At 33.7% G+C, this 141,994-nt stretch overlaps 18 protein-coding genes and 3 pseudogenes across 24 annotated transcripts; 10 read left to right on the top strand and 11 right to left on the bottom strand.

Annotated features, from left to right (window-relative positions):
• The first annotated feature begins 2,045 nt into the window (after nt 1-2,045).
• LOC120166616 (probable polyamine oxidase 5) lies at nt 2,046-4,027 on the top strand. Its single transcript, XM_039175850.1, has one exon. The coding sequence runs from the start codon at nt 2,140-2,142 to the stop codon at nt 3,832-3,834; it is 1,695 nt and encodes a 564-aa protein (XP_039031781.1). The 5' UTR covers nt 2,046-2,139; the 3' UTR covers nt 3,835-4,027.
• An 11,749-nt stretch (nt 4,028-15,776) lies between these two features.
• LOC120166378 (GATA transcription factor 21-like) lies at nt 15,777-17,351 on the top strand. The gene is made up of 3 exons (XM_039175633.1): nt 15,777-16,188; nt 16,338-16,709; nt 16,851-17,351. Exons 1-3 carry the CDS (start codon nt 16,090-16,092, stop codon nt 17,205-17,207), a joined length of 828 nt encoding a protein of 275 aa, XP_039031564.1. The 5' UTR covers nt 15,777-16,089; the 3' UTR covers nt 17,208-17,351.
• A 6,939-nt stretch (nt 17,352-24,290) lies between these two features.
• On the top strand, nt 24,291-26,323 carry LOC120166625 (ectonucleotide pyrophosphatase/phosphodiesterase family member 3-like). Its single transcript, XM_039175859.1, has one exon. It carries the CDS (start codon nt 24,530-24,532, stop codon nt 25,991-25,993), a length of 1,464 nt encoding a protein of 487 aa, XP_039031790.1. The 5' UTR covers nt 24,291-24,529; the 3' UTR covers nt 25,994-26,323.
• A 995-nt stretch (nt 26,324-27,318) lies between these two features.
• On the top strand, nt 27,319-28,672 carry LOC120166394 (annotated as a pseudogene).
• A 1,099-nt stretch (nt 28,673-29,771) lies between these two features.
• Nucleotides 29,772-30,959, bottom strand: LOC120166619 (cytidine deaminase 1-like). The gene has a single exon (XM_039175853.1). The coding sequence runs from the start codon at nt 30,847-30,849 to the stop codon at nt 29,938-29,940; it is 912 nt and encodes a 303-aa protein (XP_039031784.1). The 5' UTR covers nt 30,850-30,959; the 3' UTR covers nt 29,772-29,937.
• A 5,545-nt stretch (nt 30,960-36,504) lies between these two features.
• On the bottom strand, nt 36,505-37,967 carry LOC120166488 (transcription factor MYBS3-like). 2 transcript variants are annotated; one of them, XM_039175749.1, is made up of 4 exons: nt 37,400-37,967; nt 37,066-37,262; nt 36,939-36,957; nt 36,505-36,812 (listed from the first exon to the last, which is right to left on the bottom strand). In XM_039175749.1, exons 1-4 carry the CDS (start codon nt 37,704-37,706, stop codon nt 36,685-36,687), a joined length of 651 nt encoding a protein of 216 aa, XP_039031680.1. In that variant the 5' UTR covers nt 37,707-37,967; the 3' UTR covers nt 36,505-36,684. The 2 variants fall into 2 exon arrangements, with proteins under 2 accessions (XP_039031680.1, XP_039031679.1); XM_039175748.1 differs by having other exon boundaries at nt 36,506-36,957; nt 37,400-37,966.
• Nucleotides 37,968-43,758: 5,791 nt separating this feature from the next.
• LOC120166482 (mitochondrial carrier protein CoAc2-like) lies at nt 43,759-46,265 on the bottom strand. Its single transcript, XM_039175739.1, has 7 exons — nt 45,897-46,265; nt 45,357-45,442; nt 45,064-45,271; nt 44,813-44,939; nt 44,536-44,720; nt 44,326-44,448; nt 43,759-44,247 (listed from the first exon to the last, which is right to left on the bottom strand). Exons 1-7 carry the CDS (start codon nt 46,053-46,055, stop codon nt 44,110-44,112), a joined length of 1,026 nt encoding a protein of 341 aa, XP_039031670.1. The 5' UTR covers nt 46,056-46,265; the 3' UTR covers nt 43,759-44,109.
• Nucleotides 46,266-47,374: 1,109 nt separating this feature from the next.
• LOC120166436 (thiamine phosphate phosphatase-like protein) lies at nt 47,375-49,659 on the bottom strand. The gene is made up of 4 exons (XM_039175692.1): nt 49,400-49,659; nt 48,864-48,985; nt 48,567-48,765; nt 47,375-47,926 (listed from the first exon to the last, which is right to left on the bottom strand). The coding sequence occupies exons 1-4, from the start codon at nt 49,535-49,537 to the stop codon at nt 47,663-47,665; spliced, it is 723 nt and encodes a 240-aa protein (XP_039031623.1). The 5' UTR covers nt 49,538-49,659; the 3' UTR covers nt 47,375-47,662.
• A 10,610-nt stretch (nt 49,660-60,269) lies between these two features.
• LOC120166440 (1-aminocyclopropane-1-carboxylate synthase 7-like) lies at nt 60,270-61,840 on the top strand. The gene is made up of 3 exons (XM_039175696.1): nt 60,270-60,455; nt 60,541-60,830; nt 60,927-61,840. The coding sequence occupies exons 1-3, from the start codon at nt 60,285-60,287 to the stop codon at nt 61,780-61,782; spliced, it is 1,317 nt and encodes a 438-aa protein (XP_039031627.1). The 5' UTR covers nt 60,270-60,284; the 3' UTR covers nt 61,783-61,840.
• A 2,164-nt stretch (nt 61,841-64,004) lies between these two features.
• LOC120166441 lies at nt 64,005-65,819 on the top strand. Its single transcript, XM_039175697.1, has 3 exons — nt 64,005-64,116; nt 64,372-64,559; nt 65,468-65,819. The coding sequence occupies exons 2-3, from the start codon at nt 64,378-64,380 to the stop codon at nt 65,652-65,654; spliced, it is 369 nt and encodes a 122-aa protein (XP_039031628.1). The 5' UTR covers nt 64,005-64,116; nt 64,372-64,377; the 3' UTR covers nt 65,655-65,819.
• A 412-nt stretch (nt 65,820-66,231) lies between these two features.
• On the top strand, nt 66,232-71,164 carry LOC120166439. Its single transcript, XM_039175695.1, has 7 exons — nt 66,232-66,546; nt 66,673-66,805; nt 66,888-66,991; nt 67,650-67,821; nt 67,941-68,081; nt 68,169-68,454; nt 68,560-71,164. Exons 1-7 carry the CDS (start codon nt 66,515-66,517, stop codon nt 70,866-70,868), a joined length of 3,177 nt encoding a protein of 1,058 aa, XP_039031626.1. The 5' UTR covers nt 66,232-66,514; the 3' UTR covers nt 70,869-71,164.
• Nucleotides 71,165-71,284: 120 nt separating this feature from the next.
• Nucleotides 71,285-72,177, bottom strand: LOC120166544 (40S ribosomal protein S15a-5-like). Its single transcript, XM_039175793.1, has 3 exons — nt 72,151-72,177; nt 71,614-71,859; nt 71,285-71,446 (listed from the first exon to the last, which is right to left on the bottom strand). The coding sequence occupies exons 1-3, from the start codon at nt 72,175-72,177 to the stop codon at nt 71,348-71,350; spliced, it is 372 nt and encodes a 123-aa protein (XP_039031724.1). The 3' UTR covers nt 71,285-71,347.
• A 996-nt stretch (nt 72,178-73,173) lies between these two features.
• LOC120166359 lies at nt 73,174-75,740 on the bottom strand. Its single transcript, XM_039175622.1, has 7 exons — nt 75,578-75,740; nt 75,401-75,462; nt 75,214-75,297; nt 74,934-74,988; nt 74,541-74,676; nt 73,725-73,775; nt 73,174-73,650 (listed from the first exon to the last, which is right to left on the bottom strand). The coding sequence occupies exons 1-7, from the start codon at nt 75,666-75,668 to the stop codon at nt 73,551-73,553; spliced, it is 579 nt and encodes a 192-aa protein (XP_039031553.1). The 5' UTR covers nt 75,669-75,740; the 3' UTR covers nt 73,174-73,550.
• Nucleotides 75,741-76,636: 896 nt separating this feature from the next.
• On the bottom strand, nt 76,637-78,833 carry LOC120166543 (annotated as a pseudogene).
• Nucleotides 78,834-80,960: 2,127 nt separating this feature from the next.
• On the bottom strand, nt 80,961-82,631 carry LOC120166360 (zinc finger CCCH domain-containing protein 20-like). Its single transcript, XM_039175623.1, has one exon. It carries the CDS (start codon nt 82,452-82,454, stop codon nt 81,330-81,332), a length of 1,125 nt encoding a protein of 374 aa, XP_039031554.1. The 5' UTR covers nt 82,455-82,631; the 3' UTR covers nt 80,961-81,329.
• An 11,672-nt stretch (nt 82,632-94,303) lies between these two features.
• Nucleotides 94,304-99,592, top strand: LOC120166411 (NAC domain-containing protein 75-like). 4 transcript variants are annotated; one of them, XM_039175660.1, is made up of 6 exons: nt 94,304-95,562; nt 95,826-96,003; nt 96,169-96,761; nt 97,204-97,476; nt 97,813-97,902; nt 99,503-99,592. In XM_039175660.1, the coding sequence occupies exons 1-6, from the start codon at nt 95,440-95,442 to the stop codon at nt 99,584-99,586; spliced, it is 1,341 nt and encodes a 446-aa protein (XP_039031591.1). In that variant the 5' UTR covers nt 94,304-95,439; the 3' UTR covers nt 99,587-99,592. The 4 variants fall into 4 exon arrangements, with proteins under 4 accessions (XP_039031591.1, XP_039031593.1, XP_039031594.1 ...); XM_039175662.1 differs by having other exon boundaries at nt 94,305-95,562; nt 97,816-97,902; XM_039175663.1 differs by having other exon boundaries at nt 94,306-95,562; nt 97,816-97,902; nt 99,506-99,592.
• Nucleotides 99,593-107,973: 8,381 nt separating this feature from the next.
• On the top strand, nt 107,974-109,459 carry LOC120166484 (leucine-rich repeat extensin-like protein 4). Of its 2 annotated transcripts, XM_039175742.1 has the most exons (2): nt 107,974-108,990; nt 109,070-109,278. In XM_039175742.1, exons 1-2 carry the CDS (start codon nt 108,039-108,041, stop codon nt 109,171-109,173), a joined length of 1,056 nt encoding a protein of 351 aa, XP_039031673.1. In that variant the 5' UTR covers nt 107,974-108,038; the 3' UTR covers nt 109,174-109,278. The 2 variants fall into 2 exon arrangements, with proteins under 2 accessions (XP_039031673.1, XP_039031672.1); XM_039175741.1 differs by having other exon boundaries at nt 107,982-109,459.
• Nucleotides 109,460-109,495: 36 nt separating this feature from the next.
• On the top strand, nt 109,496-126,369 carry LOC120166485 (profilin). 2 transcript variants are annotated; one of them, XM_039175744.1, is made up of 5 exons: nt 109,496-109,509; nt 117,584-117,592; nt 124,700-124,860; nt 125,421-125,558; nt 125,969-126,369. In XM_039175744.1, the coding sequence occupies exons 3-5, from the start codon at nt 124,738-124,740 to the stop codon at nt 126,101-126,103; spliced, it is 396 nt and encodes a 131-aa protein (XP_039031675.1). In that variant the 5' UTR covers nt 109,496-109,509; nt 117,584-117,592; nt 124,700-124,737; the 3' UTR covers nt 126,104-126,369. The 2 variants fall into 2 exon arrangements, with proteins under 2 accessions (XP_039031675.1, XP_039031674.1); XM_039175743.1 differs by lacking the exons at nt 109,496-109,509; nt 117,584-117,592 and having other exon boundaries at nt 124,643-124,860.
• On the bottom strand, nt 111,446-114,037 carry LOC120166483. Its single transcript, XM_039175740.1, has 2 exons — nt 113,150-114,037; nt 111,446-112,302 (listed from the first exon to the last, which is right to left on the bottom strand). The coding sequence occupies exons 1-2, from the start codon at nt 113,737-113,739 to the stop codon at nt 111,624-111,626; spliced, it is 1,269 nt and encodes a 422-aa protein (XP_039031671.1). The 5' UTR covers nt 113,740-114,037; the 3' UTR covers nt 111,446-111,623.
• A 194-nt stretch (nt 126,370-126,563) lies between the features above and the next one.
• On the bottom strand, nt 126,564-130,626 carry LOC120166486 (annotated as a pseudogene).
• Nucleotides 130,627-133,582: 2,956 nt separating this feature from the next.
• Nucleotides 133,583-135,104, bottom strand: LOC120166495 (protein IQ-DOMAIN 14-like). Its single transcript, XM_039175756.1, has 3 exons — nt 134,696-135,104; nt 134,407-134,610; nt 133,583-134,300 (listed from the first exon to the last, which is right to left on the bottom strand). The coding sequence occupies exons 1-3, from the start codon at nt 135,071-135,073 to the stop codon at nt 133,629-133,631; spliced, it is 1,254 nt and encodes a 417-aa protein (XP_039031687.1). The 5' UTR covers nt 135,074-135,104; the 3' UTR covers nt 133,583-133,628.
• Nucleotides 135,105-141,994: the final 6,890 nt, after the last annotated feature.

Raw genomic sequence — 141,994 nt, 5'->3', positions numbered from 1 at the left:
TTTCATATTTGTACACTTTTGGTCATTTACGTTATCGTTTATTAAGTTTTGGTAACTTAATCATTTTATTAATTTTTGGTCACTCGGACGTTGAATGATGTTAGTTTGATAACGTGCCCATTAGTAAAATGGTTTAGTTTTTATTTTAACCTCTACACTTTAGACAAAGTATTGATTATGAGTTTTTTTTTTTGTAAATTCATATTAGTTTAGAGATAACATTTCAATTTGTCCATTTTAATAGGTTTTCTTTCCAATCCCATTATTGTTCATCTTCTTATTGCTTCTTTTTCAGACATCTATGCTTCATTACTCCATTTGTCTTCTTTTAAGGACTCATGCTACATTTCAAGAATAATAAAAGATTTCCAACTTTCGATAATAAATAATAACACCAACAGTTCAGAGATAAATGAGAGGATAAACATCTATAGATAATATGAAGTCGGGTAAACTCAGTTATACAAACTAAAATTCAATTTCCAAATATTGAGATTGCAGAATACCAAATTCAACAAGGAATAAGAAAATAAATCATTGAATACAAATAACCTAATAACTGTATATCATTCTTCGTGGTAATTTTCCCTTTATAAAACACCTCGGGTGAAACATAATCGATGGGTCAAAACAACCCAATAATTGGATCCGTGAATTTATTCACTGAACTCAATCCAAAATCCATGATCTTCAAATTAGAATATTTGTTTTTACTCAAGAACAAACAATTTTTCGATTCTAGATCCCTACGAATCACCGTTAACCCTTGCGACCTGTGCAATCTGTCGCACCACTGCCACTACGCCAGCCTCCAACTAACTCATTTCTAAGTGACCAAAACTTAAAAAAATGACAACATAAGCGACCAAAATTTAATAAAAACGATAACGTAAGTGACAAAAAGTGTACAAAAATAAAAGAAAGTGATCAAAACTTAATCCACATATTGTCTATGTGGAAATGATGTAATTTTAATTTTATATATTTACCGTGTCACGTCAGTAAACTGAAAGGTTTAACAATTGTTAACCTTAAGTGACAACGTCTTAATTAAAACGAAAAGAAAGTGATCAAATCTTATGTTTTTTGAATTCAGTGAAGAAAAATTTATAAAACTAAAAAAATAACCATTTATGTAGTTTACCATTTGTGTAATTTAACCTTAACTAGGTTTGGAGGGTCACCCTCGCCTCTATAGTACCTGATTTGGATTAATCGATCAATAGATCAGATACTAGTGATTAATTCAAATAGTAATGAAGGCCACTCACAAATTTCAGAGCGAGCGAGTGGTCTTCTAAGGTATAATTTATTAGGTAAAGTTATTTAGATTTGATAAATTTTGGTTTGATTTAATATTTTGAAGTTAAATTATTTTTTACGATTTAAATTTAATTTTAATCAAATTGTATGAAAATGAAAATTGAATAGAATAGAATTTGATTTTAAAATAATAAATTTAAACTGATATAATATTATAATTACTATATATATTATATTATCTTTATAAATTTAATGATTAAAACTATGAACACTATAACCGACTTTGATTTTAATCTTTAAATTTAAATTAAATTCAAATTAAATAAATATAATTAAAATTCTAATTGAGATAAAATTAAATAAAAAATTTCAATTCTCAAAACTATTTTATTAAACTAGAGTGATAATAAAATAATATTTAATTATTTTACTATATTTATTGATGATCAAACTCATAAATTTTAAAAATAACAATAATTATTTGAATGACTTAAATAATTTGATTCGTGCTAAATTTTAAAATTAAAACAAACGCAAATTAAAATCGCAACTTGACTCTTGACCATTCCTAGGTATAACCTATATTTGTAGGTAGTAATAGAGTTTCAAGAAAAGTAGAGCCCTGTCTCTATTAGACAAATTAAATAATGTGGGGAATTTTTTTAAAAGTTTCTCACTATAACATATACAGTGTACAGTACGCGCTCCCTTATAAATTCCTTATCATTAACTTGATATAACCTCACAGTTCTCCTTAACAATCCTCACTCTGTTCTCTCCTTTTGAGAAAAGAAAAAAAATACATTTTTCTTCAATTGTTCTCTCCTTGCTGAATATTTTGTTTTGCTGCTTGTGAAGCTAAGGTAGGATACTATAATGGCAAAGAAGCCGAGAATTGTGATAATTGGAGCTGGGATGGCTGGTCTTACTGCAGCTAACAAGCTCTATACTTCCACTAGCTCCAAAGATTTGTTCGAGTTGGTTGTTGTCGAAGGCGGCAATAGAATTGGCGGAAGAATCAACAGTTCTGAGTTTTGTGGTGACAGAATTGAGATGGGTGCTACTTGGATCCATGGAATAGGAGGTAGCCCGGTTCATCAAATTGCTCGGGAAATTCATGCTCTTGAGTCTGACCAGCCATGGGAGTGCATGGATGGGTTCTCGGACGAGCCGAAGACCATTGCCGAAGGAGGGTTCGAGCTGAATGCCTCTATCGTTGACCCCGTATCCACCCTTTTCAATAACCTGATGGATTTCGCTCAAGGGAAGTTGGCTCAAGACGGTGCAGGCGGTGGAGGGGACACTTGTTTCTCTAATTTTGCAGCTAAAAAGGCCTCAAAAGGTTGTACGAGCAACGGTGGGTTTGGTAACCAAAGTGTCGGTGGGTTTCTTAGACATGGCCTCGATGCTTTTTGGGATTCTTGCAAGGACCGTGAGGAGCTCAGTGGGTATGGTAAATGGAGCAGGAAGTTGCTGGAAGAAGCTATTTTCGCCATGCATGAAAACACCCAGAGGACTTATACTTCAGCCGGTGATCTGTTCAATCTAGATTTCGAAGCAGAAAGGGAGTACCGCATGTTCCCTGGTGAAGAAATCACCATTTCTAAAGGCTACTTGAGCGTAATCGAACACCTTGCATCTGTTCTTCCTCCTGGAGTAATCCAATTAGGCCGCAAAGTCACAACAATTGAATGGCAGCCTGAGAGTCATAAATCAAAAGAAATTCCAAATAGCTATGATTCCAGTTGCAGACCAGTGAAGCTCCACTTTTGTGATGGATCTGTCATGTTAGCAGATCATGTGGTAGTCACAGTTTCATTAGGTGTCCTAAAAGCTGGAACCGGTCAAGATTCAGGTATGTTCAACCCTCCGCTTCCTTCTTTCAAGACAGAGGCTATATCAAGACTAGGATATGGTGTTGTTAACAAGCTGTTTCTTCAATGGAGTCCAAATGGCAATAATCGAAACGCCAATGACAAAGACAAGTTCCCTTCCCTGCAAATTGTTTTCCATCCCCCAGAATCCGAGTTAAAGCATGAAAAGATCCCATGGTGGATGAGGAGAACAGCGTCTCTTTCTCCTATTTACAACAATTCAAGCGTCCTCTTATCATGGTTTGCAGGGAAAGAAGCTCTGGAGCTCGAAACCCTTACCGATGAAGAGATTATAGACGGAGTTTCATCAACAGTTTCTGGTTTATCATCAGCATTAAAACCCCACAAGGAAGTGAAGCATGATTCCCCTGAATTCTGCAATGGGAGCGCCAGTAAAGGTGGTGAAGTAAGATTTGTCAAGGTTTTGAAGAGCAAATGGGGCAGCGATCCATTATTCTTGGGATCTTACAGCTACGTTGCTGTTGGATCAAGTGGCGCTGATTTAGACACAATGGCTGAGCCATTACCGAAGACTGGGAGCTCCGAGTTAGACCGCGGTGTGAATCATGCACTTCAAATTTTGTTTGCTGGGGAAGCTACACACAGAACCCACTATTCTACAACCCACGGAGCTTATCTTAGTGGTCTTAGGGAAGCCAATAGGCTTCTGCAAAACTATCGTTGCCATGGGGTTTAGACTTAGCAATTTCATTCTGATTTATTTTTAAATACCCTAAACCATCTTTCTTTCTCTTTCTTTAACGTAAAGCAAAGGGGGTGAATGAGAGCAAAAAAGAAAAAGAAAAAAATGAGGGGGGTTTAATGAAATTATGGAAGAGATAGATGGGGACATTTTTAAATGTATTGGTATGAATTAAAAGAGGCTTCTTTTCAATTTCTATAGGTATTCTCTTTGCTTTTGTGTGAGTACCCATGGATTTCCTTTTCATATATATATATATATATGTAATCATGCTTTGATATTCAAAGCAAAACCATTTTAAGATGGTGTTTGGCATTCAATGAGCTGTTGTTGTGTGATAGTTGGGGAGTATAAAGAACAAAGGGAGAAGCTTTGGATCCCACTGCTCATTGCTTTGGCTTTTGGCCACCGGACAGCATCCACCAAACCTGGCTCTTTCCAGCTAGGAATCTCTTAAATGAGCCTCCTTTTCTGGCTTTAGAACAACATTGCCAACCAAAAATAAACTCAGAATTAGGGATTTAATTACGGTTACAAACGTGTTTACGGTTTTAGATCTGGCTGTGATTGTAGTAGGTTCTCCAACTACATGTATGAAAACAGTGCATCCCTGAGTGTGAGTTGAAGTGCATGAGCCAGAGAGAATCAGATATGCTCATTGCCATCTGATTGCTTAGATCATTGGGTTATTGGCTATCATGGGTCCAACCCCATGCACACGTGATAGTGCAGACATACACAAAGACAGTTAGCTCAGACTCTTACTAGACAACACCAGTGGCCTACGCTTGGTATGATAGACATGGAAAATGACAGTCCATAAGCCATACAATATCAGCTTGAAAAACACCACAGATATTTTCTGTCTGGAGTTATTTTTTCTCTCTTATTATCACCATTCCATTTTCTTCATGTACCACTTAGGTCCACCACTCCCAAATTATTTGACCCCCGTCTTACAACTAACAACAACAAAAGCAAATCTACCAAGGGTTTTCCTTTTAATCTGGTTAGGATTAGGGTGAGTGAGAGCACCCAACAAACAGCAAAACACTGTGTAGTCAAATCAGTAAAGCTTTTCACAGAGTCTCCATTATTGTGGGTTATGAGAGATTTTGGCAGGCTCTCTCGCCCAAAAATAACCGGGAATGCCCCACTTGCTGTCTCTTTTTGCCTCTTGTGGGATTCAATCACCCTTTGATCATTGTGCATATCGCAGACCCCTCCTCTGTCACCGAGTCCTTGTCTGCTTCACAAACGAACAAAGAAGAATCTCCATTTCAAACATCTCACTACTAAATAAGTATATTATTTTCTTTCTTCAATAACACTCTCTTTTTCGCCTCCTATTCATCATTATCAATTATCATCTCACTACTAACATTGCTTTCATGTGGTTTTCAGCTTTATTTTACTGTTGGATTGCGGCCCTTTCATATTTTATGCTAAAGATTTTGCACGTATAATTTTTCTTTTCATTTGGAAAAAGCTACTAAAGTTGAATTGATCATGGCCATCATTTTCGATGAGAAATATATTAAACTGCAACGTGTAGCATAAAGATTGATCCATTTTGTCAGGGAAAAAAGCAAACATTTTTAACTAACAATTCAATTCAAATTTGGACTTCCTTTCTTGTTCCTTTGCCTTTCTTCCATTCTAAGTTGTAACAAGCAATCTTCAGACGAAATGTACCATAAAATCTTCAAACATGCTTTGATTCAACAAAGCTGTCTAAAGGGGAAAAAAGTTCTTTTTTCTTACGTTTTAACATACCAGACTGATAAGATTTTTCCATAACTTTTCACGTAAAAAAGAAGCTTGGGATTCGGGAACCACCGTACGTGCCATTCGTTTGAAGCCTTGTTGAAACTTTTCTGTTTGAAAATTTCAGGGCTCATCATTGTCCACTGCAACACAATATTAACTTTTTTTCTTTGGGATTAAGAATCCCAGATTCTTGATTAGTTTTATAGATTTAAAATAAAAGGAGAGAGCTGTGTACTTCATTCCTTCTTTTTCTATCCTTATGAGACCCTCCGATTTAAGAAAGTTATCATGTTGGCATCTCAAAACATTCTTCGCTTTATAAAGTTCCCCTTGCGATGATAGCATAGCATCAAGCTTTTAACTTTAAAAAGAGCAATTTGTATGCCAATTATAGGGTTTATAAGGTTCTTTTGAGGATTTTCCTTCATTGCCATGCCCCAAGAGAATTAGCTCATAACTACTTTAATCGATGGTCCAAAAGAATAAGTAAAATTGAATCAGTCGGAGTGATTGAAACGAGAATTAGTGGTCTGATTGGTTTAATCATCGTATTTTTACTATATTGTTCAATACTTTTCAAGAGAAAAAAAGAAGAATTTCCGTACGTGGGATTCAAATCTTTAATATGATCTCAATAGACTTGAAATCCAGGTAAAATCTTATTACCAAACCAGTAACTTCTGAGTTGATGCCTTGTTCCTTTCACTTGAAAAGTGAACTTTATTGGTGATGTAATTTTGTTTCATAGTAAGTTCTTCACTCATTCATTGATGTTTGTCCTTGACAGCAAGTGTTTCGATACCCACCAGATAGTTGGCTTTTGTCTTTTTAATGAGTGCATAGGGTCCATCAATGTTAAAAACAGTGAGGTAAGGTAACAACCGATAAAAAAACAAGACTTTATGATTTTGGTTAACCTTTTTGGCCTTTTTGCCAGAGGACACTGCCGGTAATAATTCCCAGAAAGAAAGACCCTTGGAGGGCTAGCTTTTCTGTTTTACTTTGCTCAGAGAGTCAATCACACTGCCATTGGACTTAATTTTCCCCAATCGTGAGAGTGTCAATATATTTCCCAATATACGCAAATATAAAAAGTAGAGTTGTGACTTGTGCGGCTTATCTCTTTTCTATTTAGTTTTTGTTTATCACAATAATATCAATTTTAATATTGATTATCAATTATAAATATTTTTTTATTATTTTTTTCTCTATATCATATCTTTATTTTTTTTTATTTTTTAATATTCAATAAATCTGTTTGTGTTATATATTTTCATATGTTTTTATGACATATTTTCTTATGTTTTTTACATTTTTTCGTTTATTTGGTCTTTTTTTCTTTTTCTATGTATTGATTTAATATCACACGACTGATCAAGATGACACTTATATGATATCTTGTTGATATTTTCTACTTTGGACACTTTGATTAGATTTGGATACTCGATTTGTGTTCGTTGATAACTTTTCACGTCGCTCGAGTCTGATTTACGGTTTATCGGTGGTCTTTCAATAGCTTGATCTCCTTTTGTGATTCTTTTACTGATACAATCAAATATGTTTGTGTCTATCTTTATTAGAGTTTCTTAGTTAAATTTAATCTTTTCTTATGTGATCTTAAGTTGCTAGTTTTGTTTCAATGATTATAGGAAATTTTTCTAATTATATGATTAATTTACGATTATGATTGTAAATATTTATTATATGTTAGAATATTTCTTATTTTGAACAAAATTAATTACTTCTATAAAAAAAAAAAGTAAAAAGTGGAAAACGTAATTGAATTGTAAATCTGTATTTGTAGAGTACAGCAAATTTAATCATGAAGATGTCCCGACGACAAGAGAGCATTAACAAATAAAGTGGAAAACGTATAATTAGATTTGATCCGTGATTGCAAGTGAAGGAAGACATAATTTTGTCGAATGATGAAGGAAGACATAAAGTCCAGGAATATCGGGCACTAAAACGACCCATTTCTAGACAACGATTTAACAGCCTACACCATAGTTGTAATAGCAATGTCATATACCATAGGGTATCTTTTCAATAGCTAGGCCACAGGGTTTTCTTTCCTTGTTCAATGTGACCCATCACGAATCTAATTGGCCAGTTATCAGGCAGCCCAATTACCCAAACCCCAAAAAAAATACACAGCCCATTGGGGTCAACGGTCGAATCGAACGCTTACTAGGTGATACTTTCATCGCCTATATAGTTTACACATCACCAATATTTAAAATTTTTAGTAAATATATATAATTTTTTTAAATAATATGGACCGCAAATGAAAAAAAAATGGGGAGGGGGTGTGGTTGGGTTATTTTGCCCATGAAAAGAATTGAAGGCAGCGGCACCATAACTTGCGCAGAGAATGGGATGTTGGGGGACCTAAATTTGGCATTAGGGGACAGTGTGAGGAAGGGGTTAAGGGGCAATGGCCCCCTTTGCCGATCTTCGAAAGCAACACATGGTTGTACATATATACCTTGCTCACCCAAATTCCCCATTTTAATCTCATATAGTCCTTGTCCATCAATGTCTCCACCTCAGACCAAATCCTATAGGATCTATTATCAACCTGCCTACGTAGCCTGCTTCCTTATCATGAAAATACCATTATTATGCTATTATTTAATCTACCCAAATAAAATCTCCCATGGATGCTAGACATTCCCAAAGAGGCTTCTAAAGGAAAATAAAATTCGGCACGTTTAGATTTTCTTTAACAAAATAAAAGCTGTTAATTTTATTAAAAATAAGAAAAAAATATTCGAATTACATTGAAAGTTTACAACCACAACCGTAAACTAAAATACATAATAAATACATTTTCTTATAATCATTAAAATCCAGCAACTTAATATCACACAAGGGATATGCAAGGAAAATGTTAAAAACCTAAAAAAAAATATTGAGATACGAGCATATTTGATTGCATCTGCAAATAAACCACAAAAGGAGGTCAAGCTATTAAAATATCATCGACAAATCGTAAATGAAAATCAAGCAATGTGATAAAACTATCCAAAAATGCAAATCTCGTATCCAAATCCAATCCGAGGGTCGAAAGCAAGAAATATCAACATGATAACAAATAAATATCATATTGATAAGTTGTGACGATATCAGATCCAACTATAAGAAAAAATATAAACAAAAAATAACAGTCAAACGACCATAAACATGTCAAAAGGCAAAAATATATACCATAAAGGTAGAATTATTAAAAATTAAAAAAAAAACAAAAGATAATAATAAATATTGGTAGTTGATGACTAATACTAAAATTGATGACGTCGTGAATCATAAAAATTAAGAAGAAAAAAAGACTAATGATGCCATAAGAAAAAGGAAAAGAAAACCTAAGGTTGAAAACGTAAAAGTAAAACTTCGTAGGTATATTTAGATTTTGAATTTAAACCATTAGTTAAATAAACATTGACTCTAAAAAAAGTTATTAATTACGTTATACTAACAACGAGTTGATATATATAACCAATAACAAGTTGATTTAGTACTTTAGTAGGATGAGATACTAAATTTTTTAAATAATGTTAAGAATTTGAATCTCGAGAATAAAATAAAATAGATTGAAAGGTTATCCCTTTGTGGGTCTCTACAAAAATGATTAAGATTAATCGATTAACAAATGAAATATTGATAACTAAACCATAATATATATATATATAAGTAATTTAATATCATCATAAAATTATAATATACTTATTTGACCATAAAACAATTAAGTAATTCAGATTTACAATTATCGAAGCAATATAAAATTTTATAATAACAAAATTTAGGTCTTGTATTAAAAAATCTTATAGTGACAGAACCTTATAATTCAGAATATCATGTACAATAACGGAAACATGGGATGTCAATAATATTTTTTTTTGAATAATGGAATGTCAATAATATATAAACATGCGACAGTCGAGCTTGAGGATTATTTAGCTGGCGTTATTTTTCTTTACATTAAAAAACCATTTATTTATATTATGTTCATTTTACTTTTAAATATTGTCTTGTTTATTATGTCAATAATATATTACTTAATGCACGTTATAAATAATAATCGGTTGTTATCATTTAATTTAAAATAATATTTTGTCTTTCTTTTTTATTTGTTGCCCTCCAGTTCTAAGGCTTCTCCTTGATTAATCTGGACCGATTCGGGTCGTACACTTGGTTTTGGTGGGTGAGTCTTCCAGCGGGGATTTTCTAAATACACAAGAACTCAAACTTTAGATATTGCTTAAGCGATATTAAGATGTTTACCACTTGAACAAACCCCGTTTGTAATATTTTATGTTTTCTAATTGTAATATGTATTGATTTCATTTTAAGTTTTTTTTTTGAATAAAAGCCGCTAGTATTATTAAAAAGTGAAAAATATCCAAAACTAAAATAAGATTTATAACTACCATTGTAAACTAAATACATAATTTGGACATTTTTCTATAGCATTGAAACTAACCACTTTAGATCATATAAAGACCATACATCAACCCCGTTTGTAATATTTTATGTTTTTCTAATTGTAATATGTATTGATTTCATTTTAAGTTTTTTTTTTGAATAAAAGGCGCTAGTATTATTAAAAAGTGAAAAATATCCAAAACTAAAATAAGATTTATAACTACCATTGTAAACTAAATACATAATTTGGACATTTTTCTATAGCATTGAAACTAACCACTTTAGATCATATAAAGACCATACATCAGAAAGGTTAAAAACCTAACTAAAAGACAAGAACAAAATAAATACGAGCAGATCTAATTGTATCGTTAAACGAATCACAAAAGGGAATTAAGCTATTGAAATACCACCTAAAACCACAAATAAACATTGAACATCGTGAGAAACTATCAACGAACCTAAAATTGCGCATCCAAATTCAATTCGAATGTACATATCAGGGAAGATCAACAAGATTTCAAATAAACGTAATCTTGATCAGTGGTGGCTGTAACACCCTTAACCCGTACATGTACTTAATTACGAGCTAAAGATGTCACATTGACTTTTTATAACATTCTATATTAGAAAACTCGTAAAATTTTGTTTCATTTTCAAGCTTCAATTTATCAATTGAAATCCATTTAATAATTCGTATAAAATCACAATATATTATTTTATCATTCAATTTAAATCTGATTTTATGCAACAATTAGTAGTTCAATGTTGTTTCTCAACATATATAAAACTACCAAAATACTGCATAATTTAAAAGTAATTCATTTACCCTTTAAATTATATCTACTACCAACCATTTTAAAGTTAGTCTATCAGAGCAATTCAAAACATTTATAATATACATGCCACTAATGAGTAAAAGATGTCTTAATGATACTGTAGGTTGTATTGATTCCCAAGAAAAGATGCTCTCAGTGTTCCTTACTTCACGTCATTTTCTTTATCTGAACCTACGCATGAAAGTTATCACACGATAAGTGAGGCAGTAATATAACTAAGGTGAGATAAAACATAAAATACTTTAAAACATAAAAAAGTAATTTAAAGAAAATCATTGAAACTTTCAAACCGAGCTATTTAAGCTGATTTCCTCTTTAAAAACCTAAAAATCATCATCTCATGACTTTATCAAAATCATGTAAAAAACAGAAATAACAACTATATCATATTCTTTTTCATTCGTACATATTTCAAAACTTTCATTTTTCATTTTCATATTCTTTTCTTTCATATACTTTTCATAGCTTTCACAGTCACTTTTTATATTTACTTCGCCCAATATATATGTAAGAGAATGCAAGGCACATGCGTCAAACATAATGTGCGCACTAGGCACTTCACGGTACCAAATCACCATCATCATCATAAGATGCACTCCAAGTGCTATCTTATTATATGCACCAACAATGTCATTCATAATGTATGTGAATGTACCATAACTTTACTTTAACTTTAGTCAATTTCTTGACTTGCCAAGTGTACCTACGACTTTCAATGCAACATACAATGGGCTTTCATATTATATTATATTCATTTATTAATCATGTAATTCAAATCAAAATCATTACCAATTCAGAATCATTTTTCATTCATCATCATAAAATTTTAGCTTGGGCAGTTCATACCTTAAAATATTTTAAATAACATTTATAAAATCATCGAGGAAATATTCCATTCATAAAATTATTCAGATTATTCTTTAGAATCACTTTAGAAAATTCATTTAAACATCTTTTTCAAAAGATATCATATAAAAACATATTGGGTAATTTCGTATAAAAAATAATCATAATTCCTTTATATAAAATAATGAAAATATTCCATAATTAAAATAAAATCATACTTTAATAATAATACGAGATTGACTTATCGTAAATCTTCCTCAATCAAAATAATTAAATAAATAAAATGCACCCATCTTTGTCTCACTACCGGACATTTTCTACGATATTCTTTTCAATCCCGTACTTTTTCCTTCCCTTTTGAGTCACTTGGATCTCTAAATTTATCATGGTCTGAATATCGTCATAAAGTATTATGATATCCAATACATATGTCACTATTCTACTAACATTATCCATTTTTGATAAAATAATTTCTATAAGCATGATCGATACTAAATCGATATAAACCTAAATCACAATTTCGTCATAACTTCAAACTTCCCAAAACAACTATTCGTTTCCATAAGTATTCATTTCCATCGTCAATCTTTCAACTTTCACAAACTTTGCACTTAAATCCCCATTTATAATTTTTTTAGAATTCACATCAACTTTTTCATTTAATTCAAAATAGTCCTTCACCATTTTATCTTATTCCAAACCAAACATTAAAATTTCCAGCATATAACTAATATGCTCAATCCCATACTTTAACATTTAAAAACTTGCAATTTCCTCCTTAATTTTCCCTAGCCTTTTCAAGTTCAACCACTAATTTTACCAACTTGCAATTTGATCCCAAACATAAACTTAAACTTAAAAATCAACATTCAAATAAAAAATTCCAGCATTTTAATTTCATACTCAACTAGTGCCTTCACATTTTAAACTTACATTTAAGTCCTTAAATCTCAAGAACTTTCAAATTCCACTACCCAACTTGTTAAATTTACACTTTGATAATCAAATCAACATTCTAACTTAAAATGCATCATTCCATAATTAAATTTCAGCATTGAATACTCCAAATTACACATTTATTCATCAATGCCTCAAAATTCTCAAAACTTGCAAAATGGCCCTTTTACCATCTCAAGGTTCCAAATTGATCCAAATCAACTTCTAAAACTTGTTGAGCAGTTCTAATATCAAATATAGGTCATAGGAAATTTTTTAATATTTCCCCTATTTTTTCTCCCCTTGGCCAAATATAATTAGTATACTAGGACTTGATTATCATTCAATTTCAAGCATGAATTCAAACTCCTATGACAAATTGATTATAAGTATTTCTACTTCATTTTAATCATCATACATACTTGAGAATTAATCTACAACACTAATAACATAAAAATCATCCTTTAATTCTTCAAAATTCAACATGTTCTTCATGAACCCTAACCATGAATATTACCATCCAAGCATGTTTTCCATAAACTCTTTATATCAAATGATAGATAATTTCAATTTCAAGTAGATTAATTCTCTATCTAATAGCTTAATCCAAAAATCAATCGAATAAGCTTAAAAATGAACTTGAAAATTCTTGACTTAATAGCTATGGTGGTTCACGTTTTGGGGCCAAAAGAAGCTGAAAATTCTTGATTTTTCTTCAATTAAAACATAATATACTTTGTTTAATCTAATATAAATGAATTTAAAATTCAATTAATGTGAAATTATTATTTTACCCTTAACGAAACATGATAATTTCAACTTGTCATTGGAATATCTTCCATTTTAATATTCCCAAGTCAAATATGAACAAATAAAAATCCACTTTCCACCTTTGCCCTTGCAATTTTCAAAAATTGCACTTTAGTTACTAAAATTAACAATTTTGGCTTAACATGAAAAATCGACCTTAATTCCACTGATTCATGTTAAATTTTATCGTTCTAAATTATGAAAAAAAAATAATATTTATAACATTTTTTCCAGCATCCTTCAAATTTTCGTGAAATTCTGGTTCGATCCGTTATTCAATTTCTTGTCGTACTTTACTACTTTATAGTTTTTAATACAATTCTCGTATCAAAATTCTGATTCCCATGAAAATGTTAATTTTGGGAAAAACTACTAATTTACGTTCCAAAATATATAACTTTTAGAAATTATATTTTTGGTCCCCTAAACTTTTGTAAATTTATACTTTGGTCACTAAACTTTAAAAACATACATTTTGGTCACTACCCAAAATTTGGGGTATTATTGTGGCATTGTTAAATCCAACCCTAAGAAAACATAAATAAAAGAATGGCTAAATGATCGAGAAAGAAAAAGAAAAATGTGATACAAAGACAAAGATAAACGTCCCATAAAGATATAATTATTCTTATTAAAAACTAAAAAAAATAAAGAGAAAAAAATTGACGATTGACAACCAGCATCAAAGCCGGTGTAGTACCGCCTAAACAAAATTAAAAAAGAAAAAATTGATTTGGTCTAAAAGAACGACACAAACCCAAAGTAAAAAAAAAAAGAGGAACGGCTAGGTTTCCTTTTGCTCCAGTTAAAGCTGTTTAATAATTTATTAAAAGATAATAATTATATAATATAGTTTGATCTTTAAAGCTATAAATCTGTGGTTTTATAACTGTACGCGGAAATATTAATTTTGTAAACTAATAAATCAAGTATCCCGAATGTTTAACTGAACTTATGGTTTTTGTTGGCCCTAGTTTTATATGTATCATATGAGTTAACAACTTAAAGTAGGGTTTCATTTTGAGTTACTGAATGAAGTGTCAATTTACCAGCTCAACAAGATGGTTAATACCAATCACAGATGCGTTTTGAGAACAACAGTAGAAAAAAATGAGAGAGAGAGAGAGGAATAAATGATTGTATTACATACTGCAATTGTATAGAGAGCGAGAGACTGAAATCATGTGATCTGCTTAGATTAATTCGAAAAACACCGATAATTCGTTGACTTTCAAAAACACTGAAAATATCAAAATCGAGTTTTGAGATGGCATCAGTATTAACAATAGAACCATCTTTTTCTTTTGTGTTGTTCCTTTCCTGGCTGAGCCTTTTTTAATTATTTTCTCTCATCCCCTTCGTCGTCCCCCATGGTGTTCACATTTAGAGTTTTCTCGTTTTCCCTAAAAAGAGTAAAAAATGCAAAGATGAAACATGATTCGCTACAGTAAAAGTATGTGCAAGATTATTAATATACATACATATACATAGAATGATGGTAAAGGTGTGGGGTGCTGCATTTGTCTCTTGCCTGCTTTAAGCATTCAATGCTTTTTGGCAACACTAAGGTGGTGAAGAATGGAGATATTTTTATCTTTCCCATGGAAAACTTTAGCCCTTCTCTGCTCGCATTACATATAGTACATATATGTACAGATGCACCGTCCTCCAATGCTCCTTAAACATACCTAATATTTAGCCACAGAACCCCTAATTCCCTAGCTACCTGACTGAATCATGGATCATTATCTGCCTTGTTTCTATTCTTATTAATAGTATTTATTAAGCAAAAACTAATATATATATATATATATATATATATATCTTCTGTGTTCGTACTCGCTAAACTATTTTCTTTGGGGACACCAGCAAGACTTAAAAGAAAGTTAAGTCTTGGTTTGATACTAATCACCATTATATATGAATGATTAATCTCCCGTTTTGATAGTCTCATCGATTGTTTTGTGATGTTAATAAAAAAAATATACTTATATCTTTATTGTTCTTCTTACTATAATTAATATGTAAAATTTATGATTATTTCTATTATTCATGTATTGTCGTCTCCAATGAGTTAAGATAAATTCTCTCATTATTAGTAAAATTCATTGATAATTTATCAAAATTAAATCTTACTCCTAATTAATTAAAAATAAGAAATATGTGGAGACCAGAGTTAATTTCCATGCTTGATTAATTAATTTGTGTGGCTACGATGAAATGAAGTCTATCTTGAGCTTTTTGGAATTATTTCAAGTGGGGGTAAAATCTGCAGATAGGGTTTCTTTTTCATTTCTCGAATAAGGTGGAGCAGCACAGTAAGCATAGTATCCAAGATCAAGACTTCACATTTTGCTTTGTTCCCTTTTTAACTTTATGTATTTGGGTGCCATTCATATATGTGAAATCACGTGAACCTCTTATTTGCCCTTTCTGATCGTCCTTTATAAGGAATTTTGCCACTCGATGCCATGGCGTAGGCCCCCTTTTGCCTTTTCCTCTCAATCATTCATCCCTTCCCTAATCTCAATAAACATACATACATCTCTCCACCTTTACTGGACGACTATGCACGCCAAGCGCATCACTTGGTTGCTCCATCTTCCTTAGCTTATATTTCCTCATGTCTTCTAGTAATTGCTATTCATCTCTTTATCCTTTTCCTATTGACCTCAACGAAGACGTATATAATGTTGAGCAGCAGTTCCATGATCTAGAAGAGGTACATAATCATCATTACTTTCACTTTTCATGTTATCCATCTTTGATAAACTTAGGGTTTTAACTTTTTTTTTGTTTCCTTCGAGTTCCTTTAGCTTTTTTAGGGTGAATAATTATTGATCACTTGAATTTTTTTTTCTGTTGCTTCAGGAAAAAGTATATGTTCCGGAAGATGGACCATTGAAGACTGATTGCGAGCTCAAGTTATCAACATGGAAAGAAGAAGAAGAAGAAGAAGAAGAAAGGGTTGAAACTCATCAAAGTCGTGAGAATTTTAGTTCTGCGAACTGGATGCCTTCGAAGATGAGGATCTTAAGGAAGATGATGAACTCGGATCATGTCGATCTATCGAATAATTCTGAGCTGAAATCTAAAGATCAACACAAGCAGCAGCAGCCATCATCGTGTACGGATCACAGCGGCAACTCTTATAACAACAACAGCAGCAGCACAATTAGGGTTTGTGCTGATTGTAACACAACCAAGACTCCTCTTTGGAGGAGTGGACCTCGAGGCCCCAAGGTACTAAATCTCCGGTATCTCTCTCTCTACCTCTCTTTATCAAAATCCTTGCCCTAAAAGTGAGCTTAAAGAGTATAAAGTCTAGTACGATACCTGTTTAAGAAAATTAATTGACCATTTTTTTTAATTTTTCTGCTGCAGTCGCTTTGCAACGCCTGTGGAATTAGACAAAGAAAAGCGAGAAGAGCCATGGCTGCTGCTGCTGCTGCGGCAGCGGCAACTGGCAGCACTGCTGTTGCTGCTGAGACAACGAAAACGGCAAGTGTGAAGAGTAAGGTTCAACATAAGGCAAAGAGATCAAGCGACGATTGTGTTCCACATTTCAAGAATAAAAAGTACAAGCTTACTCCTCAATCCCACAGCAGAAACAAACTGTGTTTCGAGGATTTAAGGATAATCTTGAGCAAGAATTCAGCTTTTCATCGAGTTTTTCCTCAGGATGAGAAAGAAGCCGCGATCCTGCTGATGGCCTTATCGTATGGACTTGTTCATGGCTGAAAATTCTCTCCACCAGCTGCTCATATATATATGTTGTTTTCTTACGTTTTAATAATGTTGGAGTGTACTATGTACCAGCTAGCTAGATCATAAATGCCCGAACAGTAAAAGTGAGTGAGAAAATTAAGTAGTTAGGAAAACATAATTAATTAAATAAACAAACGAGATTTCGATCTTTTGAGCTTGATCACGTGGATTTGAACAAGCAGATAACCAAAATTGGGGAGCTCTTGTTCATCTACTCTTATTATATATATAATGCTATGAATTTAATAAAATTTAAGGTTTTATTTATGTCTTGTAACACTCCAAAACTCGGGTTAATAGTTCGGGTCAACTCGAGACTCAAGTTTGAGTTAAATGGACCTTAAAGTATAGTGGACCAAGTTTATTGTTTTTGGGCTTGAGTTAGGGCCCAAGAGTTTTGGTGGTGGGTGTTGTGTAAATTAGAAGTTTGGGAGACTAAAAGTATAGTTTACCCATGGTTAATTTTGAAAGTTGAAAACCCTCCCATATATTATGTTTTACATGAACCACCCCCTTATCTTTTCACCAAATGCTCTTCTTCTTTCTTCCCTCTTCCATTCCAAGTGAGAGTTCAAGCATTTCAAGTCTAGCGTGGTGAAACTAAGGTGTGAATGTAAATCTTCATCCTCCAATCTTTGTTTTCAATTCCATTTCATTAGTTTTTATGCATAGAATCAAAAATGGGTCTTGAGGATTCGTGGGAATCTATGGATTCTAGCTAAGTTTTGAGTTATAGGGAGTTTTATTAGATGTTATTCAACCCCTAGATGGATTGGTAATCCATTTTCTCATTTTGTTTAGTGAAGGAGACAGGAGAAAGCTCAAGAGCTAAAGGAAAAGAAAAGTTGAATCATGAGTGAGTTGAGAAAGTTTCTAGCCATCCAAGGAGCAAGGTAACACCTTTACAGCTCTTTTATACTCTTAGTGGGTCATTAGAAGTTCAAGATAGTTTAAATGTTTGAGTTGAGTATGATAATCATTTTTATGGCGAAATTCTTGTTTTAGAGTTATAAATGTGTTTAAAGTCTCTATTATGAACCTTGTTGATCAAATAAAACTTTAAGCATGTTTGGGGACCTCACTAAGGTCTTTGGGGTTGAAAAATAGAGTTTTTTTGTACTTGTTTTATGACTTCTGCAAGTAGTGTATCAATACTATAGGAATAATTTATGGGTAGGAGTATCGAAAATCTTTCAAGAGTTTCGAAACATTGGGTCATAGTTTCGAAACTCCCATAAAGTATCGAAATTGGGCAATCCATAATGCTTAAAAGTATCAATACTTACATAAAGTATCAGAACTTTTGTAGTAGTATCGATACTCTTGGGCTAGTATCGATACTTTCAGTCTGTTTTTGAAAAAAATGTCAGTTTTTAAAGTAATTAGACTCGAGGTACCCCAACACTTCTTTATATCATCAAATAAGACAACATGTGAGAATATTAATGATATTAATATTACACTTAGAAACAAAATCAATTAGGATGAAATAAAAATAGCCTTCGATGATGCTCGGGAAACAATCAGAACACCCAAGTTCCTTTGAAAATGCTAGCATTATCGAAAGTATAGATTAAGTCCGGATATATCCTTAGGTAGTGCACGAGGCATTTAAAGCTAACTAGCTTGGGCGCAAGCTCCTACACAAGGAGTGGACTAGTTGAGGGGGTTGAACGATGCTGAGATTTCAGGCAACCAACCTCGGAATACTAGGGGGTGTGAGCTCCGAGATGCAGAACCCTCAGCCGCACCATAATGTCTACCATAGAGTAGAGAGTGCAGTATACGAGTATACTCACTATTGCAGTTATCAGTAGCTTGAACATGACATGAGCACTTTTAGTATGGCTTAGTTGTTAGTGTGGCAATGGGCTAGTTAGCTCAACGTTTGGAATTTGTTTCCTTACGTAAGTTAGTCAAGGAGCAGTCCGAAAACTTTTTGATAGTAGTGATCCAGACCCAAATAGTGCAGAGTACGCCTCGAGTTCATCTTTAGAGGGCATGTATAATTGTAAACCCGGATTTGTATATTTTTGTATGAGTCGTAACTCTTTTTAAACTATGGTCTGTATGATTTAAATATTATTTTGGGAGCTCCTAATGTAAACTATTTTATTTAAATTGTGGTTGATTTATTTTAGTATGAGTGATTACAAACGGTCATTTTAAAACGAAAAAAATTAAAAGAAAAATTTTGGTTAGCCACCCAGGTGATTTCGTGTGGCATTCTGATTGGTCGATTATGTGTCGTACTGATTTAAGGTGTTACATGTTTCTTTTAAGTTTTTTTCTTAATTTCTTTATATGTTTTGCTTATATGTTTTCGATGCCTTAATTTATGAGACTAATTTTTTTGGTAAACTACTAAGTTGACCACTTAACTATTTAGCCCTTTTACTTTTGTCACCGATCTTTCAATTTTGTCAATCACACCAGAAAACTATTTCACTGTTTCAATCAAGCCACTAACAGTTAAGAATTTACGAAAATGATGATGTGGCAGTTAAAAGAATGGGCATAATTCTACTTTTAGTCCTTAATATTTATATATTATATCAATTTGATCCCGATTTAAATTTAATTTAATAAATTAACTATTCAATCAGAATCTATCACATGTCAACATATAATCATGACACATGTTGTTGGTGACACGTGTTATCAGTTGATTTGAAGATTTATTTTATTAATATTAATTTATTCAATTAAATTAATTTTTTATCCAATCAAATGGTCACCCATGTCACCATCTAGTTGAAGGAAAAATAAGCTACAAAGAAGACATAAAAAGGTATTACTGGGCAACCTCAAACCCAGGTCACACGAGTGAGGGGCACACACCAAACCACTGAGCTAGACTCACAGTTTGAGTTTAGAGATGCATAATCATATTAATATATAATGATACTAGAATTAATGCCACCTTCAAAATTTAAAATTAATATATATATATATATATATAAATTAAATTTAATATTTATTTTTATTTTTACATTTATACTTTAATGGTTATATATATAATTTTTAAATTGATTATTTTTAAATTAATTTATATTTAAAAATAATTAATTTAAAATTTATAGTTAAATATACAAATCATTTATATTTTTTATATTTTATTTTTCTTCTAAAAACTGGTATTTAAAATATATTTATATATTTTTTTATTAAAATATATATGAAAAATAATAAATATATATATAAATATATTTTAATTATTAGTTTTTATAAGAAAAATGACATATAAAAAAATAAATTAAATCATTTATATTTTCTATACATTCTATATTTAATAAAAAATAAAATTATTAATTAATTTAACATTATTCAATTTAAAATTATTTTCTGTACATGTCAACCCATACATGGTTATGCATCTCAAAACCCAAACCGTGAGGCTAGCTAAGTGGTTTGGGTTGCGCCCCTCACCCATGTGACCCAGATTTGAGGCTGCCCAACAACACTTTTTTTATGTCTTCTTTGTAGCTTATTTTTCCTTCAACTAGATGGTGACATGTGTGACCATGTGGTTGGATAAAAAATTCATTTAATTAAATAAATTAAAATTAAAAAATTAAATCTTCAAATCAATTGATGACATGTGTCACCAATGATACGTGTCATGATTATATATTGACATATGTCAGATTTTGATTGAATGATTAATTTATTAAATTAAATTTAAATCAGGATCCAATTGATATGATATATAAATATTAAAGACTAAAAGTAGAATTACGTCAATTCTTTTAACTACCATGTCATATTTTCATCAATTCTTAACTGTTAGTGGTTTGATTGAAGCAATCAAACAGTTTTGTGGTGTGATTGATAAAATTAAAAGATTAGTGACAAAAGTAAAAGGGTTAAATAGTTAAGTGGTTAACTGAGTAGTTTACTCTTTTTTTAGGTGGGGTGGAATTAAAAATCGTATGATGGTGATAAATCAAAGGTCAGCTAGGGTTACAGCTTTAATTATTTCATATATTCCTGAAAGTTGCCGGAGAATGTAACTTTGTCTTGGACAGTGTTTTTTTATTCATGTCCGATTATAAACCGTATCTTTGCATAAATGCTTGAAAGACTAGTACGACAACTATAACAGAAACATGCTCCGGTGGATCTATGAAATTTAAATTTTCTTTGATTCAATAATTATTTTATGAGTATTTATTTTGAAATTTTATTGTGTTTATCATAAAATTTGAATTTTTTTCAATTAATAATCTATTTTATTTATAATATCCACTCTAAAATTTTATTTATGTTTATTTCATTCAAAAATTTTATATTATCAATATATATATATATATATATATATATATATGGACAGTCCATTGAATAAAACTTTGCGCTTTTCGTCAGGCGGTCTGCGATCAGGTTTCCTATCCTTGGAATGTGGTTGATTTTCACCCTCCAATCCTTCTCCAAAAGTTCCTTGATTGCATGCATTGGAGTAAAAGATTGACTTTGAAATAATTTTTAAAAACTCGCAACGTTTTATAAACTTCTTTTAAATAATTAAAAAAAAAATCTCTCATCAAAATTAGGGATAGGCATGAGATCCGAACCCATTGGATTCTGACTCGATCCAATCTTATATGATCAGATTTTTTATAAAAAAAAAAATTGGTTCGGGTTGGGTTAGATTAGGGTCGGAGTTGGGTTGAGGGCTAAAATAATCCGACCCAACCCGATACTTAAAAGTTAAAAAATTATTTTTACTCTTCAGTTTTCTACTTTCCCTTCCTCTTTCCCTAATTAATCACAAATCCTCTCTAAGTTCATGCTCAGGATTCACTCTTCCCAGTTTGATTTATCCTCCACCATCGAGAATCTTGATTCTTCTTCTTTAGTTTCCAAGTTTTCTTCCTTGACAGCAACAAAACTCAAGACTCAACAGTTACAAATCCTCGCTTTTCTGTAAGATAAATGCTTCTTCTCCATATTTTTTATTCCATGTTGGTTTTGCATGGGTAAAAACTGAAAATGACCTTATTGATTTAACCCCTAATTACAGTTTAATTTCATCATAAATCAATAGAGTTTTTAGTCAATGTTCATTGAAATTAGTAGATTTTAGTTTTTACTTCAATTTTTATTTGAAATATAAAGTTACCGAATAACTTTCTGCTAGTAATGTTCTTTATTAATGGTGAAAGAAACAAGACAGTAGGCTAAAATGTTTTTTTTTTCAATCATAATAGTTTCATTTTATTCGACATATACCAATTTTCTATTTTGATATCAGAAACACCAGTTTAAACACAACTATTGTTTTTACTATTGCTAAAACCATACATTTTCTTTCATTAATTTATTCAAACATTGGTTCTCCTTTTGGAAGATGAAACAAAAGTGACAAGAATTATATACTAAATAGAGCCTTTGTTATGGCAGAACTGTAAAAGTAAGTGACAATAACACAAACATGTTTAAAAGATTCATTAGTAAAAGATAGAACATACATTTAACTCGCTGTCTTGTTTTCTACTTTAATTTGCTAGTTCACAAGACTATATTAGTTTATAGGTAAAATGTTACTGACTTGCGGTTTTAATTTTTTTCTCCTTAATTTAATTTATTTTCTAATTGAAAAAATGAAGAAAATTTATTCGGGTCAGGTTTGGTTTGGTCTATATAAATCGGGTCGGCTGAAATCTCTTTGAATGCGAGTCGGGTTGGGTTTCGGGTGGAATAATTATTTTCTTGGGTTAGGTCGGGTTGGTCAAAAATCTGACCCAACCGAACCGATGCCCATCCCTAATCAAAACTCTTAAGAGTGCGTTTGGTTCACGAAATGTAAGATTACCAGTGGGAATAAAAGATTATCAGGGAATAGAATTACTGGGAATGTTGTATTTTGTGTTTGGTTGGTTTAACATGAATGTAAGATTACCGTGTTTGGTTAAAGGAATAAAAGATTTTTGGAATGTATATTTGACCAAATTATCCTTATTATATATTTGTATAATATTACAAATTGTAAAATATTTATATATTTTCTTTAAAAAATTAAATTCATAATATTTATATAATTTTTTTACAAAATTAAAAATATAAAAAAGGTTTAATGAAATGGTAAAAAACAATTAACCCCTGAACTTCATATAAAATTCTAATTATAGACTTTTTTTTTGTAAATCTAAAATAATTTAAGGATAAATTTGTAATTTAACCTTCGTAGACTTTTTATTATTCAGTGACAAAAGAAGAATATTTTTGAAAAAAAATAAAAATTTAAGGGCATTTTAGTCTAAAACACCGGTAATGTTACAATACCTAAGGGAATGAAGGTAATGACATTCCCGGTAAAATACCTCAAAAAATCTACTATTGGTAATAAAACATTACCGTGAATAGAATTCCCGGCCAACCAAATATGGGAATGTGGGATTTCCATCCCATAGAAATCCCACAATCCTTGAACCAAACATCCCCTAAAATCTTTAAATGTTGTACTTTAAAATGATGGTACAGGGGAGGGGTGTCTCTTCTCATATTATATTTTGACGACAGTGAATAGCAGGGGTGAATACTGGGCATTATTTAACTTGAAATTGGATGAATTTGAATATTGAAATGATTATTCGCGGCATGTTTGAAGTGAATTCATTGATTGACCTTTAATCATTTGCATGTACTTCAAGTGTTTATATGGATAATAAGTATCGAACATACATATGATGCTAGAATTTATATATTACTTTTTTAATTTTAAAAAGAATCATTTAAAATTTACGAGTTATCTAATGAAATTTAAATCTATCTATTTATCTATGTGTGTGTAGGAGGAGGAGAATGTAAATGAAGGGGCTGAAAAGCATTGAAGCCGGAAGGGCTGCGGCCTTTGAGATGTTGTTATGGAGGCTCACCAATCAACCCATTAGAATGAAACTCAAGTCTTTTATCTTCCAACGGATCCCACATTAACCTCTACAAGCCCGTTTGGGCCACTCTTTATTTTCAGCCCGGGCCTCGGAAAAGTAATTTAGCCACCGCCCGATCAATCACCCCGGGGACTGGAATATTCCTATTAAGAAACGTTGAAGACTAACACAGAAACAAAGTCTCTTGTTTTTAGCTTCCATCGGACTCCATTGGTGATTGGTCCAACTCACCTTCTCAGCTAAGACTATCATTCGGCGACTTACCAACCAACCGTCGGTGTAACGCCTCAAAGTTCTTGCTTTCTACGCTCCAATCTACCAAATCACTTTGCTTATTCAAATCTTCCTGATTTCTCTTATTCTTTATGAGGCTTTGATTCACTGTGGAGAAGGTAGAAGAAAGTGATGACGGGATCCCATTCGCCGAGTCAAACAAAGCCAATACCATTATCGACAGAAGAAGATCCATCAACCCAATCCACCGCGTTACTGTCTTTCAACACTGATTCTTCTCAAGAACCGGAAGCAAAAGGATCTCCTTCGAAGGCCAGCACCACCATCCTCTTCATTTTTTTAATTCTCCTCGCTTCTGTTGCTCTTTCGGCTGCATTTGCCTTTGCTTTCCTCTTTTACTCAACTTCCCATTCATCGTCTTCAGCTACAGCGCGTAACTTCTCTCGTCCTTTGAAGAAACTGGAAAAACCGGTGGTTCTTTTGGTTTCTTCTGATGGGTTTCGATTTGGGTACCAATTCAAGACCCCAACACCGAACATCCACCGTTTGATTGAAAACGGGGTTGAGGCTGAGATGGGTTTGATTCCTGTTTTCCCTTCTCTTACTTTTCCTAATCATTACTCAATTGTTACTGGTCTTTATCCTGCTTATCATGGTATTATAAACAATCATTTTATTGATCCTAAAACTGGCGAGTTTTTTCATAGTGCTAGCCATGAACCTAAGTGGTGGTTAGGTGAGCCACTTTGGGAGACTGTGGTCAATCATGGTTTAAAGGCTGCTACCAATTTTTGGCCCGGAAGTGAGGTGAAAAAGGGTTCTTGGAATTGCCCTGGAAAGTTGTGCTTGAAATATAATGGTTCTGTTCCCTTTGAGGATAGAGTGGATACTGCTTTAAGTTATTTTGATTTGCCTAGTAGTGAGATTCCTGCGTTTATGACTTTGTACTTTGAGGATCCTGATCATCAGGGTCACAAGGTTGGACCCGATGATCCCCAGATCACTGAGGCTGTTGCTAGAATTGATAGAATGATCGGGCGGTTGATTTCTGGTTTAGAAAAAAGAGGGATTTTTGAGGATGTTACTATAATTATGGTTGGAGACCATGGGATGGTCGGTACATGTGATAAAAAGCTGATTTTCCTAGAGGATTTGGCGCCGTGGATTGAAATTCCGGCCGAGTGGGTTCTGTCTTTTAGTCCGTTGCTTTCTATTCGTCCACCTTCAGGTTATGCACCATTGGATGTTGTTGCAAAGATGAACGAAGGACTGGAATCGGGGAAGGTTGAGAATGGGAAATATTTGAAGGTTTATCTAAAGGAGGACTTACCTAGTCGGCTACATTATGCTGCAAGTGACCGGATTCCTCCCATAATCGGGCTGATTGAGGAGAGCTTTAAGGTGGAGCAGAAACGGACTAAGCCAAAAGAGTGTGGAGGATCACATGGATATGACAATGCAATTTTCTCAATGAGGAGCATTTTTATTTGTCATGGTCCTCAATTTGCCAGGGGGAAGAAGGTGCCCTCTTTTGAGAATGTTCAGATATATAATTTGGTAACTTCAATTCTCAATATACGTGCTGCTCCCAATAATGGATCTTCAACATTTCCCGATTCTATTCTTTTGCCTTGACAGTAATAACTATCTCCGATGCATGTTTAGAATGATCTTAGTTGCTGAAATATACTGTAAAAGTTGGCAAGATGATAACTGCAAGGCCAAAATGACTACCTGTTTACATGATGAAGAGGGTGCAGAAGGAGGTTAGTGAAATAGGATTCCTTGAGATGAGTATCAGATGTTTGTACTTTATATCTCCTATAGCTCCGTGGCCCCATCTTTTCTTATGTGAAACTCCTTATTTTGTGCCATTATGATGTTGTAGAAGTATATAGTAAAATTACATTGCACCAGAACAAAGTATTCTAATATTTGTCTCTGTTCCTCCACCCTCCTTAGACCTAGGCCATTTCAATTAAATATATGCTCTGTTTTGTCTTCTGAGAAGGCAAGGCTTGCATGATTTGAGCTCATTCTTACTGGGGGGAAATTGAATATTAAATTGCAGGGTCGTTGAACTAATTCAATTTAAGGGTACAATTTCTTTACATCGGCTTGTTTAAGAAGGTTTTTCAATGACAAAAGTCACAAAACTCGGATTGTCAACTAACAATATCAATGAATGAGTTTCCTATATGTCTTTGTTTTTACGCATCAAGAAGACAATGATAATACTTGGATCCAAAGCAAAGTAGAAAGCGAGAGGGATCTGCAACCATTATTGTCTACAACTACCGACTCCCATATGCCTGGGAGAACCAAAACCCGAGTTATTTTCGTCACGTTTTTCAGATTTACTGGGGAAAAACATAGAGATTTCGGCAATCATTTCTGGCCACACAAAGTATTGAATCAGTCCTGAATCTTCCTTAGAAAAGTACTGTTCCACGCGTTCTTACAAGTTTCACAACTGGTGTCGTCACAGCTTGCAAATTAAATGTTCCCAAAAGATGTCCATTTCAGGTTTCATTTACGCTAAAATTGTCCCCTTCTTTAACCTTACAAATGTGAAGTCTGAAGGTTCAGGGGATATAGAAGAAAGAAACAACCTTTCGTTGATTAGGTTTGATAATTTCATGTATTTGCTGGCATTGTTCTGGCAGTTTTGTCTACTCTCCGGCTAACAGAGGACAAATTCCTTTCTACTGTTCCCTTCTTTCTTCTGTTCTCAGCTGGAGAAAAAGAGAAAACCCAATTCAACAACCTTAAAACCTCATATTGTTCGTTCAAAATTCACAACTTGCGACACACGTTACATCCAAACCACCAAAATTCAGAGCGTGTTTTTCTCTTTGCCTTTTCCTTGTCGAACCCCAATTCTTATTGGCTTTCACCTATATAAATTAATGATTAAATCCCACCAAAGTTTAATATCAATCAGAAAAAGAAAACATACTGCATTATACTACCGGTATATAAAAAAAAATCTTCACGTTAAGGGTATATTCTGTCTTAAGAATCTCTAAACTAGACTAGACTAATGGCGGATGTTATAAGATTGTCAGCGGCAGCGTTTTGTTGTTCATCGTTGCTCTTTGCATCCACATCGAATTCTTGACAACCAGGTCTTTCACCCAAATTTAATTTAGGTAGTGGAAGTTGTAGTCTTTCTTCTTCTTTTGCCTGTGTTTCTCGCCTTAAAGACTTCCGGAAAGCAATTGCTATCTTTCAAGGTAATGGGGTTTACGTTGTTATTTTAGAACATAATTTTTTTCAGATGATTTTTAGTTTTCCTGCCTTGAACTTTACTGGCAGTGGCATTTCTCCATACCATATATGTAGAAGGAGCTATTGAGATTGACAAGTTCTTGTTCTGTAGGCGCATGCAACTATAAGTCTATAACTGAAACAAGCCATCCGAAATGGTACGAAATGAATGCAGGGCCTAATATGATGACATTTACTCTACTGAGGAATTTTTTAGTGCCTTAAATGATGCTGGAGATAGATTAGTTATCATTGAATTTTATGGAACTTGGTGTGCTTCTTGCAAAGCTTTATTCCCCAAGGTGATTCATCCCTTTCTTAACACTATTTCATGTTTTCTAATATCTGGAACCTGCCTGCTTCGAAGTAGCTATGATGATTCTGAATGTGTGTTTTTCTGATGTTGCTTTGTGATGACACCGGCAGCTCTGCAAGATGGTTCGAGATCGCCCGGAAATTTTGTTCCTCAAAGTCAATTTTGTTGAGAATAAGGCTATGTGTAAGAGTTTGAATATTAGGGTGCTTCCTTATTTCCACTTCTACCGTGGTGCGCATGGACAATTGGAGTCGTTTTCATGTTCACTTGCCAAGGTGTGTATTTTATCCAGGCTTCGAAACTGGCATGTATAGATGATTGATTAGCTCATGTAATTCTTTTCCTTATCAATTGCAGATTCAGAAACTGAAGGATGCTATTGAAATGCATAGCCAGCCGTGTAATGTCGGTCCATCAAAGAGAGTCGGAGGTCTGAATCTTTAATCTGTATCGGCTCCATTTAAAAAGATTGGAGAATCGAACTAAACACGTGATCCGTTATAAATATTGTCTCTATACATGTGCTTTGCCATGTATATTGCACACCAGTAACCTCTCCTCTTTTGGTTTTGCACAATACTTATGCATATTGCCATTCTTTTACCTGTAAAAGAATAGAAACATGGAATCCCTAGCTTGCCGCATTCTTTTTCATTCTTATCCTGCCCGTGATATCTGTAATGTGACCTCACAATTCAATAAGAAATCAAATTCCCATGTCACTGTTAGATTATTATTTGTTTTTGGTCCATGGAATATTCAAAAGTACTGATGATTTATTCTTTGAGATGGGGAAGAAGCAAATAGAACGCCATTAACGAAGGCTGTCATTCGATTTCGAACTACATCGTCAACTTCTTTACGAGAAAGCTTTGTTGCAGAAATAGCTGCATTATGCCATTGGTTGTTTTGATAATAAGAGAATGAGTTGCATATGCCGGAAAACGATTAAAATATTCGTTTTTGGTATATGAAGAGTGAATGAAGCTTGCTACCCAGCTTCCTATATAATATATTATATTTGCTTACATAAAGAAAACAAATGCCTGGGTCTGATCTTTTACAAATTTGGAGATTACAAATCTTATTGCTTAGATCTGAAAGCTTACCAGGCTGGCTGGCACCGGCAGCGATGTCCCTGGCGAGGAGATAATAAACAAATAGAAGGAAAGTTTGGTAGCTTTGAAGGCAAACAATAATAATGTTTTTTGTTCTCTTTCCTTGTGTGAACTCTCAATATTTTTGTTAGGTGAGTTGGGTCTACAGTTTTGTACTTTTCATGCCTTTTCTCCCTTCATTTAAAGCCACAATATTCAGACAAAACCAAACAAAATAATCCACACTTCTGGTGGTTGAGAACTGTCAACTTTGTTTGTGCAAGATTACATCACTTTTGATCCCCCGATCTCATCATTTCCATGTAATTAAACCATAATCTGCGTCTGCAACCCCACTTTTCGATTATAAGTTCTGCAAATTTGAGGGGATCTGCATATAATATAATCATAGATCGGTAAACAGCTTCAAAAGAAAGATGAAAATGGTGAATTTCAGGGGATGGATCCACCACCCACAGATGGAAAATGGACCCCCTTTCCGCTTTCTATACAAATGATATCGGTCCAGTCCAAAAGGAAACAGAGGAATCTTTGCCCCATCCATTAAGCTTTTAAAGGAATCATCATCAATCATATCAGCTTAGCTGCTTCCCGCCCTCTTGTTTTTTCTTGTTCCATTTATCAACAGTTCAAGCAACTCATCTAAATCCATAAACACGACAAACGATGGAACAGAGACAATAATTCAAAGTTGCACAGGGTACTACGATGCATCACAAAGATTTAAACTTTTATTGACCGATTTCCTTGTTAACGGTTTGGATTTGGTTTAAGATCGTTTCTTTTACATCAGTTGATCGGTAATTCCCATCTTTTTAATTGATTCAGCATGCTTGTATAAGCATATATTATACTTGGAACTCGGATTTGATAAACTAGTTTTTTGTACAATGAAACACATTAAACTCGCACTTAGGCGAAATGCATTGCAGAAGCAGCCTTGAAGTGTGTTCTTGTTTAATAACAGCGTCCTCTTTCTCCACCAGAACCGCCCCAACAATCCTCTCATAGCCTGCTCCGCCACAGTTCGCCACATAAGCCACGATCGCCGCCTGAGCCGGCGGCAAACTGGGGTTATAAGCAGCCGATTCCATGTAAGACCCTTTATGTATCTTCCCTTCAACGTCCAGCAACGCCACCCCCGATGGACACCCGCTGTAAGGCGCGTGGGACATATTGGCCGCTTCAAGAGCCGCGTGTTTTAAGTCATCGCCACCGTTGATTTTTCCGTTGCATAAATCGCTGCGAAACCACAAGCCGTTTCGATGAGACTCGAGGAGAAGAGGGGCATCTTTTTCTAGCAAATCGTCTGGGCCGAACCTGTGAGGCAAAAAATGAGACAAGGGAGTAAATTCCTGGTCGTTATCATTACAATTGTTGTTCATTTTGTTCTCCTTTTCGTCTTCCGACGAAGTTATGAGCAGCTTGACATCGGGGGCGCTACGGAGCTCTTGGAGGAATTGGCGGCAATGGCCGCAAGGGGCGGCGGAGACGGCGAGGTACTTAAGACGCGGTTCCGCATTAATGGAAAGGTTGGTGATGAGGAATTGCTCGGCGTGGACGGATTGGTTGAGGGGAAGACCCGGGAATTCCAGATTGACCCCGAAAAATATCCGACCAGACGACCCCATTCCGACTGCTCCGACGTGGAATTTGGAGATTGGAGGGCGGGCCAAGGTCTGGGCGAATTTAACCAACGACGGGAGGAGTTGGAGCACGGTTTGGCCTGATTGTTTGGCCATCTGTTCGGCTTCGGCGGATTCGATCACGAATCTGGGTCGATCCATTTTGAGAGATTCGTTGATGGGGTTGACCCGTTTACAGAGAGGGCAAGCGGGTCTTAGGGTGATTTTTGGATGACGATTGAGGACGACGAGCGTTGTTTAGAATGACGAAGGAGACGGGAAGAGGGAAGGAATGAATATTAGTGGAGGTATTTATAGTAGAATTGGTTTATGGTTGTCATGAAAACACTAATTCTTTACTACGGTAATTTTTACTATACACGTCCTTCAAAGTTAACCCTTTTACCGTTATGCGAGTAAAAGATAATTATACTTTTATAAAGAAATATTATTAATTTTAATTTCTTTCAATTTACTTTATTTTATACACATTAAATATACAAATATCCTTGTAATATTACTAAATATTTTATATGGTTATTAATTAACAAAAATTAGAGTCAAAATACTTTGTCCATGGGTTTGAAACAGGAAAAAATGAATTTTAATGTCCGTTAAAATCATCATATCTTATATTTTGTAGTTGAAAAGGGCAGCAAAATCAAACAAAAATAATAATTGACTTGGAGATTCATATATTTGCCAATTAGCCATGAAAATCATTGAGAATGAAAGCGAAAGCTCAAGTAAAACCATCTAACGTAAAGCTGTTTGATTATGATTCAAAGTGCATTTCAATGAATCAAATTTACAACTTTTACCAAAAAAATTCACTTTTTACCAGCCAGCTTACCATACGTGTCAGAAGCTTTTACCATCCTTAGAAGACACTTCGCCGGGTGAGAATATGGTTAACTGGTATTCATAAACTTCAAAGATCACAGTAACTAACATAGATAGCCAATAAATTATTAATACCACTCGATACTTAACCCAAGGCCTTCTCCTTATGATTAAGTCAAGGTTATATCGAAGTTAATTATTATATTTAATATAGTAGCTAATATTAAAAAAACATTACTTATTTTCAGACTCAATTATGCAGAGAGATGATTGATCAAGTTGTTTAGCATGTCGTGCATGTGCAAAATGCCAATGGCACTTGGAGGAAAAGTGGAGGAAGGAACCAATCCCCGTTGGTTATTTTAATGGAAAAGTAACTTAAAAGATGGTTTATATTTTTTAAGGTGACCAATATAAATATTAATTATTAAATTTTTTTATATAGAGTAAAAAAAAATTCAGAGTGAACACCTATAATAAAATGAATAATTTATATAAATAAATTTAAATTTCAGATATAATTTGAATCCGTCAACTGATAAGATCGAGACAAAAAAATATTATTAATTGAAAAGGAGAAAATCAATTTTACGATTCATGTCCTATGCGCTGGTGATTTATAATTTGACAATTGAGAGTATGCTACGTACATATGAGTTTTAAACGCAGGAAAGCGACCTACGTCCTCCTTGATTTGTTAAACTATAAAGAGTCGATGTACGATTTAATCATTTAAAATTATATCTCGTTCCACACTATGATATAAAAGAAAATCTCAAGTTTAATGTTGTCCAGCAACTTGCCCAAGCAATCACTAAATCTTGATGTGACATTATTTAATCAATCTACAGTTGACACGTGGCACACCATTTTAAACCGTAGTAGTGAAGGCTTCTTCTCCCCCGAAGCTTTTAGTTTTGCAGAAAAGGGTCATGTTCCCGGCCCTGTTTGTCAGTTTGGGATGAAATTTCATTCAGCTGATATAACAGGAATATGCTCTGCTGCGTTGCGTATATCGTCAACAAGCCTCAAAGTTCGCAAATTGAAACTATACTTTATGCTGCATTCATGGAAATCCATGTGCCTTCATATGAACGCATCTATTTTAAATTGCCCAAGTTGACGGTAAACCCTAATTTAAGCTTTTCTTTTCGGCAAAATTGGCCCACAAAGCAATTTATTTACGTAACGAGTTCTCTTAACACTATAAAAACTGTCGTAATTCCTTAAATAAAATGCTTTGTATCATATTAGACTAAATAAAATGCTTGTGTGCCGTATTGAGCCAATGCTACCTTTCTTTTACACAACAAATAATATCAATCCTATCTCCAATCTGTCGATGTATCTTATAGTCTATTCTTCCCACGCACGAAAAAGTGGACGGTAATTTATATTTAATTAACATTTTTTTAAAAATTTATTTTATAAATCAAAAGTAAAAAAAAAAATAGGATTGAAAGCAGGGGCCAAACTCATCCCACTTATAAGGTAGCTCCGTTAGTGTATATGACCAAAACCTAGGTAATTTTGGCTAAGACGGCTAACTATTTAGTCTAATACGATATAATATTTTTTATTTTAAAAATGATGATATTTGTTATAGTGATTTGAAACTCGTCATGTATATATGACGAGTTTCGATAAAAAATATTTTTTATTAAAACTCGTCACTCTGACATGATAAAATAAAATAAAAAAATTGTATTATATTGGAACTTCTCATCTCTATATGATGAGTTTAGATTAAAAAAAATATTATTTAAACAAACTCGTCATGTGGGCGTAACGAGTTTATCTTATACTGTAACATTTATCGTCAATCCTAAATTAATTTTAGTGATAACCTAATAAACTAATATTTTTTATCCGCATGGCCTATTGATCTATTTTTACCCCATAACCTACCACATATGGGTTAAAAAAGGACTAAAGGAAAAGGTAACCAAATTTCAAAGAAAAATCAGAATATGTGGATGCAGACGTTGTCGGGCTTTTTGGGCGAGCCAGATGCCTGAGGCAACGATGAGGATGGAGCATAGGAAGGCTGCGACATTGAGAACCGCTGGTAAGTGTTATGTAATGATGAGGATGGCCCAAACTTTACTTTTAATAGACTTAAAGAATTGGACCAACAGCCCGACCTTTGGGCTTATCTTTTAACAACGGGAGGGTTACGTCATATTACTGTAATAATATGATAACCATAAAACAAAATCATATATTAATTCAGATATCGAAATAATAGGTTACATCTAATATAATTTAAATCTCTATAATTTTAAAAAAATGTAATACGTTGATCAGGTTTAAGTGTAAATGTAAGATGTAAATATTATTTCTGAAAGATAAAAAAATATTAGTTAAAAATGTTGTTGAAGGATATGTTTTCAAATGTAAATATTAGATTCAATATTTCAATTGCAATATAAATAACACGATTAAAATATATCTAAAATAATCTCTTTTTACTATTACAAAAGTATTATCACATTAATATACACTTGTACGTTAAGATATTTTGGGCAGGAGATTTCTCAAGAATGGGACCTCGTCTAACATGTGTAAAACGTGGTTTGCAAACTGATGTCATTGGTGACATAACTTATTAATTGAATTTTTTTAGCAGTGAAAATTCTCCTCCTTGGCTTGGTGTATCTTAAATTGTCTGCATAATACGTAGAGAGGAAGGCAGGTGGAGGTGCCATCCTGATTCTTCCTTCAAACTTATTTTTGCTGACCAGTTTGGCCAAGTCCTGTTGACTTCGCGTCTTACCTGTGATAACGTTATCGTCCATGTCCTCTGTTGGTGTATTAATATTTTTTAATAATTTATTTATTTGACGTAATTATAAGATAATATTTATTTAATAATTTTTTAATTATTAATAATATATACACAATTATTTTAACTCAGAACCTCTAAAATAAAATAAAAAAATCTACCATAAATTTATTGATATTTATAATAAAACATTCAAAATATTTGGTTCAATGACTTTTTTCTGTCACAATATTTTTTTCAGGACGTACTACTAAAATAAGATAAGTTTTAAAGAACAATTACATAAAATTGTTTAATCGTTACTTTTATGTGATTGAATATTGTATAAAATATTGTCAAAATGAAAATAATTTATATAATTTAATAATATTTTATCTTTCATACCGCTTTTATCGTCCATAGAAAGTCTATAATCACATTCATGAAATCTGATATAAGATATTTTTAAAATAAAATTTTAAATTTAATTTTTATTGATACAGAAACTAAAATAAAAAAGAGCTTTTACTTTATATTTAAGTATTTGATTTAACTTAATACAATTGGTGTGGAAATTGAAAAAACTCATATTTTAGAACTGATGAGTTCAAATAGGGGAACTTTAAAAACAAGGTTTAGCTGATCTCTCAAGTATTTTTTTAGGATAAAATATATAAATAGTCCCTAAACTTTTAAAATATATAAATAATCCCCAGTACGACTCCGATGTCGTAGATTATTCAAAGCTTTCGAACATATACATACATATATATATATATATATGTGTGTGTGTGTGTGGTGGGAAAGCTTCATTTCCTTATCTTCAAATAATATAGAAAAAGGGTGGAGTTTAATATTGGATTATATGTGCCAATTTTCTAGTTACGTAATAATTTATGTGAGATACATATATCCTTATAATTTTATAGTCAATTATCTCGTTAATTATTATCGTGTATATTAAAATTTATTATTGGACTTTCGTTTTAGTCCAATCCAAAAAATTTGCTTCGGACCAAACATATTTCAGATTATCATTATTAGCTGATTTGGTATCAGTAGAGATGGGACAAAAGCCAATATAACAATGGTCCCAAACTATCTGGTGGGACAAGATATACTTTGTCTTTTCCCATGTAGTTATCCACCGGCGTCAAATTATTATGCGCCATAGATATACCTTTTCATCAAAAGGTACAGCCTATTTATTAACATTTTGTAGAAATCCAGAAGAAGGATCCGGATAAGCTAAATGTAGGTTTTACATTAAAGTGTTGTTATTAGGGCCGTAAACGAGCCGAGTCTAGCTCGACTTTACTTGAAAACTTGCGATCATAAAATTTTTAAGGTCGACTCGAACTTAAAATCATGAACTGAAGCCAGTAAAAGCTCAAAATAAAAAAAATCTTAAACTTAACTCGATCGAAGTTTCAAACTTAAACATAGACCTTAAATACATTAAAATATTATACTATATTTTTTCAAAAAAAGTAACACATAAATATTAATTCTACAAAATGTTTGATTTCAAGTATCGAGTAGTTCGTTTCTGCTCGTTAAGAACTCGAGTCGAGTCCATTCGATTCGAATATTTATCAAGGTTTGATCGAGTCGATTTCAAGTATCTCGCGATCTGTCTCGTCTCATTTACCCCCACTAATTGTTATGCTTTTTTTATGACATTTTAATTTAGTCAATTTTGAGAAAATCCCCGGATGTTTGGATTCCGTTTATTTTCTCTAAAAGAAAGGTGTCCGTTCCTTGTTATCTTCAAAGACCTTAAGTTTGGTTTTTTCCACTACTGTCGTTAACACAACTAGCCCTAAAACGAAGAGAATAAAGTTGTCACAGTTGCACTTAATCCACTTTTGTTTTATTCATTCTATCTAACATATTATAAAACAGTATTGAATTTGATCATCCACATAGTTTGATTTCACCTTACATGCAATTCAACATTAAAAAAATGAAAATTCTAGATCTTTTTTACAAATAATTTAATTAGAATTTATTAGTTTTAATTTATAAATTAAAAAAATATGTAATATAGAATTCAAACTCTGATTTATAACATTAATAAATTTATTACGAGAATGCATAAGATTTACTCAGGCTGCTATTTTCTGACTTTCTGGACCTTTCCATATCCAAAAACAGCGTGAAAATTCAGCTTAAGCCCATTGAAACAATTTGATTAAAAAATATTGATTTACAACATATAATATATTGCCGGCTCTGCCCTCCTGTAACATCATCAGTTAAGAAAAATATTTGTTAAGCTTAAAAAAAATACAACAAACAATACTACTGATTGATTACGAGAATTATGTGGCTTCAATTTGAACATCAACGATGTGGGTATTCATTCGGTTTGTTCTTAACAAAAGATTTCAAGTAACGCTGATAGATCTGATGAATAGAGTTGCCGGCGATGACTTATTGTTTTCTTCCAAACCCGGCCTTGGGGCGGCAAGCGTGAGCTCCAAATCAGGCGCCAGATTTGAAGACATCGGTGCTGCTACAACATTTGATGTTTTTAACTGAGAATCAACGTGTTGCAAGTGAAACTTATCGAGCATGGCATGATGATGACGACGATGATGAAGGTGATGGTGGGAGTTTGAGGTGTTAACATGATGTCCAACCATGCTACTGCTTCGGACCTGTCATGTTGGGAACAAGGACTACAATCATAAGATGTTTTTGTTTTCTATGATATAATCTAAGATTTCTTCAGTTAGAATTGTAAATTTATGGAAGTTATATTATACCATGTCGAACAGGCTCGAACGTCGCTTCTTCTTGTCGAGAGTTGCCTGTCGGAGAAAATACTTTTGAGCATGGCTTGCGACTTGGGTTGGAGTTCTTGTTGTAACGAAGTTTCTAGAGATGCCTCTCCAGTCTCCTTTCCCTAGCTTCTCCAGCCCTATTAGAAATACTCGATGCTCCTCTTCTGTCCATGGAACTCCTGTCGAATCCAATAATATTTCTGGTCATTTATCTATTTTTTTTGGGGGGGGGGGGCGGGGGACTCAAAAAACAGAACCTGAATCACATGCTCAAAAAACACACAGATGGTGAAAAACATTAAAGAAATCGACTGACCTTTCTTTCTTTCAGGAGATGGACCCATGAGACCATCAGAAAGATAACAGATGGAAGTTTTATCAGAATTGTCGTCCGTGGAGATTCTAGGAGAAGACAAAGAAGAAGAAGGAGAGGAGGAAGAAGATAACCAATCCATGCTAAAACACTTGTTCATATGATTGTTGAAGGCGACGGATGATGAAGATGTGTCGAGTTGAACACCAAAGAGCCTAAGTCCGCCCACAACACTAGTGTTACCTCTAAAACTGGTGCAGGTCCTTAAATTATGGCCTATGTTCCCACAATGTGAGCATTTCCTGCCCATTTCTGTACACACAAAGCTCAACTTCTCGTCCAAAAAAAACACACCCAGGGATAACAACCCCAAAGAGAAACCCAGAGATCAGAGAAAGAAAGAAAAAGAAAAAGGATTAGAGAGAGGAAATAATAAATAAGAGATAGGTTGGGTGGTTTATATGATGGAGGAGTAGGTGTGGGGTTTATGAAAATGGAGGAATACCTATATCAGGTGATTGGATGGTCATAAATTATTGTTGGATATTTTTTCCAACTTTGGTTCGAAACAAAATAAATTATACAATATTAAACCTCCCTTTCTACATTTCTTATCTTATATCATCTCATGCTCCACATCTTTCTTTTCTTCTTTTTCATCTGTCTATAAAGAATAGATGTAGCTAGCATGATATATATATATATTATAAGGTTTTTTTTTCATAAATAAAGCATAAGAACAATTGAGATTGAATTAAAGTCATTAAATAATATTTATTGAAGATAACAATCAATATAATTAAATCTAAGATTCAATTGAGACCATTAAAAACATATTATGATCTGGAACATGATAAGTTTTCCTTCTAGACAACAATAATATATAAATATTGATACTTATCCATGGGGTGAAATCAAAATCCTTTAAGGATTATAAAAAAATTATAAAAAAAATTAAAATATAATTATATCATTCTTTTAATTTATTCGTATATTTCAAGGAGATTAAACAAAAACATACATATGGGTCGAATGTATAATTTTATCATATTAAATTTTAAAAAGATTATAATTAAAATTTAAAGGAGGCCATGGCCCTCCGCCATGAATACACTAGACATATACGTATAAGTTGACTCTACTTGTTACTTGGGCAAAGAATATATAGTATATACGAGTTAAAGAGAGAGAGAAAAGGGAGAAGAAATAGCATAAATGACGTGTTTCAAAGGTTTTTTTTATTAAACTAACTGTTTATAAAGTAATGTATGTTCTAAATGTTTTTAATTATTTGACAATAAACGTTTAATCATCCTGATGCAATTATCGGTGTTCGAAATTATGACCTCTAGAAACAACATCGATTCCTTTAATCATATAAATAAATTGGTCCGTACTCATGTATGTATTTCAAAATTTGATGTGAATCAACCTGCCTAAATTGATGTGTTATAATGATGTATTATCTAAAAATAAAATTTATTTTAAAATCATATAATAAATATTCATTAATAACATAAAATAATTATGCCCTTATTGTTAAGGCAGAGGTAAAATACTAAACGATGGTTTTTTTAGGAAAATAAATAAAATTAATTTAAATGTTTAATGTTATTGCCGTTGCCAATTTTAATGAATTAAATTCATTTATTTCATTCATCATCGAATGATTATTATAAAAGTAACATTTGATATTTTCATTTATTAATAAAATATTTTTAAAATTTTTAATGAAACATTTTTTAAAAATACTATATATTTATTATATAAAAAACCTTTTCGCTTGAATCTTTCAAATCCTTATTTCAAAATTCAAACCTTCCAGTTTAGTCCTTTACTAGAGGTCTTCAGTTCTTCAATAACGTGCTTACTGGGCGGCTAATACTGGGGTATAATTATTCCATTCTTACCTAATTCTTCTTCTTACTTAAAAAACTATGTTCCAAAGAAAACTTGACAACCTCACTCTACTTGATATCTCTCATAATATATTTTTTTTTATTTTTTTAATAAAAATATTATATTATATTAGATAAGATATGTACCGCTAATGATATTAGAAGCTAAATTGGGAAGGGAGAGAACAGTAAATTCCCTTTCCTATACAAGTAAATTAAATTTGTTTTATATTAATTAACATGTATTGGGTGTACAGTTAAAAGTACGTTGTAAATTTAAATATTAAAATAATATTATTTATAGTATTAATAATAAATTCCAAATATACATTATAATGAATATAAAAGAATGCTAAATAAAATTTATCTTCATATTTATTAATTTTATGAGTTAATACTATCAAATCATGAAAGAATATTTAACTAGGGCTAAGTAACGAAATCGAGAAAATCGAAAAATCGATATAAATTGAGTAAAATAGTTCGATTCGATTTGGTTCGGTTTGGCATTATAAGGTTCAATTTTCGGTTCGGTTTAAAGTCTCAATTCTTTTGATTCGGTTCGGTTCGGTTCGAGTTTTCCATATGGAACTCATTTATTCCATATTGAACCGAATATGCAATTTTTTTAAAAAAATTATAGTTTCAAGTGATTTTTTCATTGAAAAACCGATAAATCGAACCGAAAACCCGAACCGAACCAAAAAAATTGGTTTCGATTTTTTAACTATTCAATTTCGGTTTCAGTTTAAATTTTAAAAAATCGTTTATTTCGGTTCGATTTAATTTTTGGTAAAAAACCAAACTAAATTAAACCGAACCGAATACACCCTTAACTTCAACCGGAATCCAAATAGACCTAGTAATAAAATATTAAGGTAACGGAGTTTAAGAAAACCAAATCATCCACCGGCAAGTTGAAGGAATTTATTAATAGAAAACAGTACCTCGGCATCCAATTAAACTTATTCTTAAATATATTTTAGTTAAAAATATATAGCAAAATATGAAAGTGAAAAAATATTGAGTTGATATTTTATACAAAGTTAATAGTATGTATAAATCTTACAAGGTTAATATTTGTAAATAATAAATTTTAAAAATATATTCAAAAATTTCAAAAATTTTCACTAATTTTCTTAAGGATTTTTTTAATAGAAAGTTGCTAGTTTTATTAAAAATAAAAAATATCCAAAATTACAATAAAGATTTATAAGCATAATTGTAAATCTAAAATATAATTATGACATTTTCTTATTACCATTGAGACAAAAACTAGCCACCTAGATCACATAACGATCAAAGAAGGAAAAGGTTAAAAAACCTAATAAAAAAACTTGAATAAAATAAATATACGAACAAATCTGACTACATTGGTAAACAAACTACAAAAAGGGATGAAGTTACTAAAAGACCGTCGACAAATCACCAATCAGAGTTAAGCGACGTGAAAAAACTATCTACGAACGCAAAACGCGTATCCAAATAGGGCCCAAAACTGGGAAGATCATTATTATAACAAATAAACGTCATATTGATCAGACGTGACGATATCAAATCCACCCTAAGAAAAAAATAAACAAAAACAACGGCAAAAAAATATAAGCCACCAAAAGGCAGAGTGAAACATGCCACAAAGGTATAGATAAACGTGTCATAAAAACAGAGAACATGTCACAAAGATATAATTATTCTTATTTAAAAACTAAAAAAACAAAGAAAAAAAGATAACTAGCGGGTGACAACCAACATTAAAATTGGTGTCGTCGCGAGTTAAACAAAATTAAAGAATAAAAAATTCGACTGATCAATAAAATTGACACAAGTTGTAAAGAAAAAAAAGCGAGAAGAGAGGACCTTAAGGAACTTTTAATTCCTTGTCAAAAAATATTTTATCCGAATAATTTCACCCTAAAAAGACTAAAATATTATAAAACATATATGTACTTAACAACTAAATGTATCATACTTGTATTTGTCATTTTACTCATATCAGATATCAACTAAATTTTACCAAATACTTCTATATAAACAATTAATCAGATCAGCTAATTAAATCAATTGGTCAAACTAATTGCTGGAATCAGTTACTAACTATTAGTTATTAGTTGTTTACTAAATACTCAAGGTTATTTAAGTTGTTTTCTTTTTTTTTATAGTGAAATCATATTTAATTTATTATTACTTAATTTTTAATTAAATTTATCAACTTGCCATACATATATATCTTTTAAATATATATATATTTTTTAAAATTTCACATACTTCTGAAACATATACTTAAACATTTTTAACTTAATTTTCTTTTAATATTTTTGTATCATCTTTCCTAAAAATAAATAAAGTTATTTAATTTCATTTATTAAAAAATGAATCATGTGGGTGATTAAGATAATACCTCAACGCATTAAGCTTAAAGTGTTTCGATCTTAAAATTTTAAGATGCTCTACGTTTTTTTAAAAGGATAAAGTATACAAATATATTCGATTATAGGGTGATGTTTTGTTGAGTCTCGACTATAAAAAAGTTACAAAATGATTTTCTAACTATAAAATGTTACTTTGTTAAGTCCTTCGACTATTAAAAGTTATAAAATAGTCACACAACTATTTATTATTTTCAAACTCGCCATTTTCCTTTAAAAATTGATGGCAATCTGAGTTGTACATTAACTCGTTGACTGTGATATGATAAAATTCAATCTTAGAATCTCAAACGACTATCATATCCCAATCATGTTAATATCCAACTCAGACGATAATCAAAATTTTAACGAAAAAAGAACGAGTTTGAAACATAATGAATAATCAGATGATTATTTTATAACCATTAATAGTCTCGACTATAAAAAAGTTACAAAATGATTCTCTAACTATAAAATGTTACTTTGTTAAGTCCTTCGACTATTAAAAGTTACAAAATAGTCACACAACTATTTATTATTTTCAAACTCGCCATTTTTCTTTAAAAATTGATGGCAATCTGAGTTGTACATTAACTCGTTGACTGTGATATGATAAAATTCAATCCAAGAATCTCAAACGACTATCATATCACAGTCATCATGTTAACATCCAGCTCAGATGACAATCAAAATTTTAACGAAAAAAGAACGAGTTTGAAACATAATGAATAATCAGATGACTATTTTATAACCATTAATAGTCAACAAATAAATACTCTATTATCAAAGAACTATTTTATAATCAAGTGACTTAATAAAGAAATATCCGATAGTCGGCATCATTTGTAATCAAAATAGAATTTTAATTTGAAAGAGAGGGAAATGCAATACAATAAATGGGAGGAATTGGCACCGCAAATGTTGCTTTCAAAGGAAGGACATCAACCACTAGGCAATAGGCATAGCTAATAACATGAGATGCATGCACTTTGCTGCTTCTATGACTTTCACACCAAAAGAATCCTCTACGATTTGTCAATAGAAGATAGAGGGAAGGAAGATTACATCATAGATAATATAATCTAAATTTTCAAATTCAGTAACTGCAGGTCATGGTTGAATGTCTAATGTGCAAACCACTTTCATTCATCTTTTCTTTCTTGAAATATTATAATGTCACTGATTTTGAAGCATTGGGCTATCATTTACATGAAGAAAATATTAAAGAAGACGGCGGGTGCAAATGATCACTGCCTTTTTTTAAAGAGAAAACAGATAAGAAAGTGGGCTCCTTTTTCTGGAAAAGAAAAGACAAGGAAGCAGCAATTTCTTCAGAGCAACATCATTATCTGACACTAAGCAAAGCACAACATGCTGGATTATTACTGGATTTGTAATGTTTCGACAAATGAAATTTATCAGTCAAATAGGCAACACCGAAAGGGCAAAGCTATGGACCACAAGTAACTTTGGACATGTAGCCAATAGGATAACATCGATTCTCTTTTATCTCATTTCATCACGTGAGATCACGGACATCAAATATATAACCCAACTTTCTTCGTAAGGGAAGAGTTGAGTGATTCATTATCTCCAATATTTCTCTCTATCTTTGAAATCCCATCTTTGTTCTTCGTCTTCGGAATATGGCCCTCGCCCGTACCAGGAGGAGTAAACCACGATAAACCAATCAACCCACCGTAGTTTTTCAGCCCGTTAAACCATCTTATTTCATGTTGAACGTCAATAAAACTAATAGCAGTTTCACTTCCATTCATTGTATATAACATATGAACACTGCAAATCAAACCTCTATGGAGTAAACCAGAGCTTCTTGGACTAGTTCTCATGCTGGTATATGCTACATGCTCGAGAGAACACAGAGCTCGAAAATTCCAAACTTAAAACAAAATCCGCAAAGTTGGGGCACCAAAAAGATAACTCCACTCGCATCCATTCTGGATCGATTTCAAATATATGTACACACATACATATATTCCGCTTAACTGAACTGAGATGCGAAGATGATGCTGATATTAATGTCTGACCAGAAGATGCATAGCAGAAGTAAAAAAAATTCTTTATTGAATTAATACCCTCCAATTATGTACATTGATTATGAATCTAATCCTGCAAGACTCATCATCCTTGAGGGAGAAACTGTTACAGGTATAACCGACTAACTTTACTACTGGACCACACTTCGAAAATGTATGTAAGCTCGACCTCTTACAAAGTTTATTTGGTGAGGGATTGAAACTAATGGAAGTCTTAATCTACAGCTTAAAAGAATGGAATGTACAAGTTCGATAGCCTGACTCGGGATCAATTGTAACAGAAGAGCTTTAAACGTGAAGCAAAGCACCTCAATGGCGGCCCAAAGGATCAATGAGATGAATATTACTTATTGTTACGTGTGAAGAGATGATGTTCGGGTATTTCTTTTATTTGTAACCACTTCTATCACAGCTTCATCATGGGATGGAACTCTCAGGGTTGATTTCAGCATGTCATAGACTGTAAAGCCAATTGCCACAGACGGAACAACCTGGAGAAAACATACAAATATTAGTTTAACAAGAAATTATTGATGTACAGCATGAAAATTGGAAGGGACTTCTCTTACCTTCAGGTAGTTGATGCTCAGCCCTGAAAATAATTGCTTCCAGCCTTGATTTTTAGCAATCATGATGAGTGTTTCCATTGTTCCTTTCAGCTCAGGACTATTCGATGCCAATACCCTTTGGACCTAACAAGACAATTCACATTTATTACATTGAAAGTTATGGTTTGATCACTGTTCGATTTATGGGTCTGAACCTGAGGAGTAAAATACCTGCATTTGCCTCCTCACAACATCAAGGGGATATGTGAAAGTTTGTCCCAACAGACCAGCTACAGATCCACATGCTAGATTCACTATTATATTTTTCTTCTGCTCACGAGGGACATGACGCTTCATCTCCTCGTAGCAGTAAAACTTCAAACCAGAATATGGAAAAATTCCATAAAGCGATGGTGCTGAAAGACATTCTCACATATGAATAAGACCAACATATGAATAAGACCAACACACAAGTTTACTATAGCACGATTAGTTTTGAAATTCATACCGACACCACGGTAGAGCCCTCTGAGCCCTGATCCTTTGTAAGTCTTTGAAAAACAATCGAGAATCCCTCTGTAAACTTGTTCTGTATTAACTACTCCTATGGCATTAATCTTCGATGGACCAACAACCTGCCCTAGCAAATGCAATTTGGTCAGAAAAACAGAAAAGCTTAGAGAGCAGGATCCAATCCCAGCGAGTGTAGGCACTGACTGCCCTGCACCTAATTGCAGCCTCGGCTATCACAGTATATACCTGATAAGCTAATTTGGTCCGAACCAAATCAAGAGGATAAGTAAAAAGCACAGCAGTTCCTCCTGCAAATGATCCAGCAACAAGATCAAGAAGAGGGCCTCTTGGAATGTCAGGAAAACGTTTGATGATCCATCTACGGTATTGCTCGTAAGTCATATAATGAAGTGCTGCATAGGGAACAATTCGAGCGACACTAGCACCATTTCCCCTGTACATACGAATAACTTAGTAAGCAATTGAAAATGAATCTCAGGGTAACCTTCGAGTGAAAAGCTAATGAATCGGACTTTCACCTGTAGAAACCAATGATGCCTTCTGTCTTTGCAATCTTTTCGAAGGATCTAAAGAGGCCTACGCTGCGAAACTCTGCTTGTCTAGTCTGAAACAAAGTAATGAATTAGAAGTTCCATCGGCTAATGCGTGATGAATATTCAATTATTGCATGCCCCCGGAAGATGGCTGAATAAGAAGGAAAGCTACATTCTTTCAATTATAAATTATCTGTTTGCAAGACGAGGATATCCTTTTGTAGGGTTCGACACGTTAAATTTCCTAAGTCTCGACAGCAATTGATGTTCAAGAATTTCCTATCTAGGCTGAAAATGTAAACATCTCAAAACCCATATAGTTTTTAGCATCAAAACTTCATTGCATGATCCGATGAGTGGTAACTTCAGCTATGTTAAAAACAAGGTCGAGAAATCAACTACGAATGCAAACCCAATAGAAACAATCAGACAGCAAAGAAGAAACAAAAGGGCCGAACAAGTAGAGGCCATTTTGCAAGAACCAAGAAATCAAGTCAAACGGTGAAAAGCCGGAAAAAAAGAAACCTGAAACAAAATCTTGACACGCTCAAGAGGAGCGACAACCGACTTAGCAAGGCCTCCAGCAACACCACCAGCAACCAACTCTTTAGCAAACAAAGGCATGGACTTTATGATCCCATCGAAGAACATACCCATATCTCTTTCTTCTCCCTTCTTTGCCATTCTAAGCACGCGCCTTGAAGCTCCAGATAGAGAGAAAAGAGCAGGGGAGGGAAAGAAACGTTTGTATCTGATGAGGGCAGGTACCGGTGGGGGGGATGTGGGTTTTATATGTTGCGGCCAACTGACAAGTACATGCCTTGGCCCCTTTCTTTGGTATTATTAGATTAGATTCCGGTTAGGCGAAGAGAGGGGAAGGTAATTGACCCACGAGGTTGGTGGACCTGCTGATTTCAGTTCTGTTTATTAATCTTGTAATTATACTGCTTCTTTTCTGGCCTTTTGATGATAAGAATATTGTAATCTTGCCTCCTACTATTATTTTTATTCATTGATTCCAACTTGTCAGCTAAAAGTCTGTTTTGGTGGCCATTTAGATTAATTGTGTTGGCCCCTGCTCCTGGTTTTGTTTATGTCACTTACGATACAGCACTTGGATCAACTTCTTTATTCTCAAATAAAGAATGTTAAAGTACACAGTCTTTCACTGAATTATATTTAAAAGAGTTTTATTCATTAATTCTTTTTAATGATAAGATGATTAATTTATTAAATGATTATAAAATATTTTAAGATAAATATATCAATGATCACTAAAATTTTGAATTACGTTCAATTTTATCACTTAAATAACTTTTTTTCATTAAAATTATTGTTGCTAAAAAATCATTTCGACCACAGAGCATTAAACTATGAACGACAACTAATATGTTGCGTCTATGTGCCAACAACTGAGTCAACACATTCAAATGTCATTTTCCTTAATAAATCAATATCATCCATTAAGAAGGTAGCATGTGTTATCTTCTTATTAGTAAGAAAATGAAGATTAATTTTTTATTAATGAAAATGACTCTAATGAAGTTTTTTTTTTCTTTTTATTTTGATGACCTAAGTGAAAAACACCTTAAAAATTCAGTGACCATTAATATAATTCATCCTAAATACTATCATATTGTTAAAGAATAATCTTTATTATAACATCACAATGACCATCTTTCAACAATTTAATAAATTTAATGATCATTTTATAATTTTTGAAAGTTGAATGATCAAAATAATCGTCTAATCATAGTTCAATAATTTCTATTGTTACCTTATTCTTTATACCAAAAATGATATACGGTGCAATAAAAATAATATGCCTATGCCTTTGTCACAACCAAGATAAATAAATAAAATAAAATGCCTTGTTTTTCTTATGGTTTTTATTTGTAAGAATAATGAAAATACAGAAGCAGAATTTCAAGTTTCTACGGAGAAGAGGGGAAACAGACCAACAGAGTCGAGGCATAAAGGATAAGTTCTGTGAGAACTATGTATGAGAGCCTACAATATCATAAATTTCCAGGAAAATATTATCAATATCTAGTCCATGATATATTCCCAAACAGATTCTTGATAGAAACATGTCATTGAAACAATATTATCAGAATTTAGGAATAAAAGATAAAGGACTGAATCAGAACAGATCCCCAAAATATGCCTGCATTGTAAGATTAGAAGCAATACCAGCACCTCCATGGTTGAAGGGTTCAGATGAAGACATCGAGATGTGGAGCTTGCTATCAAATAAGTTCCATTGAGAGAAAAAATGGTGGAAAATGCTTTTATTCGGAAGATATTCTGTTAATGAGGTGGAGCAAGATTCTTTCGAGCTCTTCACCATTGCTCCATTCATGAACTTCTGCTTTGACAGAAGCTCGGTCACTAAATATACGGTTCCATAAAGGGTAGTTCTTCCTTGGCATTACATAATCACTGTCTCGGAGCTTCAGAGTTGGGCAGTAATCACCTGATCCATCTCCCAGGTAGATAAAATTCTGGCTGCCTCTCTCTGGACCAGAAGCACGGATTTGGTCAAGTACTATACCCTACAATAGAAACCGGGGTTAAAACTCTAATTTACAACGGAGAGTCAACCACTCTGAAGAAAATAGTTTACAGCAACATAAGGTATATGATTCTGGGATACTAAAATCCAGTAACTATTCAGCAGTAACAGAGCATCTAAACAAGAATGTCTCTTGAGCATTAGCCGACATTGAACATTGTAATGAAATTTTAACTTTAAAATATTTTAGGATTGTTCTTCCTCCTCAGATTAAAGTATGAAAAACTTCATTGTGAGGATTGATGATGAATTAGAAAAAATTAACCACATTAGTTCAGCTTAATGAACAAACTATTTTACCCAAGCAACCAGATCCCAAATCAAATTCAACATATAGACAGAGATAAATCAATCCTATTTTTGAAGGCAAATTGTCAAGGCATAAACATTTGCACCTTGCTTACTTCAAGGAGTAGGAAATAATGAAGAATGAACATATTTCCTTGCAATAAAAATCTACATGTCCACAAAATGCAAATGCAGAACCAACAATCCTTTAGCTTCAGATAAACTAATATTCCAGATAATCAACCAAATGTTCAATAAAAAAAGTAGAAAACTAATAAATCAGAAATCATCACATGATTTGATAAATATTCTCTGTCAGTTAACCTGTTTACCTTGCACAAATTAGTTGGACATAGACTGCAGCCATGTGGAGATACGGCAGAGTCATGATAAGGAAAGATCCTGAGCCTTCCTTCTTCCACAAAGCTTGGGTTTGTATAGATCTTTGAAAAGCAACCCAACAGACCATGATGCTCCAAAATTTTCTCTATGAAAAACTGATTTGCATCGCTAAGTATCCTCAAATCGCATCTGAAGTTCGTACCAGTACCAGTACCATGTAACCAACATTAACCTTAAGAGCTTTGAAAAGGAACAAAACAGGAAAAAATGAAGTCCAAGATAACTACCCAAGTGCATAGGCGGATTTAATGGCAGCAGCAGTTCTTGGATTTACCGGAGTTTTTTTCAAGCATTCTGCAATGTCATCAGCAGTCTTCCCTTGTGAATGAAGCTCCTTCATCATCCTATCCTACAATTAGATATATCATATAACAATTAAGTTCATGAAATGAAAAGGCCTCTACTCTTTTTTTCGGTAATAACCACAAAATACACGCCTTTACCAAAATTATGATCTTTTGGTCTTTAATAATCACAAAAAGCAGATTTGATCTAACAAAATAAGCTAATTTCACAGAAGAGTAGTAATTTATTATCATCGATATCAGAAAACCTACTCCCACTTTCTTCCTAGTAATCAGCATATTTATTTACACCTCGAAAATGGTGAATTTGTAAGATGCTCCTTGAAATATTCATTTCATTGAGACGTAAATCGAAAATTTTCCCCAGCAACCAAACGGTGGAAAAATGAAATACTGCAATTAACTAGCAATGGCCATTAAAAATGAAAAGGAAGTTTTAAGTCAAATTTAAAACAAACCATAAGGGAATTCCAAGGCAAGGTCGATCGAAGTTGATTGAAGAGGTCGAGGAGGCCCATCTCCGTCACAACCCATCTGTCGCTATCTCCGTCTATTAACGTCCGGTCAAAGTCAAAAACCACCACAGTAGCCGTCATTTTAGGCTGCTGTCCGATGCCTCCGCCTCTAGTCGTTATTTTGTGCCGGGAGGGAATGTGTCAAATTGGGGCCGAGGGTTAGTTATTCGGTGGTTACGGAACGATTGAACTTATCGTAGCCGTTAGATCTATAATACTATTTTTCTTTTTGAAAAAAAATAAACAATGAAGGATTAATTGGCACGATTTGAAAGATCTATAATACTTGATAAACGTTTTAAGTAAATGTTAATTATTAAATAAAAATAAAATATTAGTATAATAATACTAATTATTATTTAAAGTAATATTTTTAATTATACTCATATTAATTGTTATTTTTTTATTAATTTAGAATAAATACAAGTCAATAATATCTGTTGAGAGATAATTTTTATCATGAAACCTCAAGAATAACGATAATGTACAATCATTTATAATATTAATATATATTTTGATCAATCTTGATTACTAGTTTACAATCACTTCAACTTTTTTAAATGTCAATTCTTGTAATAATATATTTCTTCTGACCCACTAAATATATCTCTTTTAGTTTTTAAAATTATCTTGTTCAAAGTGTCTTATTAGAAAAATCAACAAATAACAACACTTATATTTTTTTTATCCTTATATCTCACTATTTTATACATATAAAAATAATTATGTCAAATCTATCAATCATATTTTAAAGATAATTTTATCATTTCTCTTGGTCAACTATATCTCCTAAAACTATGTATATAGTCAATATCATACACGAATGGAACGGAGATGGAGGGAGTATAACTCTTGTGTCTTATTATAAAAATCAACAAATAACAACACTTATATTTTTTTTATCATTATATCTCACTATTTTATACATATAAAACAATTATGTTAAATCTATCAATCATATTTTAAAGATAATTTTGTCATTTCTCTTGGTCAACTATATCTCCTAAAACTATGTATATAGTCAATATCATACACGAATGGAACGGAGATGGAGGGAGTATAACTCTTGTGTCTTGACCAATCCTGAAAGTATGAATGAGAAGAAAACAGCCTGATTGAGTTAATTAAGCTATATGCTCCTTTCATCATGCAGTCTTTATCATCTACAATATGAAGCATTTATAGAATTAATTTCCAGCATGATAACGTTTCTTTAAGATTCTTGATTTGATTATGATTTTTTCCCCTCTCGGGGAAGAATGTTTGAGAGACACGAAAGTAGTAATTGGAAGCAAAGGAATAGAAAACAATCGAAGTAAAACGTTGAACAAACATGCAAATAAGGTCTTCTCCAACATGGTAACAAAGGAGGTGGAGAGGAGTTACAGCTAGTAATAGGAATGAAATACTCTGGCAACAAAATCAGCGCATCTTGTACTCTGCATCCTCGATTGCTGACAAGTAAAGAGAAGCTTTATCTGGTAGCACAACTCCATCGTTGACCTAGTAATGGGAGAATGATTAACCAAATTTGTTTAGCCATATCAGCCATGTGAGAGCATTCAACCGAGTAATGGGAGAATGATTAACCAAATTAGGAAAATAAGAGATAGACACCAGGATTATAAGAACTTGGTCAGACAGATTACATAGAGCAGAAATAAAATAAAAAAAATGGAAACCGGAAGACATGCAGCACAAACGTTACCATAACAAAAAGAACAATTACGATCAACCCTTCGTTCACAGATATTCACACCCAATATCTCACCAGCAATGGTGACCAAAACAAAACTATTCCTTACATAAGTCAACAATAAGCAAACAAGATTCAAGGGTCCAAGTTGCTGCACACTTACTTCATGAATACCTGCATATACATACAAAAAAGGGTAAAATCAAAATAAGATCTAAATGGAAGTGCTAACTTGGAGTAAACAAAACAATGTATAGACTTGAAACATTAGTCAATCCAATCCAATGTACCACCTAATACCAACATGCTAGTTCCATAAATATGCAACCAGTTAAACAGAAATTAGATGGATATAAGAACACTACTGAACTCAACGAGCTCCAACTTTTGCAAATATTTAAAATTTCTTCCCACCTTCGAAGCTTCTTCGTATGAAAGTTAAAGCCAACACAAAAATATATATATATATATATACATAGTTTACAAATAAACAAGAAAAATAACGGTTAAAAATCAATAAAAATGGTGAGAAAGAAGAAAATATAACGAAATGAGAATAAGAATCGAAGTAATAATCAGCACTGGTTTTATCATCACCGCCATCACAACCGAAGAAGGAGACATAGGGTTCTCCCATGGAAACATCTTTAGGAGCTTTATCAACGGCTACAATTGAATTGTCGAGATTGGAGCTCTCGCTGGCGACTTCCTCGTCGTCGGCGTCTAGGAAACGAATTTTAGTTAGGGATGGGCACGGCGTAGGGCCGGGTTTTTGGCCGACCGCACCCCGTCCAGAGTAATTTTGATTTTTTCTCTCTCCGAACTCATCTTGATTTTTAGATTAAAACTACCCGATTTAAATATATTAATATTTTAAAAAAAATTAAAACAATATATTTAGAATTACTTATTATATTTAAACCGTTAAATTAATACATTTTATAATATTTTATATTTTTAATAATTAAATAATATATTTTAATAATATAAAATTAAAAATTCTTTATATATATATATATATAATAAATGGTGATTTTTCACCTTAAACCCCGTCTCGAATTTTTTCACTACATAACCTGCCTCGCCCCATCTCGAGCCCCAAAAATTTAAAAAAAAACCACCCCTATCGACTCGATACCCATCAGGTTCGAATATTTTAACCATCCTTAATTTTATTCCTTAAAAAATAATGTTAGTCATTAAAGTTATTCATTCATCACAAAATAATTATTGGGTCATTAATTTTGACTATATTTATGACAAGATATATTACTAAAAAAATTAATATTTAATTAATATATTATGTCATTCATTTACCAAAAGTAAAAGATATGGTGATTATTTTGCGATAAATTTACAACAGTAACGATTATAATATAATTTTTAAAGATTAATGGTGAAAAAATGTTTAAGGGTTCAAAATAGGATTAAGTACAAAAAAAAGTGAATAAACTATTCATGTTTTCATGAATAGGTTTGTCTAAGTGGCATATCTAGGTGTCTAATGTTACCAACGTTATTAATTTAAGTGTCCGGGCTACAACGATCGTCAAATGAAAATTGTTATCCATTTATTTGTTGACACGTGGCCATAGCTTAAGTATAAAATAAGTACCCAAACTATATCGTTTTTTCTGAATAGATGCCTAAAGTATTTTTGGGCCATTCAGGTACATAAGTTATAAACGTTACCTCTTTAGGTGCTTAACGTTACAAACGTCACCACTTTATGTGCCTCAGTGTTAATGATCGTTAAAAAACTCCGTTAAGTGACATGTGTCACAAAACCTAGAATTTTAAAGTATTTATTTTTTAAAAATAAAATATTATTAAAAAAACATGTGTTTCCCCTCCCCTGTAGTGTTCATTGTTAGGGTAAAACCGAATTAACTGATCAAAACAAAATTTTGGTCGGTTAATTTTGGATTCGGTTGATTAAAATTTAATGCTATTTTTTCAAACTTCGTTTCAGTTAATTTGGCTCGAAATCGATTAATTAACTGAATTAAACTAAATTATTAAATATTTAATATTATATTATATTATATATATATATATATATATATATATTATTTAGCTTTAGGGTGTTTAATCTCGGTTTTAATCGAATTAACCGAATAACCCAAAAATATTAAATATTAAATATTTAATATATATTATTTATAAATTTTGGTTAATTTGGTTAATCGAACTTAATTTGGTTTAGTTAATTTTTTATGGAAAAAAATGGTTCGGTTAACGGTTAAAGGGGAAAATTTTGGTTAATGAAATTTGGGTAATTCAGTTCTGTTGGTTAATCGAATTACACGTCTGAACACCCCTACTCCCCTGCCCGCGATTACCATGATAGATCAAATAAATTTAAGGGATTGGGTATTTGGGATTTTAGGGATTAGGGATTGAAATTGTAGGATTTAGGAATTTTAGGTTTTGGGATGATATTAAGAGTTTTTACTGGTTAGTGAATGGTCAACAACGTATGGGTGGTCCGTCGCCCGCGAATGGGTGGTCGGAGATGACCGACAGTTGAAGTAAATATGACTAAAATAAGAGATTTTAAGAGTTTAGGTTTTTTTGTATTTTATAAAAAAATGGAGGTTTCACAAATAAAATATTTTTAAGTTTTTTTTTAAAAAATAAAATTTTAAAATTACCAGATTATTACATGTGTCACTTAACGGATATTTTAATGGTCGTTAACACCGACACACCTAAAGTGGGATAATTTGTAATGTCAGACACCTTGGGCTGAAAAATACTGTAGGCACATATTCAGAAAAATTGTATAGTTTGAGCACTTATTTTATACTAAAGTCATGGCTACGTGTCAGCAAATGAATGGATAATGGTTTTTATTTAACAGTCGTTACGACCCGAATACCTAAAGTGATAACGTTGGTAACCTTAGACATCTGGATAGGTAGAAAAATTCTTTAGGCACCTATTCATGAAAACATGTATAGTTTAGACACTTATTTTATACTTAAGCCTTCAAAATGCTCTCAATTTTTTTAAAAAAAATAAGGGTAAAGTATAAATATGGTATCCAATTATAAGGTAATGTTTTGTTGACTCCCTCAATTACTAAAAATTATAAAATGATCTCTTAATTATAGTATGATGCTTTGTTAAGTCCTTCGACTATTAAAAGTTACAAAATGATCATCTGACTATTCATATGTTCTAAATTTATTTTTTGTTCTTAAAAATTTGACGAACTTTTGAGCTAGATGTTAAATGTTGAATGATATATAATAAAATCTATTGATTAAGTAAAAATAATCTTTCCTTGATTGTCATGTAAGTAATATTAACGATTATGTCAATACAATAATGATCAATGAACCTATTGAGTGGCCCGAGTGGTAGAAGAGAGTGTTGTTCTCCCTATAGATTTCAAGTTCAAGTAAGTATATCTATAAAGTGTATGTATATTGTCAACGACTAAAAAAAATTTGAATATATACTATTTTATAATCATCGCCAGGGATGAACTGAGAGGGAAGCGGGTGGGGGCAGTCGCCCCCTAAAAATTTTAAATTATTATATATTTTAGATTATTTCTATGTATTTTTATTGAAATTTTTTTCATCCCTCAAATTTTATAAGTTTAAGTTCGCCCCCAACATAAAAGCTTTAGCCCGTCCCTCATTATTGCAAAATATATATTGTATTTATTTTGGGCAAAATTGGCTCAATATCGTAGGCGGACTAATTATTTAGCCTAATATGACATCAAATATTTTATTTTGGGAACTACGACATTTGTTACAATGACTTGGAACTCGTCAATTGGGCATTATGAGTTCCAATAAAATATATTTTTTATTGGAACTTGTCAATCTGACGTGACAAATTTAAATAAAATATATATTTTTTAAAATTTTCACTTTGACGTGACGAGTTTGAATTGAAAATATTATTTAGACAAACTCATTATGTGACCGTGACGAGTTTCCCTATATTATAATATTTGTAGTATATCCCAAATTAATTTTGAACATCACTTAATGGATCATCTTTTTATCTGTTTGATTCATTGGGCCAATTTTACCTTTATTATGCAAATACGACAACAATAAAAACTAGGCACTGAATTGGCCCCCAAACATATATATATATATGCAACGTAAATATCTCATTGAAAATAAATTAATTGTATTTATTAAATAAAAATGTTATACAATTCCCCCCCAAACATGATACATATTCAGAAGAAAAAAATACCTTATTCATTAAATACAAATATTGAATAATAAGAAAATAAATATCAATGGCTCTTATAATTAATTTGTATAGCATTTAATCTAGATTAATCGGTAAAACCAATAATTAATAAAAATATAAAAATTCAAATAACATAAATTTGGAATAAGTGGCAACAAATACATTTTATCAATAAATTAAGATAAATTAAGAGAGATTATGGAGAATATGAATATAAGGAATCAAATACGTAAATAATTATTATTTTCCTATGCATAACTGCATCACGCTTCTTTGTGAACATCTAATCCAATGGTGGATCCATATATATTTTTCTAACGTAGACATAAATGTACAAATAAAATTTTAGGGTTGGTACATTTAGTAAAATGAACAACTAACATAAAGAAATCCGAATTAAAGAGTGGGCACAAATAAAATTTCAATTTGAACAACTTTAATAAAAGAAACAACTAACATAAAAAAATTCAGGTTGAGCACGTACCCACCTTGAGTTCAGCATACATCCGCCGGTGATCCAATCAGTTTTGGACGGCGAGCAATGAATTAATAATTTAGGGTTCTTATCTTGTATTTAGGGATGGCAACTCAACCCGAATCCGACGGGTTTTGACACGACCCGATCGGGTCGGATTTTTTTAAAAAAAATTCGGGTTCGGGTCGGGTCGGGTCGGGTTTTTTTAAAATGCAATGTTCGGGTCGGGTCGGGTCGGGTCGGGTTTAGGGTAAAAAAATCCGACCCGACCCGAAAAATATATATAATTTTATCTTATATATTTAGGGATAATTACAATAATATCCCTCCATATATAATTTTTTTCAATTAAGTCACTGTTTTCATTGAATTAAATTTTTTTTATTATTATTTCGGGTTGGGTCGGGTTTCTAAGTCATATATTCGGGTTGGGTCGGGTCGGGTGAAACATTAAGTTTGTTGGGTCGGGTCGGGTCACGGGTGGAGAACCCTTTCTTCTCGAGTCGGGTCGGATGGTCCAAAAACCCGACCCGACCCATTGCCATCCCTAGTTGTATTGTATTCACATTCCGTAGGAGTAATTACGATAGATTAAAAAGGGACCAACCAAAGCCTGCTTCGTTGAGCTGTCTAAAATCTAAAATGTCATTGGATTTTGTTGACATGGTGATTGAGGTAGGTGTGCCTAATTAGAAATTTCGTGGTGGGGAACAAAGACACGGCTTTAGTTTCTTTTCCTTTGGCAGGATTAAGGGATTTCTTTCTAGGGCTGGAGTTTGTCCATCATTTTCATCTTACTTCTATGAATATTATCTCTTTTAAAATTTGTCTGCATATGCTTTGTTCGATTTGGTCGATATTCGTTGTCGATTCTTTCTTTCTATAAAATCAATTTTTACTAAAAGGAATATAGTTTTTATATTATTAAATAGTAATTTGGGTTAAATCAATTTATACTTATAAAACCATTTCTTTAAATTGTATGTTAATGTTATATTTTGATTAACAATAGTAGAAACGATTACAATTAAAACTAAATTTATTTATAAGAAAACATAAGATTTACGTTTTTAGTAAAATACTACTATAAAAGAACATTATTAGTATTGACAATCACAAGAAATAATAATAATAATAATAATAATAATAATAATAATAATAATAATAATAATAATATGATCTTGTGCAGTACTATTAAACTCGATAATTTGTTATAAAATTTTAATATTATAATTTAAATTTTGATCTTATTCCTGCTATTAACGTCTCAAATATAAAGTTAAAACTTTGACTACCCTTCCTCGTATTGTGAAATGTACACACAAAAGAAGAAAAATAAATGCCCTTTTTGGGAACATATTGACGTTTGACAATGGTGAAAGGTAAATATATATAAGACTATCGAAAATGATAATGTTGAATATCAATAAGGTCAAGAATTCCATCAATGTCACATTGTAGAACGAACGAAAATTTATTAGATGGACCCGGATCACAATGTTGTCCGTGGTTCCAACCAATAACATTTTTTCATCTTATTTTTTCAATCTTCACATCTTTCCTAACCTACGTGTAAATAAAGAGTGTAAAATTATTTAAAAGTTATTTTAAAATTAATGGATGTGATTAACTGAAATTATAGATAATCTACTGAGTCAGGACTATAAAATAATTTATCAGAACGAACGGATCCATGAAACAGAACCCTCTTGTCTTGTCCTTTGTCGATATTGTCTGATTAGGTTCCACACGGGAAGGAAACTGATAACGTGAGTTGCATGCATCGCTTTCTCATAATTCCTCCAGTCAAAAGGGTGTTCAGTTAAGTTTACCGCCAATCATCAAGTTGGCAAAGCATGTGTATGCTTCATCAAGTTACGAGGTCAAGTCATTCAACATCATATCATATAAATTTCAAATTATATATATATATCTATTTTCAAGTGTTCCAATGTCAGTTAATGGTGCACGAACGATAGTGATAAGATATATATGCTAGCTAGCTGCTGCACCTGCACCCGCGGTTTGCTTGGTTGGCAAATGGTTGGATGATAACATTTAAGCAAAAAGAAGAATGAGAAAAAATATTTAATATATTTACAATTTAAATCTCAACTGCACGAATCGAACAATCTCGGTGATTAAAGGAATAGTTGTTAAATGACTGAGAATCTTTAGAACGTAATTATAGGTGCAGCTATTCGGACTTAGGACTTGGGTCATCCCTTCTTTTATCATATGGAAATAGAAATAACGCATACTGCGGGCGGGGCCGAGGGTGGATGGGGATTATTTGTTAAAGTACTTTCATAAAAAAGGGCAACTCTTGCCTCATGTGCGGGGATTATTTGTTAAAAGTACTTTTTTTAAATAGATATATTAGTCCATTTATATGGGGAAAGGAAATGGTCCACTGTCAATAGTTTATTATATGCAAGTGGGAGAATTGAATGTGTTTATTACCCTAATCGAGTCGATTTGAAGTAACTCGTAATCTGTCTCGTTTCGTTTACTACCCTAATCGAAATAACAAACCCGGAGACCAGTCGCAAAACATTCGTCATCAACCACTAGTCCATCTTATGTTCTATATATGTTGGTATAAATTTGCAATCTAATTGCGAATCTCATGCTGTTGAATTCATGCACTTGATCCCAACCCATGATCATACACGAAGAGAAAGCATATTCTTCGTGTTTGATTTTCGTTATTAATATGTTGTTTATTAAAAAACACCATCTCGACAAAAATCTTAATTCTTACATGCTGGAATATACCTGCATGTTTATAGCTAAACAAAACACAAATATGATTAAATGAATCTAATTAGCCGTTTCGAAGTTGATCAACTTGCAAAATGCAACAACGGATAATGTAAAGTATTTGACTCTAATTAATTGCATTGACTAATTATCGATCAGCCTATCATTAGCTGAGTGATTAAATCATAAACTGCCAGATTAGGTCAATGATGCAAATCTTCAAAAAAACCGTTTGACGAATGAATATATTATGTTTTTGCATTCAACTAATGCATTAGTTGAGGATGGGACCATCTTTCAGATCTTTTCAAAGCTTATATTTTGTCCCAACTTTGTTTGCAAATCAGAATCTTAATCTTCTGTGAATTGGAATCTTTGTCAGATCATCAGAATTTAACTGCTCTTGGGTATCTCTCAACATAATTATGTCGTGATAAATATGTGCATTCTTCATGATAATGTAGTTATGGTTTTAATTAACGTAGTTTCATTCACACCATTACATTTTTTTAGAAACACAGCGATTTGATTGGTCATAAGGGGGAAGGTGATACTTGCAAATGGAAACTCAAATCCCAATGATTTGAAGTGTAAACTACATACCAAGTCACTCACTTTTTAGTTCAGTTAATAACGAGATGTTCCACCCCCAAAAGTTATAATTTAGTCACTCAATTAAAATATTATATTACTTTCATGAGGTAATAACAGTTCAAGAATAACTCGTTGATGCTTATTATAGAATGTAATTATTCAACTACTATTTTGATCTAATGGATTTGTTTGATTTGACATTATAATAAAAAATGACTAAACTAATATTTTAATTGAGGGATTAAATTATATAACTTTTAGAAAAAATAATTTGTTCATAATCAAATTGATAGTTAAATGACTTGGCGTGTATTTTACCCTAAAAAGAGAGTAACTAATTAGAAAAAAGTACAATAATTTGGGAATTAGAAGCTAAAATATGCACCAAGATACTATGTTTTTTAAATTTGATCAGAAATTTGAATATTGACATTTACGAATAGAATAAACTTAATTGAAATGGTCACTCTTGCTTCTATCTTGATTAATAGATAGATAGATTCGGATACAAATAAAAATGGTTGTCCATTGTTCCCATATGTAATGGGGTGAGGGGGAGGTAAGATAGTAGGCTGCCCCAACACTAGATTGAGAGCAGCTTCCGTAGGAGACCTCCAAATTATGAAATGTCCTCCATAAGACTCGATCCCACGACCTCATTGTTAAGAACCTTGTGCTCTACCAACTGAGTCGGATACAAATGATTAATTAAAAAAAACTAAAATGGGCACCTACCTTCCTACATCAACCACCATATTTGGTATGGATCTCATTGAGATCGAGATGAAGAGAGATTTGACAAGTTGACAGAAGCTGAACAGTTGTCACTTGAGTTAAATAAAACTATCTGCAAAAGGTGACCTTTGATTTTGCCTTACACTATACAATCAATCATTGAAAACACCCTTGTTTTTTTTTTTTTTTTTTTGTATTTTCCGAAAGAAACCGGGCAAGTTGTTCTTGGAACCCATATATAAATTCAAGTCCTTGACAAAGGTTTTCCATTCATCAGTCTCTAATAAGCTCTCTTCTATCTCTTGCTTCTTCACTGCAGCAAGAAAGGGGGTTAGAAAATGGCTATTGAGATTGAGAAACCCAGTGTTGGACTATCCAAGGTTGCAGTTTCTGATACTCATGGAGAAGACTCTCCATATTTTTCCGGCTGGAAAGCTTATGATGAAAACCCTTACAATGAATCAAGCAACCCATCGGGAGTTATACAGATGGGACTGGCTGAAAATCAAGTAAGTGTAATATCTGAGACAAGTTGAAGCAATATGTACAATTTGCATGAAACAATGTTCTTATTATTACTTGTTCCTCGTGCAGGTTTCATTTGATTTATTGGAGAAATACTTGGAAGAGCATTCCGAAGCATCAAGCTGGGGCAAAGGAGCCCCTGGTTTCAGAGAAAATGCTTTGTTCCAGGACTACCATGGATTGAAATCTTTCCGGCAGGCTATGGCGAATTTCATGGAGCAAATTAGAGGAGGAAGAGCCAAATTCGACCCTGATAAAATCGTTCTAGCTGCTGGTGCAACCGCAGCTAATGAGCTTTTAACATTCATTTTAGCAGATCCTGGCGATGCTTTGCTGGTTCCAACTCCATACTATCCGGGGTAAGAGCAAGTTCAGATTATAAATTCCAAGTTTCGAGCTTCGTTAATTTGTAAAGTAACGGTGCTGATTTGGAACCCTTTTTGTTTTTCGTTCAGATTCGACAGAGATCTGAGGTGGAGAACCGGTGTGAAAATAGTTCCAATCCATTGCGATAGCTCAAACAATTTCCAAGTTACACCAGAAGCCATGGAAGCTGCATATCGAAGTGCAGAATCCATGAACTTGAAAGTTCGAGGGATACTGATAACAAACCCTTCGAACCCATTAGGTGCAACAATCCAAAGGTCGGTCCTGGAGCAGATTCTCGATTTCGCCGTGAACAAAAACATACACCTTGTCTCGGACGAAATCTACTCTGGGTCGACATTCTCATCATCCGAGTTCATCAGCATTGCTGAAATCCTCGAAACTCGTTCCCATAGAGATTCCGAGAGAGTCCACATCGTTTACAGTCTTTCAAAAGATCTCGGCCTTCCCGGTTTTCGAGTTGGAACAATATATTCCTACAACGACAAGGTTGTCTGCACCGCCAGGAGGATGTCGAGCTTCACTTTGATTTCGTCTCAAACACAGCATCTCTTGGCTTGCATGTTGTCCGACAAGGAGTTCAGCCAGAACTACATAAAGACGAACCGAGAGAGGCTAATTAAGAGATACGAAATGATCATCAAAGGGTTGGAAAATGCAGGGATCGAGTACTTAAAAGGCAATGCCGGGTTGTTTTGCTGGGTGAATCTAAGTCCATTGTTGGAAGAACCAACCAGAGAAAGCGAGTTGGAGCTTTGGAAGATCATCTTGAATGAAGTGAGACTAAACATATCGCCTGGATCTTCATGCCATTGCTCTGAACCCGGGTGGTTCAGGGTCTGTTTTGCAAACATGAGCGAGCAGACACTTGAAATTGCACTCGACAGAATACATAAATTCATGGAACAAAGAAGAAGAAACTAAACTCGGTGAATATATATGTTCATAGTATCCGTATTAATCAACCAGTTTTGGTGGGGGTTTTCAAACTTTTAATACCCATTAAGATTCTTTGGACGACATAATTTCCCTTGGCTTTGTGCCATTAAAATGTAAAGCATATTAAGATCGATTTTGATACATATTCTAGTTTAGGTGGAATTGATTTTATATCATACTTGTTTTCTTGCTTATGGTGAAGCAAGTTCCCTTGAAATGCTTCCATTTTCTTCAATGTGGAAGTACTTTGTGATATTTGTATTATCTTTTTTACCTAAACTTTGTTATGAACTAGTTAAATATGCAATCAATAAGAAAGTTATTTAAATTAATTACAATTATAAATATTAAGAAACAAATTATGAATATTAAAATCAGATCCAATCCACCAACTGGGTTAATTCAAGTAGTAAGCAGCTTGATATCACTTAAGCAATGTCTCAGGTTCGAGTCATTGTGTATACAGAAAATCTCCGCTGCGAGACTCGCCCACCGAAATTAGGTGTGCGACTCGGGTCAATCTAAATTAGTCAGGACGAAACCTTGAAATCGAAAGAAAATAAAATCAGATCCAATCCAGAAGAAATGAAATAAAGAGATGGAAAGGTCAAATACTTTCCTTATAGTTTTTTTTTATACAATGTTTTCAAACCCGATTAATGTATAATACTCGATTGATTAATTTAGTTAATAATTAATCCATCAAATTAATTAAAGTGTTAGTATATACTTCACCTCATTACTTGATTTGTTTTCGTACACATGTTTGATTTAAAATTTTAATTTACGAGATGATATTTTATATATTAATGTGTCATCGGTGTTAATAATCATACCGTTAATTAGTATGTTGATTAGAAATTTAGAATAAACGACCGTGATTTTTGGGAGTGCTATATCTGATTATTATAGTGATTAGACGCTAATTAATTTGTTTGTTATCTTTATGTGTTGATCAAAACATCTAATCCCACAAATAACGTTTTGTGTGCCATATGAAATTATTCTTGTCCGTTTTGCATAAGGATCGATTTAGTGAGTTTTCAACAATAGTCGTGGCCATTAATTTTATCAATCTTAATCTTGAATTTTAAAATAAATATTAAATTGAAGAGTAATTAAATTATTTTAATTTGGGATTTTTATATGTTATTCTAAAAATAAAATCAAATTGAGTAGTGGCGGTAGATTCGTAATAATTTTTAGAGCGGAAACATGTATATATTAACAACATAATTTTTTTATTCAGGTGGAAACAAATAAAACTTTAAAATAAACAACACTAACAAATAGATAACTAAAAAAATTAAATTTCAAAATTGATACGTATTAACCTAATATATTAATGTTGATGTGATACTTAATTATATTAATGTGATAGTCTATTATATTAATCTAACATATTATGGTAGTGACATGATAATACTGATAATGTGATGGAAAAATTTAATTACTTTGTAGTAAATATAAGGATATAATTAACTTTTTATAGAAAATTTGACAGTTCATTTAATTTTAAATAAAAACTATTAAATTAATAAGTTATTAAAAATATTAAAAAATATTTAAGTTTTTAATATATACAAAAATAAAATCTTACCAAAATTAAAAATAATCAAAAGTAAAATATAAAATTATTATAAATTATAATATAACATATTATTTAATGCATATACACTTGTAATTTTAGCGCCCAATTAATTTGGTAAAATTAAAGCTATGATGGGTTTTGTAATAATAGAAATAAAGATGTAGATGCAGCTTCATTGGTTAAATAGTTCATGTAGAAAAAGATGAAAAATAAGGATGTTTGAGAATTACTTTAAGATTTAGATCATTTGTTGCCGTGTACGTAAAATTTGTTATGAAGATTGAAGGATTGACGAATTTTATAAAATATATTATAAAATTTGTCACGATAAGATGACGAGTTTCATATAATTTAATTTAATTTCATATAATAAGTCTAATTTTTAATGCATTTTATAAAATTCATCACTCTTATATCTAGTTTCACGTATATTATAACAAATGATCTCCTATTTTTCAATTCCACCCCCCAATTTTTTTGTTTTAGATTTAGACCATGTAGATGCATAGGATAAAAGAAATAATTTCATAGGGTAACTTCTTTGAAATTATAAAACGACCCTTTTAATTTACATAAATTAAAATCTAACCCGTATGAACCCCGAAAGGGTAATACTCTGACCCGCAAAACGCTTTATCAGTCTCTCGAGATAAGCGGCGGGAGAAGCCTAATCTGTCTCCTCACGTCTTTGCCGTCAACCAATATCTTTTAGTTTGCTTTAATCGAAGGTGAAATTCCCTTCTTTTGAGTAGATCTACAGTGGACTTGATTTCTAAATCTTTCGCAATTTTCTTTATGTACTCAGATCTATTGATTTTAGAGTTCGATCACTATACATCGTTATTTTGTTGATTGGATTTATGTTAATTTCTAGGGTTTTGAATGATTTTATGTTCTTTCTGCTTTCGAATTTTATACATGGCATTTTCGGGGAAAACAATTTTTTTTCTAAGGACTTATTTTATGTTTTATATACGGTGCAGATTCTGATGGCATCAAAACTGCTGCAGTTGCAATCTAAGGCCTCTGAAGCGTCCAAGCTTGTAGCCAAGCACGGAACTTCTTACTACAAGCAGTTGTTGGAGCAGAACAAACAATACATTCAGGAGCCACCAACAGTTGAGAAGTGCTACGAGTTGTCTAAGCAGCTCTTTTACACTCGCCTTACTAGGTATTTTTACTTGCCTTTGAGTTTCTATAATGATTACAATGTTTCATTTAGTACATGAATTTTCTTTTTCCTTCGTTGCCACAATGTATCATTGTGTTTTGCTTACCTTCCGAGTCAGTCAATTTGCCTGCACAAAATTTGGTTTTGAAATGTATGGTATCGCACCTACTTTTAATCATATAAAAGCAAGACATTGACTGTTGTCTATTGTGTGTTCAGATGTTATATTGTCTGCACAAAATTTCTTAGGCGCGAACCAAGTGAATTTTTGTTTCTGATAGAAGTGGTAACATATGAAATTGGGAATTTCAGTTTTGAAAGCGAGACCATGCAGAGGCAACATCTTTGGTCATGTAATTTTAAGTTGTCCGCATGAAATGAAACTATTGATGTTATTATTAGAGAATTGGATTTACTAGTAGTGGTAAAAATCATTTTTACTTCATGAACGGGGAAACCGTTTTCTAGAGAATTCCTTGGGGAAAAAATTTTAATTTTGTCACCTTCCATATCAATACGTGGCTCATGTTTGGGAGTTCCCTAGTTTCATCTGCTGGACAGAGACCAAATGGAAGCTGTCACACAACTTATTAGGAAACTATTGAGTTCGTGAGAACAAAATAACAAGACTGCATTTTCTTTGACACTCTTGTGATTTCTGTGACCGCATATGGCGTGCTGTGAGCTTCAGAACAGAAAAATAAAAGATCAAAACAATGAGGTTGGGTTGTTTATGATTTCGCGTGTTACGAAGAATCAATGATTATACTCCTTATATTGCAATTTACTTGTTTCGTGTTGTACCAGTAGAAACAAATAATAGTTTACTCAGTGGAGGCAGTAATACTTGTTAAAATCAAAATCACAAGGACATATCAAAATAACTCTTTTTTATGCAATTTGTGCAGTATCCCTGGTCGTACTGAGTCATTCTGGAAGGAGCTTGATTATGTGAAGAATCTATGGAAGAACAGGAAAGAACTGAAGATTGAAGATGCTGGTATTGCAGCTTTGTTTGGACTGGAGTGCTTCGGATGGTTCTGTGCAGGTGAGATTGTGGGAAGGGGTTTTACCTTCACCGGCTACTATGTCTAAGTGAATGGATGGTATTTCAGGGACTTTGACGTGAATGGCTTTATCACTGTTCACATAGTTGGATTGTGGCCAACCCCTTGATGAGTATTCTTTTGTTGTTTTCATGAAATTTTTGAGCTGAGAAATCAGTGGTTAAAGAGATAGCCTAATAATTTTTATAGTTGAAATGGCTTTGGTGGATAAGCCTTGCTGTTCTCTTGTATCTCATCAGAATTAACTGTATCCAAGATTGATGGTAATTGTGCAAATTATTCAAACTTTTCTCTCGCTCATCTTCCTTTCTGTTTCTGCCCCGATTATTAATAATCCATAATTTGATTATAAACGTATCTAAAAATTTAGAGTTAAATGATAAAACAATTAGTAAATTTAAAGTTTATTCGTATTTGGGAGGTTATATACGAGGTATGATCCAATTACATTGTATAAAAATCTTTTAATTTTATATCATTTTAAAATCATTAGATGAAATAAATAAAAGATTAAAATTAACAGTAAAATATAAAAATATTCACCGAAAAAATGTCTTTTAACAGTCATTAGTTCAGTGTCCCCTCCTCTTAATCAATTGTCTCGAATTTGGCTCCACACGTTTTCTTGCCCTATTCCCGGAAATTGAATGCTGTGACTTCTAGTTTGATTACTGATCTGACCATCACAAGAAATTAAGGTTAAAAAAGCGACATTTCAATTTCCGCGAAAACTCCAATCAGACTCCTTTAACCTTCTTCATCGTTAAGAATCCCAAAACCCGTTAACTACTCATCCGACCTAATCAAAATCTCATTTTTGGTAACCCCCCTTCTAATTCCTTTTAATTCCATTCTTTAACGAATTATCGGATACCCCATCGAAGAAATATGCTTCACCGGAGCTTCAAGCCGGCCAAATGGTAAGATACTTCTCTTAATTTTATTTCTATAACTGTTTATTAATCGATTTGCATTCTTTTTTGTGAATCGAAGAGGTGGTATGATCTTTTGGCCTTTTTTTATTTTTGAATTTTGATTTGATGTAGCAAGACAGCTTTAAAGCTAGCGATACCACGAATAAAGCTAATGAAGAACAAGAGAGAAGCACATGTTCAGCACTTAAAGAGGGAATTGGCTCAATTACTGGAGTCAGGACAAGATCAAACGGCCAGAATTCGGGTATTAAAGTTCCATCGAATTTTCTCAATCATGCTAATGTTTTGAGTCTGGTGATATTAATTAATTTTTTTTAATTTTTCAGGTGGAGCATGTAGTTAGGGAAGAAAATACTGTGGCAGCGTTTAATCTTCTCGAGATATACTGTGAACTTATCCTGGCTCGCATGCCCATCATCGAATCACAAAAGTTTGTAAAATTACTTTCTTTACTATTCATATATTGTTTTTAATTGCCTTTTATGGAATTAGGGCAATTTTACTGAGCTAGCGTTTGAATAAATAGAGATAAAGAGACCTTCATTGTTAAAGCAACTAGAATTGGTTAAGTTCACTTGATACCTAGGGAATTCTTGGGTGTATTTTGTTATTTCAACTTCCGTTTTTCTTGAATTATTTGTGCCCAAGACTTGTGTGCAATGCATATATGGACTTAGGTACTGAGATATGACACTGCAAAGGCCCTCCTAATATATGGAAAGAACTTGCAAAAAAAATTGAACATGCATATATCTGCCACTCACACCCATCCGAAGTAATATAGCTACGGAAAGTGATACTCAATTCACGTACCGAAAAACTACTTTGATTTGAACTTTTACTAGATTGGCAACTTCTGCTAGAAGTTGGGGTGCCTGGTTATTGCATTGGCTTTAAATGGATGGATTATGTGCCTAAATGCATAGACAGGTAAGCATGTATTGATGGATAAATAGTAAACGTATCATTGTTAGCTTATAGAGAGGAGGATTTTATAATTGCTTTTGGTCTTTCTGCAAAACTAAATTTTGTCAATTGCTGCTTCTGTTAATGACTGAGTTGTGTTTTTACTGACCTTAATTATTCAGAAACTGCCCCACTGATTTGAAGGAAGCAATATCAAGTGTCATATTTGCATCTGCAAGGTGTGAAGAAATACCAGAACTCAAGGATGTTTCCAAACATTTTACGGCAAAATATGGAAAAGAATTTACTTCTTCTGCTCTTGAACTGCGTCCTAATTGTGGTGTTGGTCGCATGGTTAGTATGGAACATCTAATATTGAATAAAATGTTGTTGAAATCTACTCAAACTTTCATAGTTTTATCTACCATAATGAAAATTATGTAGCCCTAACAAAATCTTTTTGTTTCCGTTAGTTGGTTGAAAAACTGTCTGCTAATGCACCTGATGGTCCAACTAAACTCAAAATTTTGACTGCAATTGCTGAGGAACATAAGATCAAATGGAATCCTGAATCATTTGGAGCGAAAGAATCAAAGATTTATGATGACATGCTGGTAAAACTAGTAGAACATTTGATTATGAAGTGGTTAATTGATTTTCTCGATTTCTAATTCTCTCTCCGTATGAATTTTCTCCTGCAGAATGGACCAAATACTTCTATGGAGGCCACCAAAATTTTGGCAGATCCTCCAATTATCCAAGCTTCACCCAGTCATGAGCAGAGTTCTCCCAGTGTTCAACTTCCTAATAATGATAAGGAGCAACCTCATGTTCAAGATTCAAAACACATTGGAAAAAGTGACGCACCAACAAGTTTATATGAGCACAAATCAAGATCATCTCTTCATCCTAATAATTTTGATTATTCAAATACTAGTACCAATACTTCGATGTCCTCTGGAACTTATCCACCAAATTCAAAACATGGTACGTTAATTATTAGATTTAAACTTGCTGCCGATTTTCTCAGTATTTTTTAATCATTTGTTCTATGTTAATTGTTGGTAAATATTTGGGTACTTGGTTTTTCAGGAATTGAGAATCAAGTGATGGAATTTAAGAATTCATATTCTGGTAATGAGAGACCTTCCTCATTATCAAGGCAACATTGGCAAATGGAATTTAAAGATGCTACGGCTGCTGCTCAGGCAGCTGCGGAATCTGCAGAGCGAGCAAGCATGGCTGCCCGAGCTGCTGCCGAACTTTCAAGCCGTGGAAATATCTCCCAACAGCATCCAATGGAATCACACATGTCATCTCCTCATAGTAAGAAAGATGAGGAGCAACAAAAGTATACCCACTCATCGTCTGAAAACGAGCATGGTGCCAGACATCCGGTTAATAATTCCCATCATGGAAGGAATTCAGGGGATTATAAACATAGTAACGTTGCTAGGAGCAGTGATAACTCCACTCACAGTTCCTTTAAGTCAACTGCAGCTTCCTTCAATGGAAAAGCATCAGTGAATAATGGAACTGCAGATGCTTATTCTCAAAAAAACAAGTCTGAAGGCAGGCAAATGGAGCATTTTGCTGAACCAAGTATCCATAGAAACTCGGGCAAAAATGGGATGCAATTTGTGAATGAACTCCATGATATTAAGAATCCTCTGAATCTTGATCAACATGAAGTAAGGGTCGGAGACCAATCAAGCTATTCCTCTTCTCAGTCTCAGTCAAACACTTTCACTGTTGATCATTTCCTTGTCTCTAATTTAGATTGGCAGAAGTCGGATAGTAATCAGAGAAATTTGGATGAAAGCAGGATGCAATTTGAGAATGAACTGCATGATACAAAGACCCATGATGATCATGTTGTTGTATCAAATTTAAACCGTCAGAAGCCTAGAAATGATTCTGATGAGGATTTATTTCTTCCCAATGATAAAGGAAGCCTTCCAAGAAGCACGAAAGAAACAACAGATTCTTTCAACAATGCCTCAGCAGTTTTTGATGACTACGGATCAGATGATTATGAAGATAATTTTGGTTTGGAGGAAGAGCATGAAGTACGTGAATATAATATGAACTTTTCTTCTCCAGGTCAAAGATCTCCCTCTTATCCATTTACAACTGGAAATTCTTGGAGCGTTCAGCAGAACAACAGTTCGCCTGAAAAGTCAATTTCAAAATCACATATTTTCTCAGAGGAGCGGACTACTCCTGCCCTCTTTGAAAGTACAAGCAGCTTTTCAGCTCCTTCCAATGTGGATGACTTGGCTGCAACTTTTGATGATTATGGCCTTAATTCAGAAAGTGAAGAGGAGGTAGACAAATCTAAGTTTGTCAGGAGTAGCGATTTTAGTATAGGTAGTGGTAAACAGAATACGGATTCCAACAAGCCTGAAAACAGTAGTAGTTTGACTCCACAGTTGGCTGAAGGCATTGAAGATACTGAACATTCCAATGAGTTTAGTCTGGAAGAAAGTAAGGAATTGAAATTAGGAAACTTGACAGGTGGCCTACGAAATAAGGGTTATAGGTGCCCACCATTTTCAAAAATCCCTCGAGACAATTTGTTTTCTTATGGAGAAGCAGTCAGTGATACATCAACTGGAATGAAGCAATCTTCTTCTCCCGCAGCAGTGGAAGCTTTGGTTAATTCTGGATCTTACGATCAAGAGCCATACAGTAGGAAAGGGAATGATGAAGTGAGTAGAAAGCTGGGCCCGAAAGCATTGGTTAATCAGGTTGACTCTAGTGATGATGGTTCTGGGGAACAACCAAAAGATACTTTTAGTAGCATTGAAGGCCATTACAACAGAACAACTATTTTTGAAGAAAGTGAAAAATCGATCTCAAGGAGCACTGTCCCATATTTTGATTCTGATGAAGATCTTCCTAAAGCAAGTTTGAAGGCTCACTCAAACACAAGTTTATCTCGAAGAACAAAGGCCTCTCTTCCATATTCGCAGAGAAGTTCCAATTATAGAACTACAGTTTCCTCTGAGCCAGCATTAGTGTTTGGCCATGGTGAGAAGAAGAATTTAACCTCGAGGAATACTGGTGCAGATGAAGCACTTCCGAAGAGACAACCTCACAAAAAGAACTCAGATAACCGGGAAAGTTCTCTGCATTCTTGGTTGGCATCTCAACCAACTTCAAGGCCGGTTTCAGAGAACAAAGGCTTTTCAGTTGGTGGAACTTTGAAGTCATCAGAGAAAGAACAACAGTCTGCCCTTGTCTGTAAGAGTACAACATCGGGTAGTGCCAAAAGTTTGAATGCTAAAAGTTCAATTGGGGAGGGATCATCTAAGGAGAGTGCTACTCATGTTCATCCAAAGCTTCCCGATTTCGATGCCTTGACCTCACACTTGAATTCTCTCAGACAGAACAGCTAGTGTACAGATACTTCGTGCATTCTGATATGCCGCGTTCATGTTATTGGTGACTATCTTCTATTTGCATGTTATACAGAATCTTTTTTTAAACTCTATAGGGATGTTTCACCTAGAGTTGAAAATATTATTTGATTTACCTGCGATAAAACAGTTCCTTTGGGACTAGAGAAAAGAGCGCAGTAAGTTTCTCAGGCTGAGAGTATGACAGAGTGAATCGCCTTTGTTAGCATATTACCAGAGGAGCAAACAATGTAAAATTCCAAAGCAATTAAATTTGAAGTTTGCTTTTGTAGTTCAATTTCTACGAAAATCAAAACTAATCAAGGCATGAAGCCAAAAATATTATTACTGTAATCATACGGTTTTAAATCATACCAAGTTCTGATAGATATCGATCGGAAGTTTCACACATAAAGCAGCGCTCAAAGAACCACCCTTCTCCATTTCACATCAGACAGTGATCAGAAAGATAAACGAACCTAATGAAAATAACCCAGAACCTGCCCACCAACATTCCTTCTAATGGCTTCTTCATGATCCAAAACACCATCTGGAGTTGAAATCACGACATAACCCCACTGCATGTCGTAAGAACCATAAGCAAGGTCAGTATCAAGGTCATCGTTCCATGCTTGAAGATTCTACTGACATAGCTAGAATGCTTGCATTCTACAATCCCAATCACTTTCTACATTAAAATGGCAATGAATAATCGAAACACCAAACACAAGGATTTTCAACAAACCTGGCGTGTTGGAAGTTTAACTGATTTGTATTTTTCGATGTCCTTTGTTTTGATGTCCTGCCTGTAAGTGAGTGCCCGACAATCGTTTACCCTGCTTTGCACTTCAACAGTTATTCTCCCCACTCTGTGTGGATCATGAACCTCGAAATTCTTTATGTATCCTTTCAAAATGAAAATTACAAAGAAGTCAAAGACCCAACAATAAGCAATAGATTCAAAAGTTGCGGTTGCCACAACACAAGACAACTAGATTTGTAGGCACTTAGTTAATGAGATTATGATTGCGCTAATGCATCACAAAAAGAGTATGATGCCTAATGGTTTTCAAAGCTTAAAAAACCCAAAAACTAAGATTGATAAGAAGAAAAAAGAACAATCTTTTCATAGTTCTTTCTACACCATAATGATAAAATAACCAGGCAACTGAAAATAGAAACATGGATTCTGGTAACCAATTTAAAGTCTAAACACACATGTTTCAAGTAAAAGTGAAAATAAACCATAACAGTGGAGGAGGATGCACCACTTTCGTATTACATCATCAGCTGCAGAATAAATCCCCATTGTCCTTCAAATTTGTAACAAAAAGGGATTCATATTCATATATTATGGTTACTTGCACAGTCTAAAAATGAACCAGTGGCTTCCAACATTCAAATTAGCAAAAACAGTACATCACCAAATAAGCTTATAGCTCACTGTTAGCTGGGTCACTTCAACCTAACCAATTCTTGAGATTAATAAACAAAATATAAAATAAATCACAAACCCATAATTATTACCCTAAATAATCAAAAGCCATAATAAAAAACAATATAATAGGGAGTTAAGAACAGGAAAAAGAAATCCTGAAAGCCTCACAGATTACAGGCCTATTGCATGTTGTACAGTTTTCTACAAGGTATTACCAAGATTTTAACTGCTAGATTAGGGCATCTTCTCTCCATAATTATTAACCCTACTCGATCTGCATTTGTGTCTGGTAGAAAAATTGTTGACAACATATTGCTTGCTCATGAGCTTGTAATTATGATGGAGTTGCTAGATGTGCTATGAAGATAGACCTCATGAAAGCTTATGATTCCTTGTACTGGTACGTTATAGAAGTTCTCCTTGTTTTAAACTTTCCTCACCAGCTTATTGATGGGGTTATGAATTATATGAGAGCACCTTGGTTTTTGGTTATGGTGAATGGAAGTTTAGAAGGATACTCTCTAGTAACCGTTACTGAAATCCCAGCTGAAGGATTGAAGGGTTTAGGCACCAAGGTCATCGATGATGATGATGATGATGAGTAATTTATCAAAATCTGTTGTTTTCTAAAAAAAACTTCCATTTTCCTCACCACCAAGTTTACATCAGAGTTTTGTGACATTGGATTTCGTTGAATATTTTGGCTTTTGTTATTTTTCAACTGTCATGAAGTTTAGCTAAGCTACAACTCAAATATAAATTGTTTGTTGAAGTTGATTTAGTTCAGTTGACACTGTGTTGGTATCAAGTATGTTTAAATACATCCTTTGATTTATGGGTGGGGAGAAATTTGGATGATATATATTGTACCAAATTCTTCAAAAACATCTCAATCACAGAAACTAGTACATCGAGTGCAATCAAAGATACTACTACTTTCAGGTTAAAATAACAAACTTACATATCTAGTGGGAAAAAGTTTTCAGACCGTCATAAACTTTAAACTATTAAACTCTCCAAAATTATGCAAAAACGAGAGGAAAGAAAAGAACAAGAATCCCCAACTCTGGTTTTCATTCCAGTCTGTCCCAGAGAGAATAACAGGTGAACATGCAGTTCTCTTTGTAATATAGACAGCAAATAAGTGGGGATAAGTTCTCAGCTTCCAAACTGCAGCAGCAGACGTACTTTCTTTGACCACCTTGACTCGATCCTGCTAAACAATCTAGTAGTGGGGTCTGATGCTAGCCGGCTTTGAAAGCATACATATAGCTTCTGAGTTTTCTTACTTCTTCTGATGACTCGGAGAGGACACGGTCAACATAGAGTGATAACCCAGCTCCACTGCAAGTTCATTGTACAGGTAAGAATTTGATAAGCATGATGGGGGGGAAGAAAGATTGGAAAAATAGGCATACCATAAGGGCCCAAGAGGAAGCCAGATAACATCCCAACGAAATTTTGGCATTCTAAAATGCAAATTAGCATTCCAACAGTTAGCACATGAATAAACATAAGATATTAGAACATCCACGTTGATGGATCAAAGAATAAACTTAAGCGGAACCAATAAGATCTCCAAAACAAATCCCAACTGCGAAAGAAAACAAATGGGAAAGAGAGATTCGGACCAACTTTCAAGCATAACAAATGCAACCCAGAGACTAAAATCCAAATGTTTGAATGCAACACAATTTATCTGATTAAAAACAACAGCATTCCAAACGTTTGAATGCACTGACCGCACATTACTTCATTTCAATCCTCCTTAAATCACATCAATTCCCCTCCTCATAACGTGAAACTGCTTTTGCTACATGTATTTCAATGTGTCATAGAAACCAACACAATTGTATCTGATTAAAAATGACTGGAAGTCTGGAATTCATTATTTGAATGTGCTGACCACGCATTACTTCATTTCAATGCTCCATAGATCACATCAATCCCCCACCCTCATAACCTGAAACTGCTTTGACTACATCTATTTCAATGTGTCATAGGAACCAACACAGTTGTATCTGAGTAAAACCGACTGGAATCCAACATTTGACTAGCGCTGGCCATTGTTACTTCATTTCATCTCAACCCTCATCCCCCCCCCCCACCCACAAAAGAAAAAACCCTAAATTAAGCACCATAGATTGTTCATACAAAGTTCCATGGCACAATCAACAAATCAACACAAAAAACAAGAATCAAATACGGGGATCAAAATTCTGAGACTGATGTACCTCAGCATATAATATACCCAGAAAATTGCAAGCACAGTGGCAAGAGACCATGAGTACCATATCCACTTTCTGTGATCCTTTGAATTACTGAATAGACCTATAATGGCCATTGAGCAAGCCAATACAGCTATCCATTCTGTTAAAATACAAACTTAATAAATTTACTATATATAACAGGTAGAAAACCATATCAAAATATGGGCAATGACTAGCAATTTAATAACAAAAGGAAAATATTGTCAAACAATATGGCTATATCCACCATAAGGGTAACCAAAGTCAGGGCTTTTAAATCAACTATCTGCAATTTCTGTGAAAAAATTTAACAAAATGTAACAAGCAAAGAAGAAAATAAATGAATACATATCAATGAAGACAAGCACGCAATCAAACCTGAAGTTATTATCATCCATGAATCAACATCTTCCATGAAGTAAGCATGGTACCGCTGATAATACAAGTGCAACGATTTATATTTGTTGATCGTGATAAGAAAAAAGAAAATAAATGGTATAAAATTTTAAAGCAAAGTGCATCATGGACCTCGACACGATCCAATTACATTAGCAGTTCCATAATCATACACATGAAACGTTTTATTAGAGTAACATGATCCGAAATGGAAACAAGCTTTTAGGTCATATGAAGGAATTGGGTATTGAGTAATTCATACCAGTTCCCATGGAAATAAGGTCTGATGATAGATGGAGTATAGAAGAAACGCCGAGTAACAAAAGAGAAGTGCTGCAAACACGCTCTGCAGATTTAAGAAAACCAATTATTACAGATTATATACAGAGAAATAAGGCGAAAGATACAAGGTTTTTTAAAAAAAATTATGGAACAGTAAAGAGGAAGACCCTCCATTGAAGACTTTGTTGAGCATGCATCTTTTCAAGAGAACGAACCAACTCCTCTTGTTCTGTAAATTAAAAAAAAAAAGACCCAACAAAAAAAGAAGTTTTTATTTCTTATAATCATTAATCAAATAGACAGATTTGATTTCTGGAAAAAAGGTGAAATAGAGACAAAGAGACCGTTGATATCCATGGGACGATCGTCGTCGACGGCTGGGAGAGAGAACTTCTCGTCTTCAGGACTTCGAAATTGCCTCGCCAGTTTCCTCATTTTCAAACCAAATTGGTACGCCGTCTACGGTCGTGAGGCCAAAGATGCTGAGCTGAATCTCGAAGCTCCAAATTATACGATGTCGTTTCAGTGATAAATCTTGACGAGCCCAATTATGAGAAGTAAAGTAATTTCTTCTATATTAGTTTTTTTACAGTGGTTGGATTTGACAAAAAGAGGGGACCCAACTCATCTGAGAAGTAAGGGTGCTTATGTAGGTGAAAAAGTAAAGCTTTTGATGAAATTTAAGTCTTAGTTATCTTTTGATAATGATTTTATGATAGCTGTTTTGAGTACTGGTTTCAAGGATTGGAATGAACTTTTAGTTTTAGCTACTATCAGATAATGTTAAAACTTATATGATCTCACACATCTATATGTTTCCATGATCATGGAAGGTTTAAACATTTCGTAGTTATGGTGTTGCTAGTTTTATTCCTCTGGAAGGGTTCAATTATATTTATGGGTTGTCTTTGAATTTGATTATTTTGTGGCTCTGCAATGATATCATGCTATTCAATCCTCATTTTAATCAATGATGCTAGAACAATCTTCATCTATCAAAAACTAATTGACAAACTTTAGTCTTATCATTGATTCAACAACAAATTCCTGTTGGAAATAAGGACAAATGAATTCAAAAGAGACATCAGTAGTAGCATGCTTGTAATGGAGTCAACATCAACCTGCGTGCTTATATCTGCTACCAAGAACATTCAAAATGTTCATACAATCATGCAAACTACTTTACAAAATCTACCAGAAAATTGAAAAGCAAAGAAAAACATTCCTCGTTGAGAAAGATGCCATAAAAGTTGGCATTTTTCTAGCTAAATTTATCCATAAAAAGTTCAAACAAGAGTCTGATGACAGCATTCTCAAATGATAACGCTCAATCCCATATAAACTCACAGTTCGGGCGAGACATACAACTACAAACGTACTTGACATCACAGAAGTTTATCTGCTCAGAGTTCATCATGAGAACTTCTATGCTTGGGTGTATTTTCCAAGAGGTAAGTTGTCGCTAATGATGCATGTAGAGCTGCGGCATATGAAAATACGTCTTCATTAACTCTATAGTAGGGTGAATGCCCCGAATGAAATGGTCCATGAGTTTCATTCTTCATTCCAAGAAAGAAGAGAAGTCCTGGAATTGCCTTTGAATAGAATGCAAAGTCCTCTGCTCCCATCAAAACTCTTGCTTCTGCAACATTCTGAACACCCAACATTCCCCTGCAACCTGTCTGAAATGTTCATGCAACTCTTTGTCGTTGAACACCACAGGGTAATTAGACTTCTCATCGAATGTCACTTTCGCAGTGCATCTCTGTACACTTGCAGTGCATCTCTGTACACTTGCTTTCTTCGTAATAACCTGCAACTTTGCATTGTAAGGTAATATCCAACACGGAATAAATGGAGAACGCCTCCAAACAACCAGTGCAGAAGGGGAAAGATAAATGGAAAACGAGTGGAATCATCTTAAACTTCCAACAAGCAGTTCTTGTAGTCAAGAAACAAAGTTAGGCAGATTGGATGCAGGAAACAAGAAGAGAAAGATAAATGGAAAACGAGTGGAATCATCTTAAACTTCCAACAAGCAGTTCTTGTAGTCAAGAAACAAAGTTAGGCAGATTGGATGCAGGAAACAAGAAGAGTACCTTCTCAATCCTATGTTTGAGATTATCAAAGCTTTCTTTCGAAAATGCCCTAAAAGTGCCACCTATTGTAACAGAATCTGGAATGACGTTAAATGCTCCACCGCCTTGGAATTTTGCATCACTAATCACCTGCAACAAGATCATATTTTTGTAAGCAAGTTAAATAGAAATGTATTTTCATTTCAAGAAGAAAGTATCTCGAATTTACACAAGCATCTTCAGTAGAATAAATGTAATAACGTAAGAAATAGGGGGAAAAAGGGGGAATTTAAACAATAACAGAAATGAAATTTGCAGTGATCATGAACAGAAGTGAAATCCTTTAATATCAGTCCTAGAAACTGACATAATATCTACAGCATAACATATAAGTGAATGTATTTGCTATGTGGTAGAAAAGGAAGCAAATGAAGTTCACAGTAAATTTTCGTAGAGATTATATATATTGACCATGTTCAAATAAATATGTTTGTATATAATACAAATTGTAGGTGATGTTACCTTGAGAAAAGGAGGATGGGAGAGAGAACACTTTTCAGTGGAGTTTGGTGAAAGATTCAACATAACTTTCCACGGTGATATTTTCAACACTTTTCCAATTAGCAGGGAGAAAACGGAACACATAGAAAGGGAACTAAAGCTAACGCTGATTGTTGGAACACATAACCAAAGGAACAGAGCTTACCTGAGAATCCAAGGGATCAGCTTCACGTGAAAGTAGATGTTGCAAACTAACAATCACATTGGAAGCTGCTAAAATTGGGTCTACTGTATGCTGAGGAAGAGCAGCATGTCCCTCTTTTCCATTTATTACAGCCTCGAATAAAATGGTTGCAGCTAAAAGCGGGCAGGGCCGGGACGCCACAACACCAATTGGGTATTTAGGAGATACATGGAGTGCAAATATGTCATCAACGTTATCTAAAGCTCCAGCATCCAACATTTTTCTGGCACCCCCACCCGCTTCTTCAGCCGGTTGAAAAATAAGAACCACCGTTCCCTATTAAACAACGCTTTTAAATTGAGCTCAAAGAGCAGATGTATCTAATCATATGCAGCTGGAGCTTGATTAAGAATGCATCATTTACGATACCAACCTCTATAAAACAAATAATTTTAATGCACGAATTACTCATTTTTTTTTGCAAAGAAAAGGTTTCAGATGATGCTTACACCAACATTATAGTGTAAAACAACCTAGAGAAACATAGAAGCCATGGAAACAATCTTAATTGAATCAATTTATGTTACAAGGGGGTGAAAAAGAACCCTTAATATTTATTAAAGAAGTTAATAATTTAGAGAGGCTATACCAATTAACATTGAGAAAAATAGCAAGGAACCTGCAAATCTTTTCGATGTTCTTGAAGCATCTTTGCAGCACCAAGAAGCATAGCAACATGAGAATCATGTCCACAAGAATGCATCTTTCCAGGAACCTTACGTTTATGTCCCACCCTACCAGTTCCTGTAACATCAAAACCCAACAACTCCCTTTCATATCACTCGCGCATAAAATCAGCTCTAAATAGTTAATTGCTAATCTAATTTAATATTTAATCCAATATCACAAAACTCTGATGTAAACTTGATGTTATATATATATATATATATATAAAGATGAAGAAAAAATTATTATAAGTTTAAAAATATTTTTCAATTAGACTAAAGTTCAAGTATTCTAATGCTGACAATTCATTGTTTGTGTACAATGCTCTACTAAGTACAAATGTTTTTTGGCTATTGCGGTGTGGATATTTTGGTGATATGAAATTCAAGGACTTATATCAATGAAGTGATTCATAAACATGTTTGGTTTACGAAAAAAATTATTATTAAGAGAAATAATCTTTTTCGAAATCGTACTCTCATATTTAATTCACGAAAAAAATATTATTAGGTAATACTTTATTACCAATAATAATATCTTTTGGTTAAAATGGTTAACAACCAATCATCAACTGTTGTATCTAGTTGGGTTTTGTAAGTAGGTCGTTCATTAGTTGAGGTTGTTAGGTCCGTTACAATTAAATTCAGTTACAAGTCCAATGGTCATCTAAGGTTATATAATGCACTGGGCCTGAGATTCGACACTTATTTTTTATCCATTAATGAATTACACATTATTTCTTAATCTAAACCCTAATCAGTAATCACTTTTTCACCGCTTTATTTATTTATTTATTTCTGTAGCTTGGCCATTTTGACTTACTCTATGCCTTGATCATCGTCGGTCATATTCCCGTCAGAAATTCAAACTTGGAATAAATTAACTTTCACCCGACATGTCCCATCATCCTTTGAATTTATGCTCCGCAACGCCGACAACTATGGAGAGTTGGTTTGAGAGCAATTAAACTATACCTAAACTATGATGTAATAAAAATAAAATGACTTAAAACTTATCCACAAGACAGCCGTCGGTTTGGGACTATGTCATTACATAGAAAAATCGAGAAAGCTAACCTAAGATGTCTCCGAATGAAGCTTTGGTTATATGATTTGGAGAGAGGAAAACCACATGATTATGATGATCTAACGTGTAGTTTGATGGAGGGGCTCCACCACAACAAAAACATAAGGGTACAAATCATCTTTTTGAAAGGTGTTGCATTGAATGATGTCTGCCTGCGTGTTGGAAGGGTTTAATCATTAAAACACTCTTTTCTCATACGTTCCTCTCTACACTCAAACGCCCCACCTCCGCCGTGTCCCCACCCACTTACACTTATTCCAAAACAAACTTTAAGCTCGTCTTTGAGAGAGATTTGGTCCAAGAAATCTTTTGTTTATGTAGAGGTGTTAATTTTTCATTTTTAACTAAATTAATCGATCAATTAATTTAATTAGCTACTAAATTAGTTTGATCGAGAAATGATTAATAATTTTTTAGAATTCAGTTAACGATTAATTCGATTCGAAATCGATTAATTAACTAAAATTAAATTTTAAATATTAAATATATTATATATAACATATAGACTCAACCCAAACCATTTAAAACCCAATTAATAATTTAAGATTCAATAATTTTTAAATCTAAATCAATATTAATTAATTAATTAATTAATTAAAAAATCTATATAATTTTTTTATTTTAAAATTATATATTATTTAAATTAATTGTAAAATATTTTTTAATTAAAAAATATTCAATTTTTATATAAACTATAAAATTTTTAAAAATTTCAATTAATTTAAAAATTAACCGAATTAACCAAAATTTAGTCGGTTCGGTTAATATTTTTAAAACAATTCGATTCAATTAATTGTTAAAGAAAAAAATTCGATTAATTCAATTAATAGTAATTTGATTCGATCGGACGCCCCTAGTTTCATACTTAAACCATCATCACTCTTCGGGATGAAAAGAAAAACACTTTGAACATAATCTTCAATGCAAGGAGTCTGCTTGATTGCATCATCCACAAATACAATGTACTTTGATTCTCAAAACCAAATCCTGAAAGATTTCGTTGCAATCAAATATAGTAAATCAATATAGACTTATAGTAATAGTAAATAATAAGTAATACAACAATTTCTAAAAAACCATCAAACATTGCAAATCCATCACACCACAATACAAAGCTATCCTATTCTTTACTGATGATATATATATAAATAGGCAAAACAAAGCTTACACAATACCTGGACAATCATAATTAATTACATTTTATTAAAGAACAAACTTAACCATTAAAATAGAGATAGCGATTATCAATTGTTTGCTTCCACCTTCACGAAACCCACCACCCCACTTCGCTTGTAGAAAATAGTACTTGATTTTTTGTACAAAATCTTCAACTTCGTTGCGGCAAATAGTACCGCAAAATATATCTCGGATTTTCTTTATTATCATCATCGTCTTCTTCTTCATATGCTATACACACTGAGGAGAGAACTCAAAAAAGATTCAAATAAATCACAGATAATAAAGTAAAATATAACTCAACTTCGATCGAGCTAGCTCACGCTTCCAGTTCTTTTTTTTTTTTTAATTCACCAGGTCCGAAACCCAATCCACGTTCGGACCTCCAGAAGACTGACTCGGGTTGAGGCTTTCCCGCCGGTTCTCTTTACTCAGTTTCTCAAACATATTTGCACGTAAATCCCTACCGGATTCAACTCTTTCCATATGTGGCTCTTCTTCGCACGCTTTATCCCACAAATCCAAGTACCTAACCCCATGACGGGTCAACTTTTGGGTCGGAGTACAAGGCAGGCTACAGAAACTGGGTCGGATCGCTGCTCCTCTCGGAGACCCGAACGCTGGAGAGCAACAGCCTACTTGTACGTTCGAGGAATTAGAAGGCAAGGACTTGACCTTTCCAAGATGCAAGTTCCTCATAGAAGCGACCATCTCATTAATAGAAGCTGAACCCAGAGACCGACTCAGTGACTGAGCCATAGTCGAAAAAGGGGACGAAGGCTCGGCTCGGGGACTCATCGGAGGTGAACCGGAACCAGGGGAAGACCAAAAACAAGTCGTTTTAGCACTAGAAGGTGAACCGTCATACGAATCGACGGAGTTGACGACCCGTAGCTGGTCCGGAGTATGAGCAAAGAAACAAACCCTACGCCTACAACCCGTCCCGTCTTTGCATGGCTGTGTTCGGTAACGAGCCGGGTGGAGCCAGCACTCGAAAACCCCATGAGCGAACTCGCAAGCATCTCCTTTGCGACAGCTTCCATTCCTAAACCCAGGACAAACCGTACCCGAGTAATTGTACCTCCTCGGATCCCTCCGACGAGCTTTCTCGCCCGGGTGAGCGTACGGACACTCGGTCCAGTCGTGTGCTCGGCCACGTGAACACCTTAATACTTTGAACTCAAACATCCGGAAATGATCACTAGAACAAGCGTCAACCGGAGAATCCGGGCCACTCCGCAGTCCCAAAAGCTCAGAATCCGACTCGGCATCCGGTTCGTTTGGTGGTACGTAACGTTCTAACGCTCGAAGCGCTTCTTGCGAGTAAAACGGATTACTGTGAACGTTGAAGTGGTGGCAGGACGCATTGTACTTCAGAGGAGAGTGAACATCAGCCGTTTGATAATCATCAAGGTCAGGCCAAGGTGGAAGGTGGACCGTAGGATTGTGACGACGAGTTTCTCCGAGCATGATTCTGTTTTGTTGGTGTTTAGGGTTTGAGAGATTAGTAGGCAGAAACACCAGCAAGGTTTGGTTGTTTTATAATTAGCAGAAACTGGCAGTGGGCAGTGTGAAGTATGGAAATTTTAACTGTGGTTCGGTTTGCTGTGGTCAGTTGGCTAAAAATCTATGAGCAAACTCTTTTTCCCTCTTCTATCTCTCCGCTTTCAACTGCGTAAAAAACCATTCAAGCAGAGGAGTTTTTATAAAAAAAAATCATCTAAATATTATAATATTATCTGATTAATATTATTTTTTATAAATTTTATTGATCTAACTCTCTTTATAATAAGACACGTTACGTCAAATGTGTTTTTTGAAGCACGTCTTCCATAGATAAAAAAAATTAAAGATTAAATATTTTTATTTTTATTTTACATTGTCAAATAAATATCACCTAAACACTTTAATACATCTATATAAATTAATTTTATTATGTTCTTTAACTCATAAAACTAATATATATTAAATTACAATGTTAGTATCTATAATTTTATTTTTTTAATTTTTTAAAACATAATTTTTAATATATTTTTAAAAAATTTAATATAGTAAGAAAATCTTAAAATACGTGTCCTTTCAAAAGTGTCTTCTTATTTTCCTTTTAAGTACGCATTTCAGATAATGTATTTGGTCCACTTAAATAAATATATATTTAATGTAATTCACTTTATTATAAATGATGTTAAATCGATAAAAGTTGACGAAAAAAATAGTTCTCTAACCTGTAATATTATAATATTTGAGTATTTTTAGGATAAACGCCTCAAGCAGCGGTAGTATTGGAGTCACGGGTTTGTCATTAAGCTCATTCGAAACTACTTTCGGCGTCGCCACGTTCGGCTATTTGACTGCAACGTGGCCTTAGCTTGGGAAACCTTGAAAAGTTATAAGGTGACAGACCGTGTGGTGATCTAAGCACTGGAGTTATTAATCAGGACCCCCAAAGGCGGTGGAGATTTTATTTTGTCTGCTACCATTAATGATATAAATAAGTTAATAAATGTTAGAGTCGAGAGGAAGAGAACAAAAAATATAACAAAAGGGAAAACGACTTACTCCAATTAATATTTATTTTATAGAATTTTATCTAATTTTTTTGAACATTTTAAATGAAATGAAAAATACCGTTTGACAACATATTAACCCTTGTTCTCTTTCTCCCTCCTATCCTTTTTTTTTTTTAGAGAAAATAACCTTAGTGATCAAAAATGTCTTATAATATACGATTTTAACCAATTTTTTTTAGATTTACTAAAATGACCAACTAAATCGCAATGCGATCGATAATTCGCAACACGATCTCCGGTATCGCAAATCAGTTTCCAGATTCGCAACGCGAACTTTGACTATCGCATTGCGATTTACATATTCGTATTGCGATAGTCCAAGTTCGCGTTACGATTTATTCCAAGTTCGTTGCGATAGTCGAAGTTCGCATTCCAAGTTCGCGTTGCGATAGTCGAAGTTTGCGTTGCGATTTATTCCAAATTCGTTACGATAGTCCAAAATCGCAACGACGGTATTGCATTTGTTTCTTAAGAATTTTCTCTAAAAATATAGTATTCGCGCGGACGTGTCGAAGATACGTATTACCACGATCACGACCACGACCCGACCCGAGACAGACGGCGGCAGCGGCAGCACGCGAGAGTCCCCCTTGTTCTCTATCACTCAACAAGGAAGTAGGAAAATCAAGCCTTAAATACAATTCCCAATAGTGTTTCCAATACTATGTGAGATTGAGCATTACCAACAGTTGTTCCCAATACTATGTGAGATTGAGCCTTAAATAGTGATATTATTTTTGAATGTTTTGCTTAAAATTGCAATAATCGCGATTGATTGTAGATTGACTTTTAATTATGACATATTTAATCGTATAATACTAATGCAATTGGTTACTGATTTAGTTGTTTTAAGGTGCATGATTGTTAATTGTTTCCTAAATAATCACATTGTATTGGAAACAAGTGTTGGTAATGCTCAATCCCACATAGTTTTGGAAACACTATTGGGAATGGTATTTAAGGCTTGGCTTTCTCACTTCCTTGTTGAGTGATAGAGAACAAGGGGGACTCTCGCGCGCCGCCGCCGCCGTCCGTCTCGGGTCGGGTCGTGGTCGTGGTCGTGGTCGTGGTCGTGGTAATACGTGTCTTCGACACGTCTGCGTGAATACTATCTTTTTAGAGAAAATTCTTAAGAAACAAATGCAATACCACCAGTCGTTGCGAATTTAGAATAAATCGCAACGCGAACTTCGACTATCGCATTGCGATTTACATATTCGCATTACGATAGTCCAAGTTCGCATTGCGATAGTCGAAGTTCGCGTTGCGAATCTGGAAACTGATTTACGATACCGGAGATCGCGTTACGAATTATCGATCGCATTGCGGTTTACATATTCACATTGCGATAGTCCAAGTTCGCATTGCGATAGTCCAAGTTCACGTTGCGAATCTGGAAACTGCTTTGCTATACCGGAGATCGCGTTGCGAATTATCGATCGCATTGCGATTTAGTTGGTCATTTTGGCAAATCCAAAAAAAAATGGTTAAAATCGTATATTATAAGGCATTTTTGATCAATGAGATTATTTTCTCTTTCTTTTATACCATTTTTTATAGATCAATAACTTTTTATTCTTTGATTTTCTTTAACGGGAGGTGATATCAATTTTGATATTAATTATCAATTGTAAATTATCTTCTTCTTCTTTTACTTTTTAGTAATAACAATTTTATTTTTATGACATGTTTATCTATATTTTTGTGATATATATTTTTTTCTGTCTTTTAGTAGATTTCGTTTATATTTTTTTCAGGGTTATATTTAAAATCTTCACAACTGCTCAAGAAGACGTTTATCTGTTATCATGGTGATATTCTCAGTTTTTTATTATCATATTGATTTAGATATGAGTTTTGCATCCGTAGATAGTTTTCTCAGATCGCTCAACTATGATTTACGTTTACTAGGAAACTTCATTTGTTTTTCTGATTTGGTTGTCGAATTTAAATTTATTCGAATCATTATTTTGTTCGAGCTTTGAGGTTAAGTTTTTTAATATTTCCTTCTTTAGTCCTTATGTGATGTAAGAAGTTAAACTTTTGAGCCAATAGTTAAGGTGACTAATTTTTTATCAATAGTTATAAAAAGTATCCTAATTATATTTAAGTTTATCGTTATAAAATTTTATTATAATTCTAAATATTTTTTATTTTAATAAAAATAACTCCTCTCTGAATATAAACCTTTTATATGAAAATTTGTTACACATTTAAGTACTTTGAAATTTTTTTAATGCTTTAAAATTACAAACTATCAAATGAATATAAACCACATATTTTATACAACTTTCTAAATTCTTCTGGACTATGCCCCAGTTTCCACGTCCAGGAAACCTGAAAGCCGGGGTCCTTGTCCCACTATTTCTAGCGCATTCTATGATTGATTTTATGAGACTTTTGGGAAACCAAAATATCGGGAGAGGAATGAAATCGAGTGGATCGTCGGTCGCCAATTTAACAAGGACAAAGCCCAACCACGTGTATACATGGTGTTATATACTACGGAGGGATGTACACATGGCTCCGTGACAGAAGATGCAAATTGAGACCTTGCCGTAGCAGAATAATTCCCCTCCCGCTCTGTGGGACAATTGTCTTTCATTGCTACCGTCTGTACCGTGAAAGATCACAACGTGTCTGTCTACTTTTGTTTATTTTATATTTTCTTGAATTTGACTTGTTCTTTATTTTATTTTGCAGCAAATATAACAACTTTCCGATTCGATAAGATAAGATTTAAGAGTTAAATTATCAAGTTTTTGATTTCGTAAGATTATCTGACGTTAGGGATGAGACTGAGCGGGGTTGGGTCGGGTTGGATTTTCAGTCCATCAAACTCGAAAATTATAAATACTTCACATAATTTGAATTCAATCTGAAAAATATATATATTACACTTTATCTAAATCTAATTTGTTTTTTTGAGATAAAATCTGAATCCGATCTAATCTGAAATAATTTTTTTATTAAAAATTATTTTTATTTAATAAAAATAGAGATTTAATTGAAAGAAAATAATATATAGAAGATTATTATTGCAATTATCCTTAAATATATACGGTAAAATTATAATTTTTCGGGTCAGGTCTAATAAGGTATTTTTCATCCTAAACTCGAACCCGACCAGTCCCGAATATAAATTTTAAAAAACGACATGAACCCATTTTTAAAAAAATCAACCTGATCAGATCGGGTCGACTAAAAACACTTCAGATTCGAGTTCCTGTGCTCATGCCTAATTAATAAAATAAAGTTATTTTCTTTTTGATAGAAAGTCGCTAATTCTATTAAAAATTAAAAAAATATCCAAAATTACAATGAAAATTTATAAGTATAATCGTAAACCTAAAATATAACTATGACATTTACCTAATATCATTGAGACAAAAATTAACCACCTATATCACATAAGAACCAAAGAAGAAAAAGTTTAAAAAATCTACTCGAATAAAACAAAGATACTAACAAATTTGACTGTATCGGTAAATGAATCACAAAAGAGGATGAAACTATTGAAAGACCACCAACAAATCGCAAATAAGAGTCAAACGATATGAGAAAACTATCCCCGACGCAAAACTCGTATTCAAATCAATTTTAGGGTCAAAAGCATGGAAGATCATCGTGATAACAAATAAACGACATCTTGATCAGTCGTGGCGATGTCAAATCCAACCTTAAGAAAAAAGATAAACAAAAACAATGATAAAAAACCGTAAGCTACCAAAAGACAAAGAAAAAATATCACAAAGAAAGAGATAAATGTGCCATAAAGATATAGAAGATGTCACAAATATATAATTATTCTTATTAGAAACTAAAAAAAGAAAAAATAATATACGGACGACAACTAACATTAAAATCAGTTCCGTCATCGGTTAAATAAAATTAAAGAAGAAAAAAATCAGATTAATCAATAAAATTTACATAAATTATAAATTTAAAAAAAGAAAAAGAAAGAAGAAGAAAGCGGTTAGAGTTTTTAATACTATAAGATTATTTATAATAAACAACATTGTAAAATGAAATACGAGAACAATGCCGTTACTTTACGCCTGTTGGATAACAATTGTTCTGTATTTGTTCATATATACAATTGATAATATAACATAAAAAAATATTAATATATTTTTTTTATTAAAAATACGTGTGAATATTACTTATTGATTAAGTATATATATTCTGAATAAGATCTAATAGAAAGAGTTATATTAATTTTCATATCAACATATTCTAATTTAATAATATTATAATTTTAAAAGTAATACATAAATAAAATAAGATAAACATAAAATATATTACATACAAGAAAAAAAATTAACGTGTACTTTTATGAATAAGAGAACACTCTTTTAGTATCCCTACAAAATTAAAATTACAACATAACCTCAAATAGTTACAAAGATAACAAACGGATAATATCTCTAAAAAATAATTATCTTGCATAATTTTAAAGATTAAAATATACCCTTAATTTATAAATGATCTAACTTGATCACCAAAGAATCATTACTTTCACACCAACAAATTATATTTATAGTGCATATTGAATGTGAAAACTTTAACAAAGTAGTTTAACATTTATTAAATATTTTAATTGGCATCTTGAAATATAATTTAATTAAATAAATAATATTAAAAAATCAAAAATTAAAAGATTTTATGTACTCCACAACACATAAGTTTTAGTCTTTTCCCCCCGAATAGAAATGAGTCTAAACCCCAAAACATCCATATCCAAGATCCCATGGAAACCTGTAAGTGCATTGTTAAAAAGCTTGAGGTCATCATCAGCATCGCTAGCGAGTTTAGCTAAAAAAAACCGCAGCCATGTTTGTTTCTCGGCGGATGAGCTTGAAATCAAGCAGTCAGTCTGTTAATCAAATTGAAAATACCACGTACCATGGCAAGCGAACTATTGCTGGAAGCCGAAGTGATCATCTCAAAGGCATCAGTGTTGTCAACCAGTACAGTTAAATGACGAAAACCCCTATTCCAAACAAACTTTAGACCTTCAACACCCCCCCCCCCCATAGCTTGGAATTTATGACCGTGGAGATACCCAAGTATGGAGTAAAACCGCAATGAAGCTACGTCATGATTACGCAAAACACCACCTGCTGAACCTCGAATTGCTAGGCCCATTGAACCCTCAGTGTTCAGGCAAGTAATATCGAGAGGAGGGGGCTCCCAACGGACTTCTGTAACAGCTGGACTGAGACATGCATCAGATGAACCGCAAGAGTAAATGTTGGCCCAGGTCTCACCTTGGTGAAGCAAAGAGTCGAGAATGTGAATCATTGAAAAAAATCTTGTTGTTGCGACGCCTCCACACATACCAAATAAGAGATGAGTAGTAATGGATCTAAAAATATTTTTCAGGGTGGATACATATATTAATAATGAAAAATTTTCGTATGAGGTGGATATAAATGAAATTTCAGGGTGAGCACATTTAGTAAAATGAACGACTAACATAAAGAAATTCGAATTCTAAGATGGACACAAATAAAATTTTCGGGTGGACACCTTTAATAAAATGAACAACATAAATAAATTCGAGTTCTAGGGTAGACACGTGCCCACCCTGGATTCAACATACATCCGCGAGTGAAGATGAGAACGATATATTCCAAGGAATAGTAGAGGTAATAAACGATCACTTACATCTATCCCTACTACTTTCTTCACACCATACATGTGATACAAGCCGCATACTATCTCTCTAATCACAGTGTTGAGTCCGGGGCAGAGTCCACCGCAAGTAACAATACAGGCTTGAACTTCATCGGAGTTAAAATACACCTATCAAAAATCCAGTGCATCGATATAAATCCAGTGTCTCATCGTTCCATATCTCGATCATCAAACATTAAACACTTACCCTTTGACGTGGTCCGGCTCGTCAGAAATGTATACCTCTTGGGCTATCTTGTGAACAACAATCTATAAACAGAAAATAGAACTTGAAGCGAAGTCTCGGACACTTTTATGTGTGTGTGAAATCAAAGGACTCAGGAGGGCTAACCTTTTGAGGAACAGTGTCATCTACATTGACAAAGTACTGCTTAATAAAATAGGAAAATAGGTCCGATTAATACTAATTTATCAAAATTACCATATTTGAAAATTTATATAACAAGTAAATTCTGTATCAACGAGCAGTAAAATCGGGCTTACTTAAATCTTGCAACGGATTGGGATCAGTCTGTCAAAAGAATTACTTTTTTTCTTTAATCCTTTTTGCCGGTAACGGAGAAACGACGAAAACAGAATCAAAAGGAAAAGCAAAGATACGTATAATTATACGTAGAATGAAGAGGGGAAAAAACTTACAGGAAGATCGGGAATATAATCCTTTTGCACTGACAGGTCGTTGTTTGGGTTGAATAGTCCAATACCTGGAATGTAGCTCACGTTGGATTATGGCCGACCACATCTTTGTTGGTCTTGTTTTTTTTTTTTTTTGGATAAATTCCTCATGTTATTATCCAAGAAGCAATAGATAAAAAAAACTCACTGCTACAATCAATACAGACAGCAAAAACCAAAAACAGCCTTTCTAGGGGGTGATGATCCCCTAGCTAGGCAAAGGTTACGATTAATTACACTACTCTTGATGATCATTCTAGCTGCCTTCACCCTAATTATCTATTTAATACAAAACACCACATCATCAATCTCTCTACTAATGCTCCTAATCTGTCTATGATTCCTCTCCTCCCATATACAGTAAACGTATGCACACCAAGCTATTCAAAGAATAAACACAAAGAACGTTTTACCTTTGAACCGAGATATTGTCCAATTCAATTCCTCATCCCAAGTCCCCACAATTCTGTTAACATTACACAGTCGTACAATCCCCTCTCGCACAGCCTTCGAAAACGAGCATTCAAAAAAGATATGACTGCGAGTCTCAGGCACAGCTCCACACAATCTACACTTATCATCCACCTCAATACTTCTGCGAAGTCTATCAGCAATTGGCAGCCTATCGAGAATAACCATCCAAACAAAAAAAAATAATTCATTTCATTTTGTTAACTTTTTGTTGGTCTTTTTTTGCATGGAAATAACTTTTTTATATATATATCTTTTATTTTTTTCAAATGACGTGGGGGTGGAAGTGCAGGTAAATCTCTTATTTCAATAGATTTTAATAATTATTGCTTTTGATTCATTTCCTTTTCGGCATTACTTTTACCTAATTATTGTTTTATTTTTACTTCCTTCAGAGTATATTTTACGTCGAGTCAAAATAATTCTAAGGTTCCGTATTACAAGGACTAGATCAATTATAGATTTATAGAGATCGGTCAAAATCATCCTTTTATTAGTAAAAAAATGAAATGAGATTAATATTTTTTTTATTGAGTTAACATTTATCCTTCAGAAAATATTAACTATTATTTAATTATAAATTATTATCGCCGATACATTCAGTGATGTAATAGAAAAATAATTTCATAATCTTCATCGAATTTATAAAAGAGTAACGAGATAAGATGAAAAATGATGAAACATTACCTTTTAGGATTCTGAAAATGTAGAGATGTTATCGAAAACCTGATCACCTTTGAATGATGTCGATTCCCGATTTACAACAATAAGGTCACGACCTCTACTTAGTCCACCCAATTGAAACAATAAACTTAATTCTTTAAAAGTAAATTTTTGGCTGTTAGACCCTTATGTCTTTATAGATATTTTTAAAATCCTAATTCGGCTCTAATTAGAAATTTGTAAGATATCTATTTTAATTCAAATTATTTCATATATATATAAAAGATTTATAATTACAATAATTATTTCTTTTAAATATTAAAATGATATTTTATAATTATAATATAATTAAAAATTTATACATATTAGATATATATTTGTATTTAATTAAATTCCTTTCTTGAGTAGAACATATCATTGTTTTTCGTGTACAATAGTGCGTTTGGTTCACGAAATATAAGATTACCAGTGGGAATGTAAGATTACCAGGGAATAGGATTACTTAGAATGTTGTATTTTGTGTTTGGTTGGTTTAGCAGGAATGTAAGATTACCGTGTTTGGTTAAAGAATAAAAGATTATTGGAATGTATATTTGACCAAATTGTCCTTATTATATATTTATTTTTTTAACAAGTTGGAAAATATTTAAATATTTTCTTTAAAAAAATTAAATTCATAAAATTTATATATTTTTTAAAAGATTGAAAATATAAAAAAGTTTAATGAAAGAATAAAATTTTATTTTAACCTCTGAACTTCATATAAAATTTTAATTATAGATTTTTTTTTGTAAATCTAAAATAGTTTAAGGATAAATTTGTAATTTAACATTCGTAAAATTTTTATTATTCAATGACAGAAGAAGGATATTTTTTAGGGGAAAAAAGGGCATTTTAGTTCAAAACGCCGGTAATCCAACAATACCTAAGGAAATGGAGGTAATGACATTCCCGGTAATATACCCAAAAAAATCTACTATTAATAATAAAATATTACCGGGAATGAGATTCCCGGCCAACCAAACATGAGTGTGGATTCCATTCCCATGGAAATCCCACATTCATCCAAACACCCTCTAAGTATAAATCACAAGTGCTAGTTTTCAAACCCAAAAGCCCAAGATGGCCAAGTCACAGGCCCCCATGGTCCTTCGTTATCGGCTATATCCGTGCACCGACATGTATTTTTTTCTTTAATTTCTTTCTACTTAGCACGCGAATCAACTATATTTGGTGCACATTTGGGCCAACCTCCGCACCCAGCCCGGTAGCCACAAGTGAACTTTGTCGAGCGTGGCAATCGAACTGGTGGCCTAAATTGTGTGTACCAGTACTAAATCCGTAATCTTTTCCTAGGACAGGTCCCAGCCCAACATTTTTGTGCTTCCAGTCTCATTGATATTTAGTTAATGCCAATGAGAAATGCACTAAAACCTTCAATATTACTAACTCTTAAATTAATCAGACACAAGCAATCGGTTTCTGTTTGGGGCTTGATCCTTATAAATTTAAAAGAGGACATCGTTGACTTTGATTAAGCATTATTTTCTGATATACGAGGCATTATTCTCATGTAAGAGATATTCTCATACATGGATTATACTTTAAGTCTGTCTTTTCTACTCAAAAGACATGGTCCCCAAAAACAAAATTCTCGGAGTTTGGCGCACAATCCTCTCCCCCTGGCCTTTTCTTTTTGGTCCAAGTACACGGCATAAAAAATACGCATACATTGAAAGTTTATTATATTCTTTCGAACCGATTCATTAATTGTCTGATTTCACGTTAAATATTTTAATGAATGATATAAACAGAATGGATTAGCAATGGATACAAATCCATAATAAAAAGTGTTTATAAGATATTCATACCCTTGAGAAATGAAGGGTACTTATAAGATTTGGTGGTGCCTTTTTTGGTGCGATGTAAATGAAGTCAAAGTTGCCGGATAATCTGAAGAGCAGCAACGCCAATCTGATTCCCTCATTCTCTTTGGGACAAAAAGAGAAACCTAATCGAAGGTTGCTCACACCCCAAACTCACAGGTTCGAATCATATTATTACCTGTCCAATGTAATTGCACAATTCTTGCAATAATAATTAATAATAAAATTAGGCAAGGGAAAGAAGCAATCATGGCAACCTCTCTGTTTCGCGAAACATATTGCTGGTTCCTTCATCATTCTGATCAAAAAAATCCCAAGTTGCGTCCCACATAATCCGGGTCTTTCTTGCGTCGTGCTCTCACTCGGACCATATTTATGCGTGCGAGTGTTATGCACTTTAGATTTTCCTCGGGAAAGTTAAAGATGTAGTAGTTGCCGATTTCTGCTACTACTCGACGACGAGATGTCTTTCACTACAATAGAAGTACAAGTGTTCATTTTGGTGTTTTAAATAAATTTTAAAGAAATATTATTAAATGATATTTTAATTTTATATTTATTATAATATTAGGACGATCATTTATAATAATTTAGATACAATTTAGTGACTTTGATATAATTTTATCTTATTTTTTTTTTCATTTTTTTAAAAGTTCATTATTTTAAATTTTATTGTTTATATTTATGTAAAGAAACAAAGATGATTTTTTTAATAGAAGAAACAAAGATAATTAAATACTAATTATGACTTATTTAAACAGTTTAACTATTTATCTCAAGATGAGTAAAAATTTACCCCAAGTTCTTCCATTTGAAGATTAAATTATTTTTATATATATATAACATAAACATATGATAATTTTTATATGCTTTTGTACGGGTGTAATAAGAAAGGACTGGTGGTCCATCAACTATGCTGCTCATTTGCCTTGTATGTCAAGCAACCCCGTAATTCTTCTATTCTCTTTGCATCTCTCTTTCTGCAACATTCATGGCAAAAGAATCATGATCAGCAGCACTCCCTCTCGAAACCCATGTGAGTTCTTGTCATTTTTATTTGTTTTTTTTCGCTTTTCCATAATCTCTCCATCTTTCTCTCCTTCTAAAAAAAGAAAATAAAAATTTCAAAAAAAATAAGAAAATAAATTAAAAACTTTCCCTTTCCACATCCATAATCTGTGGCAAAAAAAACTAAACAAAGAATTGAAATTTCCCCCCAGATATCGTCTTCATTACTCAAACTCTGCTACCGCCACGTTTAGTATTTTCTGTTTATCTTGTAGCCTGGGAGCATTTCTCAGTTCATAACTTATATAAACCATTCAAGAACTTAGCCAATGGATTTAATTTGAATATTATCTAAGCTTAAACGTCTATATATCAAATAAGCTTTTTTTTTTAAATTGAAGTAAAAAAAAGAAAGATTATATATTTAAGTTATAGTACAGATTGGGTTGCCATGCTTTTGTATGTGTACCGCTGCTGTGAAGGCCGTTTCTTCTCCTTTTTGCTTTAGCAGTCAATCCCTCTAAAACAAAGGTGTGGGAGACATTAAACTTTAACCCAGAAGGAAAATACAGACAACTGGTAGTATTTTTCTTTTATCTATATATGTATATGTATATATTACTTTTGCCATATTTTCTTTGCTTCTCTCTCTTGAACCGCCTAGCATCATGAGCTCTACTTGAAGTTGCAAAGGGTTTAAAGCCAGTGTGTTAAGTATATGAAGGCCAAATTTTTTTTTCCTGTTTTTCTCCTTTCTTTTTTCCCACTTGGAGGCTTCAGTCAAAGTAAAGATAAGTGAGGAATTTCTGGTGATTTCTATATGGTTAAAGAAGGTTTATATCTAAATCCCACTGTTAAATTTTCCTCTTTTCTTCTCTCGCTCTCTCTCTCCCTCTCAGTACTCTCCTTTTCCTTGTTAGTACCAGTACTTCTTCCTCGTGAGAAAAAAAAATAAAGTTTTCTTCTTTTGGAGCAGATTTCTCATCTGGGTTTTGCATAAATTTTTCTTTTTTTTGGGTGATTAGTTTAGGTAATAGTTTCTCACAAAGATAGCGCCGAGGATATTAAACACGTGTACTTTTATATATACGACATACGGATTCTTCTTCTTCTTCTTTTTTCCCTGTTTGCTGAGTTCATATTGAGGCTTTTGGTATGTTCTTCTGCTTCATCCCCCTCTTTGATGCGTTCTTTTACTATGGATATTTCATCGGTTGAGGAAAACTAGGGCTTATACATATACATATTTATCAAATTCATCAGTTTATGCCCTTTGCCTTTTTTATTCCCCCCCCCCCCCCCAACAAAGGGATATCAGATCTAAAACGGGGTTAAGGTTTGTGTTATATGGAGAAACAAACTGGGATATGAGTAGCCGGCTGCTATATAAGGTTGGCTATTTCATTGAAGATTTCAAGAGTTTGAGGCAACGAAGATAACATCTACCGACAGCAACGAAAGGGGGGAAGATAACAAGAAGCAATGAATAAGAGTAATCTAAGCTCCATCAGCAGCTCCGATCTCATAGATGCAAAGCTCGAAGAGCATCAGCTGTGTGGATCCATGCACTGTCCCGGCTGCGGTCACAAACTAGATGGAAAACCGGTACGGATTTAACTCATAATATTCTTGGCTGCGACAACAAGAGTTTGACAAGAGAAGAATCAAGGGGAAAAAATACCAGAAGTATACTTGTATTCTAATCAAGGGTTTTTTTGGGATGGTCAAGTTGTTTCTTTAATGGAAAACAAAACTATATATTCGAACAGAATAAGATTAAAGATTTCTTCTTTTCTCTTTACTTTGTTTAGTCTTCCTTTTTTATTTTTGTGCTTTAATTTGAACTGAAAAATGAAAAAATGTTGCAGGACTGGTTGGGTCTACCAGCAGGAGTGAAATTTGATCCAACAGATCAAGAACTGATAGAACACCTGGAAGCAAAAGTGGAAGCTGAAGACATGAGGTCTCACCCTTTGATTGATGAGTTCATCCCAACAATTGAAGGAGAAGATGGGATTTGTTACACCCATCCTGAGAAACTCCCAGGTTTTCTTAAAATCCTTCAACTTTATCTTGTTTGATATTTGCCTCCATCATTATTCAATGTTATTAGGTCTTACCATACTGTCAACCCCCATGAATTCCAATTTGTTGCACCTAAGTAAACCTAACTTAGACTTTTGGCTAATGTTTTCTATTAATTTCTTGCAGGTGTGACCAGAGATGGATTAAGCAGGCATTTCTTCCATAGACCATCAAAGGCTTATACCACCGGGACAAGAAAAAGAAGGAAAATCCAAACCGAATGTGACTTGCAAGGTGGAGAAACAAGGTGGCACAAAACCGGCAAGACAAGGCCGGTCATGGTGAGTGGCAAACAAAAAGGTTGCAAGAAAATCCTGGTTCTCTACACGAATTTTGGGAAGAACCGAAAACCCGAAAAGACTAATTGGGTCATGCACCAGTATCATCTGGGTCAACACGAGGAAGAGAAGGAAGGTGAGCTTGTGGTGTCCAAGATATTTTATCAGACTCAACCGAGGCAGTGCAACTGGTCTGATCGAACTGCTGCAGCAGCTGTTGAAGGAACCAACGTTGTTGTCTTCGACCCTAATAACCGGCGAGATAGCGGCGTTCGGAATTGTTCCTCAAAGGAACAATTAATCCCTCTTAGAGAGGAAGTGTCGGGAGCCGGCGTTGCCGCCGCTGTTGCTTTATCAAGCCTAGCCGGTGCCATGGATATCCAACACTTAAAACCTGATCAACTTCTTAGTTTCTCCCCGTTTAGTAAAAGCTTCGACGAGGTACATTCTTCCATCATCTATATTCAATGCGTTTTCTCTCTTCTACAATCACGAAATCGAATCATAAAATGACATCCCCGTTTGTACCTTGTAAATTTTATGAATAAATCCAATATTTTCATGAAAGCGTAATACAGTTCAAACATCAAAGTTTGCTTATCTTACATAAAATAAAAGTTGAAGGAATAAATCTTAAAGTTCTAGCCTTCTAGGGATGCTTGTATATACGGCACTTGAAGAACAAAAAAAATATATGGGCCTCACTTGACTATCTTTCTGAGCTAACTATTCTTTTTTTTTTCATTCACCAGTAGGACCAATATTTGGAAATGAGAGTAAAACTATAGAAAAAGGAATTAAAGCGGTGTTGGAATATGTTTTGTGTTTGAAAATGGACTAGCTAGCAAACTGTAATTTTATGGTCGGGGTTTGTCTGTTGCAGGTGGGGATTGGAGAAGCTTCAGCTGCAAGGGAAACGCCGACTCAAGAGATACCGGAGCATCACCGTGAGACAGATCATATGGCCCATGATCATCATCTTTTTCATCATCACCACCAGCAGCAGCAGATTCCTACGACTGCGTTCCATATTAGCAGGCCTTCACATCCAATTTCCACAATCATCTCGCCACCTCCCCTCCACCACACCTCCATCATCCTTGATGAGGACTCCTTTCATGTCTCCAGAATAATGCTTCAAAACGAAAGTTTCCAGGTAATACATATCATCATCATTACTCCATTAATTATTTCTCCTCATATAATGATCCACCATTAATAGTGCAATTAATAACTTTTCTCTCGAGAAACCACAGTTTTAATGGTACTATCCCTTTCTTTTTCTAAAATACCAGTTGTTCCTATCGTGAACATGCTGAACTTTTATATTAACTACAGCTCTTATTAAGCTGAAGGGTGACTCGATCATATAAGATCTTGAATCTGGAACAGTGAACTGTTTTTAAACATTTCAGTTCTTCTTAAAACATATGATTTAGATGGAGAAATTATTTTAATCGTTTACTTATAACTTGTTTGAATTGAACATATGCAGCAGCAGCAAAATCATAAACTGGGAGGAAGGTCTGCAACAGGTTTGGAAGAACTAATAATGGGCTGCACTTCAAGTGATATCAAAGAAGTGAGTATGAAATTTTTTACCCTCAGAACCCGTGACCCTTGTTTGTCATAATATCAACTAAACAAGGCAAGGAATAAAGAAAGGAAAAAGTAAGGGGAAATATAAATAAATAATTAAAAAAAGATAACAAGAAGTGAAAAATGAAAACCCTAAATTCTTCACCTTATATTATTGGGTTAAATTCATAGATGAATTATATCAAATTCTCAATTTCATACATATTTAAAAATTATCGATTTCACAAATGATATTTTCTGCCATTAAAGGATTCATCCACTTCCGTCATGAAAGGCTACGACCACTGACACGTGGCACTTGAAAAAAAAATAGTCACTAAAATGAAACATGTCGTGATCAATGGTTCTATTTCATCTTCCATGACGGAAGTGGATGAATCTGTTAATGGCAGAAAACATCATGTATAAAAACAATAATTTTTAAAAAAATACGTATGAAACTAAAAATTTAGTATAATTCATATATGAACGGGGTATTTATCCCTTTATTATTCTTAAGGAACAAGAAAGAACTCATAATTCTTTTCTTTTCTAACCAGAATTAAGTATATGGCATTCGGCATTCTTAGAGAAATGAAGGTAGCTATCATACTATAAATAAAACGGTGTTAAAGTGAGTGCGTAGCTTTTTCTTCGTAGAAAATTAAACATAATTATCTGCTTTCTGACATGAACAATAGCTTACGTCTGCTTTTCCACCTTCTTAAGATTCAGTAGAAATCAATACGTTAAGGCAATCTTTTTCTTATATGTTCTTCCTAAGCATATAAAATTAAGATTCGCTTAATACAGCTAAAGCATTAAGGAATGCTTTTATATTTATAGAATGATTACATTTTTTATATGAAATCATATAATTATATATAATAAAGAAAATGAATTCCTATAATTAAAGTACAGCTACTTACTGTAGATTGTGAAACCGTGTATAGCCTCCAAAATAAATAGACTACTTTCCTTACATCCTCTTTAGGTTTATCTTTGAATATATGTTGTTATAAAGAGCAGAGAATGGAAAAGAAAGAAACCTAAATATTTTAAAAGGTTAAAAGAAAACAGTCAAATTATATCATGCACTATGTAAGGCATAAATATGTAATAATAAAATTCATCAACATACGTAAAACCATGCCATCATAAAATATCTTAAAAATAATTATATTACGAATTATAAAATTTAGCTATAACGTCAACAACATTGTTTTGGTTGGGGTCAATGGCAGATGTAGGTTGAATTCAGGGTGGATACGTGTTCATTTTAGAATCATGTTAGTTGTTTATTTTATTAAACGTGTCTGTTCACCTTAAAAAAAAGTTGTGTCTACTCTATATGAAAAATTTTCATTATTAATATATATATGCTTATTCTAAAAAATATTTCTGAATCCGTCATTAGTTGGGGTTAACATAAGAGGTGAGTTGGAAGAATGAATGAATATGCATGCATTTGGGAGCAGCATGAAAGCTGTTTTATTATCATACGTTGCGTCATGAGATTAGTCGGGTTGTGGAGTGGACAAAAAAGGCAGCTTCTTCGTTTGTTGTTTATAGGTTAAACCCTAACCCTAAGTTTGGTTTTTTAGCAGGAGTCATCAATCACGAACCCACACGAAGCTGAATGGTTGAAGTACTCCTCTTTCTGGCCTGACCCTGACCATCATGGCTAGCCTCCATATATGCTAAAGTTCTACACAAACCTTCCAAAAATAATCGCTCCTTTGAACCAAGCCTACCTCTCCTAAAAGTCCTTTCAAAGGAGAGAGAAAGAAACCAGAACATCACATATATATATATATTTAAGTACTATATATAGTTTGTTCTTTTACTTATGGGGGGTGGGAGCCTGTTTCCTCACTCTCAACTCAATCAGTTACATGTACAATATACGTAGTTCAAGTTGTTGGAAAGAAAGAATAAAAATGAAAGCGAAGGTAAAAAAAAAGGCAAAAAAAGAAAGAAAGAGAAAGCAGGGGAAAAGGCTGCTCTCTCCTGACAAATAGGACTGAAGGAGAGAAGAAACAAAAGCGAAACATCCGACCTACTGCATCAAAATCATCACCATTATCCTCATTATTATTATATCATCTTTATGTTTCTTATATTATTTTATTATTTCAAGACACTTGTATACTTTTCTTTTTTGTGTAAAAGAAATATGCTGAAACATGTTGTCAATTGTATTGTTGTTACTCCACCTTTCTTGTATAATAAACATAAAGAAATGTTAATTGTCTAATTATATATTGAGTACAAATTCTTTAGTTATCAACCTTCAGAAAATATCTATTTCAAATATTATCAAATTTAAAATTATTTTTTAAGTCTTTAATAAATTAAAAAAAGTTTACTCGATCATATATATAGTATGAATTATAAACGTTTAACCGTAAATTAATCTAATAGAGATTCATTAATTGATCGAATGATCAAGAATGATCATATTAATCTATTTTCATACTTTATATTGATTTTTTTGAATAATGACAGTTGAATTTTATTAATGAGGGAAGAAATCAAAATTATAACACATCAAAATATATAGATAAATTTGGAGACAATAGTCACCAAAATATTCATACAAAAGTAAAAATTAAAACTAAAGATACGAAGAAAAATAAAACTTTCCAATAAGAATGACGGACCAACATCAAAACTCAATAACATTCATAAAAACTCCTTATCCTTGTCGAATGAGTCGTTTGACGAAGTGATAAAAGAGTGGAGAGCGAACCAAATAATTTGACAGGTTGTTTCACTACACAATTTGATTATATCGACCAACAATCTTTTACCAAAAAAAGAGATCTTACTATACATGACCACAGATTAATCAATCAGAAAATAAATGTCGTGATAGTTTTTGTGCAAGGACCAAAACGACTGCAAATGTATGCAAAAAAAATATACCAATAACCATGAGGATCGTGCCACAAGAGCAGAACAAAATCATTTCACAAGGACATATAATATTTCATAATATGAAAAAAAGAGAATTAATAGTCAGCGACGGTCAACAAACAACAATAAAATTAGTGTTGTCGCCAGTTAAAAAAATCAAAAAGAAAAAAGAAGACGGTAGAGTATTAAAAGAAAACTAAGTTAAAAAAGAGACGGCTAGAGTTGGTCTTCCATACTTTATATTGATTTAAATCCTAATATTTAGGATTCAGATTATAAACATACTTTCACTTAAAAAAATTAGTCTCCTCGAATAAGAGAGTACAAAGTCAACTACTATCAAATATACAACATTATTTTATTTTATTTTTTGCTCTGTAAAAATTGATTTTATTGATAATTCGTTATGGAAGAATATTTCGTTAAAAACCTCCCTAGACTATTCGACCTAACAAGAAGAAACAAAAACACAACAGAAACAAACAACAAACTCCTAGAACCTACTGAACCCACTAAACAAACCCCGACCATAAAAGACTAGAACGCCCAGACAACCATATCAAGACATCAAATTCCTTGCACAACAGTAAAGCAACATTAGGACTGCGGCCAACGCCCAACTCCTTTTCAGTTGCAAATAACCAAACTCTCTAATTCAGCGATGAAAATCCACCAACGCCAAGGACCTAGCTCCGAATTTGAAATAAATTCAGGACCACCTCTAACAGAACTGAAACACACTGCATGCTGTTGCTAATCGAACAACTGCTCCTTGGTGAAGACCACCACCTGCACTTAATAAGAACACTCGCCACCAAAGATTAACCGACTCCAGTCTACCCAGCCCTAAAAAAACTACAAGAACCGCCAAACCAATTGGCATGGTCAAATTCAAATCCCTTATTTGAAGTAAAATTAGTTGCTTTGTCCCTACTATATATCTCGTTAATGTCTAAGGAGACAGCACAGCAGTGCCATAATTAAGTATGCTCGCCAAACCAAGTGTCCAAAAGAATCAACTACCATTGCTATTTAATAATCATGAAGATCAAAGTTGGTGAAATGTTGACTTATGAGGTCGAGCACTCTTTTCGATATTTATTTTGCTTCTTTGAGCATCTCTCTCTCAATTAAATAATTTAATTTCTTTCCATGTTTAATTTCAATTTCCTTTCTGTAAATTTCTATCATATTAAGGTGACGATGAGATATTACCACGACGAAATTACTTAAGAACATGCTTTTTGTTTTATTTTTCAAAGTTCTTTTATGTAATAAAAACTTCGTACGTCCATGCACCATGATTTGTTTGTAAGTGGTTATCGCACTTCTAATAAAGGAGTTTTGTTTGATTCTTTGTATTTAGATAATTAAATTACATATCAAAAGGATGAGAGAATAACATCTGGCGTTTCGTCGATATATATATATGAATTTGGAATCTTTCAACAATATATATAGCAGCAGAAATCACATTTTAAAAGCACCGGTCTTTTCCTTTGTATTTTGTTAATTGGGAATCTTCTGCTTTTAAATTTATTCCTTAGAGTCGAGCTTTTGTTTCTATATATAATACTAGTATTATATAGGGTAATGTACACAAATGATCTCTCGATAATAGGAATATTACTTTATTAAGTTAATCGAATATTAAAAGTTATAAATTGGTACTTCGATTGTAGAGTATTACTTTTTTGAGTTCCTTGACAATTAAAAGTTACAAAATGATATCTGACTATTCATTATGTTCCAAAGCTGTCATTTTTCGTTAAAACATTGATGATAATATGAGTTGAACGTTAAGCTGTTGACTCTGATATAATCAGATCTAATCTCGAAATATCAAACAACTATCATATCTCAACCATACCAATATTTTAACGAAAAAGGATGACTTTGAAACATAATGAATAGTCGGTGATTATTTTGTAACTTTTAATAATCGAGGGACTTAATAAAATAGTATCCTATAGTCAGGGGAGCATTTGTGTACTTTACCCTATTATATATATAAGAGCAAATGAAATGAACTTATGTCCCCACCATAAAGTGAGAGAGAGTAACGTAGATGTCATCTTTCTGCTTTCATGGGACGTGCATGAGCATGAATTAATAAAGCTGAATAGAAGATGGATGGCAGGGCAGCTTCATCGTAGTTTCTGAAAGTAATAGTTGAAGGTTTTGAACAAGCGAATGAGCAGACAAGAATAAGCTTTATGCATGGTTTGGAAAATGACCCATTCTCATAGCTTATGGCAAATATTCTTTCATCTTGTCATTTTTTATATAGACTTACAAGTGATCTACTAACGCCCATAAAGCATCGTTTTTTAGACATATTTGTGAATTAAATGTATGTGCAAGAAATGGGTTTTGGGTTGGGGACTCTAAAATCCATGGTGTGGAAATGCTCGAGGGTTAGTGTAGAATACATGGACGGAGATCTAAAAATTTTAAATTCTTATATTGATAATTTATTTTTTACTCTTAAAATTTTATAAGTTCATCCCCTAACATTATATCTTATGTATGTTCCAGTAGAATGTATATGAAAAATAATAACCCAAAAAGGGAAAATCCAAACATAGTAGGAATGTTGGGGGTATAAATAATAGAGTGGAGGGAAAGAGGAAATGTGTCTATTTCCACATGCAACCAAAACGAAAGTGAATGACATGTCTTGTTCAGCCTAAAAAGCTGATATTCAATTTCTTTAGCTTTATCGGAGATTTTGGGTGCTTTTAAAAGAAACTAGAAAGAAGTATTACTCTGAAGTGATTTAGGGGCTTTGGGGGTTGGCAGAGATTTGGTCCCATAAAGAAGTTGCAAGGGGAATTGTGTAGTGCAATAAGGAATATCACAACATGGCACTGCCCCCACCTTTTTTTTTATTCTCAAACAGCAATACCATAGCAGTAGCACAGCTTCTTTTTAGACATAGTAACCAGCCCAACTGATCTCAGGAGGCCTGTTAAAATCAAATCTTTGTGTATTTCTTAAACAGTTGTGAAGTAAACCTTCCTTTGATCGACCAGTTGCCTGTAGTTTAATTGTGATGGTTAATTCTGTGTGTTCCTTGAATAGAGTGAAGCTTACTAAAGTTAGCTTCCTTTTGTATCATTTTCTTCTGTACTCTGACATATATATTGTCCACTTGGACTCGATGGGAGGTGCAGGCGGCTGTGCGTGGTAGTTAAGACTCTTCCCTGTTAAAATATACCTAATTCGTAGTAGTTAGGAAAGATTGGTGCGCATTTCCTGCATATATGAATAATTTTATCAAAGACATGGCTACGCAAGCTAAGTTTCTTTTTGGGATAATCCAGCAGATATATAATAATTCAAAACAATGTTTTATATTACATTATCAATGATGTAACTTATGTCTCATGTCTAGGGGTGTACATGAACAGAGGATTAGGTGAATAATTTTGAACCGTTTGTATAACGTTCGTTTATGTTCGTTTTTTAAGCTAAATAATCGAGCACGAACAAATTTTTTTATGTTTATTTAATAAACGGACGAACACGAACAGAGATGTGTTCGATTCGTTTATGTTCTTAAAGTAGCTCGTTTATGAGCTCATTTATCGACTCGTTTGCTTATGTTCGTGTACAAGCTCCTTTACCCAATTTTTCGTTACTTTTTTTTTACATTTTAAATATTGGTGAAGGTAGTGACTAAATTGAACACATGATAAAATTTGAAATATAAACTATGAATTTTAAAGAGTTTAAGCACTAGTGACATAATTTTACCATTTTTCTTTAGCTTGAAAAGGTAAAACTAAAAAGAGAACATATAAAGACGCTAAATGGACATATTACTGAACATTAAATGAATACATTCGTGAACAAATAAACGAACACATTCACGAATATTAAACGACCATGTTTCGTGAATAATAATTAAACAAACACGAACACCTTCAAAAATAAATAAACGAACACGTACATTATACTTAAAATTTAAACGAACACGAACTTAACGTGAACATCTTAAAAAATAAATAAACAAATATGAAAATAACATTGTTCGTTTAAACTCGGTTCATTTAAACCCCACTCATGCCATTTCATCAGCCTATCAGCTTTTAAAAAGCGGATTGACGCAAAAAAAGGTGAAAGGAACATTTTATATGGCAGATTATAAGCCCATTTTCTTTCATGATATTGGGGGGATGCTCTTGTTATTATATTGTGAGATGAAGATAAGGTTAGATAAGACTGTGATTGATACAACAGTTAGTACTTGAACCAAAATTTCCAGCATCTGTTGTATCGCAGTTGAATTTGCATGCAAAGTAACATGAGTGGAACTCCATTGATGAATCAGTATCACATGATCAATCTTTAAGAAACTAATTAACGTATACTTTACCCTTTGAGCAGTTTCCTAACCAGAATCAGACCATGATGAAGTTTCCTTCTGTCTGGTCTGTCTCTTTATTTACTTGTTCAATGTCCAAGCTGCTTTGAACAGGTTCCTGATGGTACAAGACTAGGAAACAAGGTTAGATACTCCAAAGGTCAATCTAATTACAACTTCATCTTCGACAACAACAACGTGCATCACATCAAAATGAGATACGGTTTGGCTACTTGCAAGGTACCGAATAATGCAACATTCCTCTACCTTTGGGTGACCTGTTTGGAAATACAGGCTAGTTGTCTAGTTTTTTACACTGAACATTGTTAACTAAACAACAAAGTTTAGGCAGCACCTAAAAACAGGGGATTAGGCTGTTTCTTACCATTACATGATCCATAGATGGGTATATAAAATAATTCAGTGGTTGTATAATTGATACTCATCTTATACACATCAATAATCATTGGAGTGACCTTCTTTAGCGTTCTTCAGATAGGCACCTACTCACAGGTCCAGAAACACCGGAAACTTTCACCTCCCAACTCGTTGTTTAAGCTCAGTTCTCTTTCTCCCAAGTATGACGTGGAAAGTATTAAGAAATCGTTGTTGTCAAAGTAAGGGCCGAGCGTTCCGGTTTGCCTGGGCCAGCTCTTGGACCATTAGTTTCGATCTTTTACAACAGGGACATGAATTGTATTAATTGAAAAATTAAGAGATTAATATGCGATTTAAAAATAATTTTAATATATATTAATTTTATTTATAAAATTAACCTTGAAAATAATGATTTTTAAAAAATTTAGAAAAATGTAGAATTAAATTTATATCTCAATTAAATATTTTTAGGGATTCAATTGGATAAAAAGTAAAATTGAATTTAAAAATATATTAATATTAATTAATTTCAATCTTATTTTAACAAAGATTTTAACTGTCCATAATATAACAAGTTCAAGGTTTAGCCTAATGATTAAGTGTGATTATTTTATTAGGAGACTTGCGTTCAATTTGTCCATATATTTTTTTTAAAATAATATAATTTAAAGAAGAACAAAAAAATATAATCTGAGTCCTTTGACCCGAGAATACATGTACTCAGATTTTACAGGTATCCGACATACGAGTATTCAGATGTAATGGTTCGAGATACGAGCCAACTTTTTGATATCCGAAAATTCCGGATATCCGAAAATATGGGTACCCCTTTTTCAACTCCCCTGTTTCTATCTACTTAATATAGATTTTTAACATTTATAAATTTATGAGCGTTGGCGATGAATTGATGACGGGCCCATTAGGATGGTACCTCATGACCAATTAAAAGTAGCCCATTAGATGAACTCAGACCTCTTCCCAATCTTGGCCCATTTTTTCATGCGAAAAAAACCATGCAGTTTCAGTGATGATGTCTTCTCCTGTATTACCAAATTCGTATTGGCCATCACATTAAGAAAATAAATAGGTAAGTAGAAAGCAACGTTATAGATAGTTTTTCATGCATGCAAATGCAATGGATGCATCGTCTTTTACATAACCCATGACATGGATGTTTCAAACATTTTGATTGCAACGCGACAAGGAATACCCCTTGAATTGTATTTGTCACGGCCGTACAATTACCGATGAAGTATGTAAGTGAACATGGAAATCCCAAATTATGCCATCAAGGTTGTCGTTTTACTCAAGAGGTTTACCTGTAAAGCTAAGAATAGGAAACATGTGCACACAATGAACATTTGTTAAATGTGATAGCAATAAATACCAAAGATACAAAATGTACCAATTTCTGATCACGGTATAATATTAATTAATCTGTATGTAATTCTCTTGGGATTTGACTTTTTAGATGAAAGATGTTTAGAAATTGAAAGGGGCGTCGATCCCTCTTTATTATGTGAAAGCCTAAGCTACTGCGATGAAAGCTTAGCTGCCATCCAATAAGGAAATTAAAGTTGCACGAATGATTACGAGTTTAGTTCGTACCACCAGACATGGAAGGAAACATTGCACGTTAAGTCTTTTAACAAATGAATGAATCGTGCGTGTAGTGACTTAAGCCGAAACTCGAAAAGATTTGTTGTGACCCAGTCGTCATCGGGCTTGAATGGTGAGCAAAAATTCGTTGGTTTAAAAAGATTCAATTTTCAAGAAAAAAAAAAAAGGCTTTGGCATTGAGTTGTTTAACAGAGGTTAGATGAATCTATTTATAAGCAGCTCACATCACAATCAATGCTGCTGGGGATGGTTCTGTGAGGAAGGTAAGGTTGAAGATGGAACAGATGAATCTTTTCAAAGAACAAATTTAAACTCTTGCCTGTTGTTGATAGGCCAATTTCCCCTACCAATTCCTTTTTCACCTCTTTCGTAAACTTGGCTTGATCATTTCTAAATGCCTATTTCTGGTCCCAATTATGAAAAATCAACATCCCCTGTACTGGAATTGGAACCCCCATTATTCTCGTGCATTTCCGACCTAATCATTGTGCATGTATTTTCTTTTTTTCAAATTTAACAATTAGATTACAAGCATGATTTACCTTAGTAGTTAAAATAAATTTTTATTGTTCCTAGAAGTCACGGGTTCAAGTACTAACAATTACGGTAAGGTGATTAAACGTTTATTTTTAAATGATTGAGAATATTTAGAACATATATTATTTTGTAATCACTTTAATTTAATTAAAAAAATTAGATTACATAATAATAAAAGCTTGAAACTGTTAAATATACATAAAATGTCCTCTCATCAATGCCAGATTGCATAAAGCCTCCATTTGACAACCCTACAAGCAAAACTAACCGCATCACAATAAACCATCCGTCTATCTAGGTGTCCTCAACATTGAAGAATGGGGAAGAGCTGGCTCCCGCTACTGGCTTTTTTAGTCCTTTGGAAGATAGTTCCAAATGAAGCGGCCATCACTGTGGGTGGTGGTGTTGGCATTGGTATAGGCAATGGTGGCGGCGTTGTCGGTGGTGGTGGTGTTTGGATTGGTGGAGGGATCGGCAACAGCCAAACTCCCCCTTCAGGCCCTTGGGTGTCAAAGCTGAGTGCTGCTTACACCGCTCTCCAAGCATGGAAATCTGCGATCACTGACGACCCATTGGGGATTTTGAAGACTTGGGTTGGCTCAGATGTGTGTGCTTATAAAGGGCTGTTTTGTGCTATGGATTCTGATTCTGAAACATTTGTTGCTGCCATAGATCTCAACCATGCGAACCTCCAAGGCATTCTTGTTGGTGAACTGTCTGTTCTTACAGATGTTTCGATCATTCATCTTAACAGCAACCAGTTCTCGGGCACCGTTCCCGACACTTTCAGAGGCCTTTCATCGCTTCAAGAGTTGGATCTCAGTAACAATCATCTCTCGGGTTCTTTTCCTAGAGTCACTCTGTACATTCCAAATCTTGTTTATTTGGACCTTAGGTTCAACAGCTTCTCGGGACCCATCCCTCAAGATCTATTCAACAAGGGGCTCGATGCGATCTTCCTTAACAACAACCAGTTCGAGGGTGAAATCCCTCAAAATCTGGGGAGTTCTCCAGCTTCGGTGATAAACTTGGCGAACAACAAATTCAGTGGGAACATCCCAGCTAGTTTCGGCTTCGCGAGTTCAAAATTGAAGGAGATTTTGCTTCTTAACAACCAGTTAACAGGCTGCATTCCACAAGGCGTTGGGGTGTTCTCGGAGATGCAAGTTTTAGATGTGAGCCACAACTCACTCATGGGTCATTTGCCAGACACAATCTCTTGCCTGACTGACATTGAGGTTCTCAATTTGGCGCACAATCAGCTATCTGGTGAGCTACCCGATTTGGTTTGTTCCTTGAGGAACCTCATCAATCTGACTGCTGCCTACAATTTCTTCTCTGGGTTTAGCCAAGAATGCTCCAAATTGTTCATCGGGAATGCCGGTTTGGACTTGTCGCTCAATTGTATCCCCGGGAGAGACATGCAGAGACCACAACCAGAGTGTTCTGTGATCCCTGGAAGTGGGTTGAGTTGTCTGAGAATTCCAGCAGCACAGCCTCTTGTTTGTGGGGCATTGCTAGGGAATTTGGAGGCTAATCTAACATCATCATCGCCTCCATGAATCTCATTACACAAGAAGTTAGCGTTTCCTTCAAGGATTTGATTCACATCTTTGTTATAAATGTTATCCGTCTTTGAATGGATAAGACGTGTATATTCAGGTATTTGAACAAGTCCAGAAAGGGATTTGTAAAGATGCTAACATAATATTCAGGTAGGGATGGAATACTTGTATAATCGGATCTTTACTACCCAAATCAAGGATCCGATTATAAAAGACAGAATTTGTATATAAATGTTATTAATGTAGTGTTTACTTTTTAGGCTCAGTCTTAGTAAATCTCGACACTGATATATGAACTGTCATCCTATTTTGTCCCTACTTTTCGTGAATATATTCCTATTGACAAAAGTATATTAAAGTAGGCTCAAGTTATGGACAATAAATCTCTATAAATTAATAATGTTATAATTAATTATTAGTTGGTCTAGTGAGATGAGACACTAGATCTCTTAAGTAAAGTCAGAAATTCGAACTTTAGCGTTTACGAATTGAGCAAACTGGATTGGGAGGGTCGCCCTCACCTTTGCAGTGCTCGTTCTGAATTAGTAGATCAATAGATTGGATATATGTAATTAATTTAAATAAAATAATATTAGAATCACATAATTTTATTAATTTAAAAAATATTAGTTAATTGATAAATTAATAAAAGATTATTTTCGATTCCACAAACCTACATTATTTTTTATAAATAAAACATATAGATTGTATTGAATAATTGAATGATGCTCATGTACAATGTGACTAATTAAATATAATATATACTCTTAAAAAATCAAAAGTCATTATAGTACGTAGTATTACTTAAAATTTAATGCAAGTTTATTGTAACTACTATTATTGGAAATCTCATTGATGATGAAACTGAAGATGATACAATGCATTTACAAATAATTACGCGGAATGAAACAACTTATAATTTTTGTTGCAGTATCAGAACACAACACCAGTACTTTTGGATGCAATAAAGAAAGTTAAAGATGAAATACAACTAAATTTAAAATTTAAGAAGAAACAAACAATAATAACATCATATTTTACTAAGTTGTCATAGGTTATAATATTGAATAGGTTATAAATTTATATAAAAGTTTTTAAAAAATATTATCTTATTAATTTAGACATTAGGTCTTAGAAGGTTATTAATTTATCGAAGTTCTACCGTACTTCAAATCATAATTTAATGAGCATATGATACACATCGAGCTAGGCCTGTAAACAAACCAAAAGTTCAGCAAATCGTTTGTGAACCATTCGGCGGGAAGTTCGTTTATGTTCGTTTATTTATTAAACAAACGAACATGAATAATATTTTTTGTTCGTTTAATTAAATGAACGAACATGAATAATATTTTTTTGTTCGTTTAATTAAATGAACGAACATGAATAGAGGACTCGTTCGTTTATTTACGTTCGTGAACGTTCGGTAATATGTTCGTTTATGTTCGTTCATTTATGTTTGTTTATGTGAGTTCATTTATGTTTGTTTATGTGCGTTCATTTATGCTTAGTACAATCTATCTAAATTAATTTAAAATATTAAAACCTAATAAATTTTAATATGATACCATAAATATTTTAAAATTCAATTAATTTTAAATACAAATAAAAAAGCTCAAAACAATTATATAAAATATAATCCTAAAATTGTTAGGAAAGAAAAAAAAAATATTTTCGTTTACGTTCATTTATGTTCATTTATTGTGTTCGTTTATAATTTAAATGAACGAATAAGAACATGCTATATTGATTAACGAACAAACATGAACAATAAATTTTTTGTTCGTTTATATTCGTATTTGTTCATTTATTCGGTTATAGTTAAACGCACGAACATACCCCGTACGTATTCGTTCGGTTCATTTATAAGCCTACATCGAGCCTTATCCTTGAAAGACAAGCAGAGAGCACATCAAGATACAGTGGACTCACATGCGTCTGAGAAGTACTCTCTCCCCTATCATTATTTAATCGTTCTAAAGTAAATTCAACAGGTCGTGGGGATAAAAACTGTTAATGAAAGTAAAGAATGTAAATGTAAAAAACCATGAACAAAAACAACTAAGTGTTCAATCTATACAATTTCAGTCCCCAAGGTACGTATGAACCCAACATCAAATTAAAGAACTGTTCAATGTGTGTGTGTCGAAAGAAAGAAGAAAAATACAAGACGATCAAAAACTGAGTGAATTATACGTAAGGATTTTATGTTTGTCAACCCAAGAAGAGCCTCTTCAAAGCCAAATGATCAGCAGGCACACCTCGTACTAAATAAAATTTGAAAAAAAAAGTATGAGCTAGAAAAAAAAAACTAAATTAAGGAGGAAAGAAGGGGAGTTAAATAGGGTTTAAAGAGAATGAATCGTTGCCGTGATCATGGCAAAGCTCTTTCCTGAGTTTACGCGAGAAAAGTTGGCAAGCATCCATGTTAAGATCAATGGCGGCTGATAGTGCAATAAACAATGCGGCATCAGCCATACATGTCACATGTTGCATCCCAACTTGTACCACAGGCTTGCTAATTTTTCCTTCACCTTCCACGGTCGCCCCCATCACGAAGCCCTTGACGGGTGACCTTAAACTCAATGCAAACGAGTCGTTTGATACTCTCTTATCTATGCAAAATTGACCACCCTTTTTTACACTCATTGTAGCTTCGGCAATAGGGATACCATTGTTTGGGCCGTTTTCGGTGACAAGTTCAAACTTGTAGCCTAAACCGTCGATAGGACCCCGTTCACGCCATGCTTCAAGACGACCCCATGGTTTCCAGCTGCTGACGGGGAAGCCGTTGGGGCGGAGAATTAGCCATGCACCGGGGTTTGATCTGGAAACCCGATCTGTGCCTGGGGAGGGTACAAATGGAGTGATCATCGAAGCAGCTGCAACGGGAGAGCCTGAGAGATCATGTATCATTATCAGCCATCCCTTCCTCTCCCTTCCTTGCCTTTCCTTTTCTCCCGATAATGTTCTCATCCATCCTCTATTCTTGTTACTAAAATCCGGTGAGAGAGATCTGATTGCACGATCGACAACGAGGTAAAAAAAGTAAGCAATCGGTACACAAAAGATTGCAAAAATAAAACAAATTAAACAAACACGTTTCCATCAAATAAGAATATCCAAAACAAAAAATCATCATCAAGCGTAAGTGCACATGGGAGAGAATCAAAGATGACAGTCAGGGAGATATAAAAAGAAAATTGTCTGTTTGACATCAACTAAACATGAGACCGAGAGATATTATTCTACATCAAGCATCAATAATAAGAGATTTTGTTCTCAAGCGGATCGTTTTCTAAAGAAAATTGAAGTTGAAGCAGAGTTCACCAATGGAATTTGATGATTTCATTAATTGTAGAACCTCTAAATCAGTACCGAAAAGCTGGCATAAAGAATGCAGTGACAGGGAAAGTAAGAGATCAAACGGATTCAACCATCATCATCTGGTTCCATTAATAACAATAAAGCTATGCTCTTTTTGGCTGTGATTTTCATGCCAAAGGATATCTTGATCAGATAATATAAAAAAAGCTATGCTTCAGCAACTATGGAATCCCATCCATTAAAACTTCAATTAAAGTAAAAAAATGGGCAATGCCATCGCCAACCTTACTCAAATGAAAAAAGAGAGCAAAAGACAGAGACTTTCCCGTCATCAGTTTGGCATTGATCCATTAAATTAGATAAGGTGTTAAAAACCGGTGGTGTTGGGAAACTAAAAGCAACAATCCCAGATGCATAACAGTGACGGAGACCCAAATCAAAGAACCATTAGACTGACTTTTGGGATCCAGTTAAAAGTGTAAAACTCACCGGAAATGATCCGTATTGAAAGTGAAAACGGAAAAAGAGGAACGTACCGAGATCTTGAGCGATCGGCGCTGAACTTGCAACTGAACACGGGTTGTCTAATGTTGCCTTGAATTTGAAACACGACGGGGCTACATTCCGGTTCTCCGCCGAATTGGAAGACGAATCGGGGATCTGGTTCAGCCTTGACCGTTAAGTGAAGTTTAGCGGTTGGTTTTTCCGGTTCGTTCCCCAGTTTCATCCACCCAGTTTGGAATACCGAGGGCCTGGTTTGTGACACAGCTAAGTCTATAGTGATCTGAACACGACCCACCAGCTTCCCAGAACTGACACCACACGTGTGATCCATCCTCCCAGTGTAGACTTCGATGCGCAGAGTCACGGGCTTCCCGGATAGACGCCGGAGAGTTAAGCTATCGAGGTGGAAACCGGCGGCGGAAGTTGAGGATTCGGGAGGAGAATCGCCGGAGCTGTTGCTGAGAGGTAACAAAACCGTTTGAGACGGGAAGTTTTTGAGTTTCAACTTGCAAAAACACGGCGTCGTTGTCGGGTAAACGCCGGAACCGGCTGGTTTGGTTGCCTGTGGGAGTTTCAGGGCCAATGATTCGACGATCAAACGAACAAATGGGCATGGATCCATGGCAGGAATTAGCCTTTTTCCCGGCTGTTTCAAGAGAATCGTGGGTGGGAGAGTTCTTTTAAAAGAAGGAAGGTGGCTCAAAATAAACGGTGTGGACGGTGAAGAGCTTCGTAAACATCTACGCTGTGGGTAGAACTGTGGAAGTCTCGAAGTCGGGTCAACAGCAAACCCCCTCTAGAATGTTTCGGTTCCTTTGTTTGTGTCTCAGGAACTTCGGCAGTGTTTTGTTTTAGACATGGTAGCATGTGTGGTGGTTTCGTCTTGGCTCTGGTTTGTTTGTTCTCGCGGGAAAATGGAAATTGGATGTGGATATGGAAAAGCTAACATGAAATCTGGTTGATTTTCTCGAGCAATTTGGACTGTCATTTGACCCCATTTTATCGGTGCTTTTGTAATCTCTTTTGGCTCTCAAATTAAATTTAGTTATTTACAGAAGAAAGCTAACAGAATTTTGGAATTTTACCCACAAATATAATTTTAAAATACTGAAGTTTAAACTCTTTGTTCCATGATTAGCTAACAGAATTAAATTTCATCAACCTTAAAATCATTTTAAAAAATACACGCTAAAGAAATTAACTGTAGAGACTAATATCGTAATTTAATACATATTAGTTTCATGAGTTAAAGAGTTTAATGTGGTTAGTTTATATAGATATATTATAGTGTTTATATTATGTTTTTTATAATATTGGATAAAAGTTAAAAGGTGTATTTCTTGACAATGTGTTTAGGTTATGTTTCCATGAGTTGCCTTCGATCGTTTTCATTACATTTTTATTTTAATTATATACATATAAATGTATTAAGAAGTTAATAAATTATTATTTGTTTAATTTTTAAGTTACCTTACGTCAACCTAAAAATTAAAAAAAAAATTGATTAATTACTTAATATTATATCATGTTATTACTATATCATCAACGTACAATATGATTAGTTAATGTATAAACTTTTACGACACCAACGATTCATAATTATATTATGAGATCTAACTAAAAATTATATTTTTTACCATCTTGAGGTAGACTAGACTATCACTATTTTTAATAGGGAAAATACACTACCGCCATTTCTGGAGTTTATAAAATACATCATGTCTATTTATCGGTAAAATGTCCATATGAACCATTGAATCATCTTATAATCTTTAAACCTATCATATGATATTTACAGTTTTTCGATCCATCAAATCAAAATAATTACTTTTGACAAATGTTTTTAAAGAGGTAGCCGGCAAAATAAAATTAAAAAAAAAAGGGATATGAGAAATTGAGGAGAAATGAGAGTTAATATCGGCTAGAAAATAAGGGCCCCCGAATGTGGGGACCACGACAGCTGGGTTAAGGCCGGCAAAATTGGAAGGGTCCGCCCAGCAGGACTTTGATTTGGTGGTCGGTCTGGGTGACCTCACTGACGGGATTTTTTAAGAAATACTAATAGCAGCAGCACCTCACGGATTGTTGACGTGGCATTCACCGGCGTCTCCTGATTTCCATGACGGCGCTAACAGAAATTTATTCTATTTGCTTTATCTTCCTTCCAGTTGTTGGTTAGCTTATAGCTTTGGTTTAACAAACGGCAACGATTTTTGGAACACCGTCCAGATCACAATTCCAACTTGTTTAGTCCTTTTCTTATTTTTCTTTTTAATTTCGGTGTTTTCTTAGTGCACAAGCCATTAAAAAAAGTCAAAAACGCTGTAACAAACAATTTTTGTTACATAAAAAAATCATTTTAGTTGGAATGGAGACACCTAATAAACCCAAAGAACATTGGTTTCATATATTCTTCCCTAGTTGTTGATCCACCGAACTCAGACCAACAAAAATCACATTGATTAATTAAAAGATTAATAAACGATCAAAGTAAAACTTGCACATGTTTTATTTTAATCATAACCTATAAACTTTTTTTTATTAAAGTAACATTCTCAGGTGATAATATATGGTTTAATTTTATTAAAATAAATAATATTTATTTACTAAAAAGTAAAATTTGATGGTCTTAATTGACGTGAATACTATTAGTTTTTTTTGCCTAGAATTGTTTTTTTATTTGTATAAAGTTTATGATGAGAATTTAAACCTTAAAAACACCAAAATATAATGATCCAATGTGCTGAATAAAATGTCATAGGAAAGTCTCACGTGCAGAAACTTTAATATTTTAGGTAATTTTTTTATTAAAAATATTAAAAAAATAATAACAAATTCAATAATATATTTTCGTAGTCGTATATTAAAACTATCTCACGGAAAAATATCTTAATGCCACGCAATCTTTACTTTTAACCTTCATCTTACCCCTACATCTCCTGGCTCCCAGTCTTTAGTTGATCCAAATACGATTAAAACCCATAATTTTTACTAGGTATAAGTTGATCTGTCAACCTGATAAAAAAATACAGTTACTTTTTTTTAAAAAGTTTCAAGTTTCCGGTCGAGTATCAGGCCCCACATTTCCCGCGTCGGGCACGGGTTACAAAAATAAATTTTTTTTAGTATTCAGAACTTTCGAGTACGTGGTTACATTTATTTTTTATATATAATAATATTACATATTTAACTATTAATAATTTTATATATTAAATTAAACTAATAAAATTTTAAAAAGAACTCCCACGGAAAAACCACTTTAAATTATATGTTTATATGTTGGAGTATGTAAATTGAACATTTAAATTTGTATATTTTTTTTAATTAATAATTTGAAAATGATAAAAATCGGGTACCCGATTATCCTAATTACGAGTACTTGATTACCGGTACCCACAATATCCGATCAAGACACGGGCCGATCAATCAAGTAGCCGAAACCCAAGTAGCCGGATTTAAACACCCATAATATTCACCTGTCCTTTTTTGCTTCTTTTTCAAACCACATCCATTTTATTTTTACCTTTATTTCTCCCCCAAATTTCGAGACCGACGCCAGTATTTCTTCCATTACGGGTACGTGGGTGGGGGACATTTATCAGATGACCGGCGAGTGGGAGGCAAGCGTGAAGGCGTCCCCCCAATCCACATTGTTTCTTTTGATCAACTATTTCCACCGCATCATATTTGTTTCGTTACTACGCTACTAAATGCTTTCATAAGACGCACATGCATGGTCCATCCACACTCCATAAGAGTATTGGCAGAGAAATTAATTTAGGAACTATAGCTACAATTATCATGTATTTTCAATGATAAAATGAATGTTTTTCTTCTTATACTATTTAAGTTTGATCTGTTATGTTTACTGAATATGCATGCGATATTCATGATTAACAATTTTTATGATCATTAAATATGATGATTATTAACGATAACATCTTCAAAGCATGGCGTCCTCAAGACCTCAATCGTATAAATTGGGTTGAGACATGGTTAGGTAATGTGGGCGTCATGAATATGTGGTAATGTGACATGGCACGACAGGATTGGTTGTTTCATGGAATTTTTAGAACATTTATGGTATGATGAGAGGGATATCTATTCATAAGTTAAACCAAAATGGTAGAAAACTAGTGAAGGGTTATTATGTATGGGCCAGTTTCCCAGCTATGTTTTTGCTTTCACTGTTTTTCCCCGATAAAAAAGAAAAACTAATCCTCCAAGTGCTACATATTTAATCGAATAGAATAAAGATTTGAGATATCAAATATCGAAATTAAAATGATTTATAGATGTTTAAAAAAAATATGACAAATGTTCGATTGTTGGAATTTAAATTACCTAAGTAATTTAAATATTTTTTTATTTACATCCACATACATTGGAAGATCAAATTAACTGATTAACTCGTAAAAAATATGTGAAGTATATTCAGGAATATATTTGACTGTACATGTGTGTAGCATCAACGGGTTTTTTTAACGTCGTCAAGTTTCACATCAGGACAATAGACAACCACTTTTTATATTTCCCCATTCTTTTTATTTACTTGCGTTATTTGTCATCAAATTAGCTGTCTCCGGGCCCACAATAAAGGAAGATTGGAGAGAGAAGGCAGAAAATCTGCAAGTGTTTTTCTCTGGTGCCCCACGAACCGATAAAAAAGTGTTTAATTTGATCCGGAGTTCGGGCCTATCACTGGTCGTGTTCGGTCCATGAAAAATGCAAGCCATTGTGAAAAAGCAATGGTTACCATAATTATTGTGGTGGTGGTGGTGATGATGATACCAGCTATGAAGCAAACATGGGGTTGGCACTTGGCAGGAAGGCTTGTGGTGATTTGGGTGTATCCCAATGTCAGATTTTGTGCAGCTTAAAAGGAGTCCACTCTCTAGCTACCACCATCTTTACGTAAACCTACCAAAGTCAATTATACTAATAATCATGCATCTTGGGTTGGCTGGCTCTCTGGTTTATTTTATGGAAAGGCAAACATAAATTATACTGCTTTATTAAACGACGAGGTCAGCGATGATCCCTCTTAAGAAACGCCATGCTGGACTGTTATAATCATCGTTTGTTCAACGACTGTTACAGTTTTGGTTCCTTGAATGAATAATGTGAACACGTAGGGCATACAAGGCAAGAAAATAGTGAAAAGAAGAAGAAGCTGTTTCTGGAATGACTTGTGATGCTTTAGGGAAAAAATTATGGCAAAGCGAAAGATCAACTGTCGAAATGCCAAATCATGACTGTTTCAGTTACTTGCTTAACGAGGCCAAACTTTAATTATTTCACGTCGACTTAAATGCACCACGTCCTCATAGTATTTGTGTTGTTGATTGTGTGCTTGGAGCTTGGACTTATCCTTGTTGAATGGGGCAACCGAGTTTGAACTTTGGGACACATTTTGATCCTAACAAAGCTCGAGTCCAACGTTAGACGAGGTTTATGAATCATGACTCGCCTAGACAAGGGATATAGGCTTCCTTTACTATTTAGGCCCATAGGGCTTTCTTTGCTTTGGGTATAATATGTTGTAATGTCCAAGACAATAAGCTCGCCAAATGTAGATCTTTCATGTTTAAAGTTTTGATTCTCTAATTGTGAAATCCCATTTTGATCCTAGATCATTCATGTTTAATTTTTTTTTCCTCAGGGTTAGATTTGACATCCCCACGAGTGATCAAGATGACATTTATTTGCTATTATATTAATCCTCCTTGCTTTGAACCATCGGATTGATTTGGATATGTGTTTTGCATTCGTGGATCATTTTCTCACATCGCTGGACTCTGATTTGTGGTTTGTCGGTAGTCTTCAATAGTTTCCCCCTTTGTGGTTTGTTTGCTGATGCTGTCAGATTTGTTTGTATCTTAATTTTGTTCGAGCATTGGTTAGATTTTTTAATCTTTTTTTTGTCCTTGTGTGATCTAGGTGGCTAGTTTTATGTCAATGGTTATAGGAAAATGTCCTAATTATAATTTAGTTTATGTTTACGGTTATGCTTGTAAATATTCATTGTAATTATGAATATTTCTTATTTTTAATAAAATTAGCAGCCTTCTATATAAAAAAATTGTTCTCTTATCATTTGTGCATACGATGGGTGCTAAACAATACATGACCCGATTAAAACATACCGGGTATTTATATTGAAAATACTCGGTTTTTGGGGTTGGGTACTCGGCTCGCTAAATTTTTTGGGTTTCTAGATAGGGTTCGATCACAAAATGTTGCTTAACCGGATACCTGCCGACCTGATACTCGATTTATCATATATATATTTTTTATTTTTTTATATTAAAATTTTATTTATAATTCTCAAATTATTTCACCCTAACATTCTAAATTCCTAATTTCTTAAATTTTACCACCATAACATTCTAAATTCTTAATTTCTTAAATTATTTCACATTAACATTCTAAATTATTTTTAAAAAATATTTATTTTAAGCTCGAAATATTTGAAATTTAATTATAGTTTTTTAAATATTTTTTCAATTATGTTATTTGATTTTTAAATTTTATATGTGAATTATATATTATATACCTTTAAATTTTAGAATATATATATATATTTAAAATAATATAATTTAAAAAATAAAAAAATATGAATCGTGTACCTGTGACCTAAAAATACATGTACCCGACTTACGGGTATTTGGATGTAATGGGTCGAGACACGGGCCAAAATTTTGGTACCTGGAATTGGTATCTTGTTTTGAACGCCCCTAGTACATACCGTATATAATAATTATTTATTAATAAAATACAAAACTATCAATTTAAGTAAATAAAATCAATATTAAATGTTGAAAATTAAAGAAATAATTGTTTATCGAAGTAAAGAAATGGTTGGGCATAAATAACAAAGGAAATAATAAATGAGATATCAATTTCTAGGATGGAAGTGAATGGATCCCAAAACCATAAGAACTACATGGGCCATACATTGGGTGTGATGTTATGTTGGGAATATAAATAAATATGTCATTCAATTCAACCAATCTTATAATTCATCCTTTGGACACCGACGCTGCATCTTTCCATGGGTCTCAGTAGACCTACATTTAAAAAAAAAATCTAAAAATATATATTAATAAAATATTTCATTTATTAAATAATATTTAAAAAAATAACTCAAAACTTATTTAAATATTTTTATTATACTCAAATTCATATATATATATATATATATATATATATATATATCTAATGAATGTTGACACAAGTGGTTGAGATTCAATAATTTGTGCTTGTAAGGTCAAGTTCAAATCCTATCACCGTCTCTTGGTGGGCAATCTGTAAATTCTTATGTAAATCCTAATCGAGAATTAGGTATGCCTTGACCCTGGACTAAATGAGTCACCCCTGACCTAAACTTTAATTTATCAATATATACGTGTGCGTGTCATCGAATTATAATTGGGATGGGAACATCGAAGAGCTCAAATAATATGGACTTCTTCTATATTTTACCTTCTTTAATCATTTTTTTTTTGAAATTAAAGGATTCATTATATTCTGATTACATCATTAATAATATATGTTTTAATACAATCAGGCTCATCATAGTAAAACCAGGACGGGTTGGACCTTTGTAACGAGTGTTGGCACAAGTGGTTGAGATTCAAGAATTTGTGCTTGTAAGGCCAAGTTCAAATCCTACCACCGCCTCTTGGTGGACAATTTATAAAGTCTTATATAAATCCCAATTGAGTATTATGTATGCCTTGACCCTGGACTGAAGGAGCCACCTCTGACCTAAACTTTAATTTATCAATATATATATGTGTGTCATTGAATTATAATTGGGATGGGAACATCGAAGAGCTCAAATAATATGGACTTCTTCTCTCTTTTTCATTCTTTAATCATTTTTTTGAAATTAAAGGATTCATTATATACCGATTGCATCATTAATAATATATGTTTTAATACAATCAGACTCATCATAGTAAAACCAAAATGGGTTGGGGTTCAACAAAGCCCAACGAGCAAGACTATGAGCCATTTTGTTCGCCTCAGGGTTAACATACATAATTTTAATCATGCTATTCGACGCAATCATCCCTTGAGCTTTGTTGAGAAACAAGTCGATTGTTGACACATCTTCTTTGCAGTTGGCGAGCCTATTAATGGTGGATATCACATCTCTTTAATGATCGTATTATGCCATTCGTTTTCGAGAGCGTATTTGATCCCTTCTGTGAAAGCCAAAACCTCAGTAGACTCTGCAATAAATAGGTAAGGTATCCGATGACACATCCCACCTAGCACCAATCCATGTGAGTCCCTTGCAACAATTCCAATGGTAGTTACATTGCCTGGGATAATGCAAGCTTCATCAACATTTATCCTAACCCAAGAGAGAGGGGATTTAGTCCACGTTCGAGGAGGAGAGGATATTGTCCTACTATACGTCCAACCTTTGGAAACTTCAGTGAATTCAGAATAAAGGTTGGAGGCGGAAACTACCATGTCTCTATCATCCTTAGTCTCATATTCATGGAGAGCTTATTTCGTGTATTCCATAAATTTCATAAAACACTATTAGTCTGGTAAGTCTATGTTGCTCCAACTGGGAAGCACCCCAGTCTAACCATTCTTTACATGAGTTGCCTTGCCACTCAATAATATCTCTTCTAAGTCCCGAGATCTCCAATACGTTTCTTGATTTGGGACAAACCTTCAGAGCGTGAAGAAGAGTTTCTAAGGCATCCCCGCATAAAGGGCATTTTTCTTCCGAGAGTTGAATCTTCAACAGTTTGTCTCCTGTTGGGACTGCATTGTGGCAAAATCTCCACCCGAAAATCTTAATTTTTGGATGGTAGCTTTGTGAGCATTTTCCATATTTTTCATTATCCCTTGGGATCCCTTTTCGGAGCAGAAGCCAATTGTATCATGATTTAGCCAAAAAGCATCCAGAGAAATGATGACTCCAGATGAGCTTATCAGGACTGGTGGGGGCAATCAGTGTTCTAAACACTTTATCCGCTTCAGCCTCAGTTAGGACATTCCTAATCTTGTTCGCATCCCATCTTGGAACCCTTGAGAGCATAAATTCCGTGCATTTGATATGATTGTCATAGCTATCTACATAGGTATTTGTCCAAACAACTAGGGAGGAGTCACCCCATGTATCCCTGAAAAAACGAACATGTTTTTCATACCCGACTCCTTAAAAGAAACCGTCTTTAAAGACCTCCTTAGCTTTAAATATCCTTATCCATGCGTGAGAAGGTCTATCTCCTAGTTTGACATCAAGGACTCCTGATTGGGGAAGTATTTTACTTTAAGAACTTGCCTTGCAAGGGAATCAATGAAGAATTCGCCATACCTGGGATCCCAACAACGCAAAATTAAACAACTTTAGATCCTTGAAGCCTAGCCCCTTCTCTCTTGGCTCTGCAGATCTTGTCCCAAGACATCATAGCACATCCTCTTTTGTCCTGCTTACCTTTCCACCAAAAAGTCCGAATCTGGGAAGTGATGTCCTCAATAATTCCCTCCGGGAGAAGGTAACATGACATGACATAGGTGGGGAGGGCTTGCGCCACCGACTTAAGAAAAACCTTCCGACCTCCAAAGGAAAGAAGATTCCTGGTCCAACCTTGAATACATTTAGTAGTTTTGGTGCAGACAAAACTGAACGTGCTCATTTTCTTTTTACTGATAGCCAAAGGCAAGTTAAAATAGTCTCATGGTTCTTCTTTTTCAGTTACTCCAAATACCTTCATAATATTGTTCCGATGATCCAATATGAGTTGTTGCTGAAGCATATATTAGATTTATCATAGTTAATCTTCTGTCTTGAAGCTTCTTCGTAAGTACTTAATAGGCTTTTCACCTTTCGGGCTTCCTTAATGGAATTCTTGAAGAAGAGGTTACTATCATCAGAATATAGAAGATGCGTGATCCACAAACCTCTACGACCGGCTCTAACTCCTTTGATATGATTTTTACGGTGAGCGTCGTTAAGTAATGCCGATAGACAGTTCTTACATATAGAAAAAGATATGGGGAGAGGGGGTCTCCTTGTCTGAGCCCCCTATCCGGGGTGAAGGCCTCTAAGAGTTGCCCATTTATTCTAATTCGAAAGGTGACAGAGCAAATACACTTCTTAATTAGTGCTATGAAGGGATCAGAAAAGCCCATTTTCTCCATAACGCCCAGAATAAAATCCCATTCCACCCTATCATAGACTTTTTTCATATCTAGTTTGAGTGCAGCTCTTTTGTTAGGGCCATTTTTTTTAGCTTTTTAGATAATGGGCAATCTCATTAGCAATAAGAAAATATATGAGATACGTCTACCCGGGACAAAAACACATTGGTTGACCACATACAACGTGGAATGACAGGTTTAAGACGGTTGATTAAAACTTTAGCCGCGACATTATAGCCACCATACACATATTAATAGGTCTGAAATTTTTCATAGATTTCAGGTTATTACTTTTTAGGATGAGCACTAAGACAGTACGATTAACATTCTTAGAGTTCGTAAGACCATTCAAAAGATCAAGACATAAATTAGTAAGGTCAGAATCAACAATATCCCAAAAAGATCGATAAAAGGATCCATAAAGACCATTAATACCTGGGGTGAATTTGCGAAAAGGCGAGAAGAACTTCCTCCTTTGTGAACGGTCAACAGAGCATGTAATTATTATCGGGTGAGACATGGGGATGGCAGAATGACCCGAACCCGAAACCCGGTCAAGTTCGGGTCGGGACGGGTATTGGGGATTTTTTCGGGTTCGGGGCAAGGTATCTCTGTCCCGCCCCGCCCCGCTCCGATTATATTATATAATATTTTTTTTATTTTTTTATTAATTATATATATAATATTTTATATATTTTATATTAATTGTATATATATATATAATATTTTCGGGTTCGAGTATAATATTTCGGGTCAGGTTTGGGGACGGGATAAAAAAATCCCCGACGGAACATCCCGATAAAAAACCCGACGGGAATCAGGTCGGGAACGAGGATTCATTTCGGAGACGGGGCGAGCAAAACCTGCCCCGAACTCGCCCCGTTGCCGTTCCTAGAGACACATCTCTCAACTGCATTCAGGATTGCAAAGGAAGGCTCCACTTTGGACGATTGGAAGAGAGGTATAAAGGAGCTTAGCTGGTTTTGTTTGCCACGACCTTTCCGGTTGCTTTTTGATAGAGTAAATTAAAAATGGCAAATAATTAGCAACTGAATAAATTATAACTATTTTCTTTTGTATTTTGTCCCAAAAAGGGGATATTGATACGTAACAGGTGTTCTGTCAGTAGTAAAGAAAATCAAATTATATTTGAAATTTAAATCATTTTTTAATATTTTAATATGATTTCAGAATAATATATGCTTTATGATTTAAAATTTAAGTCTTGGAGTTACGACAAGAAAAGGAATTTGCATAATTAAAAAATAAAATAGTGTAGCGGATCTCGTTGTTTCAACGCTATATCTGGCTGTCTCTTGCATAGCTCACTTCGCCTTTGTCCATTCAGTCAAAATTCTTTCCCAGTTTTCTTCTAAGAGAGCACATCAGTGAAAACTTCATCGAAGAAGAAAAATAATATATTCGAGAGAAGTAGAGGAAGGAGAAAATGTCGTGGCAAACGTATGTAGATGATCACTTGTTGTGTGAAATCGAAGGCAACACTCTCTCTGCCGCCGCCATCATCGGTCAAGACGGCAGCGTTTGGGCCCAGAGCTCCAATTTCCCTCGGGTTGTTTTCTTTTTCTTTGAAGTTCTTCTTCCCCCTCCGCTTTGATTTATCATTTTTACCTTTTCCCGGTTTCCGAAATAGTTGAGTAAAGAGATCCGATTCCTATGATTGAATTTCTCTTTTTGCATGATTTATTAGCTGATCTGATTTGCTCAGTAAGGATTGGTATTTGTTCAATATTTGCTTAAACCAAAACTGATGTCTTTTTCCTCTTCTCCAAAGTTCCAACTTTGGCTATGATTTATTGAAAGATTTACTTTTTCATGCGTGGAAATTACAAGATTCCTTATGAATCCCTTTTTTTTCCTTTCTATTTGTTAGTTTTATAAGAATTAATCATCGTTTTAATAAAATGAGATAAGTTGTGCTAATGGATCTGCAAATGACCACGATATAAGCAATGATGATATATGTAATAAGTGAGTGAAATATTTCTGCTAATAATGTCTATTCGACTTTAAAGGTAGGTTTTTTTTGTGATTTAAACTATGAAAGGTTATGTTTTTGCTATTTTTTTTATAAACATATTATGTTGTTTCTTGGTTCTATGGTGAATTCAGTTCAAGCCAGAAGAAATCTCTGCTATTATGAATGACTTTGTTGAACCTGGATCACTTGCCCCCACCGGATTGTACCTTGGTGGCACAAAATATATGGTGATCCAAGGAGAAGCCGGAGCTGTTATTCGAGGGAAAAAGGTGATGTTCTCAACTTTTATTTTGTTTATAACACTGAAGAATCTCACGCTCAAATGCATTTTTTACATTGTGCTGGATGCAAAGAGATTTGTCATTTATAAATTATACATTTTGTTCCAAGCATACTTTTAATACATAGAGCACCTAAGAAAGTGTTATTTTCTACTTGTTTTATGACACTTCAAAGTCTCATATCTACGTCGTTTGCAATCGGCATTTGCTGTTACATTTTTTATATGCAGCTGTTATCTTGTATCCCCAAACCCTGAGATTCCTCAAGGGGACTGTATTTTCTCCAGATAGAGATTCCTTGAGGAAGGAGAGATAGATGGTCACTACTGCATAAATTTTCGTACTATTGGTTTTATCTGGTGGCTGCATTCTGAGCCTTTTGTGATTTTAACTTTCAGGGGCCTGGAGGAGTTACTGTTAAAAAGACCAATCAAGCCTTGATCATCGGGATCTATGATGAACCAATGACTCCTGGCCAATGCAACATGATTGTTGAAAAGCTCGGTGATTATCTCATTGAACAGGGTCTTTAATTTATTTAGCTTGCCTTAATTGTCGCAGTTCTTCTTGGCTTCTTTTTTCTATACGAAAGTGCACCTGCCACCTCCCGTAATAATGGTTGGATCGAGTTAAAATAACAGTATTAGTAGTATTAAAAGTCAAGGGGAACCTTTTTCCAGAAACAATAAGCTTGATGTTTGTAATAGTGATATGCTTGTGATCCTCTTGCTTTGTTTCTGTTCTTGTTTGATGAATGGTATTGTCAAGATTGTGGAGCGAGGTACTTTTGTCTACATTTGCAATGAATTACGCCATTTTTTCTGTCTCTAAAAGCATTAGGACTTGTGTTACAGAAATCCAACTGGAAGATCTTAACATCTATATTGTTTGGAGTCTCACAAGAAAATAAGGAGATATATGATTTCTAAGAATGTTTGAAATATACGATTTTTTTTAACTCTAGCCATGTACATGTCGAGATACTTCCTCGTGTGCATGAGTACTATAGCATAAATAGCATTGATAAAACAGGTTACAAGAAGTGGAACAGTGGATGTACGTTCTCATTATTCAGTGCTTCATTAGCACTACCAAATACCAAGAGTACACTAGAGGCGACCTTCTCAACATTCTTTAAAATAATGCAACTTAACATATTACAACGTCAAACGATAAAAGGAACTTAGAACCATTTTGCAGATATCCCAATAGGAAGGGCGACAAAACAAAAGATATGGGTACATAAGATGTCTCAGGATTTGTACTTACAGTAATAGATGCAATTACCATAGCCTGAAAAAATATAATAAACAGATAAGCATTTCCAGGAAAGCAAGATCCTTCCATATTGAAATACTAAATGACAGTAAAGAGCATCAGCGTTGGAACAAATTAAGGTAAAACAGTAGGCTTACTGGGATCCTTGTCAACTTTGATGGCATTTCCGTGGAAACTGCAGGAAACATCGGTAGCCCCATTTTTCTGGTAGTAATTGTTAAATGCAAAAGAGGCATGAGAAAATAGAGTATTTGGCTCAAAACATGGCTGGTTAGGCTGAATTGAAGAACAGTCGGCTTTTCCAGGTCCACAAGCCCAATCTAATGCAGTCTGTAAGTTCGTTTCAGAAGCCTGCCGAGAAGCAACGCACCAAGTTCTACCATTTGGATCGCTACTTTTTACTGTGGAAGAGTCTCATGAAATCATATATGAAAATAAATATTGTTATGGTACAGGAGATGAGATGTTCCAGAACCTGTACTTACCGTTATAGATGCAATTACCATAGCCTGCACAATAATAAAAAGGGTTAATGGAAAGCTTTTAGAACTTGAAAAATCATGTAATCTTGTAATCAGATTCTGCATGAAGTAATTGACTTACTAGGGTCAATATAAACTTTGATCCCAGTTCCTCCAGAACTGCATGCTTCATCAGTAAGCCCATTTTTCTTGTAGTAATTGTTGAACGCAAATGAGGCGCGAGAAACTAGATTATCTGGTTCAAAGCATTGCCCGTTGCCAGGCTGGAGGGCAGAACAATCCGCTTTTCGCGTCAATATAAACTTTGATCCCAGTTCCTCCAGAACTGCATGCTTCATCAGTGAGCCCATTTTTCTTGTAGTAATTGTTGAACGCAAATGAGGCGCGAGAAACTAGATTATCTGGTTCAAAGCATTGCCCGTTGCCAGGCTGAAGGGCAGAACAATCCGCTTTTCGCGTCAATATAAACTTTGATCCCAGTTCCTCCAGAACTGCATGCTTCATCAGTGAGCCCATTTTTCTGGTAGTAATTGTTGAACGCAAATGAGGCGCGAGAAACTAGATTATCTGGTTCGAAGCATTGCCCGTTGCCAGGCTGAAGGGAAGAACAATCCGCTTTTCGCCCAATCTAATGCCTTCTGTAAATCCTATTTCGGAGCCCGAGGAGAAGCAATGCACCAGCTTCTCCCACTTGGAGTTGGATTGGTTCCTTTTCCAGGGAACTCCAGGTAATATACAGGTGTCATGTCCGGATAAAATATACCCCAGTTTCCCTCTATTTCTGATCCCTGCTTCTTGTTCTCATTAAACAAGGATAAAATATACACATCCACCCCTACATTAGGCCTAGCAGGTGTACCAGACATAACATGAACGTCACCAGGCATGGCAGTTGCACGAGAAACATAGCTAACATGACGAATCAAGATCTTATTATAAGTCATGGCATTATCAATAGTAAAATACTTATCTCCTGGTGGACCTCTCGTGCCATATCCAGTTTCTTTAACAATACTCTTCATGTCATTGTAGTTTTGATCGGCCAAGGGAAAATGAACAACATCAAGTTGGGCGTCATGTACGGTCATTGATCTTCTGAATCGATTGACGATGGTGAAATACACGGGCATATAACGGAGCATCAAACATGTTGTTGTAACGGTAACCGGTATTCCAATCTACAAAGGCTCGGTCGGATGGCTCAAACAGAGCAAAATTCAAAGAGGAATCGTCATTAATAGTAAAATAAGGATATATGTTGACTATAAAAGGTGATCGGTTCTCATTCAGGAATTCCAACAAAGGGTCCAAGACAAATGCAAGGGCACCATTAAAAGCCCCTTCAGAAGGTGGGAACGAACAAGAAATAACCCCGAAGGAGAATGCAGTTGAGACCTTGATATTTTCTTGGAGGTTAAACGTTTTCAATGCCGAAACGACGTTTTTCATGGCAGGCACAACCAATTTGGCGGACTCATCCTGGCTCTTGGTGACTTCGTTACCTACAGTAATGTAGGTGTATTAGTTACCTACAGTAACTCGATAAAACCCACATTACACAAGTACCCATACAACTTATTGAACCAATTCCACGGTGCTTGTCACAAGCCATAGAACGCCTTTTTAAGCTTGCACACAAACACTTCACCATGCACGCCACGTTGTTCGAACCCCTCAGGCTGTTTCATGTACACCTCCTCATATAGATTCCCGTTAAGGAAAACGTTGTTAACGTCCACTTGTCGAACCTGCCACCTACGAGAAACAGCCACAGGCAAAAGCACATGTACAGTTGTGAACCTAACGACCGGGCTAAAAGTATCGATAAAATCATAACCCGGTACTCGAGAGTACCCTTTGACCACAAGCCTAGCCTGGTATCAGCTAACAGTACCATCCGAATTATACTTTACTCGAAAGATCCATTTCGCACCAATCACTTTTTTGTGGTGGTAACGGAACAAGTACCCACGTGCCATTATCCAGCAGGGCTTTATATTCCAACTTCACTGCTTGGCGCCAATGTTTACTCCTAAGAGCATCCTGCACGCTAGGAGTGTCAACATGGAAAGTATTATGAACTTTAGGTTTAAAAATGCCCGCTTTACTACATGTCACCATATGATGATTATTTACTGGGCCCGCCACCACAGTCGCTGCACTATGTTGCACCAACTCCATAGGAGCACTGCACGCGTTACGGTGTTCGGCAGATTTGTCCTGAGCAGCCTCAGGCACAGTGTTTGCATCAGCAAGACCTTCCACACTCGGAACTGCATTTTCAGCAAAAGAGGGACTGACCGACTCATGACCAGATTAAGACCCAATAGCAGCACGAGTTTGCGAAGAATGATCGGCAGCCCCAGATGCAGGAACAGGACTCGAACCCTCATTAGGATTAGCTGGACCACCAAACCGCCCCAGCACCGGAAAGGGGACCCGCCAAGCTGACGTAGCACCAGGCTTAGCAACCACAGAACCTGACCCAACTGAAGCACAAGGAAAACAGATCCGTTAAACCTCACATGCCACGAAATATAGATTCTTCCAGTAGAATCCAAGCACTGATAACCACGGTGCTGTGGCGAATAACCAAGAATACACACGCCTTTGAGCGAAAAGCAAACTTATATTTGTTATAGGCTCGCAGGCACGGAAACCACTGGGTGCCAAACACACGAAGAAACTGATAGTCAGAAGCCTTATTATACAGTTTCCGGAACGGCGAGAGACCTCCAAGAACCGCCGTTGGTAACCTGTTGACCAAATACGCAACTGTAAGAACGGAAAAGGACCAAAATTTAAATGGGTCAGAAGACTGAGCAAGAAGTTAGGGCAGTATCAATGATGTGTCTGTGCTTGCGTTCCACCACTTCGTTCTGTTGAGACGTGTGTGGGCATGTCTCCCGATGCTGAATACCATCGGTTGCAAGCTTCCCCTTAAGAGCGCGAAATTCACCACCGCCATCAGTTTGCAAGGCCACAATACTAGCACCGAACTGATTCTTTACAAGCGGTAAACGCTTGAAACGCATTATTTTTCACATTCAAATCAGACTATAACAGTATATTATCATGATAGATATAAACACAACAATTCCAAACAATAACTTACCTTCTCTAAATTGTTTGTCTTTGTCTGCTGAGTTTTGAAATTGAGAACCTATTGTTACTTTCTTTTTCAAATTTCAACAATCAAATTCAATTTGAGAACTTAGGGTTTAGAAATGGTATTTGAGATTTAAAGAAGCTAGGGTTTAAAATTCCTAAGTTGAAGAAAGGAGAAAACTCTGAAAAGAAAGTGAGGAGATAGTGACGTAAATGGGCGTCTGTTGGTTGGTTTTTTTTTTAATCATGGGTTGTGCTTTTTTTTACATTTAATTTATTTTCTTTTTAATTTTTTATGTAAATGTATTTAATATGCTATTTGTCATTTTTTATTGCTCTATATGTTTTTTTAACTAACGTTACTTTTCCATTTAAAATATTCACAGTTTCAAACTTTAATTACCTATTTAAAAAAAAAAATACTTTAAGTACTTAAAAGAAAAAAAGTGATATACTTTAGGTATTTATTTGTGAATAAGCTAAAAGAGTTAAATAATTCTTTGTTTCTTTTGAATTTTTATGTTGTTTTACATATAAGGTAAACTACACATTTAATATTTAAACTATTAGATTTGATCAGTTTTAATATTTAAAATTTTAATTTTTTAAAATAATACTAACGTTTAATTTTAATTTCATCTCAGTACCCTACCGTTAAAAAATTAACGATTTTAGTATCTAAATTATCAATTTTTGTAAGTTTTAATACTTAAACTATCATTTTTCTTGAAAATTTAATGTTAAATTTTGAACGAAATATTAAAAATAAAATAAAAATTAAATTTTATATATAATTTTTAAAATATTAAAAATTTATATGTTAAAACATACTAAAACCGATAGTTTATATATTAAATACATACTTTACCCTTTGACTGGATTGTCTGCATGAGTGCAATTATTGCTGTAACTATTACTAACAATTACAAATCCAGTAATTTATTGAAGTACTTTCTCATTTAATTAACTTTGGTACCTTCCCACCACACTAATGTACGAACCTTTTCTTTTGTTAATGAGTAATTTATGAGACATACGTGCAAGTAAAATAAACATAAATATTGTTGTAGCAGGGGAAATTGCTAATCTAAACCGTAAAAAAAAAAAAAAAGTTATATTCCAAAAGGCTTCCTTGTCCTTCAAATTTTATATAGTTTTAAAAAAATCAATTTTAGGAGTTGTTTGTTTACTTTAGAATGATTAAGCGTTGAATAATTCAAATGCTAAATGATTCAGAGGTTCTGAATGGTTTGACTCTGAATGTGACATGATGTTTGATAACTGGCTCTGAATGATTCAAAATGTACTTCTGTGCTAAATCATTCAACACTGTTTTGTTGAATCAGTCAACACTGAATCATTCAGAGGTGCGAAACAAAAGCGTTGAATGCTGAACGGTTCAACATTCAGCGCTGAATGATTTCATTAAGACGCAAACAAACAACCTCTTAGTTTTTTCTTCTTCTTGTGCTATAGTAAATAATTTTTTTCCTTTATCTTTATAATCGACGACAACTTTAATCTTAGTATTGATCATCGATCGTCGGTATTTAATGTTTTTTTTTTATTTTTATCACATCGTATTTTTTTTGTATTTTCTTATTTCTAATGACTTATTTTATAGCACGTTTCTTTATGATTTTTGGCATATTTTCGATCGTTTGACCATTGTTTTTTAATTATCTTTTTGTAGTGTTTGAGTTGTCATCGTCACCACTAATCAAGATAGAGTTTATTTGTTATCATATTGATTTTTATTGCTTTAGACTATCAGATTGAAATTGGATACTTGATTTGCGTTTGTGGAGAGACCTCTCACGTCATCCGATTATGATTTGTAGTTTATCAGTGATCTTTTCAATAGTTTAATCTCCGTTTATGGTTCGTTTAACGATGCAGACAGATCTGTTTGTATTTATCTTTTATCCGACATTATTTGATTAGGTTTTAATTTCAACCTCTTTCCTTATAATAATTATAATAGAATGTCCTTATTGTGTATTTAGTTTACGTTTGTGGTGGTAAATTTTCATTTTAATTTGAATATTCTTTATTTTCATTAAAACTAACCGCTCCATCTTGTAAAAAATAATATTCCAACGTATATTTTTAATATATAAAATAATTAATTTTCCAAGTTTAGTTTAATTAATTATTAAATTATATTTTATTATTTTATTATTTAAATATAACTCTCAAGCATTTGACATCGAGCGTTCACACCCGTGACATTCTCAGTGCTCGAACCATAAACCTCGAGGAATAAAAATAAATCATTTACCACTGAAATCACTTGATTCTTACTACGTTATCATAATTATTTATACATATTTGTTACTAACTTTGTAATTTAGAAAAAAATATAAACTAAAATGGTTATTGTTTATGATATTTTTCAAACTGAAATCAATTTTTATCTATTCATGTCATATTAATTTAGTGAAATATTATAAAAAGTAAAAAAAATGGATAAAGACAAATAGAAAATCAGGATAAATTGTACAGTGCAACAAAGTCATCTCTATACTAATACGAAATCATCAAAATCTTAGTTTATCAGATGAAAGTCGTCGATAGTTATCAAAGCAACGAATTTACCCAAACCGATTATTTTTCATGACACAATATTTTTTTCACTGCAATAAATAATAATTTAACAAAATGGTAATTATCTTATCAAACATTGTAAATTTTATCCTATTTTCATGACTAATTAATCTCTAAATATATTTTTAAAATTTTTATTTTTCATTTCACTAAATAATGTCACATTCATTAGATTCAAGAAACTATATATTTTTTTAAGAAAAATAAATAGCCTTACATCAAATCAATCAGATAGTTCAAATTATGTTCCCTTATTCTTCAGGTATCATCAATGATAAAAAAAATATCAGGAGGAGCTCAAACTTCACGTTTTTTTTACCTCTTTTTTAACTAATTTGGACTGCGCACATCTAATTTTAGAGGATGAATAATTTTTCGATATTTTTTGTATATATAATAACTTAAATATTTTATTTTACTTAAATAATATCACGCTGATTAATACTTGAACTAACTCTTTTAATTTAGAATTTCATTTCATTGACAAGAAATAACACAAATTCCTTCACATATAACATTGATATCTGAATTACATCATATAAATTCTACACATAATTTCTAACTTGTTTTTATCCCTCTTAAATCACCACCTTCTGATCTGCAAATGGTTCCTCTCAGAGTCTCTACCGAATTCAAAGGACCTATCAAGCTTCCCCATCACCACATTCTTGAAATTAATGGCTTCTTGAGCTCGTAAGCACGATCTCTGCATCTTAACCCCACTTAAACTGCACCTCGATTCCATCATTTCATTGAGAGAAACCCTTTTCTTCGGCCCCGAATCTGGTCTTTGTTTCGGAGCACTATGAGACCTCAACTTTGCCTTGAAAGACTGCGTGTTCGCCATATAATTCGGAAAATCCCCGCAGTGCCTGAAAAAGTTGTTGCCGCACACACTCTTGGCCGGTGTAACCGGCGCTTTATACATACAAGGATTGGTAATGCGAGGCGTGCTGTGTGCCGTAGAGAATCTGCATTCATCTTCGGTTAATCCCCAATCGGTGTCGTGAAAATGGCGCCTATCTGGTATCGACAAACGGGCCGGAAGTCGAGGAGAAGGAAACGGCAGCGTTTGGTAAGGAGGGTCATCAACGAAATCCGATAAAGAAGTGTTGGTTCTCCGATTAGGCCTGCCTGTATCGACCTCCACGATTTTGGGACTTTGATCGATGTTAATTGCAGTGTCGAGAGAAGCTGACAGTCTTCTGCTATGATTTGAAACTATGTGTTCACTTCTACTATCATCAAATCTCTCCTACAAGATGGGTGCTTTTTTTAAAACAATTTTATAAATTATAAGGCTAAATGGGAGTCAAAATGCAGTAGAATTATCAAATTAAAAGGAATGATTATTTGTTTACCATGGGTTTTCGTGCTCGGATGTCAAATCTAACGGCGTCGTTGTTGATGATTCCACGAGCTCTCCGGCATTTAATGGTAGCTTGTGCTCTCATCAATGCCTGCATGCTACGAAGAGTGGCTGAAGCTTGTTTCCTCAGTAAATATCCTCTAACAAGCGCCTGTATTTTCACTAATCCTTTCAAAGCTCGTAGTGCTCTTCGAGCCTGTTTTTGAATCCAAAATCCAAACTTTTAAAACAAAGCTCTTGTTTAAATCAATTAAGAAAGAGACTTCTTTTTTTTTACTTACCAGATATCCTCTGAAAACTGTCTGAATCTTGACAGCAGCCCACCTCTCATGTACGCCGCCGAACATGGTGCCTCTACCATGACTCGTCAGCTTCACCACCGCCACTGCGGCCTGCGCAGCGGCTACTGCTGCATCCGCGGCGGCTGAAGTGGCGGCTGCCACCGCAATGGCGTGCTTGTTCTGCTCCCTCTCTGTTTCATTGTAGCATGATCTTAGCCACGCAACCTTAGCCGGTGATATTGTAGTGGTGCTGCTCGAATCTCGCCCAGAATATCCAGTGCTACACTTTCTCTTATCTTTCCCTTCACAGGGATTCAAGTTATCTTTGCCGTTCTTCATCCCAAACAAGCTCTTCAGCCACCTTGAAGCCCTTCCCATCTTGTTTCCTTGGAGAGTAAGATTGTAAAAGAGAGTTCAAAAGAGGGTTTTAATTTAAAAGTGAAATCTAAAAATACCCCATTTTATATAACAGCTGATAAAGCTCACAATCATAAGGGCTTTTCTCCATGTTGCAAAAAGTGGTGAATCTCTCTCTTTGTTGACGAATTAATTTAATTAAAATATTGTACAAATTTATTATAAAAATTAAAGTAAATTATACTAATGATCACTCAATTATAGTCTCTTTTCATTGTTATCAATCATATTAATAGACGTGTCATAATATCAAAAGTGTTGCCCTGCATTTTTCTTCTTATCTTACCTTAAAATCAAATTTTTAATAATTTAAAAAGTTAGGATTATAAATTCTCATACTATAGCTCAAGACTCGTTTCAGTAAAAAGAGAAAGAAGTAAAGAAAAATTGTAAATTTAAGGATTATATTATAATAACAAAATCATCAATTTAATTATTTGTGAATAATTACGACGTTTCACATTACTACATTCAACCCTTCTTAATTAATATATTTTTATGTTGATTTTTTTTAAAAAAATATTTATTTTATTTAAATCTTTTTAATTTAAATAGTTATGCTTCCAATTAAGTGGGAGCACATGACACCACATGAGAGAAAGGAAAATAAATTGAACGGAGAGGCTTTTGGGGAGTTGAACTTTGGTCTCCAAAGAAAGCTAAGTAGTAGACTCAACCACTGCACCAACTCTAATTTTCGACATAGTGATTACAACATTCAATATTTATTTTATTCTACAGTGAAGGCAATATATATATATATATAAAGAATTAAAATAATAATTTATATTGGGTTGGGTCAGTTCGTTGATTTCTTACCTTAAATATGCCCTGCCCTGACTTGATATGAATATATTAATATTTTAAAATAGAAAAATATATTTATAATAATTTAAATAATAAAAATAATATATTTTTACCTTAAATCCGATATAATTTTAATATATATATATATATATATATATAAAGGGGTAAACTAATATTTTATACATGGTTGGATAGGATCAGTAATTTTTTTGTGATCCTGTCATACTTTGAACCCGAATTTTAAAAAATGATCCAATAATAATAATTTAATACGAAGCCGATAAATTATTAGTTTACCCCTTTATATGTATGTTCGAATCAAATCAGGTTTAATGTAAAAATATATTATTTTTAAATTATAATAAATATATTATATTAATTATTTTAAAATATTAATATATTTGTATCGGATTGTACGGACTGGGTTTAGGAAAGAAATCACCAAACCGTACCATTCCAATATAAATTATTATTTAACCCTTTAAATATATATATTTGAATTTGATCGGTATAAATATATTGTTTTTGTTTTCATTTTTTGTGGCCTTCATTATAGGATAAAATAAACATTGAATGTTGTAATCATACTGCCATGAATTAGAGTTCGTCCAGTGGTGGAGCCCGGTGCTTTGCCTCCTTGGAAACCCACGTTTGATTCCCCAAAAACCTATCCATTCAATTTATTTTCCTTTCTTCATGTGGTGTCACGTGTAATTATATGATTGAAAAAATAAATATTTATATTAAATATAAATTAAATTAAATTAAAAAAGTCATTCAATAATATTATGATATGTCATTATATTATTGGAAAATTAAATATATTAAATTAATTTGAGATTATGATCAATGTGATAGATTTTATATGTAATAAGAACTAAATGTAAATTAGATCAATTTTATTAACTGCCGATCAATAATTTCATTAATTGTTAACGGTTATTGGTCTGATTGAATGCATTTAAATGGTTTGGTGGTCAGAACTATAGTCGTGTGTAGGGGTGTGCAAAATTACCCGACCCGCCGACCCGTAAGTAAAAAAACCGGGTAATTCTCTAAAAAAAAATTATCCGGCCGGGTCGGGTACCCGGCCCGACATTTCCCGGGTCGGGCCCGGGTCACAAAATCTAGTTTTTCCGGGTACTCGGGACCGGGTACCCGGTTAGTTTTTATTTTTTTATATATAATTATATAAAATATAATGAATTATTTATATTATGAATTATTATATTTTATATTTCGAACTTTTAAATTTTATGTTCGGATATTAAAGTATGTAATTTGAAGTTTCGAACATTTAAATTTGTGTATATTTTTTTAAAATTAATAATTTTAAAATGAAAAATAAAAAAAATCGGGTAACGGGTACCCGACTACCAGCAAAATCCGGGTACCCGATTACCGGGTACCCGTAACATCCGGGTCGGGACACGGGCCGAGAAATCGCCGACCCGGAAGTTTCGGGTACCCGGAAATCGGGTACCCGAAAATCTGGGTATCCGGATTTGCACACCCCTAGTCGTGTGACTAATGGTATAGTTTACCCTAAAACTTATTATATTTATTTAATTTATTTATTATTTTAAAATATTATACTAACGATAATCGATAAACGAATTGAACTAAATCTAATTTATATAATTTTTAAATTTTCAAAGCAACGTCAATGTAAGAGAAAATAACAAAACGAAATGAGGAAGTTTGATTATTTTGAGTAGTGTGTTTGAAATTCAAAATAAGGTTTTGTGAAGGGAATAAAAAAGACACGTGTGCTCGTGAGAGACAGCATTAGATGACAAAAGCATGGCGCTGAAAGATTCAGACTGCCTTTAAAACAAAGTATTATATTATTATTGTTGTGTGATCAATCAAAAGTTTAAAAGGAGAGTTACAGATTGCAGTAAAGCGCCACAAACAGAAAATACCCTCATATATATTAGGAAAAGATGATAAATATATATTTAAAATAAAATAATCACAGCTGTTGGGAGTTTGAAAATTCTTGTAATATTATATAATAATTAATATAACAACAAATATGTTAAGGAAGGTTTCAGTAAAGTCGATAGATTAGAGATATTCTATTTAAAGATAATTTGAAGGAAGAATAATATTTTTTTATCACTAAAATCGTTTAATTCGTACTGTTCTATTTAGATTAAGTGTAAAATTAGAGGATATTCTAAGAAATTAAGAACTATAATTAGTGGTTGTATTCTCTTCTTTTATCTGTTCATACTTCATCACAAAATGTGCCAAATATTTAAATAAAAAATTTGGTTGTCCTCCCGATTTCAAGGTTTTGGTTTAAATAATTCAGACTGACTCGTATCGTATATTTGGTTTTGGTGAGTGAGTCTCTCCACAATTAGTTTTTGTATACACAATGATTTAAACTCGAGATGTTACTATTTGAACCAACCTTGTTGGTGAGTATTTTAAAATTTATTTAATACAAAAATAATTACTTAAAGCATACATTTTTTTATTTAAAATTCTTTTCCATCAAAGTAGAAATCAATCTGAAATCTTTTTCCAATTACAGGTACTGATTTAAGAAAAATGATCAAATTTAGGTACGGATTTGTATAAAAAAAGCCTTATTTTTTGGGTGGTACGACATTCATAAAAAAGACACATCACAGCTTCAAAAAAGAAAGATATCTGAGGGGATAGGGTAGTCGAAAAAGAGAAAGAATGGAAGAATATCCCAGCTGTGCAACAATGAAGCATCTCATAATGTTACCCATCTAATTCGTCTATCCCCATCACTGTGGCCTGGACCCGTCTTAAAACCCAGAGGCGAGTGAGTACAGCTAATCCCAAACACTCTGTTCTCCAAACAGAGTAAAAAACACACACAACACAAATGATACGTCACTGTTTCAGTAAAAAAAAAGTACAACTTATTCTCAGCATCCTAGCAGTGAAAAAAGAAAGCACAGCTTTCTATATTTAGTCGTAGTATTATGCATGTATATTCAGCTCTTCTTAATTCCCCCTGTTACTTGTACCTCACCATAGACACACAAAGCCATAGCTTTCTTCTGTTCTTTGTTTCGGGTTTCGAGAAGATCATCGTCTCTCTCTGCCGTCTGTGGGTTTGCAGAATTCCTTTTCTCTGTTCCATTTTTCATTGTTCTTTGTGCTCAGTTTTGTGGGGGAAATTATAAACCAATTTGAATCATCATTTTGATTCCATGTCATTATCAAATAAGGTAATTATATTCCTCACCCTAAATCAGTTTACATTATTAAATTACTTTAGTTCATGTCAGGAACTTTTTCAATGTGGCCTGCATCAAACAGTGACCCCAGCTTAAAAGCGCTATATGATAAGCTCATTGTACTGTTTCATGTACCTATTAGACCACGTCTTTCTGTCATTTTAAAATTATTGAAAACTTTTATAAAATAAAAATTAATAAATAATTTTATTTAAGTTATATATATCTTTATACTTTGAGTTGTTTAAGATGACAGTGAAGGAATTTCCTTGTGTGATGGAATTAATGTATGGCTGATTCAAATTTTAATTGATAATATTTAATTTAAATTGATTTATTAAGAATTTAATTATTAAATATATTTTGTGTAATATATAATTATTAATTGTAGTAAAAGTTAGTTTATAAATATTTCTGGTGATTAAAATTTAATTGTAATTAAACGAGATATCCTGTAAATATTAATGAATATGATTTAGGCTTTTAAATTAAGATAATGGAAAGAGATACAGTCTACTGAAAGGAAAGAACCAGGCCAGATGCCATCTTCTCCAGAGAGATAAACTAGAAAATGGGCTTATCCTAGAATTCAACGTTAGCACCTCGAACTCACTAAGGTCCATGAAGGGAGACACAGAAACCAAAAACCCAATGTCCATGTCATATCAGACTGTGCAGTCCAAGTTGGGTAATTTTGATGGACTATAGCCTGTATGAGGCCATCAATTTTGACCCATTTCTCAAATTCTGATATTTTCATATTTCTAATTTCCCTTTTTCTTTTATTTTGATCAAAGTCTTTGCATATATGTAATTGGTGTCTTGACCCTATTTCCATTGCTTTCGGGGACAGCACTTTTGTAAACCCTAAACAGCCTAACCTAAATTGGTCCCTCAAATAATGGGTGTCGCCTCCAACAAGATTCCAAACGCATACCTTCCATTAATTCAACTCAAATAGCTAGAGAGCACAAGGTCATGCATGCTCTACATATCCCTAGCTGTATTCCCTTGAATTAATAATATCCCAAGTCCAAGTTGCACCCAAAATAAAAACCTTGATAAAACACAAACACATGTTTGCATGTAGCACCTAATATATCTATATATTAATGTGGAACCAAGTCGAGAGAATATGGGTTCATTCATCAGCAGATTAAAAAGAAGAGGCGGTCAGGCAGACATGCCGGCTATGCTCAACAAACCTTTAAGCCGATAGTGATGGTACTAGAAAAGATGGAAGGAGGGGAGATTTGAGGCGATGGTGAAGGGGACGTTTCAAGGCAAGTTGAAGAAATGATCATGGGAAAACCAACCCTACTGAATGCTGCAGCTGAGGAAGAATATTCAGAAGGCTGTGCCAGTTGTTGCTTACAAGGAGGACAAAAGGCTTTTGCCCTAAATACAGCCTAATGCTTGGTTTCATGTGTGTCCCAAATATAGCATTGCAGGTACAACATAAAAAATAATTAAAAAAAAAGAGAACCATATATGATGGGGGTTTGGTCTAGATAAGGGTAGGGGACAAAGAGTGAGATGTGTGAAAGTGAAATGGAAATGGAAAGATGGAGTGGTTACCAAAACGAGTAGCCATGTGAGAAGCATGATGGCCTAGAATGATGCTGTCGCTCTTTTCTAACACTTGGGGATCTTTTATCTTTACTAGAAAAAGGCATGGTCTCTGTGTGGTGGGACTTGAGCATGTAAAAAATATCTATGGTTTTCTGATCTAGAGAAGCCTAACTATCTAGCTAGCTTATTTTCAACTCGGAATTAATTTGCCACATTTGTGAATGATTGCATACATGCTAAATGCCACTCCCTTTAAATTATTCTTTTTCTATGTAGTATGCCGAAGTAGTCTAAAAAGAGAGAAGGGTACATAATTCTTAAACATTTGCCAAAAAGAGAGAGAGAGAGAGAGAGAGCCAGAATCAGACTGCAGGCAATTGGTGACTTTGAGGAAGGCCAGCCCGACACTGAAATTGAGAAAATTCTTTTATTTTTTCCCTGCAAGACAATGACATGTACATCATCTTTTTAAAACGCTTTTGCACCAATCCAGATTTCAATCCATGAAAAACAAAATTCACTTTCCCGCATACAGGATCTCAAAAGCCGATTTCTTAGCAGTCAAGCAATGAAAATCAAGTGTAAATCTTGGGTGTTTATTAAGCTGCAGAATATGGCCGTATATCTGGTGCAGCAGCTAGCTAATTGATTTGGATAGAGAATTTGAGGTTTATGTTGAGGATCGTCTAACTTTTTCCACCGCATGGCAATTGAAGATATTTGCTAGGGCCACCTAATTAAGCATAGTCTACGTTTCACCTCACCACATGCATATGTTATAGTTAAGGAACACCAGATGCTCTTTATGTGGGTCTTCATATAGACTTGAAAGTAAAAAATGGCAAGATTCAATTTTGAATGCACATATATTATTGGTTGAATGCGGTGGATATCTTGCATCGCACGGATAGAACCGGGATACACAACTAAGAAGGATAGGCACGAACCAAATGACCTCATTGATAAAAGAATTGTTGTTTTTCTTTGAGATCTCGAATTCGAGCACCAAGAATGCCAAAATTGTGAACGTTCAATATCAAATAGTGGAGAATTATATATGAAAATTCAAAAATAGTAAAATATTCAAACTTTTGTAAATGAAATTAATTAAGTTATTAATTTTTTTCTTTCTTAATTAAATCTTTATACTCTAAATTTCATCAATACATAATTGGATCAATATTAATCATTAACTTTAATTCTTTAATTAAGTGATGTTATATGTCACATCACATTATTGCTATGATATTTCAAACAAATTGTATAAACTGTCCCT

This window comes from Hibiscus syriacus, unplaced genomic scaffold (genome assembly GCF_006381635.1).
Source record: "Hibiscus syriacus cultivar Baekdansim isolate YM2019G1 unplaced genomic scaffold, ASM638163v2 tig00111640_pilon, whole genome shotgun sequence".
In the NCBI taxonomy this organism is placed as follows: domain Eukaryota; kingdom Viridiplantae; phylum Streptophyta; class Magnoliopsida; order Malvales; family Malvaceae; genus Hibiscus; species Hibiscus syriacus.
This window is presented reverse-complemented; position numbering and strand designations above follow the sequence as displayed.

Excerpts from the sequence above, each read along its gene's own strand:
- LOC120166616 (XM_039175850.1), top strand. The coding sequence starts at position 2,140 with ATGGCAAAGAAGCCGAGAATTGTGATAATTGGAGCTGGGATGGCTGGT.
- LOC120166378 (XM_039175633.1), top strand. The coding sequence starts at position 16,090 with ATGTCTTCTAGTAATTGCTATTCATCTCTTTATCCTTTTCCTATTGAC. Across the intron at positions 16,189-16,337 it reads AGTTCCATGATCTAGAAGAG|GAAAAAGTATATGTTCCGGA; the intron begins GTACATAATCAT and ends CTGTTGCTTCAG. Across the intron at positions 16,710-16,850 it reads GTGGACCTCGAGGCCCCAAG|TCGCTTTGCAACGCCTGTGG; the intron begins GTACTAAATCTC and ends TTTCTGCTGCAG.
- LOC120166625 (XM_039175859.1), top strand. The coding sequence starts at position 24,530 with ATGACGGGATCCCATTCGCCGAGTCAAACAAAGCCAATACCATTATCG.
- LOC120166619 (XM_039175853.1), bottom strand. The coding sequence starts at position 30,849 with ATGGATCGACCCAGATTCGTGATCGAATCCGCCGAAGCCGAACAGATG.
- LOC120166488 (XM_039175748.1), bottom strand. The coding sequence starts at position 37,706 with ATGGGCAGGAAATGCTCACATTGTGGGAACATAGGCCATAATTTAAGG. Across the intron at positions 37,263-37,399 it reads ATCTCCTGAAAGAAAGAAAG|GAGTTCCATGGACAGAAGAG; the intron begins GTCAGTCGATTT and ends TGGATTCGACAG. Across the intron at positions 36,958-37,065 it reads GTTCGAGCCTGTTCGACATG|GTCCGAAGCAGTAGCATGGT; the intron begins GTATAATATAAC and ends CCAACATGACAG.
- LOC120166482 (XM_039175739.1), bottom strand. The coding sequence starts at position 46,055 with ATGGCAAAGAAGGGAGAAGAAAGAGATATGGGTATGTTCTTCGATGGG. Across the intron at positions 44,940-45,063 it reads GGACCAAATTAGCTTATCAG|GTTGTTGGTCCATCGAAGAT; the intron begins GTATATACTGTG and ends TTGCTAGGGCAG. Across the intron at positions 44,248-44,325 it reads TGAGCATCAACTACCTGAAG|GTTGTTCCGTCTGTGGCAAT; the intron begins GTAAGAGAAGTC and ends TGTTTTCTCCAG.
- LOC120166436 (XM_039175692.1), bottom strand. The coding sequence starts at position 49,537 with ATGACGGCTACTGTGGTGGTTTTTGACTTTGACCGGACGTTAATAGAC. Across the intron at positions 48,986-49,399 it reads TGCCTTGGAATTCCCTTATG|GATAGGATGATGAAGGAGCT; the intron begins GTTTGTTTTAAA and ends ATCTAATTGTAG. Across the intron at positions 48,766-48,863 it reads AAATCCGCCTATGCACTTGG|ATGCGATTTGAGGATACTTA; the intron begins GTAGTTATCTTG and ends TACGAACTTCAG.
- LOC120166440 (XM_039175696.1), top strand. The coding sequence starts at position 60,285 with ATGGCTATTGAGATTGAGAAACCCAGTGTTGGACTATCCAAGGTTGCA. Across the intron at positions 60,456-60,540 it reads TGGGACTGGCTGAAAATCAA|GTTTCATTTGATTTATTGGA; the intron begins GTAAGTGTAATA and ends TTCCTCGTGCAG. Across the intron at positions 60,831-60,926 it reads CCAACTCCATACTATCCGGG|ATTCGACAGAGATCTGAGGT; the intron begins GTAAGAGCAAGT and ends TTTTTCGTTCAG.
- LOC120166441 (XM_039175697.1), top strand. The coding sequence starts at position 64,378 with ATGGCATCAAAACTGCTGCAGTTGCAATCTAAGGCCTCTGAAGCGTCC. Across the intron at positions 64,560-65,467 it reads TTTTACACTCGCCTTACTAG|TATCCCTGGTCGTACTGAGT; the intron begins GTATTTTTACTT and ends CAATTTGTGCAG.
- LOC120166439 (XM_039175695.1), top strand. The coding sequence starts at position 66,515 with ATGCTTCACCGGAGCTTCAAGCCGGCCAAATG. Across the intron at positions 66,806-66,887 it reads ATCAAACGGCCAGAATTCGG|GTGGAGCATGTAGTTAGGGA; the intron begins GTATTAAAGTTC and ends TTAATTTTTCAG. Across the intron at positions 68,455-68,559 it reads TCCACCAAATTCAAAACATG|GAATTGAGAATCAAGTGATG; the intron begins GTACGTTAATTA and ends TTGGTTTTTCAG.
- LOC120166544 (XM_039175793.1), bottom strand. The coding sequence starts at position 72,177 with ATGGGGATTTATTCTGCAGCTGATGAT. Across the intron at positions 71,860-72,150 it reads TTTATTCTGCAGCTGATGAT|TTGTCTTGTGTTGTGGCAAC; the intron begins GTAATACGAAAG and ends CTACAAATCTAG. Across the intron at positions 71,447-71,613 it reads TTAAACTTCCAACACGCCAG|TGGGGTTATGTCGTGATTTC; the intron begins GTTTGTTGAAAA and ends TACGACATGCAG.
- LOC120166359 (XM_039175622.1), bottom strand. The coding sequence starts at position 75,668 with ATGAGGAAACTGGCGAGGCAATTTCGAAGTCCTGAAGACGAGAAGTTC. Across the intron at positions 75,298-75,400 it reads AACAAAGTCTTCAATGGAGG|AGCGTGTTTGCAGCACTTCT; the intron begins GTCTTCCTCTTT and ends TTAAATCTGCAG. Across the intron at positions 73,651-73,724 it reads CTTCCTCTTGGGCCCTTATG|TGGAGCTGGGTTATCACTCT; the intron begins GTATGCCTATTT and ends ATGAACTTGCAG.
- LOC120166360 (XM_039175623.1), bottom strand. The coding sequence starts at position 82,454 with ATGCTCGGAGAAACTCGTCGTCACAATCCTACGGTCCACCTTCCACCT.
- LOC120166411 (XM_039175660.1), top strand. The coding sequence starts at position 95,440 with ATGAATAAGAGTAATCTAAGCTCCATCAGCAGCTCCGATCTCATAGAT. Across the intron at positions 95,563-95,825 it reads ACAAACTAGATGGAAAACCG|GACTGGTTGGGTCTACCAGC; the intron begins GTACGGATTTAA and ends AAAATGTTGCAG. Across the intron at positions 97,477-97,812 it reads TTCAAAACGAAAGTTTCCAG|CAGCAGCAGCAAAATCATAA; the intron begins GTAATACATATC and ends ATTGAACATATG.
- LOC120166484 (XM_039175741.1), top strand. The coding sequence starts at position 108,039 with ATGGGGAAGAGCTGGCTCCCGCTACTGGCTTTTTTAGTCCTTTGGAAG.
- LOC120166483 (XM_039175740.1), bottom strand. The coding sequence starts at position 113,739 with ATGGATCCATGCCCATTTGTTCGTTTGATCGTCGAATCATTGGCCCTG. Across the intron at positions 112,303-113,149 it reads GCCGATCGCTCAAGATCTCG|ATCTCTCTCACCGGATTTTA; the intron begins GTACGTTCCTCT and ends TCGTGCAATCAG.
- LOC120166485 (XM_039175744.1), top strand. The coding sequence starts at position 124,738 with ATGTCGTGGCAAACGTATGTAGATGATCACTTGTTGTGTGAAATCGAA. Across the intron at positions 124,861-125,420 it reads AGAGCTCCAATTTCCCTCGG|TTCAAGCCAGAAGAAATCTC; the intron begins GTTGTTTTCTTT and ends TGGTGAATTCAG. Across the intron at positions 125,559-125,968 it reads CTGTTATTCGAGGGAAAAAG|GGGCCTGGAGGAGTTACTGT; the intron begins GTGATGTTCTCA and ends TTTAACTTTCAG.
- LOC120166495 (XM_039175756.1), bottom strand. The coding sequence starts at position 135,073 with ATGGGAAGGGCTTCAAGGTGGCTGAAGAGCTTGTTTGGGATGAAGAAC. Across the intron at positions 134,611-134,695 it reads CAGTTTTCAGAGGATATCTG|GCTCGAAGAGCACTACGAGC; the intron begins GTAAGTAAAAAA and ends ATTCAAAAACAG. Across the intron at positions 134,301-134,406 it reads TCCGAGCACGAAAACCCATG|GAGAGATTTGATGATAGTAG; the intron begins GTAAACAAATAA and ends CCCATCTTGTAG.